Below are 144179 nucleotides of genomic sequence, written 5' to 3'. Positions count from 1 at the left end.
AATCAAGATGTAAGTGAAATTCCACCCAAAACTTGCTTATTTCCTAAGAAAATGCATGAAACTACCCTAAAACAGTAAAGAAAAGGTCAGTGAAACTGGTCAAAATGCCCTGGCATCAAATGTTTTTAGAATGTATACAGTTAGACATCTTCTACTATAGGCTTTCAGAGATGGCTAGAATGTCCTTGGACCACTCTGCTGGTGGTTCCATACGCATTGGAAAGACCATTGGAGAGGTGATGAGTCCATATTTTCCAATATATTTTAGCTTGATTCAGATGGATTCTAGCACATGAATTCACACTTAAGCACCAAAATAGCATACTTTTGTGTTTTGTCCCCAATCTGATCCTAAATGTGAAAACATGCAATTTTGTGCTTGAAATGAGCAATTTAATTCCACTTTTATTCCATTTGATGCCATGACATTTTGCTAAGTGTTTTCAGGCCTTGGAGGCAAGAATGGATAGCCAAAAGTGGAAGAAAGCATGTGCATGGGAGAAAACATGAAGAAAACAAGGAAAAGCATACACAGCGAAGTGTGCGTGCGCACAAGCTTGCGTGCGTCTGGTACACGAAATCGTGATTGCACACTTTTCACACAACTCCGTGCAGCTGACCAGCAAGTGTACTGGGTCGTCCAAGTAATACCTTACGTGAGTAAGGGTCGATCCCACGGAGATTGTCAGCTTGAAGCAAGCTATGGTCATCCTTGTAAATCTCAGTCAAGCGGATTCAAATGTTCATGAGGTTTTGATAATTAAAATATAATTAAAACAGAAAATAAGATAGAAGTACTTATGTAATTCATTGGTGGGATTTCAGATAAGCTATCCAATCATTCATACTCCTTTCCATGGCAAGCTGTATGTTGGGATATCACCGTTGTTAATGGCTACCGTCTGTCCTCTCAATGAAAATGATCCAAATGCGCTGTCACCGCACGGCTAATCATCTGTCGGTTCTCACTCATGTTGGAATAGGATCCATTGAACCTTTTGCGTCTGTCACTACGCCCAACACTTGCGAGTTTGAAGTTCGTTACAGTCATCCCATCCCAGATGCTACTCGGAATACCACAGACAAGGTTTAGACTTTCCGGATCTCAAGAATGCTGTCAATTAATTCTAGCTTATACCACGAAGACTCTGATCTCACAGAATGGAAGGCTCTGTTGTCAGGAGAGGCAACCATGCGTCGTTAACCAGGAGGCTAAGAGATATGCATTCAAGCTCATTTTCATGTAGAATGGAAGTGGTTGTCAGGCATGCGTTCATAAGTGAGAATTGTGATGAATGTCACATAATCATCACATTCATCATGTTGAAGTGCGAATGGATATCTTAGAATAAGAATAAGCTTGAATTGAATAGAAAATAGTAGTAATTGCATTCATTCATGAAGAACAGCAGAGCTCCACACCTTAATCTATGGGGTGTAGAAACTCCACCGTTGAAAATACATAAATGAAAACAGGGTAGACATGGCCGAGTGGCCAACCTCCCATGGAGGTCTCAGAACATAAAAGTTACATAATGTGTTCCACTGATGAAAATACAATAGTAGAAGATCCTATTTATAATGAACTAGTAGCCTAGGGTTTACAGAAATAAGTAAATGATGCAGAAATCCACTTCTGGGCCCACTTGGTGTGTGCTTGAACTGAGCATTGAAGCTTTCACATGTAGAGGCTTTTCTTGGAGTTAAATGCCATCTTTGGTGCCAGTTTGGGCGTTTAATTCCAGCTTTTATGCCAGTTCTGGCGTTTAACGCCAGAATAGGGTAGATAGTTCGCGTTTAAATGCCAGTTTGCGTTATCAAAACTCAGACAAAGTATGGACTATTATATATTGATGGAAAGCCCAGGATGTCTACTTTCCAACGCAATTAAGAGCGCGCTAATTGGGCTTCTGTAGCTCCAGTAAATTCACTTCGAGTGCAGGGAGGTCAGAATCCAACAACATCTACAGTCCTTTTTCAGCCTCTGAATCAGATTATTTGCTCAGGTCCCTCAATTTCAGCCAGAAAATACCTGAAATCATAGAAAAACACACAAACTCATAGTAAAGTTCAGAAATGTAATTTTTATTTAAAAACTAATAAAAATATAATAAAAATTGACTAATTCATATTAAAAACTACCTAAAAATAATGCCAAAAAGCGTATAAATTATCCACTCATCACAACACCAAACTTAAATTGTTGCTCGTCCCCAAGCAACTAAAAACAAAGTAGAATAAAAAGAAGAGAATATACAGTAAATTCTAAAAACATCTATGAAGATCTGTCTTAATTAAATGAGCGGGGCTCTTAGCTTTTTGCTTCTGAACAGTTTTGGCATCTCACTTTATCCTTTGAAGTTCAGAATGATTGGCATCTATAGGAACTCAGAATTCAGATAGTGTTATTGATTTTTCTAGTTCAGTATGTTGATTCTTGAATAGAGTTACTTTATGAGTCTTGGCTGTGACCCTCAGCATTTTGTTTTCCAGTATTACCATCGGATACATAAATGCCACAGACACATAACTGGGTGAACCTTTTCAGATTGTGACTCAGCTTTGCTAGAGTCCCCAATTAGAGGTGTCCAGAGCTCTTAAGCACACTCTTTTTACTTTGGACCACAACTTTAACCACTCAGTCTCAAGCTTTTCACTTGACACCTTCACGCCACAAGCATATGGTTAGGGACAGCTTGGTTTAGCCGCTTAGGCCAGGATTTTACTCCTTTAGGCCCTCCTATCCATTAATGCTCAAAGCCTTGGATCCTTTTTATTTTACCCTTGCCTTTTGGTTTAAAGGGTTACTGGCTTTTTCTGCTTGCTTTTTCTTTTTCTTTCTTTTTCTTTTATTTTTTGCCATTTTTTTTCTTCTGCAAGCTTTGTATTCACTGCTTTTTCTTGCTTCAAGAATCAATTTTATGATTTTTCAGATTATCAACTAACATTTCTCCTTTTTCATCATTCTTTCAAGAGCCAACAATTTTAACATTCATAAACAACAGATTCAAAAATATGCACTGTTCAAGCATTCATTCAGAAAACAAAAAGTATTGCCACCACATCAACATAATTAAACTATTTTAAAATTCGAAATTCATGTACTTCTTTTTCTTTTTCAGAAAATATTTTCTTCATTTAAGAAAAGTGATGGATTTATGGAATAATTCATAGCTTTAAGGCATAGACACTTAGACACTAGTGATCATGTAATAAGACACAAACATAAATAAAACATAAAGCATAATTTTTGAAAAACAGAAAAATAAGAGCAAGGAGATTAAAGAACGGGTCCACCTTAGTGATGGCGGCTAGTTCTCCCTCTTGAAGATCCAATGGAACGCTTGAACTCCTCTATGTCTCTTCCTTGCCTTTGTTGCTCCTCCCTAATGGCTCTTTGGTCTTCTCTAATTTCATGAAGGAGGATGGAATGCTCTTGGTGTTCCACCCTTAGTTGTCCCATGTTGGAACTTAATTCTCCTATGGAGGTGTTAATTTACTTCCAGTAATTTTGTGGAGGAAAATGCATCCCTTGAGGCATCTTAGGGATTTCTTGATGAGGGACTTCCTCATGTTCTTGTTGAGGTCCATAAGAGGGCTCTCTTATTTGCTCCATCCTTTTCTTAGTGATGGGCTTGTCCTCTTCAATGAGGGTGTCTTCCTCTATGACAATTCCAGCTAAATTGCAGAGGTGACAAATGAGATGAGGGATGGCTAATCTTGCCAAAATGAAGGTTTTGTCAGCCACTTTGTAGAGTTCTAGAGATATGACCTCATGAACTTCTACTTCCTCTCCAATCATGATACTATGGATCATGATAACCCGATCCATAGTCACTTCGGATCGGTTGCTAGTGGAAATGATTGAGCGTTGGATGAACTCCAACCATCCCCTAGCCACTAGCTTGAGGTCAAGCCTTCTTAGTTGAACCGGCTTCCCTCTTGAATCTCTCTTCCATTGAGCGCCTTCCACACAAATGTCCAAAAGGACTTGGTCTAACCTTTTATCAAAGTTGACCCTTCTAGTGTAGGGGCGTGCATCTCCTTGCATCATTGGCAAGTTTAATGCCAACCTTACACTTTTCGGACTGAAATCTAAGTATTTTCCTCGGACCATTGCAAGCCAATTCTTTGGGTCCGGGTTCACACTTCGATCATGGTTTTTGGTGATCCATGCATTAGCATAGAACTCTTGAACCATTAAGATCCCGACTTGTTGAATGGCATTGGTGAGAATTTCCCAACCTCTTATTCGAATCTCATGTCGGATCTCCGGATATTCACTCTTTTTGAGCTTGAAAGGGACCTCAGGGATCACCTTCTTCTTGGCCACAACTTCATAGAAGTGATCTTGATGGACTTTTGAGATGAATCTCTCCATCTCCCATGACTCAGAGGTGGAAGCAATTGCCTTCCATTTCCTCTTTCTAGAGGTTTCTCTGGCCTTAGGTGCCATAAATGGTTATGGAAAAACAAAAAGCGACGCTTTTACCACACCAAACTTAGAAGGTTTCCTCGTCCTCGAGCAAAAGGAGAAAGAAGGGAGTAGAAGAAGAAGAAAATGGAGAGGTGTGAGTGGTTCGGCCAAGGAGGGGGGAAGAAGTGTTTATGATGTGTGAAAATGAAGGACAGATGAGGTGTTTATATAGGAGTGGAGAGAGGGGTAGGGTTCATGTATTAGGGGTTGGGTTTGGGTGGAAAAGTATTTGAATTTGAATTGTGAGGTGGGTGGGGTTTTTGGGGAAGATTGGTGGAGGTGATTGGTGAAGGGTATTTGAGGAAGGGTGTTATGGGAAGTTGTGAAAAAGAGAGAGAGAGAGAGTTGAGGTAGGTGGGGATCCTGTGGGGTCCACAGATCCTGAGGTGTCAAGGATTTCTCATCCCTGCCCCACGTTGGCGTGTAAACGCCCTTTGGAGTGCCAATCCTGGCGTTAAACGCCAGGTTGTTGCCCATTTCTGGCATTAAACGCCAGCTTTTCTTCCCTTTCTGGCGTTTAAACGCCAGCTTGTTGCCCTTTTCTGGCGTTAAACGCCGAGAATTGTGCCAAACTGGACGTTCAACGCCCATTCTACTACCCTTACTAGCGTTTAAACGCCAGTAAGATCATCCTCCAGGATGTGCTATTTTTCATTCTGTTTTTGCTTTTTCAGTTGTTTTTGTGACTTCAGATGATCATCAACCTAAAGAAAATATAAAATAACAATGGAAAATAAATAGATATAATTGAATAAAATTGGGTTGCCTCCCAACAAGCGCTTCTTTAATGTCAATAGCTTGACAGTGAGCTCTCATAGAGCCTCACAGATACTCAGAGTATGCTGATGGCCTCCTAACACCAAACTTAGAGTTTGAATGTGGGGGCTCTTTTTGACTTTGCATTAAGGGAAGCTTTTTATGCTTCCTCTCCATGGTTACAGAGGGAGATCCTTGAGCCTTAAACACAAGGTAGTCCTCATTCACTTGAAGGACCAACTCTCCTTTGTCAACATCAATTACAGCTTTTGCTGTGGCTAGGAAGGGTCTGCCAAAGATGTTTGTTTCATCCTTATTCTTCCCAGTATCCAGGATTATGAAGTTAGCAGGGATGTAAGGGCCTTCAAACTTCACCAATACATCCTCTACAAGTCCATAAGCCTGTTTCCTTGAATTGTCTGCCATCTCTAGTGAGATTCTTGCAGCTTGCACCTCAAAGATCCCTAGTTTCTCCATTACAGATAGGGGCATGAGGTTTATACTTGACCTTAGGTCACACAGAGCCTTCTCAAAGGTCATAGTGCCTATGGTACAAGGTATTCAAAATTTTCCAGGGTCCGGTTTCTTCTAAGGTAATTTCTACCTAACCAAGGTATTCAGTTCGTTGATGAGCAATGGAGGTTCATCCTCCCAAGTCTCATTACCAAATAACTTGGCATTCAACTTCATGATTACTCCAAGGTACTTAGCAACTTGCTCTTCAGCAATATCTTCATCCTCTTCCGAGAAAAAATATTTATCTGAGCTCATGAATGGCAGAAGTAGGTTCAGTGGAATCTCTATGGTCTCTATATGAGCCTCAGATTCCTTTTGTTCCTCATTAGGGAACTCCTTGGAGACCAGTGGACGTCCATTGAGGTCTTCCTCAGTGGAAATCACTATCTTTCCCTCCTCTACAGGTTCGGGCATGTGGGGTGTGTTTATGGCCTTGCACTCTCTCTTGGGATTCTCTTCTGTATTGCTTGGGAGAGCACTAGGAGGGAGTTCAGTAACTTTCTTACTCAGCTATCCCACCTGTGCCTCCAAATTTCTGATGGAAGACTGATGAGCGGATATTTTATACGCTTTTTGGGGATAATTTCATATAGTTTAGAGTATGTTTTAGTTAGTTTTTAGTCTATTTCTAGTAGTTTTTAGGAAAAATTCATATTTCTGGACTTTACTATGAGTTGTGTGTTTTTCTGTAATTTCAGGTATTTTTCTGGCTGAAATTGAAGGAGCTGAGCAAAAATCTGATTCAGGCTGAAAAAGGATTGCTAATGCTGTTGGATTCTGACCTCCCTGCACTCAAATTGGATTTTCTGGAGCTACAGAACTCGAAATGGCATGCTTCTAATTGCATTGGAAAGTAGACATCCAGGGCTTTCCAGCAATATATAATAGTCCATACTTTGCATAAGGATAGACGACGTAAACTGGCGTTCAACGCCAGTTCTCTGCCCAATTCTGGCGTCCAGCGCCAGAAAAGGATAAAAAACTGGAGTTGAACGCCCAAACTGGCATAAAAACTGGCGTTCAACTCCACAAATGGCCTCTGCACGTGACTCACTCAAATCTCAGCCCCAGCACACACCAAGTGGGCCCCAGAAGTGGACCTCTGCATCATCCATCATAGTCCACTCATATTTTGTAACCCTAGGCTACTAGTTTAGTATTTAAACAACTTTTAGAGACTTATTTTGTATCTCATGACATTTTAGATCTAAACTTTGTATTCTCTGACGGCATGAGTCTCTAAACCCCATTGTTGGGGGTGAGGAGCTCTGCTGTGTCTCGATGAATTAATGCAAGTATTTCTGTTTTCCATTCAAACACGCTTGTTCCTATCTAAGATGTTCATTCGCACTTAACTGTGATGAAGGTGATGATCTGTGACATTCATCACCTTCCTCAACCCACGAATGTGTGCCTGACAACCATCTCCGTTCTATATCCGATTGAATGAGTGTCTCTTAGATTCCTTAATCAGAATCTCCGTGGTATAAGCTAGAACTGATGGCGGCATTCATGAGAATCCGGAAAGTCTAAACCTTGTCTGTGGTATTCCAAGTAGGATTAAAGGATTGAATGACTGTGACGAGCTTCAAACTCTTGAAGGCTGGGCGTTAGTGACAGACGCAAAAGGATAGTAAATCCTATTCCAACCGGATCGAGAACCAACCGGTGATTAGCCGTGCTGTGACAGAGTGCGTGAGCGTAGTTTTCACTGGGAGGACGGAAGGTAGCCATTGACAACGGTGATCCACCAACACACAGCTTGCCATAGGAGGGCGTGCGTGCGTGAATCAGAAGACAGAGGAAAGCAGAGATTCAGAAGACAAAGCATCTCCAAAACTCCAACATATTCTCCATTACTGCACAACAAGTAATCTTTAATTTATGTTCTCTTGGTTATTCACAATTCAACTGATAAACATAATTGACTTCCTGACTAAGATTTACAAGATAACCATAGATTGCTTCAAACCAACAATCTCCGTGGGATTCGACCTTTACTCACGTAAGGTATTACTTGGACGACCCAGTGCACTTGCTGGTCAGTTGTATCGAAGTTGTGACAGACTGTAAAACTAGATCAGAGTATCTGACCTAATAAGCCATTACCAGAGATCACAATTTCCTGCATCAAGTTTTTGGCGCCGTTGCCGGGGATTGTTCGTGTTTGAACAACTGACGGATTATTTTGTTGCTTAGATTAGGAAAAATCTTTCCTTTTTAGGTTTAGAGTCTTTTATTATTTATCCCTTGTTATTTAGAACGTGGTGTTTATGTTCATGATAATTGGCTATCATATTTTTTTAAAAATCTTTTTCAAAAATAATTTGCCAAACTTTAAGTTTGGTGTTTTCAAAAATAATCTTTCTTAAAATTTTTGAAGGTCCCATAACTCATTTGGCTAGAGCGTTAATCTGTGTTCTTGGTAATTGGGTTAGAATCTTTTATACTCTTTTCAAAACCTTCTTTTTCAAAAATATTTTTTCTATTAAATCTTGTGCCAAACTTTAAGTTTGGTGTTTTCTTGTTGATTTCCCTTTGATTTTCAAAAATTTTGGCTTGGTTTTCTAAAAATTTTAAGTTTGGTGTTCTTCCTTCATGTTCTTGTGTTCTTGAGTTTCCTTGTGTCTTGATCTTAAAATTTTTAAGTTTGGTGTTCCTTGGTGTTTTCCCTCCAAATTTTTCGAAAACAAGGAGCATTAGATCTAAAAATTTTAAATCTTGTACTATCTTATTGTTTTTCTCTCTCCTCACTAAATTCAAAAAAAATATCTTTTCAAAATATCTCTTCTAACTTCCTAACTTCTTATCTTTTCAAAATTTGTTTCAACTAACTAACTAACTTTTTGTTTGTTTCTTAACTTTTTCAAAAGTACCTAACTAACTCTCCCTCTCTCTAATTTTCGAAAATATCTTCCCTCTTTTTCAAAAATTTCTTTTTTTTATTAACTAATTAATTTCTTTTTTTTTTATAAACGAAAAAAAAAATTTCAAAATTCAAATTCTTTTTAGTTATTTTATTTTATTTAAGTATTTACTTCTTATAAAATAAAATAAATAAAAAGGTAAATCAGTCCAAGTTATATCCATAGATCCATCATGGACATAAGTGGAAATGAACAGTCCAGGAGGACTCTGGGGTCATATTCTAACCCCTCTACTGCTTCATATGGGAGTAGCATCTGCATACCCTCCATTGGAGTCAGTAGCTTTGAGTTGAATCCTCAGCTCATTATCATGGTGCAGCAAAGTTGCCAGTATTCCGGTCTTCCACAGGAAGAACCTACAGAGTTTCTGGCACAATTTTTACAAATTGCTGACACAGTACATGATAAGGAAATAGATCAGGATGTCTACAGACTATTACTGTTTCCATTTGCTGTAAAAGATCAAGCCAAGAGGTGGTTAAATAACCAACCTAAGGCCAGCATAAGAACATGGAAACAGCTGACAGAAAAATTCCTGAATCAATATTTCCCTCCAAAAAGGATGACACAGCTAAGGCTGGACATCCAAGGCTTTAAACAAGGAGATAATGAATCTCTTTATGATGCCTGGGAGAGATACAGAGAGATGCTACGAAAATGCCCCTCTGAAATGTTTTCAGAGTGGGTTCAGTTAGACATCTTCTACTATGGGCTTGTAGAAAGAGCTCAGATGTCTTTAGATTACTCAGTTGGTGGATCTATCCACATGAGAAAGACAATTGAAGAAGCTCAAGAGCTCATTGATACAGTTGCCAAGAATCAGCATCTATATCTAAGCAGCAACCCTTCCATGAATGAAGAGGTTAAAACAGTAACTGCTGAATTCAGTACTGTAAAACAAGCTGCTGAATTCAATCAGCAATCAGATTTTCTAACAAAGCAGCTAGCTGAATTCAAAGACAGGTTACAGGAAACAAGGATAGCTAATATACATATGGACGCACAGTTTAAGCAAACAAAGCAGCAGCTATCAAAGCAAATAGCAGAAGAATGCCAAGCAGTTCAATTAAGAAGTGGGAAAACATTAAATACCCCACCTCAAGGCATCAAAAATTCAAGAAATGAGCGACCCACCAAAGATTCCCCTGAGGACAGTAAGAGCCCAGGGAAAAATAATTCTGGCACTAAAACGCCAGAAAATGGGTGGAAGGCTGGCGCTGAACGCCCAGACCATGCCCAAAACTGGCGTTAGCGCCAGAAACAAGGCAGGATTGGCGTTCAACGCCAGAAATGGGCAAGAATCTGGCGTTGAACGCCCAAATGGGGCAGAATCCAGCATTGAACGCCCAACAGGGGCACATTTCTGGCGTTCAGGCGCCAGGAACAAATAGTGAGTTGGCGTCTAACGTCACTCCAGCTTCTGACTCTGGCATTCAATTGCCAGTGAGGGATCAGACACACACAAGTGCTGACAACAACCCCTCTAAAAAGGCTTCTTTAACCACTAAGGTTGAGGAATATAAAGCCAAGATACCTTATCCTCAAAAACTCCGGAAAGAGGAGCAGGATAAGCAATTTGCTCGCTTTGCAGATTATCTACGGACTCTTGAAATAGAGATTCCATTTGCAGAGGCACTTGAGCAAATACCTTCTTATGCCAAGTTCATGAAAGAGATCTTGAGTCATAAAAAGGAGTGGAGAGAAACAGAAAGAGTTCTCCTCACTGAAGAATGCAGTGCAGTCATTCTGAAAAGCTTTCCTGAAAAGCTTAAAGACCCTGGGAGTTTTCTGATACCATGCATATTAGAAGGTGATTGCACCAAGACAGCTTTATGCGATCTTGGGGCAAGCATCAACCTGATACCTGCATCCACTATCAGAAAGCTTGGCTTAACTGAAGAAGTTAAACCAACCCGGATATGTCTCCAACTTGCTGATGGTTCCACTAAATACCCATCAGGCGTGATTGAGGACATGATTGTCAGAGTTGGGCCATTCGCCTTTCCCACTGACTTTGTTGTGCTGGAAATGGAGGAGCACAAGAGTGCTACTCTCATTCTAGGAAGACCCTTCCTAGCAACTGGACAATCCCTCATTGACGTCCAACAGGGGGAAATAACCCTGAGAGTCAACGATGACGAGTTCAAGTTGAACGCTGTCAAAGCCATGCAGCATCCAGACACATCAACAGACTGCATGAAAGTTGATCTCATTGACTCTTTGGTAGAAGAGATCAACATGGCTGAGAGTCTCGAATCAGAGTTGGAAGACATCTTTAAAGATGTTCAGCCTGATTTGGAGGATTCAGGGGACATGAAAGAGCCTCTGAACTTTCTTCTGAAAGAGGAAAAACCTCCTAAACCAGAGCTCAAGCCACTGCCACCATCCTTGAAATATGCATTTCTAGGAGAAGGTGACACCTTTCCAGTGATCATAAGCTCTGCTTTAAATTCACAGGAAGAGGAAGCACTTATTCAAGTGCTAAGGACACACAAGACAGCTCTTGGGTGGTCCATAGGTGACCTTAAGGGCATAAGCCCAGCTAGATGCATGCACAAAATCCTACTGGAGGATAATGCCAAACCAGTGGTTCAACCACAGAGGCGGCTAAATCCAGCCATGAAGGAAGTGGTGCAGAAAGAGGTCACCAAATTACTAGAGGCTGGGATTATTTATCCCATTTCTGATAGCCCCTGGGTGAGCCCTGTTCAAGTCGTCCCAAAAAAGGGAGGCATGACAGTGATTCATAATGAAAAAAATGAACTGGTTCCTACAAGAACAGTTACAGGGTGGCGCATGTGTATTGATTACAGAAGGCTCAATACAGCCACTAGAAAGGATCATTTTCCTTTACCATTCATAGACCAGATGCTAGAGAGACTAGCAGGTCATGATTACTACTGCTTTTTGGATGGCTACTCAGGCTATAACCAGATTGCAGTAGATCCCCAGGATCAAGAGAAAACAGCATTCACATGTCCATCCGGAGTGTTTGCTTATAGAAGGATGCCCTTTGGGCTATGCAATGCACCTGCAACCTTCCAGAGATGCATGCTCTCTATTTTCTCTGATATGGTGAAAAAATTTCTGGAAGTCTTCATGGATGACTTCTCAGTATATGGAGACTCATTCAGCTCCTGTCTTGATCACCTGAAACTTGTTCTGAAAAGATGCCAAGAAACCAACCTAGTTTTAAACTGGGAAAAGTGTCACTTCATGGTGACTGAAGGAATTGTTCTTGGGCATAAAATCTCAAACAAGGGAATAGAGGTGGATCAAGCAAAAATAGAGGTAATTGAAAAATTACCACCACCTGCCAATGTTAAGGCAATCAGAAGCTTTCTGGGGCATGCAGGATTCTATAGGAGGTTTATAAAGGACTTTTCAAAAATCGCAAAACCTCTAAGCAATCTGGTAGCTGCTGACACGCCATTTGTGTTTGACACAGCATGCCTGCAGGCATTTGAAACGCTGAAAGCTAAGCTGGTCACAGCACCAGTCATTTCTGCACCAGACTGGACATTGCCATTTGAGTTAATGTGTGATGCCAGTGATCATGCCATTGGTGCAGTATTGGGACAGAGGCATGACAAGCTTCTGCATGTCATTTATTATGCCAGTCGCGTTCTAAATGATGCCCAGAAAAATTACACAACCACAGAAAAAGAACTACTTGCAGTGGTTTACGCCATTGACAAGTTCAGATCATATTTAGTAGGATCAAAGGTGATTGTGTACACTGACCATGCTGCTCTTAAGTATCTACTCACAAAGCAGGATTCAAAACCCAGGCTCATCAGATGGGTATTGCTTCTGCAAGAGTTTGATATAGAAATAAGAGACAGAAAAGGGACAGAGAACCAAGTGGATGATCATCTGTCCCGGATAGAGCCAGTGGAAGGGACGTCCCTCCCCTTTCTTGAGATCTCTGAGACGTTCCCTGATGAGCATCTATTTGCCATTCAGGAAGCACCATGGTTTGCCGATATTGCAAACTATAAAGCTGCAACGTTCATACCCAAGGAGTACAATAGAATACAAAAAAAGAAACTAATTACTGATGCAAAGTACTACTTGTGGGATGAGCCCTATCTCTTTAAGAGATGTGCAGACGGAATTATCCGTAGGTGTGTCCCCAGAGAGGAAGCACAGAGAATCCTATGGCATTGCCATGGATCTCAATATGGAGGCCATTTCGGAGGTGAGCGAACAGCCACCAAGGTTCTCCAATGTGGCTTCTATTGGCCCACACTCTATAAAGATTCCCGAGAGTTTGTATGTAATTGTGACAGTTGCCAAAGAGCTGGTAATCTGCCTCATGGTTATGCCATGCCTCAACAAGGAATCTTGGAAATAGAGTTGTTTGATGTATAGGGAATTGACTTCATGGGACCTTTCCCACCATCATACTCAAACACTTATATTCTGGTGGCAGTTGACTATGTATCAAAATGGGTTGAGGCTATTGCCACACCCACCAATGATACTAAAACAGTGCTGAAGTTCCTCCAGAAACATATCTTTAGCAGGTTTGGTGTCCCTAGAGTGTTAATCAGTGATGGGGGCACTCACTTCTGCAATAAACAGCTTTACTCTGCCATGGTTCGGTATGGAATTCGCCACAAGGTGGCCACACCATATCATCCACAAACCAATGGGCAAGCTGAAGTCTCTAACAGAGAATTAAAGAGAATCCTGGAACGGACAGTAAATACCCGTAGAAAGGATTGGGCAAGGAGCTTGGATGATGCTCTGTGGGCTGATGCCAAGGCATCTTAGGCTAGTTTCACTAGCCTTTTTTCTTTTATTTTTAGTTGTTTTATGCATTTTCTTGAGCCTTAAGTAATCATTTGGGCCAAATAGTCATGCTTGTCTTAAATCATTCAAACATGAAGATTTTGATGCAAATTCCATGAGTTTTTAGTTATATTCCTTGAATGCTATGAATGGAAGAATTCTCATGAATTTTAGCAAGACTTTGATGCAGTTGTTTGGATGATTTCAGGGAAGAAGAGGCTAGGCAAGGAAGCAACAAAATCAATAAAGGAAGCTTGAATATCACATGTGGAGTTTAAGCTCCAGTTTAAGCTTAAACTGGAGCTTAAACGCCAAAATCATGAAAGCTGAAAGTGGCGTTTAACTTCCAGTTTAACCTTAAACTGGAAGTTAAACGCCAGAATTGAGAAATGAACCAGGATGGCTTTCCTCCATTTCCACGTTTAAGCTTCAGTTTAACCTTAAACTGAAGCTTAAACGTGTTCGACAATTCCACACTCCAGGGTTGCCTTCTTCCATTTCCACGTTTAAGCTTCAGTTTAACCTTAAACTGAAGCTTAAACGTGCTCGAGCTAGTGCCTCCAGGGAGTGCCAGCGTTTAAGCTCCAGTTTAAGCTTAAACTGAAGCTTAAACGTGTTACATGGAACAGCTTGACCATGCCTTCTTCAAACATAAATAACTTGAGCTACAAAACTCTAAATGAGGTGATTCAAAATGCATTGGAAAGAAGACATCTAGAGCTTTCCAAGCATATATGGCATGCATGGTGGATACTAAAAATTGAGGGAGAAAACAGCCCCGTAATGTGCATAGAAGAGCATAGTACCAACATGCAATCAGGCCAGCTGACCTCTTCACCTTCCATGGAGTATAACTCGAGTTGTAGAACTCCAAATGAGGTGCTTCCAGTTGCGTTAGAAAGCTGACATCCGTAGCTTTCCAACAAGGTATAATAGTCTATATTTGGCATCAAATTGGCAAGGTTGACAAGAGAACAAAGTGACGACTCAAGAAAGGGGTGTGCAACGTTTGAGTGTAGTTTAATGGATCATTATCCTTTTTGGATCAATTATGTCACTCTACCCTTCAAGCAAGCAAGGCCCATCAACAACACCAAATCAAGGCCACAAGAATCATCTAGAATAGTTTATTTTCATTTGATTGTAATTTGCTTTGAATTTCATTTTCATTTTGTAATTTAGGGAGCCTATTTAAAGGCCTTAGTTTCTGCATTTGAGACGGGGGGGATTGAGGGGGAATCCAGCCCCTGAGGGGGAAGTTTTTTACACACAGAGAACTTGGGATCATTTTCTTTTAGTTTTGTAATTGAATTCAGAGCTATGACTCACTAAACCCCTTTCATTGGGTTAGGGAGCTCTATTGTAATTCAATGAATCAATAATAGTTTATCTTCTTCTTCAATCTTTTCTCTTGAATTTTGTTAGAAAGCTTCTCGATCTAATTCCATTGGGTAGTTGTCTTGGGAAAGAAACTACCCATAATTGGAATCCTTCGGAACCTTGGGAAAGGAATGGAGGATTCATGCTAGAGAAGCTTTCTCACAGTGAATTGGATTGGGGTTTGGATGGATATTGTGACATGTAATCCTACCAAATTGTGGTTCATGAAACTGTGTGGTATAATCAGTGATCGAGCATCATCTCTTCTTATGAACATTTAAACCAAGGGATTGGGAATTTGTTTGTTTTTAGAGAGAATTGGTGAGCCAAGGGATTGGGATCCAATCATATAAGATTGCCAAGCAAAATTCAATGAACGCATTGGTTGAGGAAGAGATAAACATGTTTTGATTCGGAGATCTCAATATCTTCTATAACCCAATGAATTCCCCATTTCTGATTTCCACTTTCTCTTTACATTCTGCAACTCAATTCATGCAATCACCCCCATTCCCTTTTAATTTCAGCAATTTAGCTTCTGCTCTTTAATTCATGCAATTTAAGATTCCGCCATTTCAATTTCTTGCCATTTACGTTTCCCGCCAATTTTACATTCCGCAATTCTCATCTAATTCTTGATTCCGCTCAACTAGACACACTTCTAATCCGAATTGCTCATTCAACCAATCCTTGTGGGATTCGACCTCACTCTATTGTGAGTTTTTACTTGACGATAACCGGTGCACTTGCCGGAAGGAATTTTGCCGATCGTGCAATTTCCTAAATCGTGGCATAACTAGTTTATGCGCATCATGGGCTTACAGAACAGCATTCAAGACCCCTATAGGGACCTCTCCATACCAACTCGTGTATGGTAAGGCATGCCACTTGCCCGTGGAACTGGAACATAAGGCCTACTGGGCAACCAGATTCCTAAACTTTGATGCCAAATTAGCAGGAGAAAAAAGATTGCTCCAGCTAAATGAGCTAGAGGAGTTCAGATTCACAGCTTTCGAAAATGCCAAGCTATATAAAGAAAAATAAAAAAAGTGGCATGACAGAAAGCTGTCATCTAGAATCTTTGAACCAGGACAGAAGGTTCTGTTGTTTAACTCTAGACTCAGGCTATTCCCCGGGAAACTGAAATCCCGGTGGAGGGGACCATACGTGATTACAAGTGTATCACCATATGGTTATGTGGAGCTTCAAGATATTGATTCTGATAAGAAGTTCATTGTCAATGGACAGAGAATCAAGCATTATCTTGAAGGCAACACTGAGCAAGAATGCTCAAGGCTGAAGCTAGATTAAAAGCTCAGCAAAGTCCAGCTAAGGACAGTAAAGAAGCGCTTGTTGGGAGGCAACCCAATTTTTATTTATTCTCATGATTTTTCATGTTTTATTAGGTTCATGATCATGTGGAGTCACAAAATAAATATTAAAAATTGAAAACGGAATCAAAAACAGCAGAAGAAAAATCACACCCTGGAGGAAGCACCTGTCTGGCGTTCAACGCCAGAACAGAGCATGGTTCTGGCGTTCAACGCCAGAAATGGCTAGTAAATGGGCGTTGAACGCCCAAAATGGGCACCAACCTGGCGCTGAACACCCAGAGTTGTGTGCAATTCCCTCTTCTTTTGCTCGAGGGCGAGCAACATTCTAAGTTTGGTGTGGTAAAACAATTATGTAAAGGATCTATAGCTCAGTGGTAGAACATGTGGCTGCAAATCAAGAGATACCTCAGGGGATGCACTTCCTTCCACATAATTATTGGAAGCAACTGAGGATAGAAATACCAAAAATCACTAGGAATCAAGCCACAAAGGCAAGGAAGAGACATAAAAGAGCTCAAGAACATCATTGGTGCCTCAAGAAGGAAATGCCATCATCACTAAGGTGGACTCATTCCTTGTTCTTACTTTCTCTGTTTTTTGTTTTCTCTATGATAAGTGCTTATCTATGTCTGTGTCTTCATTACATGATCATTAGTAGTAATTAGTGTCTAGTTTGATTTTATCCCCAATTAAGTTATAGTCTATTTTTCTCATCATCAGCAAACATGAATAAAATAGTAGATCTTTTGAATAAGAGGCAATAAAATTTCGAGTTTAATAAGAGAAATTCTAATTAGTTAAATGTGGTGGCAATACTTTCTGTCTTCTGAATGAATGCTTGAACAGTGCATATGTCTTTTGAATTTGTTGTTTAAGACTGTTAAATATGTTGGCTCTTGAAAGAATGATGAACATGAGACATGTTATTGATAATCTGAAAAATCATAAAAATGATTCTTGAAGTAAGAAAAAGCAGCAAAGAACAAAGCTTGCAAAAAAAAAAAAAAAAAAAAAAAGCAAGCAGAAAAAGCCAATAACCCTTAAAACCAAAAGGCAAGGGCAATTAAAAAGGATCCCAAGGCTTTGAGCATCAGTGGATAGGAGGGCCTAAAGGACTGAAATCCTGGTCTAAGCGGCTAAACCAAGCTGTCCCTAACCATGTGCTTGTGGCGTGCAGGTGTCAAGTGAAAACTTGAGACTGAGCGGTTAAAGTCAAGGTCCAAAGCAAAAAGAAGAGTGTGCTTAAGAACTCTGGACACCTCTAATTGGGGACTTTAGCAAAGCTGAGTCACAATCTGAAAAGGTTCACCCAGTTATGTGTCTGTGGCATTTATGTATCCGGTGGTAATACTGGAAAACAAAGTGCTTAGGGCCACGGCCAAGACTCATAAAGAAGCTGTGTTCAAGAATCATCACACTGAACTAAGAGAATCAATAACACTATCTGAATTCTGAGTTCCTATAGATGCCAATCACTCTGAGCTTCAATGGATAAAGTGAGATGCCAAAACTGTTCAGAAGCAAAAAGCTACTAGTCCCGCTAATCTAATTAGAATCTGAGCTTCAATCAAAAACTCTGAGATATTATTGCTTCTCAACCTATTAGTCTTCTATTTTATTTGTCTAGTTGCTTGAGGACAAGCAACAGTTTAAGTTTGGTGTTGTGATGAGCGGATATTTTATACGCTTTTTGGGGATAATTTCATATAGTTTAGAGTATGTTTTAGTTAGTTTTTAGTCTATTTCTAGTAGTTTTTAGGAAAAATTCATATTTCTGGACTTTACTATGAGTTGTGTGTTTTTCTGTAATTTCAGGTATTTTTCTGGCTGAAATTGAAGGAGCTGAGCAAAAATCTGATTCAGGCTGAAAAAGGACTGCTAATGCTGTTGCATTCTGACCTCCCTGCACTCAAATTGGATTTTCTGGAGCTACAGAACTCGAAATGGCATGCTTCCAATTGCATTGGAAAGTAGACATCCAGGGCTTTCCAGAAATATATAATAGTCCATACTTTGCACAAGGATAGACGACGTAAACTGGCGTTCAACGCCAGTTCTCTGCCCAATTCTGGTGTCCAGCGCCAGAAAAGGATAAAAAACTGGAGTTGAACGCCCAAACTGGCATAAAAACTGGCGTTCAACTCCACAAATGGCCTCTGCACGTGACTCACTCAAATCTCAGCCACAGCACACACCAAGTGGGCCCCAGAAGTGGACCTCTGCATCATCCATCATAGTCCACTCATATTTTGTAACCCTAGGCTACTAGTTTAGTATTTAAACAACTTTTAGAGACTTATTTTGTATCTCATGACATTTTAGATCTAAACTTTGTATTCTCTGACGGCATGAGTCTCTAAACCCCATTGTTGGGGGTGAGGAGCTCTGCTGTGTCTCGATGAATTAATGCAAGTATTTCTGTTTTCCATTCAAACACGCTTGTTCCTATCTAAGATGTTCATTCGCACTTAACTGTGATGAAGGTGATGATCTGTGACATTCATCACCTTCCTCAACCCACGAATGTGTGCCTGACAACCATCTCCGTTCTATATCCGATTGAATGAGTGTCTCTTAGATTCCTTAATCAGAATCTCCGTGGTATAAGCTAGAACTGATGGCGGCATTCATGAGAATCCGGAAAGTCTAAACCTTGTCTGTGGTATTCCAAGTAGGATTAAAGGATTGAATGACTGTGACGAGCTTCAAACTCTTGAAGGCTGGGCGTTAGTGACAGACGCAAAAGGATAGTAAATCCTATTCCAACCGGATCGAGAACCAACCGGTGATTAGCCGTGCTGTGACAGAGCGCGTGAGCGTAGTTTTCACTGGGAGGACGGAAGGTAGCCATTGACAATGGTGATCCACCAACACACAGCTTGCCATAGGAGGGCGTGCGTGCGTGAATCAGAAGACAGAGGAAAGCAGAGATTCAGAAGACAAAGCATCTCCAAAACTCCAACATATTCTCCATTACTGCACAACAAGTAATCTTTAATTTATGTTCTCTTGGTTATTCACAATTCAACTGATAAACATAATTGACTTCCTGACTAAGATTTACAAGATAACCATAGATTGCTTCAAACCAACAATCTCCGTAGGATTCGACCCTTACTCACGTAAGGTATTACTTGGACGACCCAGTGCACTTGCTGGTCAGTTGTATCGAAGTTGTGACAGACTGTAAAACTAGATCAGAGTATCTGACCTAATAAGCCATTACCAGAGATCACAATTTCGTGCATCAAAGACCTTGTTTTGGTCAAGAAACTTAGTGTGGTTTTAGATAGATCAGAGACTATGGTTGCTAAGCTAGAGAGACTATGCTCAAAATTCTCTGTCTGTTGCTGAGAAGATGATGGAAAAGGCTTGCTATTGCTAAACCTATTTCTTCCACCATTATTGTTGTTGAAGCCTTGTTGAGGCTTCTATTGGTCCTTCCATGAGAGATTTGGATGATTTCTCCATGAAGGATTATAGGTGTTTCCATAGGATTCTCCCATGTAATTCACCTCTTCCATTGCAAGGTTCTCAGGATCATAAGCTTCTTCGTCAGAGGAAGCTTCCTTAGTACTGCCTATTGCTTCTTGCATTCCAGACAGACTCTGAGAAATCATATTAACTTGCTGAGTCAATATTTTATTCTGAGCCAATATGGCATTCAGAGTATCAATCTCAAGAACTCTTTTCTTCTGAGTTGTCCCATTATTCACAGGATTCCTTTCAGAAGTGTACATGAACTGGTTATTTGCAACCATTTCAATGAGTTCCTGGGCTTCTTCAGGCGTCTTCTTCAGATGAAGAGATCCACCAGCAGAGTTTTCTAATGACATCTCGGACAGTTCAGACAGACCATCATAGAATATACATATGATGCTCCATTCTGAAAGCATGCCAGAAGGACACTTACTTAATTTTTGAGGTGGAAAGAATTTTGCCAAGAAGGTATTGACCAGCTTTTCCCAAGAGTTCAGGCTTTCTTTAGGTTGTGAGTCCAACCATGTCCTAGCTCTGTCTCTTATAGAAAAAGTGAAGAGTATAAGTCTGTAGACTTCAGGGTCAATCCCATGGGTCTTAACAGTGTCACGAATTTGCAAGAATTCAGCTAAAAACTGATGAGGATCTTCCAATGGAAGTCCATGATACTTGCAATTCTGCTGCATTAGAGAAATTAATTGAGGCTTAAGCTCAAAGTTGTTTGCTCCAATTGCAGGAATTGAGATGCTCCTTCCACAGAATTCAGAAGAAGGTGCAGTAAAGTCACCAAGCATCTTCCTTGCATTGTTGGCATTGTTGTTATTTTCGGCTGTCATGTCTTCTTTTCTTTCGAAAATTTCTGTTAGGTCCTATCCAGAGAGTTGTGCTTTAGCTTCTCATAGCTTTCTCTTCAAGGTCCTTTCAGGTTCAGGATCAGCTTCAACAAGAATGCCTTTGTCCTTGTTCCTGCTCATATGAAAGAGAGGAGAACAAGAAAGTATGGAATACTCTATGTCACAGTATATAGATTCCTTGAGGTGTCAGAGGAAAAGAAGAATATAAGGATTAGGTAGAGAGGAGAATTCGAACTTGTAGAGAGGGAGAGAGTCCGAATTGCTAATAGAAGAGAAGTGTTAGTCCTTAAATAGAAAAAGGTGAGGAGGGAGAAGAATTTTCGAAAACAAAATAAAAAAATTAAATTAATTAAAAGGAATTTTGAAAAAGTGGTTGATGGTTTTCGAAAATTAAAAGTAAGAAAGTGGTTAAGTGATTTTGAAAAAGATTTTGAAATTAGCAATCAAAAAGATATGATTGAAAATTAATTTGAAAAAGATGTGATTGAGAAGATGTGATTGAAAAGATATGATTGAAAAACAATTTAAAAAGATTTGATTTTTAAAATTAATGACTTGGCTAACAAGAAATTTAAAAGATATAATTCTAAAATTCAAATATTGAACCTTTCTTAACAAAGAAGTAACAAACTTGAAAATTTTGAATCAAATCATTAATTGGTAGCAAGGATTTTTGAAAATAGTGAGAGAAAAATGGAAAAGATTTGATTTTGAAAAATTATGAAAATTTGAAAAAGATTTGAATTAAAAACTAACTTACCTCCCTATCATTCTGGCGTTTAACGCCCAAAATACTACCCACTTGGGCATTTAACGCCCAGCCAGGTACCCTGGCTGGCGTTTAAATGCCAGTTTTCCTTCCTCACTGGGCGTTTTGAACGCCCAGCTTTTCTCTTGTAATTCCTCTGCTGTATGTTCTGAATCTTCAATTCTCTGTATTATTGACTTGAAAAGACATAATTTTGAAAATTTTTTGAATTTTTAATCATGAAAAACAACAAAATGAAACTAATCATGGGAAACTAAGATCAGATAAACAATGCATGCAAGACACCAAACTTAGAAATTTTCATATTAGAGACACTAATAAATTGAGAATGCATATGAGAAACAACAAAAGACACAAAACAAGAGAATTTAAAGATCAGACCCAAGAAAATCATCAAGAACAACTTGAAAATCAATGAAGAACATAATGCATATATTCAAAAAATGTAAGAAAAATAAAAATAAGCAAGACACCAAACTTAAAAATTGACACTAGACTCAAACAAGAAACACAAATTATTTTTTTGATTTTTATGATTTTATTAAATTTTTTTTCGAAAATTAATTTGGAAAAAGAAAATAAAGAAATTCAAAACTTTTAATAAGAATTCCAGGAATCATGCAATGTTAGTCTAAAACCGGTCTAGGAATTAGACATCGCTTACTAGCCAGCCAAATTAAAATTACCTAATCTGAGCAACAAGATGAACCGTTAGTTGTCCAAACTCGAACAATCCCCAGCAACGGTGCCAAAAACTTGGTACACGAAATCATGATTGCACACTTTTCACACAACTCCATGCAGCTGACCAGCAAGTGCACTGGGTCGTCCAAGTAATACCTTACGTGAGTAAGGGTCGATCCCACGGAGATTGTCGGCTTGAAGCAAGCTATGGTCATCCTTGTAAATCTCAGTCAGGCGGATTCAAATGTTCATGAGGTTTTGATAATTAAAATATAATTAAAACAGAAAATAAGATAGAAGCACTTATGTAATTCATTGGTGGGATTTCAGATATGCGTATGAAGATGCTTTGTTCCTTCTGAACCTCTGCTTTCCTATTGCCTTCATCCAATCATTCATACTCCTTTCCATGGCAAGCTGTATGTTGCGGTATCACCGTTGTCAATGGCTAGCGTCCGTCCTCTCAGTGAAAATGGTCCAAATGCGCTGTCACCATACAGCTAATCATCTGTCGGTTCTCACTTATGTTGGAATAGGATCCATTGATCCTTTTGCGTCTGTCACTACGCCCAACACTCACGAGTTTGAAGCTCATCACAGTCATCCCATCCCAGATCCTACTCAGAATACCACAGACAAAGTTTAGACTTTCCGGATCTCAAGAAAGCTGCCAATTGATTCTAGCTTATACCACGAAGACTTTGATCTCACGGAATGGAAGGCTCTATTGTCAGGAGATTCAACCATGTGTCATGAACCAGGAGGCTAAGAGATATGCATTCAAGCTCGTTTTCATGTAGAACGGAAGTGGTTGTCAAGCACGCGTTCATAAGTGAGAATGGTGATGAGTGTCACATAATCATCACATTCATCATGTTGAAATGCTAATGGATATCTTAGAATAAGAATAAGCTTGAATTGAATAGAAAATAGAAGTAGTTGCATTAATTCATGAAGAACAGTAGAGCTCCACACCTTAATCTATGGGGTGTAGAAACTCCACCGTTGAAAATACATAAATGAAAATAGGGTAGACATGGCCGAGTGGCTAGCCTCCCATGGAGGTCTCAGAACATAAAAGTTACATAATGTGTTCCAGAGATGAAAATACAATAGTAAAAGGTCCTATTTATAATGAACTAGTTGCCTAGGGTTTATAGAAATAAGTAAATGATACAGAAATCCACCTCCGGGCCCACTTGGTGTGTGCTTGGGCTGAGCATTGAAGCTTTCACATGTAGAGGCTTTTCTTGGAGTTAAACGCCAGCTTTGGTGCCAGTTTGGGCATTTAACTCCAGCTTTTAGTTCTGGCATTTAATGTCAGAATAAGGTAGAAAGTTGGCATTTAAACGCCAGTTTGCATTATGAAAACTCGGGCAAAGTATGGACTATTATATATTTCTGCAAAGCCCAGGATGTCTACTTTCCAACGCAATTGAGATCACGCTAATTGGGCTTCTGTAGCTCCAGAAAATCCACTTCAAGTGTCAGGAGGTCAGAATCCAACAGCATCTACAGTCCTTTTTCAGCCTCTGAATCAGATTTTTTGCTCAAGTCCCTCAATTTTAGCCAGAAAATACCTGAAATCACAGAAAAACACACAAACTCATAGTAAAGTATAGAAATGTAATTTTTATTTAAAAACTAATAAAAATATAATAAAAATTAACTAATTCATATTAAAAACTGCCTAAAAACAATGCTAAAAAGTGTATAAATTATCCGCTCATCAGCATGTGCACAAGAAAGAATTTCCACGTGTGCGTGCGCACAAGCACCTGTGCGTACGCACATGTCAACTTTCAGCCCAGCGTGCGGACGCACACATCTGTTCATCCGCACAGGTCCCTGCACGTGATTTCATTAATGAAGCACGTGCTTCTTGATTTTTGAGGCCTCTTGGCCCATTTTGGAAGGCTGAAATATTGAATTGGAGTGCTTTATCAAGGGGAATTCAACACATTTCAAGAGAGCTCACTTAAATAGTTTAATTTCATAGCATTAGAAGTAGGAGTAGTGTAGATAGTAGAATGCTCTCCTAAGGTTTCATTTCCATTTTCATGTAGCATTTTATAGCAAGCTTAATTTTGGATTTTGATAATCTTTAATTTTAAGTACTCTCAATTTCCTCTTTAATTACATTGTTTTTATTTTTAATTTCCTTTAGTTCAAGTTACTTGTTCATAATTGCAATTTTGTGTTTCTTGAAGTTTTGATCAATGAATTTTATGTTTCATGCTTCTTTTATGTTTGATTACTTATTTATGTTTTGTTTTGTTGATAGTTGGTTATAGTTTTCAATTTTACTTTGCAATTTTCCATGTTTTACTTTTATGCACACAAGGTGTTTGTGAAAATGCCAACTTTAGAATTTGAGTAGATTTTCATACCTTGGCCTAGGATTTGAGTTCCCAGGATACTAGAGTCATAATGTCCGACATTTAGTGGTAATTCTTGGGGAGTTAGTTGACTGTTGTTTCCATTAAAGCTAGCCTTTTATCAACTAGTTTGGTGAGTTGGTTAGGCCTTATAGATTAAGGTCAATTACGCTTTCTTGACTTACTCCTCGATGTTTGGGGTTAACTAGGCAAGATTGACTCATGATAATTATCATAGTTGTGGTTATGGAGATGATAGAATTCCTTGGATCATCATTCATAAGTGAAGGCTCTTCTTGCATTTATAGCATCTTCACTAGTTTGATCCCATTTTCTCTTTACTTGCATTAATTCACAATTTTGTTCATTCCTTAGTTCTTTTATTTTCTAAGTTCCTTTAATCTTTTGTTCTTTGATTCAAAACCCATTTTTGCCTCCACAACCGAAAGCATAGCATTTCCAATTGCATCCTAGGGAGAACAACCTCAGGTTGAAAGACTCTCGGTTTATATGTTTTGAATTGTGACATCTTTAGTTTAAACTTTGATTGAGAGTTAATTGTTGGTCTAGACTATGCTTGCAATGAGATTCTTATTTTTGTGAAATTTTAGATCGACAATAGCTCTCTCATCAAATTTTTGGCCCTGTTGCCGGGGATGCAATTGATCGCTATCTTTTGGTTGTTGTAGATATGTTAATAGTGTAAATAGCACTTTTTGGTTGTTTGTTTGCTTTTGTTAATAGATTTTGTTTGCATTTTCTTTATGACTTTTTCACACCATCACCATAATACACACCAATGGAACACAAACACTTACCTTTCTGACCACCAATTTTATACACCATCACCTCACTACATACGAAACCATAACCCTTACCTTCATGAGTTTGATTGTCAACCTTCATCACCTCAATCTTCATCTTCACATATGGATCAAGCCACACAAAAAGTACTTTTCATGCTCATTCAAGAACAACAAGAGTTCCGGAAGAAGCAAGAACAAGTCATGTCTACCGTAGCAGAAACTCTTGACTGGCTAGCTTCATTGCGTTCATGCCATGACCAAGAAATTCTAGTGGATGAATGTGTGGAACCAAGTGAAAAGTGTGGAGTGAGCGAAGAAGTGCAAAATCAAGTAGAAGACATCAAGTCACAACATGAAGCACAAGAGGAGATAAATGAAGAGTTGGTCGGAAGTGATCAAGAGGATTCCATCATTCAAGATTTTTTGTCCAACTTGGTCAACCTCGCCAATGACCTTCATGAGCCTCCCTTATTGGATTTGGAAGGAGATGTTGATGTGGACTTCACACAACCTCCAATTTTTTACTTGAGTGATGATGAGGAAGGTTTAGAGGAGGTTGAGGAAGATTCTATTTACCAAGAAGTAAAGATAGTTGTGCAAGAATGCATTAAGTGGGTGGAGACTTCTCCAACAAGCTTTCTAGGCCCGCATCAATATGTCGTGTTGGAGACGGATTGTCAAGTTCAAACCCTTCTTGGAGTAGTGGATGGTAGAGAGGAAACTGTTATTTGGCAAGGAAATGAAAAGTTCATCAAGGGAGCCAAATCAACATTTGGAGCTCAATTTTGGTGCAACAATCAATCTAGTGGATTCCGGGGAGTGCACAAGTATGTCAATGGTGATAGAGAAACTCAAGTATGGGATCCATATATTAATTTCTAGAATCAACACTTATGGATCCTAGTTACTAGCTTGAAGTCTCTTAAGAGTTTGGTACAATTTATTTGGGACCCCGGAGGTCAAATCAAGAGCAAACTTGGTTGGAGATTCAAGGAGGAGTGAAAACACAAGCCACCCTAACAAGGATCTCCTCACCAAGTCCAACTTAAGGACTTTAAACCAAACTGCTAGGTGGGAGACACCCTGATAAACCCCATTTATAGGGTTTATCTTATGCTTGATTTAGGGGATTTTATGACCTTTTACCCACATTTATTCAATGAAATAGTATGGTTTCATGATTGTCTCCTAATTTGTGCTTAAGTGTGAAAACGTGTTTTTTAGGTCCTTAGTTGTTTAATCTTGATTCACATTTGATTTCACTAGATGCCTTGATGTGTTTGTTAAGTGATTTCAGGTTGAAAAGGCTAGGAATGGATCAAAGGAATGGAGAGGAAAGCATGCAAAGTGAAGAAATCATGAAAAGTCAAAGATTTGGAAAATGCCCATGTACGCGCGCACGCACTATGCGCCTACGCTCGGATTGCGAAATGCTCCAGGGACTCGTGCGCGCGCTGTGCGCATATGCACCGAAGGCCGCACGTGATTTTTTAAAGAGAACTCGTGACTGGCGGTTTTGTAGGATTTCTGACCCCACTTGGAGCTGAGTTTTTGGCGGCAAAAGCTTTAAAGGACGAAGGATTGAAGGGGAATGCATCAATTCACACATCTACACACATTAGGATTAGTTTAGAGTTCGTTTTAGAGAGAGAAGCTCTCACTTCTCTCTAGGATTAGAATTAGGATTAGGTTTAGTTCTTAGATCTAGGGTTTAATTCATGCTTTCTTCTACTTCTTCTTATCAATTCTTTGTTGTTGCAATCATCATTCTTCTATTATTTTGTTGTAATTTCTATTATTTTTTTCTCATGCTTGTTGTAGATTCACTCTTGTCTCTTCTACTTCTCTTTCAATTCAATTAGAGGTAATTCATAATAATTGTGCTTCTTTTGATTGTTGTTGTTAATTCCTTGTAATAATTTTTGTTAGATTCTATTTTCGTTGTCAATTTCCTATGCTTTTCTTTTGTGCCTTCCAAGTGTTTGATGAAATGTTTGGTTGGATTTTAGTGTAGATTTTGTTCCTCTTGGCCTAGGTGGAGTAATTAGTGACGCTTGAGTTATCTAATTCCTTTGATGATTGATAATTAGAAGTTGCTAATTGATTTGGATACCACTAAAGCTAGTCTTTCCCTTGGGAGTTGGCTAGGACTTGTGGAATCAAGTTAATTCATCCACTTGACTTTCTTCTATGGTTAGAGGTTAACTAAGTGGTAGCAATGGGCAATTTGTGGTCACAATTGAGGAGGATAACTAGGATAGGACTTCTAGTTCTCATATCTTGCCAAGAGCTTTGTTTGTTGTTAGTTTACTTTCTTTGCCATTTATATTTCTTGTCTAAAATCTCAAAAAGCCCAAACATACCTCATAACCAATAACAAGGCACTTTATCGCAATTCCTAGGGAGAACGACCAGAGGTTCAATACTTTGGTTTATAAATTTAGGGGTTTGTTTTAGTGACAACCAAAATTTTTGCATGGAAGGATTATTGGTTGGTTTAGAAACTATACTTGCAACGAGATTTCAATTGTGAATTCTAAACCGTGAAAAATCCGTTCATCACACCCCACCATGGTAATATCCTTCTAACTTTCTCTCTTTTAGCTTCTATTTCTTAAATTATTGGCTATGTTGCTTGCTTGATTAGTTGAATTTTGATGTTTGTTAGGTAATTCTGGTGAAATAATGTGTTCTTGGGAGTTTTATGATATTTTGGGGCTTGAAAACCTGTTTTGGATATCAAGTTTGATGCTTTAGAGGAAAAATTTTTGTTGCAGGAATACAGTACTGTGCGTCCGCACAGCATTATGCGCACGGACAGTACCCCTGTTTTTCCGTCCCTGTGCGTCCGCACAACAATGTGCGCACGCACAAACCTAAACACTCCCTTTGTTCACAGCACGCGCACGGCTTGTGCGTGTGTATTCACCCTTCCTTTCCCCTTGTGCGACCTCACACCATGCGTGCATACGCACGCTCCACCCCATTTCTTTCAAAAAAAAAAACTACTACCTATGCGCCCGCACCTCTATGTGCGTGCGCACACTCTTTTAGGAACCCTTTGTTCGCAGCACACGCACCCCTTGTGCGTCTGAACACAAGACCCTTTTTCCCTTCTGTGCGACCGCACGCAACCTCGTGCATCCGTACAGGTCGCGGTATATCTTCTGCTCGCAGTGCCTGCATGCCTCTGTGCGTGTGCGTACCCTTTTCTTCTTCCTTGTGTGCGTCCGCACAAGTCACTTTTTGAATGTTAATTCAAAAAGAGAGAGAGTCACGCTTCAGTTTCCACAATCCCCCCAACCCTCTTGGTGCACGAATTGTGAATCACACTTTTTCCAACTCGTACCACTAACCAGCAAGTGCAATGGGTCGTCCAAGTAATACCTTACGTGAGTAAGGGTCGAATCCCACGGAGATTGTTGGTTTGAAGCAATCTATGGTTATCTTGTAAATCTTAGTCAGGAAGTCAAATATGTTTATCAGTTGAATTGCGAATAACCAAGAGAGCATAAATTAAAGGTTACTTGTTATGCAGTAATGGAGAATGTGTTGGAGTTTTGGAGATCCTTTGTCTTCTGAATCTCTGCTTTCCTCTGTCTTCTAATTCACGCACGCACGTCCTCCTATGGCAAGCTGTATGTAGGGGATCACCGTCGTCAATGCCTACATCCCATCCTCTCAGTGAAGAATATGCTCACATGCTCTGTCACAGCACGGCTAATCATCTGTCGGTCCTCGATCATACTGGAATAGGATTCTTCATCCTTTTGCGTCTGTCACTAACGCCCAGCACTCGCGAGTTTGAAGCTCGCCCAGCACTAGTAGCTTTTTGCTTCTGAACAGTTTTGGCATCTCACTTTATCCATTGAAGCTCAGAGTGATTGGCATCTATAGGAACTTAGAATTCAGATAGTGTTATTGATTCTCCTATTTCAGTGTGATGATTCTTGAACACAGCTATTTTATGAGTCTTGGTCGTGGCTCTAAGCACTTTGTTTTCCAGTATTACCACCGGATACATAAATGCCATAGACACATAATTGGGTGAACCTTTTAGATTGTGACTCAGCTTTGATAAAGTCCCTAATTAGAGGTGTCCAGAGTTCTTAAGCACACTCTTCTTTTTTCCTTGGACCTTGACTTTAACCGCTCAGTCTCAAGTTTTCACTTGACACCTTCACGCCACAAGCACATGGTTAGGGACAGCTTGGTTTAGCCGCTTAGACCAGGATTTTATTCCTTTAGGCCCTCCTATCTACTGATGCTCAAATCCTTGGGATCCTTTTTATTTGCCCTTGCCTTTTGGTTTTAAGGGTCATTGGCTTTTTGCTCTTGCCTCTTGGTTTTAAGAGCTTTTGGCTTTTTCTGCTTGCTTTTTCTTTTTCTTTCTATATTTTTTTTCTCCAAGCTTTGTTCTTTGCTGCTTTTTCTTGCTTCAAGAATCATTTTTATGATTTTTTCAGATTATCAATAACATGTCTCATGTTCATCATTCTTTCAAGAGCCAACATATTTAACAGTCTTAAACAACAAATTCAAAAGACATATGCACTGTTCAAGCATTCATTCAGAAGACAGAAAGCATTGCCACCACATTTAACTAATTAGAATTTTTCTTATTAAAACTCGAAATTTTATTGCCTCTTATTCAAAAGATCTACTACTTTATTCATGTTTGCTGATGATGAGAAAAATAAACTATAGCTTAATTGGAGATAAAATCAAAATAGATACTAATTACTACTATATGACTCCTAAGGTAAACTTCTATAAGGACACTGTCACAGAGTTAAAGCAGAAATTGGAAATTAACAACCTTTATTCTGGGGGAACGGGGGTTCCTCTGATCCTTGGGGTGCTTGGTCCTGCAAGAGAAGACTTTTGGCGCTTCAATTCCCTTAAGTCACGCCCTTGCTCCTCTTGTTCTTTAAACATATAGGTCAGCATTTGACTGTGTTCCTTCTGTTCTTTTATTATTTGCTCCATAGCTTCCCGTATCTTGGTAACAGACGTCTCAAGATACTCCCAGTATTCAGATCGAGGGATCTCTGGGAGGAATTCCTGTGCTCTCTTCTTGATGGGATCATCCTGTGCTTGTTGTTTTTCCATTGATGCTTTGGTGATTGGCTTCTCAACTGAGATATACTCAGTTATTCCCATCCTTACTCCAGCGTCCTTGCAGAGCAGAGAAATCACGCTTGGATAAGCCAACCTGGCTTCTTTAGAATTTTTGTTAGTAATTTTGTAGAGTTCAGCTAAAATTAGCTGATGAACCTCCACTTCCTTTCCCATCATGATGCAATGGATCATCACTGCTCTTTTAATTGTGACTTCAGAACGGTTGCTAGTAGGCAACAGAGAATGCCCAATGAAGTCTAGCCATCCTCTGGCGACTGGTTTGAGATCCTCTCTCTTGAGTTGATTTGGGACACCCTTTGTGTTGGTGGTCCACCTGGCTCCAGGGATACATATGTCCTCTAGAATCTTATCCAGGCCCTTATCTGCTCTCATCATCCTCCTGTTGAAGGAGTCTGGATCATCCTTCAGCTGAGGTAGCTTTAAGATCTCCCTGATCCTGTCAGGGTGGGTATGAACAATCTTCCCTCTGACCACGGTCCGATAGTCATAGAGAGTAGTCCCAGATAGTTTCTGCTTGTCAGTTTGCCACATATTAGCATAGAACTCCTAGACCATGTTCCTTCCCACTTTCGTTTCAGGATTAGCTAGGACTTCCCAGCTCCTGATTCGAATTTGCTCCTGGATCTCCGGGTATTCATCTTCTTTCAGATCGAATCTGACTTCCAAGATCACTGATCTCAGACCCATTATTTTGTTATAATGGTCCGAATGTTCTTTAGATAAGAACTTCCCTCGATTCTAAAGTGGTTTTGGAACGCTCTCTTTCTTGCCTCTTGGAGTGGGTTGTTTTCCTTTGGGGGCCATGATCTTAGTGATCACAGATAAACACACCAAACTTAGAGGTTTGCTTGTCCTCAAGCAAAAGAAGAGAAAGGAGAGGGATAGAAGGAGAGCTAGGGGCAATTGTTGATGGGAGAGGAGGGAGGCCGAACTCAAATTTATAAGGAGGGGAGGGTGGGTTTTCGAAAAAAAGATAAAGATATGATAAAAAGATTTATTTGGAAAAGATAAAATAGAAGATATGATAAGAGAAGATATAGTTTAAAATTGAGAGGATATGAAAGATTTTTTGAGAAAGATAGATTTAATTTTTGATAAAGATAAAGTGGAGGTTTTGAAAAAGATATTGATGAGTTGAAAAAGATAGATTTGTAAAAGAAATTTTGAAAAGAGTTGGATTGAATTTGCAAAGATGCTTGGTGCTTATGGATTAAAATACATTTGATATTTTTTTGTGGTAGGGTTTTTAGAAATTATGGAATTTAGAAATCAGGGTTCTTGACATGTTTATGTAAAATCATGCATTGAAGCATAAAATTTGAAATTAGAATGGAAAAACGTGTGGAAAAAATGAATTTGGCTCCTCCCTGCCTTCCTGGCGTTTGAACGCCCAAACACTGCCTGTTTTGGGCGTTCAACGCCCAAATGCTGCTCTCCTGGGCGTTCAACGCCCAGTTGCTGCCATTACTGGCGTTCAACGCCCAGTGGGTGCCCATTTCTGGCGTTGAACGCCCAGATTACTACCATTACTGGCGTTCAACGCCCAGTGGATGCCCATTTTGGGCGTTGAACGCCCAAAATACACTTTTACTGGCATTTTCTTGCCAGTGAGCTCTTTTTCTCTGTTTTGTGTGTAGATTCCTTCTGTAACCCTGTGAACTTATGCAATTGATTATTTACCTTGTTATCAATGAACTCTATATAAACAAATAAAAATAAAAATAGAAATAGGGCAAAATGCTTAGCGGATTGATGCCCCATGGCTGGGTTGCCTCCCAGCAAGCACTTCTTTATTGTCTTTAGCTGGACCTTGCTGAGCTTTTAATCTAGCTTCAGCCTTGAGCATTCTTGCTCAATGTTGCCTTCAAGATAATGCTTGATTCTCTGTCCATTGACAATGAACTTCTTATCAGAATCAATATCTTGAAGCTCCACATAACCATATGGTGATACACTTGTAATCACGTATGGTCCCCTCCACCGGGATTTCAGTTTCCCGGGGAATAGCCTGAGTCTAGAGTTAAACAACAGAACCTTCTGTCCTGGTTCAAAGATTCTAGAGCTGTCATGCCACTTTTTTTATTTTTCTTTATAAAGCTTGGCATTTTCGAAAGCTGTGAATCTGAATTCCTCTAGCTCATTTAGCTGGAGCAATCGTTTTTCTCCTGCTAGTTTGGCATCAAAGTTTAGGAATCTGGTTGCCCAGTAGGCCTTATGTTCCAGTTCCACGGGCAGGTGACATGCTTTACCATACACGAGTTGGTATGGAGAGGTACCTATAGGGGTCTTGAATGCTGTCCTGTAAGCCCACAGAGCATCATCCAAGCTCCGTGCCCAATCCTTTCTACGGGTATTTATTGTCCGTTCCAGGATTCTCTTTAATTCTCTATTAGAGACTTCAGCTTGCCCATTGGTTTGTGGATGATATGGAGTGGCCACCTTGTGGCGAATTCCATACCGAACCATGGCAGAATAAAGCTGTTTATTGTAGAAGTGAGTGCCCCCATCACTGATTAGTACTCTAGGGACACCAAACCTTCTAAAGATGTGTTTCTGGAGGAACTTCAGCACTGTTTTAGTATCATTGGTAGGTGTGGCAATAGCCTCAACCCATTTTGATACATAGTCAACCGCCACCAGAATATAAGTGTTTGAGTATGATGGTGGGAAAGGTCCCATGAAGTCAATTCCCCATACGTCAAACAACTAAATTTCTAAGATTCCTTGTTAAGGCATGGCGTAACCATGGGGCAGATTACCAGCTCTTTGGCAACTGTCACAGTTACGTACAAACTCTCGGGAATCTTTATAGAGTGTGGGCCAATGGAAGCCACATTGGAGGACCTTGGTGGCTGTTCGCTCACCTCCGAAATGGCCTCCATATTGAGATCCGTGGCAATGCCACAGGATCTTCTGTGCTTCTTCTCTAGGCACACACCTACGGATAATTCCGTCTGCACATCTCTTAAAGAGATAAGGTTCATCCCACAAGTAGTACTTTGCATCAGTAATTAATTTCTTCTTTTGTATCCTGTTGTATTCCTTGGGTATGAACCTTGCAGCTTTATAGTTTGCAATATCGGCAAACCATGGTGCTTCTTGAATGAAAAATAAATGCTCATCAGGAAACGTCTCAGAGATCTCAAGAAAGGGGAGGGACGTCCCTTCCACTGGCTCTATCCGGGACAGATGATCAGCCACTTGGTTCTCTGTCCCTTTTCTGTCTCTTATTTCTATATCAAACTCTTGCATAATCAATACCATCTGATGAGCCTGGGTTTTGAATCCTACTTTGTGAGTAGATATTTAAGAGCAGCATGGTCAGTATACACAATCACTTTTGATCCTACTAAGTATGATCTGAACTTATCAATGGCGTAAACCACTGCAAGTAATTCTTTTTCTGTGGTTGTGTAATTTTTCTGGGCATCATTTAGAACGCGACTGGCATAATAAATGACATGCAGTAGCTTGTCATGCCTCTGTCCCAATACTGCACCAATGGCATGATCACTGGCATCACACATTAGCTCAAATTGTAACGCCCAGTCTGGTGCAGAAATGACTGGTGCTGTGACCAGCTTAGCTTTCAGCGTTTCAAACGCCTGCAGGCACTCTGTGTCAAACACAAATGGCGTGTCAGCAGCTAGCAGATTGCTTAGAGGTTTTGCGATTTTTGAAAAATTCTTTATAAACCTCCTATAGAATCCTGCATGCCCCAGAAAGCTTCTGATTGCCTTAACATTGGGAGGTGGTGGTAATTTTTCAATTACCTCTATTTTTGCTTGATCCACCTCTATTCCCTTGTTTGAGATTTTATGCCCAAGGACAATTCCTTCAGTCACCATGAAGTGACACTTTTCCTAGTTTAAAACTAGGTTGGTCTCTTTGCATCTTTTCAGAACAAGTTTCAGGTGATCAAGACAGGAGCTGAATGAGTCTCCATATACTGAGAAGTCATCCACGAAGACTTCCAGAAAATTTTCCACCATATCAGAGAAAATAGAGAGCATGCATCTCTGGAAGGTTGCAGGCGCATTACATAGCCCAAATGGCATCCTTCTATAAGAAAACACTCCAGATGGACATGTGAATGCCATTTTCTCTTGATCCTGAGGATCTACTGCAATCTGGTTATAGCCTGAGTAGCCGTCCAAAAAGCAGTAATAATCATGACCTGCTAGTCTTTCTAGCATCTGGTCTATGAATGGTAAAGGAAAATGATCCTTTCTGGTGCCTTGAGCCTTCTGTAGTCAATACACATGCGCCACCCTGTAACTGTTCTTGTAGGAACCAGTTCATTTTTTTCATTATGAATCACTGTCATGCCTCCTTTTTTTGGGACGACTTGGACAGGGCTCACCCAGGGGCTATCAGAAATAGGATAAATAATCCCAGCCTCTAGTAATTTGGTGACCTCTTTCTGCACCACTTCTTTCATGGCTGGATTTAGCCGCCTTTGTGGTTGAACCACTGGTTTAGCATTATCCTCCAATAAGATTTTGTGTGTCCTTAGCACTTGAATAAGGTCACCTATGGACCACCCAAGAGCTGTCTTGTGTGTCCTTAGCACTTGAATAAGTGCTTCCTCTTCCTGTGAATTTAAAGCAGAGCTTATGATCACTGGAAAAGTGTCACCTTCTCCCAGAAATGCATATTTCAAGGATGGTGGTAATGGCTTGAGCTCGGGTTTAAGAGGTTTTTCCTCTTTCAGAAGAAATTTCAGAGGCTCCTTCATGTCCTCTGAATCCTCCGAATCAGGCTGAACATCTTTAAAGATGTTTTCCAATTCTGATTCGAGACTCTCAGCCATGTTGATCTCTTCTACCAATGAGTCAATAGGATCAACTTTCATACAGTCTGTTGATGTGTCTGAATGCTGCATGGCTTTGACAGCGTTCAACTTAAACTCATCATTATTGACTCTCAGGGTTATTTCCCCTTGTTGGACGTCAATGAGGGATCGTCCAGTTGCTAGGAAGGGTCTTCCTAGAATGAGAGTAGCACTCTTGTGCTCATCCATTTCCAGCACAACAAAGTCAGTGGGAAAGGCGAATGGCCCAACTCTGATAATCATGTCTTCAATCACGCCTGATGGGTATTTAGTAGAACCATCAGCAAGTTGGAGACATATCCGGGTTGGTTTAACTTCTTCAGTTAAGCCAAGCTTTCTAATAGTGGATGCAGGTATTAGGTTGATGCTTGCCCCAAGATCGCATAAAGCTGTCTTGGTGCAATTACCTTCTAATATGCATGGTATCAGAAAACTCCCAGGGTCTTTAAGCTTTTCAGGAAAGCTTTTTAGAATGACTGCACTGCATTCTTCAGTGAGGAGAACTCTTTCTGTTTCTCTCCAATCCTTCTTATGACTCAAGATCTCTTTCATGAACTTGGCATAAGAAGGTATTTGCTCAAGTGCTTCTGCAAATGGAATATTTATTTCAATACTCCTGAGATAATCTGCAAAGCGAGCAAATTGCTTATCCTGCTCCTCTTTCCGGAGTTTTTGAGGATAAGGTATCTTGGCTTTATATTCTTCAACCTTAGTTGCTGCAGGTTTATTGCCTACAGAAGTGGTTGAAGAAGCCTTTTTAGAGGGGTTGTTATCAGCAATTGTGTGTGTCTGATCCCTCACTGGCGATTGAGTGCCAGAGTTAGAAGCTGGAGGAAAACTGGACGCCAGCTCCTTGTCTGCTCCTGGCGTCTGAACGCCAGAACTGTGCCCATTTTGGGCGTTCAGCGCCAGATCTTGCCCATTTTGGGCGTTCAACGCCAGATCCTTGCCCATTTCTGGCGTTGAACGCCAGTCCTACCTTGTTTCTGGCGTTGAACGCCAGTACTGAGCATGGTCTGGGCGTTTGATGAGCGGATAACTTATACGCTTTTTGACATTGTTTTTAGTATGTTTTTAGTAGGATCTAGTTACTTTTAGGGATGTTTTCATTGGTTTTTATGTTAAATTCACATTTCTGGACTTTACTACGAGTTTGTGTGTTTTTCTGTGATTTCAGGTATTTTCTGGCTGAAATTGAGGGACTTGAGCAAAAATCTGATTCAGAGGTTGAAGAAGGACTGCTGATGCTGTTGGACTCTGACCTCCCTGCACTCAAAGTGGATTTTCTGGAGCTACAGAACTCGAAATTAGACATCCAGGGCTTTCCAGCAATATGTAATAGTCCATACTTTGGCCAAGAATAGACGACGTAAACTGGCGTTCAACGCCAGCTTCCTACCCAAATCTGGCGTCCAGCGCCAGAAAAGGAGCCAAAACCAGAGTTGAACGCCCAAACTGGCACTAAAACTGGCGTTCAACTCCAAGGAGGACCTCTACACGTGCCACACTTAAGCTCAGCCCAAACACACACCAAGTGGGCCCCGAAAGTGGATTTATACATCAAATACTTACTCATGTAAACCCTAGTAGCTAGTTTATTATAAATAGGACCTCTTACTATTGTATTAGGCATCTTTGGATTACCTTATGATCCTTTGATCACGTTTTAGGGGGCTGGCCATCTCGGCCATGCCCGGACCTTCACTTATGTATTTTCATACGGTAGAGTTTCTACACTCCATAGATTAAGGTGTGGAGCTCTGCTGTTCCTCAAAGATTAATGTAAAGTACTACTGTTTTCTATTCAATTCTTCTTATTTCGCTTCTAAGATATCCATTCGCACCCAAGAACGTGATGAAGGTGATGATTATGTGTGACGCTCATCATCCTTCTCCCTTATGAACGCGTGCCTGACAAACACTTCTGTTCTACATGAATTAAGCTAGAATGAGTATCTCTTAGATCTCCTAACCAGAATCTTCGTGGCGTAAGCTAGAATGATGGCGGCATTCAAGAGAATCCGGAAGGTCTAAACCTTGTCTGTGGTATTCTGAGTAGGATTCAATGATTGAATGACTGTGACGAGCTTCAAACTCGCGAGTGCTGGGCGTTAGTGACAGACGCAAAAGGAGGGTGAATCCTATTCCAGCATGATCAAGAACCGACAGATGAATAGCCGTGCCGTGACAGGGTGCGTGAGCATATTATTCACTGAGAGGAGGGGATGTAGCCACTGACAACGGTGATGCCCTTGCATAAAGCCAGCCATGGAAAGGAGTAAGACTGATTGGATGAAGATAGCAGGAAAGCAGAGGTTCAGAGGAACGAAAGCATCTCCATTCGCTTATCTGAAATTCCTACCGATGATTTACATAAGTATCTCTATCCCTATTCTATTATTTATTATTCGAAAACACCATTACCAATTTATATCTGCCTAACTGAGATTTGCAAGGTGACCATAGCTTGCTTCATACCAACGATCTCCGTGGGATTCGACCCTTACTCACGTAAGGTATTACTTGGACGACCCAGTGCACTTGCTGGTTAGTTGTATCAAAGTTGTGACAAATTATGAATTAAGATCAAAGCACCAAGCTTTGGAGCCATTACCAGGGATTGTTCGAGCCTGGACATCACAATTTCGTGCACCAAGTTTTTGGCGCCATTGCCAGGGATTGTTCGAGTTTGGACAACTGACGGTTCACCTTGTTGCTCAGATTAGGTAATTTTCTTTTTGTTTTGTTTTCAAAAATTTTTCAAAAATATTTCAAAATTTTCTCCTTTGTTTTCGAAAAAAAAAAATGTTTTCAAAAAATATATTTTTCTTCAGGATTTTTAAGAATGAATTCTAGTGTTTCATGAAACATGTTGAATCCTATCAGGCTGTAAAGCCATACCCAAACTGCTTTGGGATTGGTATTCAACTAATCACTCCAGTCCATGTAATTATATGTTGAAGCTTGGCTGGCTATTAAGCCATGCCTGACCCTTCGATTGGAGCTTTAAGACTAACATGGCAAGATTCCTAGAATTCATATTAAAAATTTTGGAATCCTTATTTTTTAATTTTCACAATAATTTTCGAAAAAAAAAATTTAAAAGAAAATACAAAAAAATTAGAAAATCATAAAAATCAAAAATATTTCATGTTTCTTGTTTGAGTCTTGAGTCATATCATAAGTTTGGTGTCAATTGCATATGCATCTTGCATTTTTCGAAAATTTCATGCATTCATAGTGTTCTTCATGATCTTCAAGATGTTCTTGGTAAGTCTTCTTGTTTGATCTTGATGATTTTTTGTTTTGTGTCTTTTCATGTTTATCATATGCATTCTTGAATTCTTAGTGTCTAAGCATTAAAGAATTCTAAGTTTGGTGTCTTGCATGTTTTCTTTGCATTAAAAATTTTTCAAAAATATGTTCTTGATGTTCATCTTGACATTCAAAGTGTTCTTGGTGTTCATCTTGACATTCATAGCATTCTTGCATGCATCACATGTTTTGATCTAAAAATTTCATGCATTGCATCTTTTTAGTGTTTTTCTCTCTTGCATCATAAAAATTCAAAAATAAAAAAAAATATCTTTTCCTTTTTCTCTCATCAAATTCGAAAATTTGGGTTGACTTTTTCAAAAATTTTTAAAAATCAAGTTGTTTCTCATGAGTCAAATCAAATTTTCAATTTGAAAATCTTATCTTTTTCAAAATCTTTTTCAAAAATCAAATCTTTTTCAAATTTCTTAGTTATTTTCAAAAATTATAAAAATATTTTTCAAAAATCGTTTTCTTATTTTTATATCAAATTTTCGAAAATAACATAATCAATTAATGTTTTGATTCAAAAATTTGAAGTTTGTTACTTGCTCGTTAAGAAAGATTCAAACTTTAAGTTCTAGAATCATATCTTGTGATTTCTTGTGAATCAAGTCATTAATTGTGATTTTAAAAATCAAATCTTTTTTCAAAACTAATTTCAATCATATCTTTTCAAAAATATCTTCTTATCTTATCTTTTTCAAAAAATTTGATTTTCAAAATATCTTTTCTAACTTCCTAACTTCTTATCTTTTCAAAATTTGTTTTAACTAACTAACTAACTTTTTGTTTGTTTCTTATCTTTTTCAAAACTACCTAACTAACTCTCTCTCTCTCTAATTTTCGAAAATATCTTCCATCTTTTTCAAAAATTTCTTTTTAATTAACTAATTATTTTTATTTTTATTTTTGATTTTAAAAATTTTCGAAAAATACTAACATTTTTCAAAAACCATTTTCGAAAATCACTAACTCTTTTTCAAAAATTGTTTTCGAAAATCCACTTCCCCCTCTCATATTCTTCTATTTGTTTATTGATATACTAACATCTTTCCTTCAACTCACAAAAAAAATCCAAATCCTCTCTCTCTCTGTGTTCGAATTTCTTCTTCTTTTCTTCTACTAACAATAAGGAACCTCTTTACTGTGACATAGAGGATTCCTCTTCTTTTCTTGTTCTCCTCTCTTTCTTATGAGCAGGGACAGAGAAAAAGGCATTCTTGTTGAAGCTGATCCAGAACCTGAAAGGACTCTGAAAAGGAAACTAAGAGAAGCTAAATTACAACAATCCAGAGACAACTTGATTGAAAATTTCGAACAAGTAAAGGAAATGGCAGCCGAACCCAACAACAATGCAAGGAGAATGCTTGGTGACTTTACTGCACCCAATTCCAATTTACATGGAAGAAGCATCTCCATTCCTGCCATTAGAGCAAACAACTTTGAGCTGAAACCTCAGTTAGTTTCTCTGATGCAGCAGAACTGCAAGTTTCATGGACTTCCATCTGAAGATCCTTTTCAGTTCTTAACTGAATTCTTGCAGATATGTGATACTGTTAAGACCAATGGAGTAGATCCTGAAGTCTACAGGCTCATGCTTTTCCCTTTTGCTGTAAGAGACAGAGCTAGATTATGGTTGGATTCTCAACCCAAAGACAGCCTGAACTCTTGGGATAAGCTGGTCACGGCTTTCTTAGCCAAGTACTTTCCTCCTCAAAAGCTGAGCAAGCTTAGAGCTGATGTTCAAACCTTCAGACAGAAAGAAGGTGAATCTCTCTATGAAGCTTGGGAAAGATACAAACAGTTGACAAAAAAGTGTCCTTCTGACATGCTTTCAGAATGGACCATCCTGGATATATTCTATGATGATTTATCTGAGCTATCAAAGATGTCACTGGACACTTCTGCAGGTGGATCCATTCACCTAAAGAAAACGCCTGCAGAAACTCAAGAACTCAATGACATGGTTGCTAATAACCAGTTCATGTACACTTCTGAAAGGAATCCTGTGAATAATGGGACGCCTATGAAGAAGGGAGTTCTTGAAGTTGATACTCTGAATGCCATATTGGCTCAGAATAAAATATTGACTCAACAAGTCAATATGATTTCTCAGAGTCTGCATGGAATGCAAGCTGCATCCAACAGTACTCAAGAGGCATCTTCTGAAGAAGAAGCCTATGATCCTGAGAACCCTGCAATAGCAGAGGTGAACTACTTAGGTGAACCTTATGGAAACACCTATAACTCAACATGGAGAAATCATCCAAATTTCTCATGGAAGGATCAAAAGCCCCAACAAGGCTTTAATAATGGTGGAAGAAACAGGTTTAGCAATAGCAAACCTTTTCCATCATCAACTGATCAACAGACAGAGAACTCTGAACAAAATGCTTCTAAATTAGCAAATCTAGTCTCTGATCTATCTAAGGCCACTGTAAGTTTCATGAATGAAACAAGGTCTTCCATTAGAAATCTGGAAGCACAAGTGGGCCAGCTGAGTAAAAGGATCACTGAAATCCCTCCTAGTACTCTCCCAAGCAATACAGAAGAGAACCCAAAAGGAGAGTGCAAGGCCATTGACATAAGCGCCATGGCTGAACCTGTGAGGAGAGGAGAGGACGTGAATCCCAAGGAGGAAGACCTCCTGGGACATCCAGTGATCAATAAGGAGCTTCCCTCTGAGGAACCAAAGGAATCTGAGACTCATCCAGAGACCATAGAGATTCCATTAACCCTCCTTATGCCCTTCATGAGCTCTGATAAGTATTCCTCTTCTGAAGAGAATGAGGATGTTACTGAAGAGTAAACTGCCAAGTTTCTTGGTGCAATCATGAAGCTGAATGCCAAATTATTTGGCATTGATGCTTGGGAAGTTGAACCTCCCTTGTTCATCACTGAACTAAGTGATCTGGATCAACTGACATTGCCTCAGAAGAGACAGGATCCTGGAAAGTTCATAATACCCTGTACCATAGGCACCATGATCTTTAAGGCTCTGTGTGACCTTGGTTCAGGAATAAACCTCATGCCCCTCTCTGTAATAGAGAAACTGGGAATCTATGGGGTGCAAGCTGCTAAAATCTCACTAGAGATGGCAGACAGCTCAAGAAAACAGGCTTATGGACAAGTAGAGGATGTATTAGTAAAGGTTGAGGGCCTTTACATCCCTGCTGATTTCATAGTCCTGGATACTGGAAAGGAAGAGGATGTATCCATCATCCTAGGAAGACCTTTCCTGGCCACAGCAAGAGCTGTGATTGATGTTGACAGAGGTGAAATAGTCCTTCAATGGAATGAGAACTCCCTTGTGTTTAAAACTCAAGGATCTCCCTCTGCAACCATGGAGAGGAAGCAGAAAAAGCTTCTCTCAAAGCAGAGTCAACCAGAGCCCCCACAGTCAAACTCTAAGTTTGGTGTTGGGAGGCCACAACCAAACTCTAAGTTTGGTGTTGAACTCCCATATCCAAACTCTAAGTTTGGTGTTGGAGAGTCTCAACAAAGCTCTGCACATCTGTGAGGCTCCATGAGAGCTCACTGTCAAGCTATTGACATTAAAGAAGCGCTTGTTGGGAGGCAACCCAATGTTTATCTAATTCTTATTTTTATTGTTTTTCATGTTTTCTTAGGTTCATGATCAAGTGGAGATCACAATTTCATGATCAAGTGGAGTCACAAAATAAAAATAAAAATCAAAAACGGAATCAAAAACAGCAGAAGAAAAATCACACCCTGGAGGAGCATCTGCCTGGCGTTCAAACGCCAGAACATAGCATGGTTCTGGCGCTGAACGCCCAAAATGGCAACATCCTGGCGCTAAACGCCGAGAACAAGCATGGTTCTGGCGTTCAACGCCAGAAATGGCAGCAAATGGGCGTTGAACGCCCAAAATGGGCACCAACCTGGCGCTGAACGCCCAGAGTTGTGTGCAAGGGCATTTTACATGCCTAATGGGTGCAGGGATGTAAATCCTTGACACCTCCGGATCTGTGGACACAACAGGATCACCTCAAGATCTGTGGACACCACAGGATCATCTCAGGATCTGTGGACCCCACAGGATCCCCACTTTACCTCCTCATAATCCTAGTTTTTATTTCCACATCTTCTTCTTCATCTATTCCTTCTTCTTTTGCTCGAGGGCAAGCAACATTCTAAGTTTGGTGTGGTAAAACAATTATGTAAAGGATCTATAGCTCAGTGGTAGAACATGTGGCTGCAAATCAAGAGATCCCTGAGATACCTCAGGAGATGCACTTTCCTCCACGTAATTATGGGAAGCAACTGAGGATAGAAATACCAAAAATCACTAGGAATCAAGCTACAAAGGCAAGGAAAAGACATAGAAGAGCTCAAGAACATCATTGAAATGCCATCATCACTAAGGTGGATTCATTCCTTGCTCTTATTTCTTCTGTTTTTCGTTTTTATATGTTATGTGCTTATATATGTTTGTGTCTTCATTACATGATCATTAGTAGTTAGTAACTATGTCTTAAAGATATGAATGTCCTATGAATCCATCACCTCTCTTAAATAAAAACTGTTTTAATTTAAAAGAACAAGAAGTACATGAGTTTCGAATTTATCCTTGAACTTAGTTTAATTATATTGATGTGGTGACAATGCTTCTTGTTTTCTGAATGTATGATTGAACAGTGCATATGTCTTTTGAAGTTGTTGTTTAAGAATGTTAAATATGTTAGCTCTTGAAAGAATGATGACTAGGAGACACGTTATTTGATAATCTGAAAAATCATAAAAATGATTCTTGAAGCAAGAAAAAGCAGCAAAGAACAAAGCTTGCAGAAAAAAAAAATATATAGAAAGAAAATGCAAGCAGAAAAAGCGAAAAGCTCTTAAAACCAAGAGGCAAGAGCAAAAAGCCAATAACCCTTAAAACCAAAAGGCAAGGGCAAATAAAAAGGATCCCAAGGCTTTGAGCATCAGTGGATAGGAGGGCCTAAAAGGAATAAAATCCTGGTCTAAGCGGCTAAACCAAGCTGTCCCTATCCATGTGCTTGTGGCGTGTAGGTGTCAAGTGAAAACTTGAGACTGAGCGGTTAAAGTCAAGGTCCAAAGCAAAAGAAGAGTGTGCTTAAGAACCCAGGACACCTCTAATTGGGGACTTTAGCAAAGCTGAGTCACAATCTGAAAAGCTTCACCCAATTATGTGTCTGTGGCATTTATGTATCCGGTGGTAATACTGGAAAACAAAGTGCTTAGGGCCACGGCCAAGACTCATAAAATAGCTGTGTTCAAGAATCATCATACTGAACTAGGAGAATCAATAACACTATCTGAACTCTGAGTTCCTATAGATGCCAATCATTCTGAACCTCAATGGATAAAGTGAGATGCCAAAACTATTCAAGAGGCAAAAAGCTATAAGTCCCGCTCATATGATTGAAGCTCTGTTTCATTGATAGTTTGGAATTTATAGTATATTCTATTCTTTTTATCCTATTTTGATTTTCAGTTGCTTGGGGACAAGCAACAATTTAAGTTTGGTGTTGTGATGAGCGGATAATTTATACGCTTTTTGACATTGTTTTTAGTATGTTTTTAGTAGGATCTAGTTACTTTTAGGGATGTTTTCATTGGTTTTTATGTTAAATTCACATTTTTGGACTTTACTACGAGTTTGTGTGTTTTTCTATGATTTCAGGTATTTTCTGGCTGAAATTGAGGGACTTGAGCAAAAATCTGATTCAGAGGTTGAAGAAGGACTGCTGATGCTGTTGGACTCTGACCTCCCTGCACTCAAAGTGGATTTTCTGGAGCTACAGAACTCGAAATGGCGCGCTTCCAATTGCGTTGGAAAGTAGACATCACGGGCTTTCCAGCAATATATAATAGTCCATACTTTGGCCAAGAATAGACGACGTAAACCGGCGTTCAACGCCAGCTTTCTACCCAAATCTGCCGTCCAGCGCCAGAAAAGGAGCCAAAACCAGAGTTGAACGCCCAAACTGGCACTAAAACTGGCGTTCAACTCCAAGGAGGACCTCTACACGTGCCACACTTAAGCTCAGCCCAAACACACACCAAGTGGGCCCCGGAAGTGGATTTATACATTAAATACTTACTCATATAAACCCTAGTAGCTAGTTTATTATAAATAGGACCTCTTACTATTGTATTAGGAATCTTTGGATTACCTTATGATCCTACCAAGATATCCATTCTAAGATATCCATTCGCACCCAAGATATCCATTCTAAGATATCCATTCGCTTCTAAGATATCCATTCGCACCCAAGAACGTGATGAAGGTGATGATTATGTGTGACGCTCATCATCCTTCTCCCTTATGAACGCGTGCCTGACAAACACTTCTGTTCTACATGAATTAAGCTAGAATGAGTATCTCTTAGATCTCCTAACCAGAATCTTCGTGGCGTAAGCTAGAATGATGGCGGCATTCAAGAGAATCCGGAAGGTCTAAACCTTGTCTGTGGTATTCTGAGTAGGATTCAATGATTGAAGGACTGTGACGAGCTTCAAACTCGCGAGTGCTGGGCGTTAGTGACAGACGCAAAAGGAGGGTGAATCCTATTCCAGCATGATCAAGAACCGACAGATGAATAGCCGTGCCGTGACAGGGTGCGTGAGCATATTATTCACTGAGAGGAAGGGATGTAGCCACTGACAACGGTGATGCCCTTGCATAAAGCCAGCCATGGAAAGGAGTAAGACTGATTGGATGAAGATAGCAGGAAAGCAGAGGTTCAGAGGAACGAAAGCATCTCTATTCGCTTATCTGAAATTCCTACCGATGATTTACATAAGTATCTCTATCCCTATTCTATTATTTATTATTCGAAAACACCATTACCAATTTATATCTGCCTAACTGAGATTTGCAAGGTGACCATAGCTTGCTTCATACCAACAATCTCCGTGGGATTCGACCCTTACTCAGGTAAGGTATTACTTGGACGACCCAGTGCACTTGCTGGTTAGTTGTATCGAAGTTGTGACAAATTATGAATTAAGATCAAAGCACCAAGCTTTGGAGCCATTACCAGGGATTGTTCGAGCCTGGACATCACAATTTCGTGCACCAGCGTTCAGCGCCAGCCTTCCACCAATTTTCTGGCGTTTTAGTTCCAGAATTACTTTTCCCTGGGCTCTTACTGTCCTCAGGTGAAATTTGGGTGGTTTGCTCATTTCTTAGCTTTTTGCTGCCTTGAGGTGGGGTATTTAATGTTTTCCCACTTCTTAGTTGAACTGCTTGGCATTCTTCTGCTATTTGCCTTGACAGCTGCTGCTTTGTTTGCTTAAACTGTTCGTCCATGTGTATATTAGCCATCCTTGTCTCTTGTAACCTGTCTTTAAATTCGGCTAGCTGCTTTGTTAGAAAGTCCAATTGCTGATTGAATTCAGCAGCTTGTTTTACAGGACTGAGTTCAGCAGTTACTGTTTTAACCTCTTCATTCATGGAAGGGTTGCTGCTTAGGTACAGATGCTGATTCCTGGAAACTGTATCAATGAGCTCTTGAGCCTCTTCAATTGTCTTTCTCATGTGGATAGATCCACCAGCTGAGTAATCTAGAGACATCTGAGCTCCTTCTGTAAGCCCATAGTAGAAGATGTCTAACTGAACCCACTCTGAAAACATTTCAGAGGGGCATTTTTGTAGCATCTCTCTGTATCTCTCCCAGGCATCATAAAGAGATTCATTATCTCCTTGTTTAAAGCCTTGGATGTCCAGCCTTAGCTGTGTCATCCTTTTTGGAGGGAAATATTGATTCAGAAATTTTTCTGTCAGCTGTTTCCATGTCCTTATGCTGGCCTTAGGTTGGTTATTCAACCACCTCTTAGCTTGATCTTTTACAGCAAATGGAAATAGTAATAGTCTGTAGACATCCTGATCTATTTCTTTATCATGTACTGTGTCAGCAATTTGTAAAAACTGTGCCAGAAACTCTGTAGGTTCTTCCTGTGGAAGATCAGAATACTGGCAACTTTGCTGCACCATGATAATGAGCTGAGGATTCAACTCAAAGCTACTGACTCCAATGGAGGGTATGCAGATACTACTCCCATATGAAGCAGTAGAGGTGTTAGAATATGACCCCAGAGTCCTCCTGGACTGTTCATTTCCGCTTAGGTCCATGATGGAGAAAGGGAGATGATGTAAAATAGAAAAAATATTTTTATTTATTTATTTATATATTTATCTTGAAAATGAAATAAATTAAAATAAAATAAATAAAAATTGAGTGAAGATTTTCGAAAAACTGAGGAGAGAGAAAGTGGTTAGGAAGTTTTGAAAAGGATATGATGATTTTTTGAAAAAGGTTTTAAATTTTTAAATAAAAATTTGAATTTTAAAAATAGATTTAGAAAATTTGCTTTTAAAACAGAGAGAAAAGATATTTTTGCAATTAAAGAGGGGAGAGAAAAATAATAAGATAGCACAAGATTTAAAATTTTTAGATCTGATGCTACTTGTTTTCGAAAATTTTTAAGGGAAAAACACTAAGGAACACCAAACTTAAAAATTTTAAGATCAAGACACATGGGAAACTCAAGAACAGTTTGAAGATTCACAAGAACACAAGAACACGAAGGAAGAACACCAAACTTAAAATTTTTAGAAAACTACTAAAATTTTCGAAAAACACAGAGAAATCAACAAGAAAACACCAAACTTAAAGTTTGGCACAGGATTTAATAGAAAAATTATTTTTGAAAAAGATTTTAATAAGAAAATAAGGATTCTAAAGTTTTAACACGACAATAATACGAGACTCTAAACAAAAAGAGAAATTTTTCCTAATCTAAGCAACAAAATAAACCGTTAGTTGTTCAAACACGAAAAATCCCCGGCAACGGCGCCAAAAACTTGGTGCACGAATTGTGAATCACACTTTTCCCAACTCGTACCACTAACCAGCAAGTGCACTGGGTCGTCCAAGTAATACCTTACGTGAGTAAGGGTCGAATCCCATGGAGATTGTTGGTTTGAAGCAATCTATGGTTATCTTGTAAATCTTAGTCAGGAAGTCAAATATGTTTATCAGTTGAATTGTGAATAACCAAGAGAGCATAAATTAAAGGTTACTTGTTATGCAGTAATGGAGAATGTGTTGGAGTTTTGGAGATGCTTTGTCTTCTGAATCTCTGCTTTCCTCTGTCTTCTAATTCACGCATGCACGTCCTCCTATGGCAAGCTATATGTAGGGGATCACCGTCGTCAATGGCTACATCCCATCCTCTCAGTGAAGAATATGCTCACATGCTCTGTCACAGCACAGCTAATCATCTGTCGGTCCTCGATCATACTGGAATAGGATTCTTCATCCTTTTGCGTCTGTCACTAACGCCCAGCACTCGCGAGTTTGAAGCTCGTCACAGTCATTCGATCATTGAATCCTACTCGGAATACCACAGACAAGGTTTAGACTTTCCGGATTCTCATGAATGCCGCCATCAGTTCTAGCTTATACCACGGAGATTCTGATTAAGGAATCTAAGAGACACTCATTCAATTGGATATAGAACGGAGGTGGTTGTCAGGCACACGTTCATGGTTTGAGGAAGATGATGAATGTCACGGATCATCACCTTCATCACAGTTAAGCGCGAATGAACATCTTAGATAGGAACAAGCGTGTTTGAATGGAAAACAGAAATACTTGCATTACTTCATCGAACCACAGCAGAGCTCCTCACCCCCAACAATGGAGTTTAGAGACTCATGCCGTCAAAGAGTACAAAGTTCAGATCTAAAATGTCATGAGATACAAAATAAGTCTCTAAAAGTTGTTTAAATACTAAACTAGTAGCCTAGGTTTACAAAAAATGAGTAAACTATGATGGATGATGCAGAGATCCACTTCTGGGGCCTACTTGGTGTGTGCTGGGGCTGAGATTTAAGCAATTCACGTGCAGAGGCCATTTGTGGAGTTGAACGCCAGTTTTTGTGCCAGTTTGGGCGTTCAACTCCAGCTTTTGATCCTTTTCTGGCGCTGGACGCCAGAATTGGGCAGAGAACTGGCGTTGAACGCCAGTTTACGTCATCTATCCTTGTGAAAAGTATGGACTATTATATATTTCTGGAAAGCTCTGGATGTCTACTTTCCAAAGCAATTGGAAGCATGCCATTTCGAGTTCTGTAGCTCCAGAAAATTCACTTTGAGTGCAGGGAGGTCAGAATCCAACAGCATCAGCAGTCCTTTTTCAGCCTGAATCAGATTTTTGCTCAGCTCCTTCAATTTCAGCCAGAAAAATACCTGAAATTACAGAAAAACACACAACTCATAGTAAAGTCCAGAAATATGAATTTTTCCTAAAAACTAATGAAAATAGACTAAAAACTAACTAGAACATACTCAAAACTATATGAAATTAACCCCAAAAAGCGTATAAAATATCCGCTCATCACCTCTCCTTTCTCTTCTTCTCTGAGAAGCTACACCACCACCCAACCCCTTATTCCAGACCACCACCAACCATCACCTCTGTCCGATAGCAACACCACCGGCGACCACCGCCACCGACCCCCTCTCTCTCTTCCTTTCTTCTTCTCTCTTTTCTACATTTCCCTCTTCCTCCATTTTTCTCCTTCTCTGCGCAAGACCGCTATTTCCGCACCCAGCAACCCTACCGCACCCTCCAGTTCCTGCGGGTAGCCACTAGCAGCGGCAGACCTCTGTGCCGTTGTAACCCCCTTCTCTGTCCATTTCCCTTTCTCTTTCCTTCTACATTACAGGTTCCCCTTTTCTCTTCTGTAACCTGCGTTTCTACTATTTTTGTTTCATTTTCTTTCTTTAACTAGTTTTAATTTCTGTTTTAGTAATTAGGTTGTATTAGGTTAGATGACTTTTGTGTTTTCTGGACTGAATGTCAATGCTGGCTGATTATTTTTCTGATTTTTCTGGGTTGGATATTAGCTACATTGATCTTTGAATGCTGCTTTGTATGACCTGTGAATGCTATTTTTCATTCCTGCACATAACATGCTTGGTATAATGCCTGAATAGATTTTTGATTCAACTTCTGTGTCTGACCAGCATAGGTTTTGAATTTTCTTTCTATCTTGCATTGTTAGTTTCATACTTGTGCAAATTTCTATTGACTTTGATGCTGCCTGAGCTTTAATTTTGATTGTGCACCTTGTGTTTTTTTTCGCTGAGACATCAAACTGAACTTGAAATTTGCAGCTGTGTAGAATACCAGACTGACATTATTTTGTTTGATGCATTTGCAAGTGCATAGCATGCTAATTTGCTGCATTATGTACTAGCTACTTATTTCTTTTTGCTTAAACACCAAACTAGCTGTAGACCTGTACATTTTGAAATCTGTTTGGTGCCATTGGCAGCAGTGCATACATTGTTTGTTGAGTGAATTGACTGAGTGCTTATTCTTATGTCTTTAACTTTGTTGATCATGTACCATAACTTGTTTTTTACCACTCTTTTTGAGCAATGCAATCTGATTTTTGATCAAGTGTTGCTTTTAGAACAAGAGTATGATTACATGATCGTTTCACCACTTTGTCAACATGAATAAACAAGCTTCTAATTGTCAAATTGGTTATTACCTTTGTGCTAAATTTTGATTGAATCTTATACTTTGAATACACTAAGAGAATAACCAAGCTTAGACCAATTCACTTGCATTGTTACACCTAAGTCATATATATACTTTAATTGTTGTTCATTCCTTCATTTGTTACTTAGGTTACTTAATTTTGGGAAGATACATCTTCTTTTGAGCATTCAACTACTGTATACATGTTTTCCCTTAATTGAGTGTTTGTTTATCCCATTGGCTCTTACTTTAATTGTTTGTTTATAACCTTCTTCCTTCTATGACTTTTATCTATTTCTCCTGAGTTGTACTCTGTTTTTGTCTTTTTCAGGATAGCTCGCAAAGGGAAGGAGAAAGCCAATCCTTTAGCTCATCCTCCTCCTGTGCCTCCAAGTGACCAACTGGACACATTTATTAATGCTGAAGCCCACGAATAGTATAAAAAACTAGCAAAACGGGCCTTTCACTACGAGAGAAAGCGAAACTTGCCCGAGAAATATGCGGACGAGATCCTGAATAGAATAAATTTTTACCATTGGAAATTCATAGAATTTGACCCAGTGGAAGTTAATAACCACCAGGTCAAGGAATTCTACGGGAATTTCCTAAATAGGGATGCCCCAACTGTTTTTCTGAGAGGTGTCACATTGGACACCTTTGATACTGCTTTAGAGGCCCTCTTGGATATTCCGCATATTCCTCCGGCTAGGGATGCTTTCACTCAAATAGGGAAGGACATGACAACGGGCAAGCTTTCTTTGAATGTGGTTCTAAAAAAGGTTGGCCTACTTGAGGCCATATGGGAGTAAAGCAAAGGGGATAAGGCGGTTCCATTGAGCATTACGTGCACAGACCTAAATCCTGAGGCAAGGATCTGGCAGTAGATCATTGCTGACTAGATACTACCGAGCACGCATGCCACTCATATCCGCGTCCGTGTGGCGGTTTTGCTTTGGGCTATTCTGGAGTGAAAGAGGATCTCTGTTCTTCCCTTTATCAGAGAGTCGATGTGGAAGATGAACTAACAACAGAAATACAACATTCCCTTCCCATCGATGATCACTAGATTAGCCGCTTTATCTGGAGTGGAGAGATGCCCAACAGACCGGATGTCTGTCTTCATCAGTAAATAGCCATTCCTGCCATACGGCAACTATGACGGACTGCCACAGAAGAAGAGAAAGATGACTGAGCCATCATCAGCAGCAGAGCCCTCAACACCTCCTACAGCTCCCGCACCCATACCCCGACTTCAGACACCGTATGAGCTGGGTTGGAAGATCATTCAACTCCTCTACCATTTTGAGAAATGCAACGCTCACCGCTTCCAGTGGATAGTGGCGAGGTTTAAGGGTAAAGACCCTGGGCCACCTCCTCCAAATACACCAGAGCCTGAGGCTGAGACCGAGGAGCTGGCACCAGAGGAGCCAGCAGCTAAAGCTGGCCAGGCAGTTGAGCCCCCTGAGCAGACACCGGCGAAGCCCACGGTTGAGTATGCAGTAGTTCAGAGAGTTGAGGAGCTGGTAGCTGGAGTCGAGCAGATAGTAGAGATGGCAGCAGAGCCAGCTGACCAGGCAGTTGACGAGCCGGCAGCTGAGACCACCATAGAGACATCCTGAGCCATCATTGTTTATCAGCGTCATCACCACCCACCACCATCTGACGGTGGAGCTTCTCATGGTTGATTCCCCCCGTTTGATTCTTTTGAGCACGGAGGACCGTGCATGATTTAAGTGTGGGGGAGGATCTACAATTTTTGGGTGTAAACATTCTCTCCTGAACACTTTTTATTTTGTTTATTTTCAGTTTTTATTATGCCTTTTGTAGATATTTATGATATTTTGCCTTATGCACTACATTTCAGTACTTTAGTTTGTATATATATATTAGTTGCTTCTAGTTATCCTTAGTATTGCATTTTAATTATGATATATATATATATATATATATATATATGTCTTGAGCTTGTTTTGCATGGTATATAGTATACATATGGATTGTGATTGGATGATGTGAATAGCATATGCTTGGTTCATTTTGATCCTAATTGTTCATGTTAATTTTTCTTGTTAAAAATTAGGAAAAGAACTAGGAAATTTTGAAATTTTTGCATCCATCACAACATACATACATATAGAAAATAATTTTGGTGAAAAACGATAAAGATTTCCAAGAATTTTGTTCAAGTGCACTCTTTTGAATTGATTGAGAAAATTGTTTTTCAAACTTGCTTGAATGATTTTATTTTGGAACATAGATGAGTAAAGAACAAATACCTTTTGAGTTTTTGGGCTTATATTGAGTGGTTATAATTTTTAACCACTAATTTTGTTCATTGTGTGTTATATCTCTTCTATGATTGTGATCTTGGTTTTGCTTGATTATTTGTTTCCAATGATTGATGTTTTGAATTGCATTGAGCATGATTGAGGCCATCTTTGATTGAAGCCCACTTTACCCATATAGCCTACACTTTGCATTTACCATTAATAAACCCCTTTGAGCTTTAATTACCCCATTGTTCTTGACATTAGCACATCACAAGCTTGAGCGAAAAACCATGAATCTACCTTGGATTGTATCCTTAATTAGCTTAGGTTGAGGAGTGTATTTCAGTTAAGTGTGGGGAAATTTTGAAAAACATTGGTAGTGAATGAAAATGTTGTTTTGGGATATTTTATTAAAAATTTTGGAAAATGGGAGCATTCATGTATGAGCTATTGAACCATATGCATTTATCTTTATTTAGCATATGTGATGAAAAAAATAATTTTTTTTAAAAAGGGGACAAAGGTTGTCCCTAAGTAAAGAAAGGTGGATAAGGAATGCATATGTGATGTGGACGATAAAGCATACATGAATGTTGTGAAAAAGAAATGATGGAAGGTTAAGATTGCATTTTATTTTGATTTGGTTGATATAGGTTAATTTAGATACTTAAACTAATCAAGGATTCAATCAATTTAGTCCACCTAAACAAATCTATCCCACCTTGGTCCTAACCCCATTACAACCCTAATAAATCCTCATGATAATTGCATTCATGAATCAATTACTTGTTGATTGTTAGATGAGAAGCAAAACCTTGAAAGCATGATTAGAAAGAGACTTGAGTGATTAACCCTTAGACACCAAGTGATTAGAGTGTATACACACCTAGTGAGGGTTCAATTACTCAATTCTATGTTTCCATGCCTCTTATCATGTATTCTTGCAAGTTGCTTCGTTTTAATGAGTTAAATCAATTCTCTAGATTTTGCTTGCATTGGATATTTCCTTGCTTAGCCATGTTTGTCTATACTTACTTGGGAATTTGATTATTTATTTCACTAATGATGTGTATTTTTGGAGAACGAATTCCAAACACACAAATCTAACCGGAAAGTGCACCGGGTCGCATCAAGTAATAAAAACTCACGGGAGTGAGGTCGATCCCACAGGGATTGAAGGATTGAGCAATTTTAGTTTAGTGGTTGATTTAGTCAAGCGAATCAAGATTTGGTTGAGTGATTTGTGATTTGCAGAATTTAGATTGCATGGAAAGTAAAGGGAATGGGTAAATTGCATTGAATTTAAAGAGAACTGAAATTTAAAGTGCTGAATCTTAAAGAACAAGAAATTAAATGGCAGAAACTTAGAACGCAAGAAATGTAAATTGCAGAATCTTAAAGTGCAAGAAATGTAAATGGCTTGAATTGTAAAGGGAATTGGGAATTGGATTTGCAGAAATTAAACAAGGAAAAGTAAAATTGCAACAAGCAGAGAAGTAAAGGATGACTTGAATTGAACCGGATCTTAAAACAGAAATGTAAATGAGCTTGAAAGCAGTAAACAGAGAATTGAAAATGGGAAATCCGGATCTCAGGACCCAAGAGACTAGATAACCAAGTCTAGATCTCAATGCCTTCCTAGATCCAACAAGAACAATTGCAAAGGAATTGTAAATTGCAGAGAAAGTAGATGAAGAAGCAATTAACAGAAATTTAAATTCAATTGTGCAGTAAAGAAACAAAGAGGTCTCAGGATGAGATTGAAACAGATTTCCTTCAATTCTCCAACCCAAGATCCAAGACAATTGTAATTGAAGTTGAAAGCAAGAAAACTAAGAGGAAGGGAATTCAATTCTCCTTCCCCGAGACTTAGAAATTAAAATTCACTCAACACCAAAAGCTCTCCTCAAAACTAAAAGGAAAAACTAAAAGGAAAAGCTCCCCGAAAAACTTAAATCCTATGCTATTTATACACTTTCTTCAAATGTTCTTCAAGCCTTCAATTGGGCCTTTGCTCTTGATGGAATTGGGTTGATAGAGGCCTTGGTTGATTGCTCTTGGAGTTTGGAGAAGAACCGAAGTGAACCGGGTTTGGAATCATGAAAGCTTGAGTAAAAGTTTGACTAAAAGTTTGAGGCAAACTTTTACTCAAACTTTTCACATCAGCCACCCTATTTTGCTGCTACCAACGTTTGGGCAAAAGTTTGGGGTCAAACTTTTGCTCAAACGTTGGCCTCCCCTTGCACACTCATGGCGCCAACGTTTGCCACAAAGTTTGAGGCAAATGTTGGCGCAAACTTTTTCTCTCCAGGGTGTGTTGTTCATGCGCCAACGTTTGCCAAAAAGTTTGAGGCAAACGTTGGCGCAAACTTTTGCTCTCCAGGGTGTTGATTTGTGATGCCAAAAGTTTGCCAAAAAGTTTGAGGCAAACTTTTGGTCAAGCTTTTTGCTCCCTGGTTCGTTTTCAATTAATCCAAAAGTTTGAGCTAAAGTTTGAGGCAAACTTTTGCTCAAACTTTTTGTCCTCTCTTCCTCCTAGCCATTCCTTCTTGCTTCAACCTTTCTCCAAGCTTTCTTCACCTATCATTAATTAACCAAACTCATCAAAGCTATGCTCAAAATCATGAGATATTCATTCTTTCATAATATGTGACAATTATAGCATAAAACCTCATGAAATTGCATTAATTCATCTATGGTTGATTAAATCAAAGGAAGCATGAAAATCTACCCAATTGGCTTGCTTATGGCTCAGGAAAGTGCATAATTCAAATGAAAACAAAAGAAAAAGGCTAGTGAAACTAGGCTAAGATGACTTGTCATCACAACACCAAACTTAAAGCTTACTTGTCCCCAAGCAAGAAATGAATTATGCTCCAGGGTTCTTTCAATTAAGACGGATTGAAGAATAACTTGTAAAGTCCTGTGAGTGAAGTGATTAAGTAATAGTGGGGTGAACTCTAAATCATATGCTCATGCAAGGGCTTCAGTGCTCACTAGTCCTCACATATTGGGAGTCTTAGGTCTTAGGATTTTCATCCAAATGGTATCATGGAGATCTCTTTATATGTAGTCACCTTGAAGCAGCTTATAGTTTCTTTGCTTTGGCTTTGACTCTAAGTGTCATGTCTCAAAGCGGCTCTTTAGATAAGCTTTCAATCAATACTCCTAAACCAGTTGGTTTTAAGGTATTAGGTGTTAAAGCACCCCTAAGGATTTACTTGCTCAAGCCTCTTTCTTTGACACAATTCGATCACAAGCATTTACTAGGATAACAACTCTTTGAGTTTTTGTTTCTTCTTTCTTTTCTGCCTAGTAATTGATGCTCAGAGCCTTGGGCCATGTTCTTTTTGTTTTTGTATTTTCTTTATTCTCTTTTGTTTTGTTTGCTGCTTCTTGGATCAATAGATTTTTGAGAATCTCCACAATACTTCTTTGAACTTCATGTCCTGCCTATGAGCTCCCATGCAAGTTTTCACAAGCATGCAACCTTAATACATAATCATACAACTAGAACCACCACTTCTCCTAATCTTTTGCTTGCCTCAAAATTGTTTGATTCCTCAATCCTTCTTTTCAAAGAACTTTCATGTGATGCATTTCTTTTTTGAAATATTGAGTGCAAACAAGTTTTGGAGAGTATAGTGTTGTAAATGATCAAGCATCTTGCTTATTGAATTACAGAAAAACTATGCTATGCAGGCAGGCAAGGGTATTATGTAACTTTCAATTTAGCAGCATCTGATACAAAATAATCACTGAACAATACAACCTTTTGGAGTTCGCTTGCTTTCCTCTTCCTCATCATCATTAGTACTGGCCTTCCCGTTCATCTTTCATCTCTTTGATTGATGATGCTTAATTTTTCCAAAAGCTTGTATGATGCTCTGTAGTGATATTAAAAGTTGCTTGTTCCCCAAGCACTTAGAAACAATGGTTAGCATGCATGATTTATTTGTGGGCCTTTGTACTTACTTTGGTGTGGGAACACCAAACTTAGTACCTTGCCAATGGTTCTTGTGCATCAGATTAACCATGTGTAAAACTCTTTTTCTTTTTCAAAAGTGACAAAACTGAAAACTAAAGAATAGCAAAATAGTTAACTAGTTTATCTAGCTGCTTGAAGCTAACATTATGCAGAAGGTGAGAATATGTTTTAAATGAGATTTTGGTGGAACACCAAACTTAGAATCCTTCATCCTCCCTTATATTGTTTTGGTGTGCAACACCAAACTTAGCTTCTTGCAATATAGATAAAACTAATTAACCTTTTTATTAAAATAGCTATGAAAAGAAAACTACCTCAGGTTGGGTTGCCTCCCAACAAAGCGCTTCTTTATTGTCACTAGCTTGACATCCTTCATTCTTTGATCATGGAGGCTGAAAATCATAGTGCCTCAGCTTTTCTCTTCTTACTATGAACATCCTTCCAGTCTTCTCTTTGATGATCTCTAGGTGTTCATGTGGAAGGATCCGGTTCACAGTATAGTACTCAGATAATTATGGAGGCACCTTCATTGGTTGGGTGTTTAATATCACTTTATCCCCTGGTGAGAAACTCTCAGTGGGGATTTTTTGAATCCCAGCATTTCTCCCCTCTATCTCTTGCCTCTTTCCTCAACCTCCAAAATATTTCAGGATCAAAAGGTATGGATTCATCGCTCTTTCCTCCTATCACAAAATCAGAAACACAAATAGAACCAGAAACTAAAACAGAGCACTCTGTAACTTGAGTGCAGTTAGAGTTAGTAGAGACAAAGTCTCGAACAGTTAGTGGGTTAGTCAAAATTAAAGAAAAAGTGCTTGATCTAAACTACCACCTCACTTAATCATTGTCAATCTAATCAATCCCCGGCAACGGCGCCAAAAACTTGATGGATATTTTTGTGGAAAAACGAATTTCTCCAAAACACCCAAAACTAACCGGCAAGTGCACCGGGTCGCATCAAGTAATAAAAACTCACGGGAGTGAGGTCGATCCCACAGGGATTGAAGGATTGAGCAATTTTAGTTTAGTGGTTGATTTAGTCAAGAGAATCAAGATTTGGTTGAGTGATTTTTGATTTGCAGAATTTAGATTGCATGGAAAGTAAAGGGAATGGGTAAATTGCATTGAATTTAAAGAGAACTGAAATTTAAAGTGCTGAATCTTAAAGAACAAGAAATTAAATGGCAGAAACTTAGAATGCAAGAAATGTAAATTGCAGAATCTTAAAGTGCAAGAAATGTAAATGGCTTGAATTGTAAAGGGAATTGGGAATTGGATTTGCAGAAATTAAACAAGGAAAAGCAAAATTGCAACAAGCAGAGATGTAAAGGATGACTTGAATTGAACCGGATCTTAAAACAGAAATGTAAATGAGCTTGAAAGCAGTAAACAGAGAATTGAAAATGGGAAATCCGGATCTCAGGACCCAAGAGACTAGATAACCAAGTCTAGATCTCAATGCCTTCCTAGATCCAACAAGAACAATTGCAAAGGAATTGTAAATTGCAGAGAAAGTAGATGAAGAAGCAATTAATAGAAATTTAAATTCAATTGTGCAGTAAAGAAACAAAGAGGTCTCAGGATGAGATTGAAACATATTTCCTTCAATTCTCCAACCCAAGATCCAAGACAATTGTAATTGAAATTGAAAGCAAGAAAACTAAGAGGAAGGGAATTCAATTCTCCTTCCCCGAGACTTAGAAATTAAAATTCACTCAACACCAAAAGCTCTCCTCAAAACTAAAAGGAAAAACAAAAAGGAAAAGCTCCCCGAAAAACTTAAATCCTATGCTATTTATACACTTTCTTCAAATGGTCTTCAAGCCTTCAATTGGGCCTTTGCTCTTGATGGAATTGGGTTGATAGAGGCCTTGGTTGATTGCTCTTGGAGTTTGGAGAAGAACCGAAGTGAACCGGGTTTGGAATCATGAAAGCTTGAGTAAAAGTTTGAGTAAAAGTTTGAGGCAAATTTTTACTCAAACTTTTCACATCAGCCACCCTATTTTGCTGCTACCAACGTTTGGGCAAAAGTTTGGGGTCAAACTTTTGCTCAAACGTTGGCCTCCCCTTGCACACTCATGGCGCCAACGTTTGCCAAAAAGTTTGAGGCAAACGTTGGCGCAAACTTTTGCTCTCCAGGGTGTTGATTTGTGATGCCAAAAGTTTGCCAAAAAGTTTGAGGTAAACTTTTGGTCCAGCTTTTTGCCCAAAAGTTTGCACAAAAGTTTGAGGCAAACTTTTGCTCCAGCTTTTTGCCCAAAAGTTTGCCCAAAAGTTTGAGGCAAACTTTTGGTCAAGCTTTTTGCTCCCTGGTTCGTTTTCAATTAATCCAAAAGTTTGAGCTAAAGTTTGAGGCAAACTTTTGCTCAAACTTTTTATCCTCTCTTTCTCCTAGCCATTCCTTCTTGCTTCAACCTTTCTCCAAGCTTTCTTCACCTATCATTAATTAACCAAACTCATCAAAGCTATGCTCAAAATCATGAGATATTCATTCTTTCATAATATGTGACAATTATAGCATAAAACCTCATGAAATTGCATTAATTCATCTATGGTTGATTAAATCAAAGGAAGCATGAAAATCTACCCAATTGGCTTGCTTATGGCTCAAGAAAGTGCATAATTCAAATGAAAACAAAAGAAAAAGGCTAGTGAAACTAGGCTAAGATGACTTGTCATCAACTAACTTCATATAGATACCATAGATAGATATATAGGTATGAATAGTATATACATACTTGCATGCATATAGGTAGTTGCACTTAATAAGTTGACTTTTCCTTTTTTATCAGTTTCCTTGTTGGTTTAGAATGAGGACATGCTATTGTTTAAGTGTGGGAGAATTGATGAGTCCATATTTTTTGATATATTTTAGTTTGATTTGGATGGATTCTAGCACATGAACTCACACTTAAGCACCAAAATAGCATACTTTTGTGTTTTGTCCCCAATTTGATCCTAAATGTGAAAATATGCAATTTTGTGCTTGAAATGAGCAATTTAATTCTACTTTTATTCCATTTGATGCCATGACATTTTGCTAAGTGTTTTCAGGCCTTGGAGGCAAGAATGGATAGCCAAAAGTGGAAGAAAGCATGTGCAAGGGAGAAAACATGAAGAAAACAAGGAAAAGCACACACAGCAAAGTGTGCATGCGCACAAGAAAGAATTTCCATGTGTGCGTCTGCACAGGTCCCTGCACGTGATTTCATTAATAAAGCACGTGTTTCTCGATTTCTGAGGCCTCTTGGCCCATTTTGGAAGGCTAAAATGCTGAATTGGAGTACTGTATCAAGGGGAATTCAACACATTTCAAGAGAGCTTACTTAGATAGTTTAATTTCATAATATTAGGAGTAGGAGTAGTGTAGATAGTAGAATGCTCTCCTAGGATTTCATTTCCATTTTCATGTAGCATTTTATAGCAAGCTTAATTTTGGATTTTGATCATCTTTAATTGTAAGTACTCTCAATTTCCTCTTTAATTATATTGTCTTTATTTTCAATTTCCTTTGGTTCAAGTTACTTGTTTAAAATTGCAATTTTGTGTTTCTAGAAGTTTTGATCAATGAATTTTATGTTTCATGCTTCTTTTATGTTTGATTGCTTGTTTATATTTGGTTTTTTTGATAGTTGGTTATAGTTTTCAATTTTACTTTGAAATTTTCCATGTTTTACTTTTATGCACACAAAGTGTTTGTGAAAATGCCAACTTTAGAATTTGAGTAGATTTTGATGCCTGGGCATTTTGCCCAGTTTCACTGACCTTTTCTTTATTGTTTTTAGGGTAGTTTCATGCATTTTCTTAGGGAATAAGCAAGTTTTGGGTAGAATTTCACTTACATCTTGATTCAAGCATACATTGTGCACTTTACATGATTTAATGAGGATTTTGCATGAATTTAATGACAAATTGGATGATGCATTTCCCATGACTGGGACTAGAGCTTTGATGCACTTTATTGCTTGAATTCAGGATAAAGGAAGCAAGGAAGAACCACGTTAGCAGCCACGTTAGTCTAACAAACGTGACCTCTAACGTGGAATGGGAGCTAACCTGCAAAGTTAATGAGAAAAGTAATCGCCAATAACGCCCTCGAAGCCATAATAGCCCACGTTAAGAGTCACGTTAACTAAGTTAACGTGAACTCTAACGTGGAAGAAAGAAATGAAGCCAACGTTAGTGACACTTACCTTTGTCACTAACGTTGGACCAAGCTCACAAATGGCCACGTTAAGAGCCACGGTAACTCAGTTAACATGGACTCTAACGTTGAGAAGCAAAAGAGAAGTCAACGTTAGTGACACTTACCTTTGTCACTAACGTTGAGCTAAGCCACAATGAGCCACGTTAACTCCCACGTTAACTGAGTTAACGTGGAAGCTAACATGGAGGGAGCAAGAATCGCCAACGTTAGTGACACTCACCTTTGTCACTAACGTTGGAATAAGCCAATGTAACCAACATTAACTCCTAAGTTAACGTGGAAGCTAACGTGGATAAGGGAATGATGAGCCAACGTTAGTGACACTCACCTTTGTCACTAACGTTGGAAATGGCTATCATTGCTACGTTAGAAGCCACGTTAACCTAGTTAACGTGGACTCTAATGTGGGAAGTAGGGGCACATTGGAACGTTAGTAACAAAGGTAAGTGTCACTAATGTTCTCGAAGGATTGGCAAGCTTACGTTAAGAGCCACGTTAACCTAGTTAACGTGGACTCTAACGTAGGGGGAAGGGAAGACTCTCAACGTTATTGGGAAAGGTCAGTCCCAATAACATGTGCGAAGGACCAAGAGGCAACGTTAGTGGTCACGTTAGTGCCACTAACGTTGTAGTTAACGTGGACCATCTCTGGGTGAGGAACGTTAGTGAAAAAGGTGATTGTCACTAACATTCTCGAACCCACACTCTCACTTAACGTTAACGCCACTAACGTCCTGAGCTAAACACCCTGCCTACTTCACACTTTCTCTCTGCAAGTAAAGCTAAGCCCACTACAGAAGATAACTGCTTCAAACTCAAGATCCAAAGGCCCATATCCAAGACTTGAAGAATCAACTAGAAGATCAGAAGAGTAGTATATATAGGGGTAGTTTTGAATTAGGAAAAGAGCTTTTTGGGGGGATTGGAAATTGGGAACTACTCTCTGTATAATTTACTTTCTCTGAACTTCTAGTTCTGATTTTCATGATGTTATCTCCATCTTTGTTTTCTATTTCCAGAGCTATGAACAACTAAACCCCTTTCATTGGGTTAGGGAGCTCTGTTGTAATTTGATGGATCAATACTAGTTTTCATTACTCTTCTTCTATCTTTTCTCTTGATTTTACTAGAAAGCTTTCAATCTTCATCCAATTGGGTAGTTATCTTGGAAAAGAAGCTATTCATACTTGGTTCTCTTCTGAACCTTGGAAGAGGAATGAAGAGATCATGCTAGAAATACTTTCTCATGTTGGACCAAATTGGGTTTGGTTGGATATGGTGACTATAATCCTACTAACACTTGATTTGGGAATACATGTGGTATAATCAGTGACCATACTTCATCTCTTCTCATGAGCAATTGACCAAGGAATTGGCTATTGATCAAGATTTGAGAGATTGAATTGCCAAGGAATTAGAATTCGATCACTTAAGATTGCCAAGGAGATCAATGAATGCATTGATTGAGGAAGAGATGGAAATGAACTTGATCCGGAGAATGCAACATCTCCTACGCCCAATGAATCCCCGTTTCTGATCTTACCCATTCTCTTTAATTTCTGCAATTTACTTTTATGAGCATCTTCCCCATTCCCATTTAAAATCTGCAATTTACCTTCCGCCATTTACTTTCATCTCTTTACTTTCGGTATTTACATTTTCTGCTATTTACTTTCTCACCATTTAATTTCCTGCAACACTCAAACCAAATTCTGCTTCGCTCAACTAGAACATTCCTCTAATTAAAGTTGCTTGACTAATCAATCCCTGTGGGATTCGACCTCACTCTATTGTGAGTTTTTATTTGACGACAATTCGGTACATTTGCCGAGGGAGATTTGTTGAGAGACAAGTTTTCGTGCATATCAAGTTTATGGCGCCGTTGCCGGGGATTGATTTTGTATCAACAATGATTAAATTGGAGGATAACTAGATTGAGCATTTTTTTCCTCTTTTGTTTGATTTAAGTTCATTTGAGTAATGTACTTTCTGTTAAGTTATTTTCTTTCCTTCCCACTACCTATTTTCTTAGTTGTTTACGATTCAGTCCACTAACCCACTAACTGTTTGATATATTGCATTACTCATACTAACAGTATTTCTAACAAGAATAGTCTCTGAATCTAGTTCCTTGCTTGTGCCTTGTTGGTTGTATGACAGGGAGAAGAAGCGGGGCTTCAACTTCATTTGAGTCTGAACCTGAGAGGACCTTCCTTAGATTAAGGAGGGAAGCAAGAGGAAAGAGAGTAGTTGGTGCTGAGGAAGAGGAAGAATATTTTGAACCAGACATGGATGAAAACATGGAGAACCATCATGAAGAAAAGGCTCACAACCATGGCAAAGAGGGTCTAGCAAATCATGCTGGGCAAGAGAGATGAGTTCTGGGTTCTTACATCAACCCAAACCCAGGAAACTGTAGGAGTAGCATCCAAAGGCCAACCATACATGCCAACAACTTTGAACTAAAGCCACAGCTCATCACCCTTGTTCAGAACAACTGTTCATTCGGAGGGAGTGTCAAAGAAGACCCCAATCAACATCTAACCACCTTCCTGAGGATATGTGATACTGTGAAGTCTAATGGTGTTCATCCTGACACCTATAGACTACTTCTATTCCCTTTCTTACTCAAGGACAAGGTATCTAAATGGCTGGAATCCTTCCCAAAGGAGAGTTTAGCAACCTGGGAAGATGTGGTAAACAAATTCTTGGCAAGATTCTATCCTCCTCAACGGATTAACATGCTGAGAGCTGAGGTGCAAACATTCAGGCAGCAGGATGGTGAGACTCTATACGAAGCATGGGAGAAGTTTAAGGACCTGACAAGAAGGTGTCCACCAGATATGTTCAATGAATGGGTGCAGCTACATATTTTCTATGAAGGCCTTTCTTATGAATCAAAGAAGGCAGTAGACCATTCATCTGGGGGATCTCTTAACAAGAAGAAGACCATTAAAGAAGCCCTAGATGTCATTGAAACTGTAGCTGAGAATGACTACTTCTATGCTTCTGAGAGAGGCAACACTAGAGGAGTGATGGAGCTGAACAATGTGGATGCACTGCTGGCCCAAAATAAGCTTATTACCAAGCAGCTGGCTGACCTCACCAAGAAGATGGAGAGGAACCAAGTGGCAGCAATCACCACCACATCAGCAACCCAAGAGGGAGTGAATGCTGAGGCAGGGAAGGAGCAAGAACAAGCCAATTACATTGGAAACTAACCCAAGCAAAGCCATGATCCATACTCCAAAACCTACAACCCTGGATGGAGGAATCACCCAAACTTTGGGTGGGGAAATCAATAAGATCAAAACCAAGATCAGAGATGTCACAACCCCAACAACCATGCAGCTCACCAACATTCCACACAAAGATCATATCAACACCACCCTAACAACACCTCTCCACATCATTATCAAAACTAGAATAACCCAACTCACCCCTCCACTCTCAACTCACCCTCATCTGAAGATAGACTCTCCAAAATTGAGACTATTCTTGAGGGCATATGCAAAGAGATTCAAGACAGTAAGGCATTCCGAGAAGAAGTGCAGTCTAATATGCAGAATCAAGATGCTACAATCAAGAAACTTGAGACACAAATTGGCTACCTATTCAAGAGAATTTCCAGCCACAACCCTCGCAGCGATGCAGACTCAAACCAAAGGGAGGAGTGTCAGGCTATAACCCTCAGAAGTGGAAAAGAATTGAAGGAGACTCCCAAGCAACCCCAAGAGAAAGATTCAGTTGGAAAGAAGGAGGAACAAGATGAAGCTCAAATCCCTACCTCTAACTCACGTCAAAGGGAAGGAGAGCTGAAGCCATATATTCCGAAAGTGCCATATCCTCAACAACTGAAGAAGAAGGGGGATGATAGCCAGTTCTCCAGATTTTTAGAAATCTTCAAGAAATTGCAGATTAACATACCCTTTGCTGAAGCAATAGAGCAAATGCCGCTCTATTCCAAGTTCTTGAAGGAATTGATGACTAAGAAGAGAAGTTGGAAGAGCAACGAGACTGTGATACTAACCGAAGAATGTAGTGTTATCATTCAGCATAAACTACCCCAGAAAGCTCTATGTGACTTAGGAGCCAGCATAAATCTGATGTCAGTAGCTATGATGAGAAAAATGAAGATCGAGGAGGCTAAGCCAACAAAAATGGCCCTACAACTGGCAGACCGATCGTTCAAGTTCCCTCATGGTATAGTGGAAGATTTGCTGGTGAAGGTGGGGGATTTCATTTTTCCAGCAGACATTGTGGTATTGGACATGCAAGAGGAAGCCAAAGCCTCCATCATCCTGGGAAGACCGTTCTTAGCTACTGCTGGAGCTGTCATTGATGTCCAAAAAGGTGATCTCACTTTGAGATTACACAATGAAAAGATGACATTCAATGTGTTCAAGGCCATGAGTTACCCACCAGAACAATGGGGAGAATGTATGAGGTTGGACTCACTGGAAGATGCAATGCAGGAGAGTTTTGAAGAAGAAGAACCTGAAGGATTAATAGAGGAGGGATTAACGTCTAGTGAAGAGGTTGCGACAGCAGAGATGCATATACAAGGTGCACCAAAGGAAGAGAATGAAAAGTTAGAAGCACCCAAACTTGAACTCAAGGCACTACCACCCACTCTCAAATATGCATACTTAGGAGAGAATGAAAGCTACCCGGTGATCATAAACTCATCCCTCAGCCAAGATCAAGAGGATGAATTACTCCAAGTGTTGCAAAAGCATAAGGATGCCATTGGATGGACCCTCGCTGACTTGAAAGGAATCAGTTCGGCCATATGCATGCATAAGATACTGTTGGAAGATGATGCCAAACCATCCATTCAATCCCAAAGGAGGCTGAACCCAATCATGAACGAAGTGGTACAGAAAGAAGTTATGAAGTTATTGCAGGGAAGGGTAATCTACCTGATTTCAGACAGCCCCTGGGTCAGCCCCGTGCATGTGGTGCCCAAAAAAGGAGGGATCACTGTAGTCCACAATGAGAAGAACAAACTAATTCCTACAAGGACTGTCACAGGATTGCGGATGTGCATAGACTACTGAAAACTCAATGAGGCTACACGAAAGGACCATTTCCCTCTTCCATTCATGGATCAGATGTTGGAAAGACTCGCAGGACATGCATATTATTGTTTTCTCGACGGTTATTCAGGATATAACCAAATAGTGGTTGATCCTAGAGACCAAGAGAAAACCTCATTCACTTGCCCATATGGAGTGTTTGCCTACAGGAATATGCCATTTGGGCTATGTAATGTGCCGGCAACTTTCCAACGCTGCATGCTTTCTATCTTCTCAGATATGATAGAGAAATTCATTGAAGTTTTTATGAATGATTTCTCGGTATTCGGAGATTCCTTTCCTAGCTGCTTGAATCACCTAGCCTTGGTATTGAAAAAGTGCCAAGAGACCAATCTGGTCTTGAACTAGGAGAAATGTCACTTTATGGTGACAGGAGGAACAGTCCTTGGCCATAAGGTTTCTAACCAAGGCATTGAGGTGGACAGAGCTAAAGTGGAACTTATTGAAAAACTTCCTCCACCTAGTGATGTCAAGGAAATTAGAAGCTTTTTAGGGCATGCTGGCTTTTACAGAAGATTTATTAAAGACTTTTCAAAGATAGCCAAGTCCTTGAGCAATCTCCTTGCATCTGATACACCATTTATCTTCGATGAAACATGCATGCAAGCATTCGAGAATTTGAAAAAAAGATTGTCCTCTGCCCCTATCATTTCTCCACCTGATTGGAACTTGCCCTTTGAATTGATGTGTGATGCATCTGACTTTGCAGTTGGGGCAGTGTTAGGGCAGAGGAAAGATAACTTAGTCCATGTGATATACTATGCTAGCAAAGTCCTCAATGATACTCAAAGAAATTATACCACTACTGAAAAGGAGTTGCTAGCAATAGTTTTTGCATTTGACAAGTTTAGATCATACCTCATTGGTGCTAAAGTGATTGTTTTCACAGATCACACAACACTTAAATATTTGTTTGCCAAGCAAGAATCAAAACCAAGACTAATAAGATGGATCTTATTGTTGCGGGAATTCAATATTGAAATTAGAGACAAGAAAGGAGTGGAGAACAAGGTAGCGGATCACCTATCTAGAATCCCTCAGGATGAAGGTGTAACACATGATACAAGTGTAAATGAGTTCTTCCCTGATGAGCAGTTGATGGCAGTTCACAAAGCACCATGGTTTGCAGACATTGCAAATTTCAAAGCAACTGGGGCTTTACTCCAGAGATCAATAAACATCAAAAAAGAAAGTTCCTAAATGATGCAAAGTATTTTGTCTGGGATGAGCCATATCTCTTCAAGAAGTGTTCAGATGGAATCCTGAGGAGATGTGTTTCAGAAGAAGAGGGACGAGAGGTCCTGTGGAACTGCCACGACTCATGTTATGGAGGCCATTTTGGAGGGGACAGAACTGCAGCCAAAGTGTTACAAAGCGGATTCTTTTGGCCCACCCTTTTCAAAGATGCCAAAGAACTAGCAAAGAACTGCAATGAGTGTCAAAGAGCTGGAAACTTGCCCAAGAGAAATGAGATGCCACAAAATTTCATCTTAGAACTAGAACTGTTTCATGTGTGGGGAATCGATTTCATGGGACCATTCCCAACTTCATATTCAAACAAGTACATCTTGGTGGCAGTGGATTACATTTCCAAGTGGGTGGAGGCTATTGCAACTCCAACGAATGATAACAAGGTGGTCATGAACTTCCTTAGGAAGAATATCTTTAGCCGATTTGGAGTTCCACGAGCACTCATCAGTGATGGAGGGAGCCATTTTTGTAACAGACCACTAGAAGCTCTTCTCCTACGATACGGGGTAAAACACAAGGTGGCCACTCCTTACCATCCCCAAACAAGCGGGCAAACTAAGATATCCAACAGAGAGCTAAAAAGGATTCTGGAAAAGACTGTGGGTGCATCAAGAAAGGATTGGTCGAAGAAGCTGGATGATGCTCTTTGGGCATACAGAACAGCATTCAAAACTCCACTTGGAATGTCCCCATATCAACTAGTGTACGGGAAAGCTTGTCATTTACCACTAGAACTGGAACACAAAGCTCTCTGGGCTCTCAAGATACTAAATTTTGACAGCATTGCTGCTGGTGCAAAGAGGATCCTGCAGCTGTAAGAGATGGAGGAATTTAGATCTCAAGCCTATGAAAATGCCAAGATTTATGAAGAAAAAGCAAAGAGAAGACATGACCTGCACCTAGCACCAAGGAGTTTCGAAAAGGGGCAGCAAGTACTCCTTTACAACTCCAAATTGATATTGTTCCCTGGCAAACTCAAGTCAACGTGGTCAAGACCCTTCCTTGTCACAAAGGTCTCGTCATATGGGCACATAGAAATCATGGATAAAAGTTCGGAGAGGACTTTCACTGTGAACGGACAAAGGCTCAAACACTACCTGGGCAACATGGGGGAAAACCCCAAAGTGAAGTATCATCTCAAGTAATGGAGGAATCGTCGAGCTAGCGACGCTAAAAGAGCGCTTTGTTGGGAGGCAACCCAACCTGAGGTAGTTTCTTTTTCATCATCATTTCAATAAAAATCACAAGTTGTTTCCCCTGTATTGCGAATAGATAAATTTGGTGTTCCACACCAAAACAAATCCAAGAGTGAAAGTATAGTTTTAAGTTTGGTGTTCCACCAAAGATATGAGTATAATCACACTACTCTCCAATGACAGATTGCTAGCTCCAAAAAATCAGGGGAACCACTTAGCAGTAGTTTAGTCAGAAGTTAATGGTTGTTTTGTTAATAACAACATATGAGGCTCTCTGCAAGTAAGAAATCTGTTGTACTATGCAAAAGAACTAAGTATGGTGTTCACACACCAAATTAAGTTCAGAAATTCGCAAGCATACATGCAAGCTAACTATGTCTCAAGTGCTTTGGAAACAAGCAACTTCCAATAACTTTGCAGGAACCTTCTGAAGAAATGGTGCACCATCATCTAAGGAAGTGAAGGAGCAAAAACTATGGATGAGGACAATAAGGGGATAGCAAGAAAACATCACCCAAAGGTTGTGTTGTTACTTAATTCCATATACTTAAAATGCTAAAACTTGGAAGTCCAAAGGAACTTGATTTTATAGTTGCTCATTAATTTAGATAATTAGAGTTTAATGTTGCTTATTTGCTCTTGCCATGTGTGTGCTGTCTTTATGTCACTGCTGCATTTTCACCTTGCTTATTGAGTGCTTGCCTCCTTTTGAATCAAATAAAAAGAGAATGATTGTTATCAAAGACCAGAGTGAAGTTCATATTGTGGAGTAAATTCCTTAGTTTGTGATGTGGTCATAAGTTAGCTAAGTTGGTTCACCAACAAGGGTGGGAAGATAACTATCTGGCCTGAATCATATGCTTGAAACACACCCCATGAGACTAGCTAAATAACAAGATCCTAATAAGAAAAAGGGGAAAAGAACAATAAGAGTTCAAAAAGAAAGAAAAGTTAATAAAGAATAAGGCTAGGCACCAAGGGTTTGAAACTTGAGAGATGTGTCTGTGGTGCTCCTGTACCAAGGATCTGCTTGGATGAATAAGTTCGTAGGAGTGCTTCATCACTTGGTAACTTGGGTTAACTAACCCGGGATTATCAACTGAAAATCCACTATCAAGAGCAACCTTGCTACAGAACATTTAGTAACCCAAAGAGGTGCTGGACACCAAGGTCTCAAGAAAGAAAATAAACTAACCATGTGTCTGTGGTGTGTATGTATGGGGGAAAGAGACTTGAGGGAGTAAGTCCTTAGGGGTGTCTCAACACCTAGCACCTTGAACCAACTGGTTCGGGAGTGCTGGCTGAAAGCTTATCTTAAAGAGTCGCCCCCTCACAGAGCACCTAGTCTAAGAACAGAAACAAGCCCTGAAATAACAAAAAGGATCAATGAATAAAAGTCTCATGGGATACAATCAAGTGAGTGTTCTAGGACATGATAAAGGTCTGAAAGCCAGTGAAGGAATGAACCTAAGTTGCTATGCATGAAACCACCATAAAACCAAAGGACATAACTTCCACAATAATGACTCATTTCTCTTGGCATTCCATTCATCATTCTCTTGTTCCAGTACTTGCTTAGGGACAAGCAAGCTTTAAGTTTGGTGTTGTGATGCCAGGGCATTTTGGCCAGTTTCACTGACCTTTTCTTTATTGTTTTTAGGGTAGTTTCATGCATTTTCTTAGGGAATAAGCAAGTTTTGGGTAGAATTTCACTTACATCTTGATTCAAGCATACATTGTGCACTTTACATGATTTAATGAGGATTTTGCATGAATTTAATGACAAATTGGATGATGCATTTCCCATGACTCGGACTAGAGCTTTGATGCACTTTATTGCTTGATTTTAGGACAAAGGAAGTAAGGAAGAACCACGTTAGCAGCCACGTTAGTCTAACTAACGTGACCTCTAACGTGGAATGGGAGCTAACCTGCAAAGTTAATGAGAAAAGTAATCACCAATAATGCCCTCAAAGCCATAATAGCCCACGTTAAGAGTCACGTTAACTAAGTTAACGTGAACTCTAACGTGGAAGAAAGAAATGAAGCCAACGTTAGTGACACTTACCTTTGTCACTAACGTTGGACCAAGCTCACAATTGGCCACGTTAAGAGCCACGTTAACTCAGTTAACGTGGACTCTAACGTTGAGAAGCAAAAAAGAAGCCAACGTTAGTGACACTTACCTTTGTCACTAACGTTGAGCTAAGCCATCAAAGCCACGTTAACTCCCACGTTAACTTAGTTAACGTGGAAGCTAACGTGGAGGGAGCAAGAATCGCCAACGTTAGTGACACTCACCTTTGTCACTAACGTTGGAATAAGCCAATGTGAGCAACGTTAACTCCCACATTAACTTAGTTAACGTGGAAGCTAACGTGGATAAGGGAATGATGAGCCAACGTTAGTGACACTCACCTTTGTCACTAACGTTGGAAATGGCTATCATTGCTACGTTAGAAGCCACGTTAACCTAGTTAACGTGGACTCTAATGTGGGAAGTAGGGGCACATTGGAACGTTAGTAACAAAGGTAAGTGTCACTAACGTTCTCGAAGGATTGGCAAGCTTACGTTAAGAGCCACGTTAACCTAGTTAACATGGACTCTAACGTAGGGGGAAGGGAAGACTCTCAACGTTATTGGGAAAGGTGAGTCCCAATAACATGTGCGAAGGACCAAGAGGCAACGTTAGTGGTCATGTTAGTGCCACTAACGTTGAAGTTAACATGGACCATCCCTGGGTAAGGAACGTTAGTGAAAAAGGTGATTGTCACTAACGTTCTCGAACCCACACTCTCACTTAACGTTAACGCCACTAACGTCCTAAGCTAAACACCCTGCCTACTTCACACTTTCTCTCTACAAGTAAAGTTAAGCCCACTGCAGAAGATAACTGCTTCAAACTCAAGATCCAAAGGCCCATATCCAAGACTTGAAGAATCAAATAGAAGATCATAAGAGTAGTATATATAGGGGTAGTTTTGAATTAGGAAAAGAGCTTTTTGGGGGGATTGGAAATTGGGAACTACTCTCTGTATAATTTACTTTCTCTGCACTTCTAGTTCTGATTTTCATGGTGTATTCTCCATCTTTGTTTTCTATTTCCAGAGTTATGAACAACTGAACCCCTTTCATTGGGTTAGGGAGCTCTGTTGTAATTTGATGGATCAATACTAGTTTTCATTACTCTTCTTTTATCTTTTCTCTTGATTTTACTAGAAAGCTTTCAATCTTCATCCAATTGGGTAGTTATCTTGGAAAAGAAGCTATTCATACTTGGATCTCTTCTGAACCTTGGAAGAGGAATGAATAGATCATGCTAGAAATGCTTTCTCATGTTGGACCAAATTGGGTTTGGTTGGATATGGTGATTATAATCCTACTAACACTTGATTTGGGAATGCATGTGGTATAATTAGTGACCATACTTCATCTCTTCTCATGAGCAATTGACCAAGGAATTGGCTATTGATCAAGATTTGAGAGATTGAATTGCCAAGGAATTGGAATTTGATCACTTAAGATTGCCAAGGAGATCAATTAATGCATTGATTGAGGAAGAGATGGAAATGAACTTGATCCGGAGAATGCAACATCTCCTACGCCCAATGAATCCCCATTTCTGGTCTTACCCATTCTCTTTAATTTCTGCAATTTACTTTTATGAGCATCTTCCCCATTCCCATTTAAATTCTGTAATTTACCTTCCGCCATTTACTTTCAGCTCTTTACTTTCGGCATTTACATTTTCTGCTATTTACTTTCTCACCATTTAATTTCTTGCAACACTCAAACCAAATTCTGCTTCGCTCAACTAGAACATTCTTCTAATTAAAGTTGCTTGACCAATCAATCCCTGTGGGATTCGACCTCACTCTATTGTGAGTTTTTACTTGACGACAATTCGGTATACTTGCCGAGGGAGATTTGTTGAGAGACAAGTTTCCGTGCGTATCAGATTTTCATACCTTGGCTTAGGATTTGAGTTCCCAGGATACTAGAGTCATAATGTCCGACATTTAGTGGTAATTCTTGGTGAGTTAGTTGACTCTTGTTTCTATTAAAGCTAGCCTTTTATCAACTAGTTTAGTGAGTTGGTTAGGACTTATAGATTAAGGTCAATTACGCTTTCTTGACTTACTCCTCGATGTTTGGGGTTAACTAGGCAAGATTGACTCATGATAATTATCATAGTTCTGGTTATGGCAATGATAGGATTCCTTGGATCCTCATTCCTAAGTGAAGGCTCTTCTTGCATTTATAGCATCTTCACTAGTTTGATCTCATTTTTGCTTTACTTGCATTAATTCACAATTTTGCTCATTCCTTAGTTCTTTTATTTCTTAAGTTCCTTTAATCTTTTGTTCTTTGATTCAAAACCCTTTTTTGCCTCCACAACCAAAAGTATAGCATTTCCAATTGCATCCTAGGGAGAACGCCCGAGGTTGAAAGACTCTCGGTTTATATGTTTTAAATTGTGACATATTTAGTTTAAACTTTGATTGAGAGTTAGTTGTTGGTCTAGACTATGCTTGCAACGAGATTCTTATTTTTTTGAAATTCTAGATCGACAATAGCTCTCTCATTAAGAGGCTCAAGAGCTTATTGAGACAGTTGCCACTAATCAGCATCTATACTCATCTCCTGAGACCTCTGTAAAAGGAGAGGTTAAGGCGGTAGTTGCTGAACCTAACCCTCTAGAGCAGGATCGCCCATTGACTCAACAACTGCAAGCCCTTGCCCAGCAAATGCTGGAACTGCAAGAAGCTCTATGAGAAACTCAGGCCTCTAACAGGAATGTATAAGCCCAGTTGAGTCAAACAAGGAAGCAATTATTTAAGCGGATAACAGATGAATGCCAGGCTATCCAACAGAGGAGTGGGAAAACCTTAAGCACCTAACCTCAGTACAATAAGAACGAAAAGCCCATAGAGGATAACCAGGTCTCTGCACACGATGAATCTGGGCGTTTAAATGCCCAGAAAGGTATCCTTCTCGGCGTTTAATGCCAGGAAAGGGCAGAGACTAGGCGTTCAAACACCCAGAGAGGTATCCCTCTTAGCGTTGAACGCCAGGAAAGGGTAGATACTGGGCATTCAAATGCCCAGAGAGGTATCCCTCCTTGCGTTGAACGCCAGAAAAGGGAAGAGACTGGGTGTTCAAACACCCAAGGAGGCAACAGCTTGGGCGTTAACGCCCAAGCAAGGGAAGTCAGTCACTTGCTGACAACAACCCTGCTAAGCAAGGTAGTAACCCTCCTTCCAACACACATGGCATTCGGCCTTGATAAACCCCGTTCTTTGGGTTTATCTCGTGTTGAATTTAGAATATTTTATCAACCTTTTCTCACATTTATTCAATGAAATAGCATGGTTTTGTGATTCTTCCTTAATTTGTGCTTAAATGTGAAAACATGTTTTTTAGACCTTAAATTAGCTACTTTTAATTCACCTTTTATTCCACTAGATGCCTTGATGTGTTTGCTAGTGATTTCAGATTGAAAAGGCTAGGAATGGATCAAAGGACTGAAGAGGAAGCATGCAAAGTGGATAACACATGGAAAAGCTAAAGATTTGAGACGCACCACCCATGCGCACGCGCAATGTACGCGCACGCGGGGATCATAAAACTTCAAGGGATGCGCACGCATGCTATACGCGTACGCATCGGTGCTGGCACCTGATTTTTTAGTGAAAACGTGCCCAGAAAATTCTCAGAAGTTGTGGGGCCCAATCTAAACCAACTTTGGTGCCAATACACTTAAAAGTGTAAGGAGTGAAGAGCAAAGGGGGATTCCATCACTACACACATGTTTTTAGTTTAGTTAATGCTTTCGGTTAGGTTTTAGAGAGAGAAGCTCTCACTTCTCTCTAGAATTAGGATTAGGCTTAGGTCAATAAGCTTAGATCTAGTTTTAATTCATGCTTTCATCTACTTCTACCTCTCAATTCTTTGTTGTTACATCCTATTCTTCTATTATTTTATTATAATTTCCTCTATGTTATTTCTATACTTTGTTGTTGATCTACTCTTGTTCCTTTTATTCTCTTTCAATTCAATTTGAGGTAATTGATGTCAGTAATGTTCTTTTTGATTGTCGTTGTTAATCCTTTGCAATAATTGTTGTTAGATTTCGCTCTTATTGTCAATTTACTATGCTTTCCATTTACACCTTCCAAGTGTTTGTCAAAATGTTTGAGAGGATGTTAGAGTAGAATTTTATGTTCTTGGCTTCGGAAGGTAACTTCAGAATTCTTGAGTTACTAATGTCCAAGTGATTGATAGTTGATAGCCATTGACTCTAGCTCTCATTAATTCAATTAGTGAATAGCTAGGACTTATGGACTTGGATTGATATAGCTCATTTGACTTTCTTCTACTTGTTAGAGGATGACTTAGTGGGATCGATCCTTGACCACCAAACCTTGCCAAGACCTTTTCATCATTTGATTTCCATTGCCATTTACTTTTCTTGTTTCTTATCCAAAACCCCAAAATATACATCTCCATAGCCAATAACAAGAACACTACCCTAAAATTCCTTTGAGAGACGACCCAAGGCTTAATTACTTCAGTTATTAGATTCATTAGGGGTTTGTACTTGTGACAAACAAAATTTTTGCATTAAAGGATTAGTGTTGGTTTAGAAACTATATTGCAACGAGATTTCATTTGAGAATTCTAAACCGTCAATTTTCTGCTCATAAAAAAAATGGCGCCGTTGCCGGGGATTTGCAATTGTGTGCCTTGTTATTGGTTATTGTATATATGTGAATATCGTGGATATGTTTGTCTTTTGCTTGTTTGTTAGTTTTTGTTAGCTTTAGGACTTAATTAGTTTGTTTTTGCTTCCATGATGAATTCTCACCCTTTTAGTTATGAGTTTGGTTCTAATTGTGTTGTAGGAAATGTGAACTTCAATGACCGCATGTGTCAAGGATGGAACCAACAAAGATGGGAGGAGCCTCGAGGAATTGATCACTCCTATTGGCAACAACCTCCGGATACTCATAGGTGTAATCATCATCCTAATGCATGTCAATTCAATGGCTATGGTGAATCTTTTCGTGACAATCATCAACCACCATCATATGCCTATGACTCTTATCCTCAACATGAACCTCAACCATACCCACAAACCTTTCCATACCAAGCACCTTCCTATGACCCTTATCCATCATATGACCAATCTCCCCTACGTCTTCTTTGTGACCATTATAAGCAAGAACCTTTAGAACCACCACAACCCTATCATGAGTATTACCAAGAACCACCTCAATACACGCCATCTCCATACCAATACCAAGAAGAACCACCTTCCTACTATGAACCCTTTCTCCAAAATGATGAACCCTCTTATCCACCCAAGCCCCAATAGATGATTCTCTCACCTTGCTACTTCAAGGACAAGCGGATATGCAAAGGAACACCCTAGAGTTTATGACTAACTTGACCAAGGTAGTGCATACTTTAGCCTACCAATGCTTGAGCACTCAAGATGCTTCCGTGACCACGTGTAAAAGACCAAAAGAAGATCAAACCATGAAGCAGAGATCAGAAAATCCGGTGGAGAAGGAGTTGTATTTTGTGTTAGAATAATTGGAGGAACCTACGATTATTGAAGAAAAGAAAGACATGGTTGAAAATTTAAGAGATGTGGAACCACCATGGGAGTCTCAACCACCTCTGGAACATATCAAAATTGAAGAATATGAAGAGGTTGATCAAGAATATGAAGAGATGGAGTCAATCATCAGCGAATTCCTATCAAAAGTTGAACCCTCTCCCATTAGGTGTGAAATTGATGTTATTGAAGAGAATTCCACACCAAGTGATATTGGTATCATTGTTGAAGAAGTTGACAAGCAAGAAGAAATTGAAATAAGTTGTCAAGAGGTGGGAATAACTAAGGAAGAGCCAAAGGGAATAGACCTCGCATTGTCTAAGTGTGGGGAAGTCTCCCTCCCCAAGTCACCATCCAACACAACATTCAAGTGGGCAAAATTCGTATCCTTAAGCTTCATGTTCTCACTTGAATATGGCTTGATTGACACGGATGGTCAACTTGGAGCTCTTTGTAGACTTAAGAGTAAGAGGGAGTTGTGTAGTGGTTGGAAGTGGGATATTAGGCTCATTGGGGTCGAACCTCCAAGGCATAGGGACCATGATTGGAGGAATGCAACTTTGTATGGGTCTAGAAGGATGATTTGGCTTGCTAAAGAGAATTCTATGTGTCAACCACCCAGATGGAAGAATCATGACAATTAACTTGAGGATGGGTGTGAAAATAAGATATGGGATCCCGGATTGTACTTTGAAGACCAACTTTGGGAACTCATATCCTGGGTTGAACTTCACCCAAGCTTGGTGAACATGGTTGGAATTTCTGTCAACCATTTGAGGAGCCAAGATCCTTGAAGATTCAAGGATGAATACAAGCACAAGCCACCATGACAAAGAGCTTTCCAAATGTCCAACTTAAGGACTTAAAATTAAAGTGCTAGGTGGGAGACACCCCACCATGGTAAACTCTTTCTATTCTGCCTTGTAGTTTGATTAATAAGTAATTTGAGTTTAAAGTGTAGGTAGTTCCCTATTCATATAGTTGCTTTAATAATTTGGTTGCTAGTTGCTTATAATGCAAGTTTTCCTTGCTTGCACTTGAAAACCCTTCAAAAACCAAAATATTTTTATGAATCTGCATTTTTGGTTGGTTTTGAGTTGTAGGTAGTGTTAGGGAGATTTTTAGCTATTTTTGATGTTTTTGAAAAAAAAGAGGGGGAGGGGGGCAGGGATGCGTGCGCACACTGTACGCGCACACGTCGATCGTTGAACGCAGCCCCATACATAATTCCAGAGAGTTGGGCCAACATCGTGCAACCATTGGGCGTGGAGAATAAAAGAAGGCACGCGTACGCGTACAGCATGCGTACGCATCAATGAGTTAACCCAGAGCCCATACATTTTCCCAAAGAGTTGTGTAACTCTCGTGCGAGCATTAGGCTTATCGCGCAAGATTCCATCCACACAGATGCATACGGTATGCATAGACGTCAATGCGCAATTCCTCCATCCGCACCTGAGCGTACATGAGGCTCGTGCGCCCATTCTTTTGTCGCCCACCCACGCAGACGCGTATAGCACGCGTGCGAGTGGCTTCAACAACACTAACCCCATCCACGCGAGAACCCTAACATTGCGTCCCTCATTTCCTCCCTTTTCAACGTTCCATTTTCTCTTCCGTCCACCAATCCCCATAACCACCTTTCTCAAGCTCTACAATCGCCACTCACCAGTCCGACGACTCACCACCGCCGCCTTACTCCCCTGTCTCTTCTCTTCCCTCTTCTCTTCTCCATCTCTATGCACCCCTGCTCTGCCCGCGCTGTTCTCCGCGCCACCGTGAGCCACCACGCGCTGCCATCTCTGGGTGACCCTGCACCCCTCTTCCTTTTCCAACCTCATTTCTCTTCTGCTCTATTCCCAGGTTACATCCTGACCTGCCCATTTTCCATTCCTTTTTCTCTGTTTTTCAGTTCCTTTTAGTGCATTTTGTTTTAGTTAGCAATGTTTAATTTCTGCTTGTTAGGTTAATTAGATATGAATGTTTTAGTTGATCATAGGTGGTTAGGTAGCTAGGTTATGGTTAGCAAACCACAGGCCTGATAAGTGCTCCGTTATTGTTTATCTGAATTGGCTGAATTGACACTGTTTTGTTGCATGGTGGTTGAAATTTTCTCACTGCTGTATTGAGTTCTGATTTACAAGGATTATCTCACTGCTGCCTTGTTACTTTCACTTGTGTCATCTGATTAACAGTGTCTGAGCGTTGATGAGGGAAAAATGATTCCACACAAACTCACCGACAAGTGTACCGGGTCGCATCAAGTAGTAAAACTCACAAAAGTGAGGTCGATCCCACAGGGATTGATGGATCAAGCAACTTTAGTGAGGTGATTAGTCTAGTTAAGCTAACAGTGGTGAATTGAGTGAGATTTGAGCAACAGAAAGTAAATTGCAAGAATTTTAAATTGCAGAAAGTAAATTGACAGAATCTTAAAGAGCAAGAAACATAAATGGCAGCAAATGTAAAGGGAATCGGGTGCAAGAAAATTAAATGAAGCAGTAAATAAGAACTCAGAACAATTGTAGAAGGTTAAAATTGCATGAAAGTAATTTGAAAGCAATAGGAACAGAAAGGTAAAATTGGCAGAAATGAAAATTGCAGAAGAGAATTATCAGAAACTGAATTTGCATAAGCTAAATTGATTTCAATACTGAATTATAAAAATGGCAGAAAGGTTAAAGAGCCTTCTATTCTACTCTTACTTCTGCCTACTACTAATGCAGCCTACTCCAGCACTTTTTCACCTCCTAATGAAATGAAACAGATGCCTTTATATAGGTTTTACATAATGAAAATGAAATTGTAAACAAATTACAAATAAATGAAATTTCTATTCTAACTGTGTCTTGTGCCTTTGAGTGATGTTAATGGGCTCTGCTTGCTTCGAATTTTCAATGGGATTTGAATCAGACTAATTGAGCCAGAGTTGCACTTCCAGGGGAGCGTAGCGTCCAAATAAAGAACGGAGCGCTTTTACACCCACGCGTACGCGTCACCTATGCGTACGCGTAATCTTCAAAAATTGTACTTGTGACGCGTATGCGTGCTGCACGCGTGCGCGTCCACAGTGGCGTTCACCAAACGAGCGTAGCGCTCGCAATATGAGCGGTCCCCACGCGTACACGTGGCCCTTCAAACATGCCACTTCCACGCGTACGCGTCAGCCATGCGTACGCGTGGTTCTTCATAGATGCTTCATCGACGCGTGCGCGTCGTGTATGCGTGCACATCGATTGCAAATCTTCAATTCCAAATTCAAATTGGCACGAAAATGCTCATTTAGTTAACTTAGTACTCTCTTGGCAATTGAGCGCTGATCACCTCCATTTGTCGCAGGCGTTCTTGAATGGGAGAACGTAGCGTTCTTTTTATGAACGTAGCGCTCTTGTTAGAGTGTTCTTGAAAGAGCGCAGCATTCTTTGCTTTATTCACGCTAAGCTTCCTTTTGATTAATGGCCCTATGGTTGCAAATTAAATGGCTCATTGTATGCATAAATATTATTAATGCCGTAGCTTGCATATTATATTAACGCATTGTCCATGAATTGATGGCATTAATAATATTGCATGCATGCTTTCGTTGGCTTTATTACATTAATTAGTAATGCCAATGCATTACTTAATTAACATAAAGCTTGATTCATTCATTGCGAATTGGCATTAATAATAAAAGTTTCATGCATGCATGCTTTAATTATTAATTTAATGATAATGCATGCATAAGGTATTAATGCTAATGTATCATGTTACTAATGCCAAGGTTTCATGGTCATGGGCCACGCTTTTGAAAGCGTGGCCTAAGATTCCAAAGTGTGCTCAATCTTCAAAGCGTGCCCCAAAATTCTTTTTTTCTCCTTTTGAGCTTAATTTGTGCTTTTTTTCTTTTTTTTTTCACTTATTTCCTACAAAGTTTATAAAATTAAAAGATCAAAGAAATATACTATTTAAGCACAAAAACATTCAATATTTAAGCACTAATCATTAATTTCTTGTATGAAAAAGCATAGAAAACATGCACAAGATGACATGTCATCACAACACCAAACTTAAACCTTGCTTGTCCCCAAGCAAGAAAAGAATCATGCAGTAAGTTTTGACAAACCAAGGTGAGAAGAATAGCAAGTTGATGTTCATGGTTGGCTAGTTTTCTATGCATGCTACAATCATAAAAGAAATGTAAATAATTGATGCTTCTATCTAGCTCATTTTATGAAATCTTTTCCCTATATTTCTTCGTTGAAACAAGCTTTTCATTCTCTTATTAGCTTCTCCTTTTGGGCGCTTTGCCCCATGAGTTGATAACAAAGCTACAACTCTAAATACTTTGTTTTCAAGTATTACCACTTGATACATAAGTACCATAAGCATTCAATTAGAGGGCTTCTTTAAGCTCATTTATTTCTTTTCTTTACTCTCTAATCATTGATCTCAGAGCCTTGAGCTTTGAGGGGGTGCTTTTGCACTTGAGCCTAGCCTTGACTCTAAGTGTTTTATTTTCAAGCTTTTTTCCTGATACATAAACACCACAAGTACTTAACAATTGAATTGTCATTGGTACTCAGAGCCTTCAACTTTCTCATTCTTTCCCTTTTTCTTTTCTTGCCTTAATTTGCAATTGCTTCTTCAAGGTTTTCATGATTTCAAAAATTTCATAAAATGTCCTAGATAAAAACTTCAATTAAATAAAATCTAATGCAATTGAGCAACAATTAATCATACTAGCCCTTGATGAGCGGATAATTTATACGCTTTTTGGCATTATTTTTAGGTAGTTTTTAATATGTTTTAGTTAGTTTTTATTATATTTTTATTAATTTTTATTCAAAAATCACATTTCTGGACTTTACTATGAGTTTGTGTGTTTTTCTGTGATTTCAGGTATTTTTTGGCTGAAATTGAGGGACCTGAGCAAAAATCTGATTCAGAGGCTGAAAAAGGACTGCAGATGCTGTTGGATTCTGACCTCCCTGCACTCGAAGTGGATTTTCTGGAGCTACAGAAACCCAATTGGCGCGCTCTTAATTGCGTTGGAACATAGACATCCTGGGCTTTCCAGCAATATATAATAGTCCATAATTTTCTCGAGATTTGATGGCCAAAACCGGCGTTCCAAGTCAGCATAGAAATTCTGGCGTCAAAACGCCAGAACTGGCATGAAAGCTGGAGTTAAACGCCCAAACTGGCACAAAAGCTGGCGTTTAACTCCAAGAAAGGTCTCTACACGTGAAAGATTCAATGCTCAGCCCAAGCACACACCATGTGGGCCCCGGAAGTGGATTTTTACACTAACTATTCTAGCTTACTCATTTTCTGTAACCCTAGGTCACTAGTTTACTATAAAAACTACTTTTAGTGATTCATCTTGTACCTCATGACACTCTACACGTTTCATATTGTATTTTTGATGGCTTGAGTCTCTAAACCCCATGGTTGGGGGTGAGGAGCTCTGCCGTGTTTTGATGAATTAATGCAATTACTATTGTTTTCCATTCTATCACGCTTGTTTCTATTCTAAGATATTCATTCGCACTTCCACCTGATGAATGTGATGATCCGTGACACTCATCATCATTCTCACCTATGAACGCGTGCCTGACAACCACCTCCGTTCTACATGCAATTAAGCTTGAATGTGTATCTCTTGGGTTTCTAATCTAAGATTGGAACCTTCGTGGTATAGGCTAGAATTATTGGCGGCCATTCCTGAGATCCGAAAAGTCTAAACCTTGTCTGTGGTATTCTGAGTAGGATCTGGGAAGGGATGACTGTGACGAGTTTCAAACTCGCAAGTGCTGGGCGTAGTGACAGATGCAAAAGGATCAATGGATCCTATTCCAGCATGAGTGAGAACCGACAGATGATTAGCCATGCGGTGACAGCGCATTTGGAACATTTTCACTGAGAGGACGGATGGTAGCCATTGACAACGATGATCCACCAACATACAGCTTGCCATGGAAGGAGCCTTGCGCGCATGAAGAAGAAGATAGTAGGAAAGCAGAGATTCAGAAGATAGAGCATCTCCAAAGCCTCAACTTGTTCTCCATTACAGCATAACAAGTATTTATTTCATGTTCTTTTACTTTTTACAATCAAATCTGAGAATTATTGATATCCTGACTAAGAGCTACAAGATAACCATAGCTTGCTTCAAGCCGACAATCTCCGTGGGATCGACCCTTACTCACGTAAGGTATTACTTGGATGACCCAGTGCACTTTCTGGTTAGTTGTGCGAAGTTGCAAAAGTGTGATTGTAATTTCGTGCACTAGCCCTCCAATACTTGTATGCACATGCTAAGTTCTTCTTTAATTCCTTGTTTGTTTATGATCATGATGCTTTATTGCTTTGGACTTACAAAACTCAAGATGGTAGTCATAATGTTACAGCAGCATGTTATAATTCAGCAATCAAGCTATGCTTATTCACAACACACATGCATACAGAGAGATAGAAGACAATCATGCAAGTTAAAGTATTGGAAACAAATAAGAGGAAAAAGAACTTTACTACCTTGTAGTTCATCTTCACTATTGTTGTCAATTTCCTCATATTCTTCCCCTTTTCATACCAACTTAGAGTGTTTGCTCATCCTCAAGCAACAATTAGAACAATGGCGATGGGGTCTAGAATGGACTATGAGTGTCTTACACAAGAAAATGTCAGCAGTAGATGTGTTCAAGCAAGCAAAATAAAAAATAACAATGAAGCCACATGAAACAGAGACATTGTGATTGCAAAAAAAACGTGGGGTGTGCATGATACATTGCATAAAAGATAAGTGGCACACCAAACTTAGTGTGATACTTTCACTTGGAATTGATGCAAGTATCCAGTAGAGATTGGGAACAAATTTTTGTTGAATAGCAACACCAAACTTAGAATGAAATCACATGTCAATTTATTTGAAAATAAAACTAAGCAAATGAAACTGTTATATGTTACATACAATCACCAAGCGAAGAATCTATCATGGATAAGGATTTCTTGGTGAGGTCTTAACAAAAACAGTTTAAGGAGCAAAATACAAGAAAGCATTATAAACCACGAAATGACTAAAAACGAAGAGAATAATAAGGTGTCAAAACAAAAGAAAGATAACACTGTAAAGGCATTATGATTATGCAGACAAGTAGTTTTGCTGGATTTATTGTATAGAAAATTAAGTGGCACACCAAACTTAGAAACTTAGTGTGACACTTTCAATTTAGAATTGATGCAATCATCCATAAAGATTGAAAACAGATTGTTGCAGGGCAACACCAAAACTTAGAATGTAATCATATGCCAATTTATTAAAATTAAACAAAGCACAGAGATAAAATAAACAAAGCAGAGAAATGAAATGTTACCTAAGGTTGGGTTGCCTCCCAACAAGTGCTCTTTTAGTGTCATTAGCTTGACATGTTGTTCTCAACTTTCTTCCTCTTTTTCCAGTTTGTTAAAAGGAATGACCTCAAGGGGAGAGAAGAACCAGTCAGTGTCCCTTTTCTTGGTATCCTCTTGACATTCGAGTTTCGCTTGATGGTTTAGAATTTCTCTTATAGAAATAAGGACTTCGTTGTAAGCATAGCTCCAAATCAACAAACAATTCTCGCATAAAAAATTTGGTTTTGTCACATGTACAAACCCCAATAAAAAATTACCGAAGTATTTGGACTCTGGGTCGTCTCCCTAGGATAACAATGTAGTGCTTAGTTATTAGCTATGAAGGGGTAAAAGGGGGATCTTGGTTCATGAGAGGGCAAGAAAAATAGAATTAGCAAGCGAATAAAGAGAGCAAAATAAAGAACTCTTGACTAAGATTTGGGTAATTGAGATCACCATCCTTGTCAACAAACTGAATATTGATAATCATGAGAGGCCAACCTATTAAGTCTACTTCCCAAAAGCTTTAAGTACGTAACATTTACTCCTAAGCTTGAAGTACGTCAAATAGATTTGATCACATCCACCCTTAAGTCCTAACCTACCTACTAATTAACTTAGTAGTGGGTTAGCGTCAATGGGTGTCAAATTGATCACCATGGGTTCTCAAATCACCAAATCCATCATACCCAATGACTCAAGATTACCCAATTCCCTTGGCTTAGGCCAAGAGTTGACAAAACTACTCAAAAATTAAAGAGATCATTTCATCGAACACATAGAGTGCAATAAAGGTAAACATCATAAATTGTAAGAATAATAAAATCTAACAACTACTAAGTACAAGAAAAGTAAGATCACAATTCAATTCATCAATAAAAAGAAACATCAACATTAAATTACATTAAAAGTAAATCAAGTCCTACATGAGTTCATCATCACAAAAGAGAGCAAAATGAGAAATTAACATCACAATTAAGAGAATCAAGATGAAGAAATGAGAGATTGTAAAGGAAACAAGATGAGATCAAGTAATTAAACATGAGATTAAGATGATCTAACCTAATCCTAACCTAATTCTAGAGAGAAGAGGGAGCTTCTCTCTCTAGAAAACTAACTAAAGGCTCATGTTGGCTAAACTAATTGCCCCCTGATAAACCACTATTTTATGGTTTATAATGTGTTTAATTGTGTGGTTTTATCATGATATTTACCCATTTATTCATATGATTAGCATGCATTTATATTTCCTTGCTAAAATTATTACATGATTGAAAACTTGCTTCCTAGAGACTTTTAATTACGTATTTTAATTCTCCTTTATTCCATTCGATGTCGTGATCTGTGTGTTAAGTGTTTCAGGCTTTATAGGGCATGAATGAATTGGAGATTGGAAAGGAAGCTTGCAAAAATGGAAGGAACACAAGAAATTGTGGAGATGACCAACGAGACGTGACGCGGCCGCATGGCTCACGAGACCGCACGAAAGAGAGGAAATCGCAGTGACGCAGCCGCATGGCTTATGCGACCGCGCGGATTGGAATAGCACAAGTGACGCGGAGGCGTGCACGACGCGCTCGCGTGGCAGGGCAAAACGTCGAATGACGCAGCCGCATGAATGACAAGATCGCGTGACGTGCGCGATCTGCATAATCTGCAGAATTCGCTGGGGGCGATTTTGGGCCTTGTTTTGACCTAGTTTTTGGCCCAGAAAAGCAGACTAGAGCCAGAGGACATGCAGAAATCAACAACAACATTCATTCTACACAATTTTAGTTTTTAGATCTAGTTTTACTCCTCCTCTAGGTTTTCTCTCTCCACATTCATAGTTCTTAGGATTTTTATTTCTATTGCTTTTTGGGATATTGAGAAGAGTTATTACCTCATCAAGACTTCGTCATTCTAGTTCGTTTTATTTACTTGGCTCTACTCTTCCATGTCCTTTAATTTACTCAATTTTACTATTAGATTATTTTAGAATTTATTAATACAAGAATTACTTTTATTTTTAATTGATTTATTTGATTTCTATTTATCATGTCTTTCTTTAATTCCCTTTCCTATGTTATGAATTCTACATTCACAATGAGCGAGTAGTTCCCTAACTTGATGGGGAGTTGATTGAAAGGAACCCTTGAGTTGGAATGCTCAAAAAAAAGAAGAATTGTAATTGGGTTTATTGTTGGATTGCCCTCTAGCCACTGACACCAATCCCTTTTAATTGAGTGGGTTGGAACTTGTGAATAGAAGTAGCATTCCAACTTGTTTGACTTTTCCTTACCTTGTAAGGGATAACTAAACAGAACAACCTTCAATTATCAATTAATCTTGAGAGTACTCCAACAAGAATAGGGCTTCCAGCTAATCTACTCCCAGTCAAGGCTTTTATTTAAATTACATAAATTCTCTAATTTAATTTCCTATTATTCAATTCAAACCATTTTGAAAGCATCTGATTAATAAAATAGCACACCTTTCTGCAACTCGTTGGGAGACGACCTGGGATTTATACTCCCAGTATTTTAATTTTAATTTTTGTGACACCCTTCTAAATTGATAAGCGGATTTCTGGTTGGTTAAGAACTATACTTGCAACGCATATCTTATAACAATTCTTGACTCGCCAATTTCCGCCACGTCAATTTTTGGCGCCGTTGTCGGGGAGTTACAATAGAGTGCTAAGTTATTGATTGGAATTTATTTATTTGTATTTTATTTTATCTTGCTACTATGAGCTGCTTGTTTCTTTCGTTAGATGACGCGTTCACTTCCTGATCCAAGCTTGCCAGTATTCGATCCTGAGATTGAAAGAACTATTTCACGAATAAGGCAAGCTCGGCGTCGGTTAGTCCTCTCTGAGGGCGGATCTGAAACGTTATTTGAGGAAGAAACCAGCCCCCGTTCTACTAATTTGGTTGATTTACGTGTAGGTGACATGGCAGCACCTAGGAGAGTTACTATCCAGGAGGCTGGAGCCCCTGATTTTACAATGCAACCGTTTTAAGCGCATCACCTAGCGGTGGCTACAGACTTTGAAATAAAGACTGCACTGCTCAATTTGATGCCCAAGTTTCATGGCTTACCTGCTCAAGAGCCTATCAAGCACCTGAGATATTTTCAAGCAGCCTGTTCTACTATCAAGCGTGATGGTGCAGATGAAACTTCAATTTTGTTGAAAGCTTTCTCGTTTTCTCCTGAGGGAAAGGCAAGAGAGTGGTACTACACTCAACCCGCAGCAACTGTATCCGACTGGGATACACTTAGAAGAGAATTTTTGGAAAAGTTCTTTCTAGCTGAAGTTACTAATAAACTGAGGAAAGACATTTCCATGATTGTTTAGGACGAATCCGAGACTCTCTATGAATACTGGGAGCGCTTCAATATTCTTCTGGAAGCATGCCCCCACCATATGATTGACAAGATAGTGTTACTCGGTTACGTCACACAGGGCATGAGGCCCCAAGATAAGACCATATTGGAAAGTGCTAGCAATGGGTCTATGAAAAAGTACAAGACCACTGATGAGGCATGGCAATTGATCAGCAACTTAGCTGAATCTACTCAAAATCATAGGCAGAAACAAGGCCGTTCAAAAACCGTTGCAGAAGTATCCTCTAGCAGAGAGACTGCTGCTCTAACTCAGAGTATCTGTGAAATGACCAACTTGCTGAAGCAGATGCAATTGAATCAACAACAAGTTCAGCAAGCTCAACCTTCTCCACCACATCAAAGCCAACAGTTAGTCCCACATAGAGTTTAAGGAGTCTGTGCTGATTATAGCCATTATACTGATGAATGTTCGCAACTCTAGCTAGAAGACAACACCGTGGCAGCCACTCATAACTTCTATGACCGCCCCAACCAAGGGTACAATCAGGGTGGCAATTACAGCCATGGATGGCAGGACAATTCTAACCAGAATTGGAGGGACAACAACAACAGAGGAGGCAGAGACAATCAGGGAAATCAGAGGTAGAATAATAACAACAGGCAGCAGAACCAGAACCAGTCTTACAGAGAACCTCACCTGAGGCAATCCCAAGGACCACAGAATACCCAACAGCAGACCTCTCAAATTACTTATCCTTCTTCATCTTCTAATGACGACTTACTACAATCTATTGATCGGAGACAACAGACCATGGAAAATAACCTTTATGCTACACTAAATGGTCTGAACTCTACTTTGCAAGCTCTTGTCTCACAGATTGGATCAATGAATAACTCCAATAACCAGCCTTTGAGCTCCAGTGGAATCCCCTCTCAACCATTACCCAATCCAAAGGGTGGCATTAATGCCATCACCCTAAGATCCGGAACCACACTGCAGGAGAGGAATTAGGAGGAGCCAAGCCTACCAGAATACGCCTCAGCTGAAGAGGTAGTGGAAATAGAAGATGTTGAAGAGGAAGAGGACATACAGGACATGGCTGAAAAATAAGAAGTTCAACCACAGGAGGAAGCACCAAAGGGCGCAGACACTGCAGAAGACACCACTCCCATTCTATTTCCACAACATGCAAGGAAGCCCAGGAAGCAGCTGGAACCTGATCCCAAAATGGTAGAGATATTCAAAAAGGTTGAGGTAACTGTTCATCTTTTTGATGTTATTCAACAGGTACCTAAATATGCAAAGTTTCTAAAAGATTTATGTATACATAAAGACAAAATTAATGAATTAGAAACTATTCCTTTAGGAAGTTTCATATTTGCTTTAATGGGAGGTTTACCTGAAAAGTGTAGTGACCTAGGTCCATGTATGGTTAATTGTACTATTGGTGGTGTAGTATTTTCTGACTGCATGTGTGATTTAGGAGCATGTGTGAGTATAATGCCTTTGTCTATATATGATATTTTGAGGCTCACTCTCTTAAAAAGGTCGGCAGCTCGTTTTGTGTTAGCAGATAAAAGCATTATTACAGTGGCTGGAGTTGCTGAAGATGTATTAGTGGGCATTAAGGGGCTCACATTTTCAATTTATTTTTATATCCTGGAGATGCCCCAAAATGACTCAGAGAAACCATCATCAATCCTACTTGGAAGACCATTCCTGAAGACCTCGAAGTTCAAATTAGATGCTTTTTCAGGAACATACTCTTTTGAAATAAATGGCCGAGTAGTAATCTTCAATCTGAATGGAGTTATGAAGCATCCTCCGGAGGATCATTCTATCCTCCAGTGTGACATCATAGATGAAACCGTGGCTGAAGTTCACCAGGAGGAATTTGAAGAGAAGTACATAGGACAAGGTCCAAGTGTAGGGACATTCTCGGAGGACAATGACAGTGCTTTACCATTGTTACCAGCTCCAGACAACCCATAGCCTGACCATGATCAGAAGCTAGAATTAAAACCCCTTCCTCCACACCTCAAATATGCTTACCTTGAAGACGAGCAAAAGTTTCCAGTTATCATTGCAAGGGAACTCACTTCTCAACAGGAAGAGCAATTACTTAGTGTGCTGAGGAGGCATAAGAAGGCAATTGGTTGGAGTTTGGCAAACATAGTAGGCATCAACCCTCAAGTCTGTGAGCATAGGATATTTTTAGAAGAGGGAGCAAGACCTGTCCGTCAACCCAAGAGAAGACTGAACCCTACTATCTTAGAAGTTGTCAAGAAGGAAGTGACCAGACTACTGGAGGGAGATATCATCTACCCCATTTCAGACAGTGAATGGGTAAGCCCAGTACAAGTGGTGCCCAAGAAGTCTGGAGTCACTATAGTGAAGAATGAGCATGGAGATCTCATGGAAACCAGAGTTCAGAACGCTTGGAGGGTCTGCATTGACTACAGACGCCTCAACCAGGCCACTCGTAAGGATCATTATCCTCTTCCATTCATTGATCAAATGCTAGATCGCCTGTCAGGTAAATCACATTATTGATTTTTAGATGGTTACACAGGTTATTTTCAGATTTATATAGCTCCTGAGGATCAGGAAAAGACCACTTTCACATGTCCTTTTGGGACTTATACTTACAAGAGAATGCCCTTTGGCTTGTGCAATACACCAGCTACCTTCCAAAGGTGCATGATGAGTCTTTTCTCTGATCTTATTGAGGACTGTATGGAAGTTTTTATGGATGATTTTAGTGTATATGGCGATTCCTTTAGCCTTTGCTTAGATGGATTATCTAGAGTATTAGATAGATGTGTCAGTACAAACCTTGTATTAAATTTAGAAAAATGTCACTTTATGGTAAAACAAGGTATTGTACTAGGACATGTTGTGTCTAATACTGGCATTTCTGTAGATCCAGCAAAGGTGGATGTTATTTCTAGTTTACCTTACCCCTCCTCTGTGAGGGAAGTCCGTTTGTTCCTTGGCCATGCAGGTTTTTACAAGAGATTCATTAAGGACTTCAATAAGGTAGCACTTCCCTTATCTAGACTACTACAGAAGGATATTGAGTTCGAGTTCAGTGAGGATTGGAAATAAGCGTTTGATAAGCTGAAGACCGCCCTGACTCAAGCTCCAATTGTCAGAGGACCAGACTGGAGCCAGCCATTTGAAATAATGTGTGACGCCTCCAACCATGCAGTAGGAGCAGCACTGGCTCAGCGTGAAGGTAAGGACCCCTTTGTTATTGCTTATACGTCTAAAACTTTAGATGCCGCTCAGTCCAATTACACTACTACTGAGAAAGAGCTTCTTGCTATTGTTTTTGCTCTGGATAAATTTCGAGCCTATTTACTTAGTACGAAGGTAGTAGTGTACTCAGACCACGCAGCTCTAAAGTATCTATTAGCTAAAAAGGAGTCCAAACCAAGGCTTATACGTTGGATACTGCTATTACAAGAATTTGATTTGGAAATTAAGGATAGGAGTGGTAACCAGAATTTAGTGGCAGACCACTTGAGTCGCCTTGGGCACATTACAGATGACCCTACTCCTATAGCTGATAATTTCCCATTTGATAACCTACAAGCAGTATCTGAGGTAGTCCCTTGGTATGCACCTGTAGCTAATTATCTAGTTAGCTGCACTTTTCTCCAAACTTTTCTAAGCATCAAAGAGACAAGCTAAAAAGCGAGTCTAAATATTATATATGGGATGACCCATATTTATGGATATGTGGCGCTGACCAGGTAATTAGACAGTGTGTGCCTCAATCAGAATTCCAGTCAATCTTAGTGGCCTGTCACTCATCTGAGAGTGGAGGACATTTTGGCCCTCAAAGAACAACTAGAAAAATCTTAGACGGTGGATTCTGGTGGCCTACTCTTTTTAGAGACGCTGCTGAATTTTGTAGGTCTTGTTTCCCATGCCAAAAAATTGGTAATATATCCAAGAAGGATGAGATGCCTCAACAAATTATACTTTTCTGTGAAATTTTTGATGTTTGAGGCATTGACTTCATGGGTCCATTTCCAAATTCTAATGGTTATTTTTATATATTGTTAGCTGTGGATTACGTTTCCAAATGGGTGGAAGCAATTCCTACCTGCACTGATGATGCTAACACTATTGTTTCCATTGTGAGAAACCACATTATTTGTCGCTTTGGATCACCACGAGCAATCGTGAGCGATCAAGGCACCCATATTTGTAACATGAGACTAACAGGATTAATGAAGAAGCATGGGTTAATTCATAAGGTTGCAACAGCCTACCATCGTCAGACTAATGGGCAAGCCGAGGTGTCAAACAGAGAGATAAAGCGTATCTTGCAGAAGATAGTCAAACCTCATAGAAGAGACTGGAGCATCAGGCTACAAGATGTACTCTGGGCATACAGAACAACATACAAAACACCCATTGGGATGAGTCCTTTCCGCTTAGTTTATGGAAAAGCTTGTTATCTCCCTGTTGAAGTAGAGCACAAAGCCTTTTGAGCAGTAAAGGAGTGCAACATGGGAATTGAGAAAGCCGGAGCTGAAAGGAAGTTGCAACTGCAAGAACTGGAAAGCCTTCGCCTAGAAGCTTATGAGAACTCAAGACTATACAAGGAGAAGATGAAGGTTGTACATGATCAGCACATCAAGAGAAAAGAGTTCCAACCTGGGGATTTAGTCCTCCTTTACAAATCTCGACTGAGGCTCATGCCAGGCAAGTTGAGATCAAGATGGGAAGGTCCATACAGAGTAGAGAAGGCCGAACCGTACGGAGTTTTTCACCTAAATCATCCTTCAAGCTCTGAACTTATCAAAGTTAATGGACAATGTTTAAAGCGGTACCATGGAGAGAGGATGAAGAAAAACAAGGAGCTCGAGATCTTCCTCTTTGAAGATCCCCACATAGCCGAAGACTGAGCTAGTGGAGCGTCCAACTTACGGACGTTAAAGTAAAGTGCTAGGTGGGAGACAACCCACCATGGTATGATCGTTCTTTTCTTTATTCTTAGTTTTCCTATTCAATAACTCTTCTCTTTATTAGTACATTTCGTGCATCTGCATTTACATACTTTTATTTTAAAAAAAAATTTCACGCGACGCGACCGCATCATTGACGCGTCCGCGCCGCAAGTGATTGGAGGGATTAATAAAATGAACAGAGAGACACGCAAGAGCGTGGCTGGAGGCGTGCCCGTGGCACAAATCGCCCCACGCGACTGCGTCGCCGACGCGTTCGCGTTGGGTGGGAACATTGGCCTCCCATGCGACCGCGTCACTCACGCGGCCGCGTGCCCTGGAATTCGACGTGAAAAGGGTTCAAGACCAAAAGTTATGCTAGAGTGGTGCTGGATTGGCGCTGAACGCACAATTCTTCCCACGCAGACGCATGGCTCACGCGTTCGCGTCATATCCTTCTAATGGCCACTCACGCGATCGCATGCCCCACGCGATCGCGTCACCCAACATTTGGCGCAATAAGAGTTTAAACAGAGAATTGTGCAAGTGCGAGGCTGCCCTCGCGCCAGTAGCATAAAATGGGTCACGCGACCGTGTGACTGACGCGACCGCGTCAATTAGTATAAGTGCAAGTCGCGCGACCACTTGCCCCACGCGACCGCGTCGCTTGCGCCGCACAGCTTCCCTGATTTGCCAGTTATCTTATTTTTCTTTTCCCCAAATCCTATTTTCTTTTTTCCTCCTTACTTCTTCCTTCTTCCTTCTTCCTTCTTTCTCACTGTCTACTCTCTCTCTCTCTCTCTCTCTCACCTCCATTAACAAGGTTTTCTTTTCTTCTTCCCCCCTTACTTTTCTATTATTCTCCTTATTTTTATATGTTATCTTCTTTTCTTTTCTTTTTACTTTCATTATCCATTTTTTCTTTTTCTTTCTTTTTCCTTTTTACTTGGTGTTGGAAATTTATTTGAGTCATTATTTCTCATTATATGCTTGGGGATTATTGTAAAATTGTTTAGCAATTATATATTACTTTTTTTTAAAAGGTTGCTTGCATGTTCACTTTAATACTTTCTATACCTTATTTACCATGCATGCTATGTGTTTGTGAAAAAGCCCATATGGCATCATGCATTTTTCTACATTATTCTATTCTACTATTCAATGCTTGCTTTTCACAAATTCCCTTTACTATTTTATTAATTGAATTTAATTATCAATACAAACGTGATGGCTAGTTTGTTACGAGTGATAACACATTCAACTAATTAAATGCTTGATCTATGCTACTCATGCCTTTGCCTGCATGCCAATAAACCCCTTGCATTTAATTATCCTCTAATGCACTTGCTATATTTCCATTGATGAACTTTTTACATGTAGTCAAGACCATGTGTTACCAACATCCTCTTTACCGTGCATTGTTTATCACTTATACAACCCTCTTTCCTTGCTCTATCTCTTTGAATATACGTTACTTTCTTTTTTCCCTTTTCAGGATGGTCACCAAGAAAGGAATAGAGAAAGCTACTCCCAAACCACCAGCAAGAAGAGGAACAAAAAGAGCATTAGTGGCAGAGCCCTCTTCAACTGCGGTTAAACCCTCAACAAAAAGAACTAAGAGGATTATAAAGGTTGATGATAAAGAAAGGGCCTTCCCAGCAAAGGACACTGCGCGATTTTCCAATCGCTACTGTGAGCAGATGTTCGCCATCCTAGCAAAAAGGAGTTACAACAACAAATACCTTCTTCTCCTCCCAAACCATATTGCTACCTTTGTTGAGCCGCAAATTGCACAAAGACAATGGGGTTTCCTACAGAGACAGCCGAGGCAGGTCAATCTTTCTTGGGTAGTCGAGTTCTACTCCAACTTCCACCTGCCAACCCTGCAGTCTGTCTTTGTCCGTCAGAAGCAAGTCCCCATTACAGAAGAGGCCATTCAAAAAGCTCTAGGTCTTCCCCCTGTTCCAGAAGGATTGGACACCTTTCAAGAAGCCGCACTCAAGCGCCAGATGTACCAATTTGACTGGGACGCCGTTCTTAAAGATATCGCACTACCTGGCAGCCGTTGGATCTACGGATACCATCGTACCCGCCCTAAGGGAATATCGGCTTCAGCACTTACCTTGGAGGCTCACGTATGGGCAAAGATCATGTCCCATTACGTCTTTTCGAGCACTCACGAGTCCTCCTTCACTGCGGACATGGCCGTTCTACTATGGTGCATCCTTACAGACCAACCACTGAACCTACCAAGACACATCCGGAATGCCATAGGACACGTACAAATTATGGGCAGCTTACCTTTTCTTGTCTTGGTCTCAGATCTTGTCTCAGCAGCCAGAATTTTCTACAGAGCTGGGGACACCAAAGCCATGCTCCCACGGGATGATCAGTATGTCCCTAACGGAAAATACATCAGACCTGCACCAGCCGCCACAAGGCATCCTACTGAACCGATTGAAGATATTCCTTCTTCAACACCACAAGCACCTACAACAGACTAACTGCTCCATCAGATACTCGAAAGGTTGGATCGGCAGGAACACAAAGCTAAGATGAGAGAGCGTCGTAACAAGCGCCGATTCACATAACTCAAGGAGCTGATTATGGGAAAATTCAAGGACTCAGACACCTTGGACTCCACTTTCTTTACCAGCACAGGAAGCCATGATGGTCCCGACTGTAGAGATACTGCTACCAGCCCACCTTTGTTCCTGACAGATGGCACCGAGAACGGTGCAAAGCCTTAAGTGTGGGGAGGTCAGTCAGTACCTGACTTCCGGAGGTAATTTCTCTTCCCTAAACACCAATAAATTAGGATATTTAGTTAGTTTTTCTTTTGTAGAATAGGATAAATTGCATAGTAATAGGTTAGTTGCATGCATATTCTACTTGATTGAAAAGACAATAAGTTTTCCTCTAAGACCCTATTTTTGGAACAAAATTTCACTAACTTTAATTAAAACTTTTATGTTAAATTTGCTTGAAGTTGTATTTGGAACATGATTTTTAAGCTAAAGAACACACAACCTGTGAGATTTGAGCCTTTATGCATGGTTATATTATTTAACCATAATTATTTTATTCTTGTGTGTTTACTTCTCTATGATTGTAATCTATATTTTGTTTCATCCTATATGTCCAATGTTTATTATATTTGTATGCTTGCATACGATTGAGGCCATTATTTGTTTAAACTCACTTATCCAAATTAAACCTAACCTTTCAATTACCTTTGTTAGCCACTTTGAGCCTTTAAATCCCATTTGTTCTATATTTTACTACATTACTAGCCTTAAGCAGAAAAAACAATTGTATATCCCAAATTGAATCTTTGGTTAGTTTAAGATAGAATTGTGTGTGCTAATTAAGTATGGGAAATTGTGGGAACAAAAGATAATAAGGGAATATGTCATGATAATATATTGGGAATTTGGATACCTACTCATGTGAAACTACAAGAATTAAAAAAATCTATGTTTATTGATAAGCTATGTTTATTTTTATGTTTATGAAAAAGAAAACAAAAATATTTAATAAATAAATAAGGGGACAAAATTACCCCAATGCTAAGTTAAGAATTCAAAGATCAATGCATGTATGATAAAATTAAAATAAAAAGTTGATACACGAGTATGGAATGTGAAAGGGAAATTCTGGGTAGCTAGGCATGAATTCTAAAGTTATAAAGAATATATATAGGTTATGTTAAAGCTTGGGTTAATTAAAGATTCAGTTTAAAAGCTTACTTAGCCACATATGTATCCTTACCATTACCTTGGCCCCATTACAACCTTGAAAAGACCTCATGATGTTTGCATTGGTATATTAAATGTTGTTGATTGGTTAGGAGAAGAACAAAAATTAGAGAGCATGATTAGAGAAGGATAGAGTGATTGCCCTATACACTAGAGAGATTAGAGCGTACATACATCATCAGTGAGGGTTCAATGCTTGAAATTCTGTGTTCCCTGCTTTCATGAGCTACCTTCTTGCATTTTTATCTGTTCTTACTGTATAAGAATTGAATTAGTGGAATTTGATTTGTAATTGTTTTGAAGAGCTTATTTACTATTGATCAAGTAGACAAGAATCATATAGTTGCATTCACATATATAGGTTGCATTGCATTGCATGAGTTTTACATGTTCCTACTCATTTATTTTATCTCCTTCAACTAAGTATGAGGACATGCTAATGTTTAATTGTGGGGAGGTTGATAAATCACTATTTTTGTGGTTTATAATGTGTTTAATTATGTGGTTTTATCATGATCTTTACCCACTTATTCATATGATTAGCATGCATTTATATTTCCTTCCTAATTGTGTGGTTTTATCATGATCTTTACCCACTATTTTATGGTTTATAATGTGTTTAATTGTGTTTAATTGTTGATATCATCACAGTATGGATCATCTTATGGCATTGGGGGGAAATCTTGCATGAATTTATTGAAAGCACACTCCAGTGATAATGTTTCTTGATGAACTCAGTATAGATCATTAAGATCTCTTTGGTTTTGACCCTTCCAATCATAATATGAGTAGTTGTTATAGCAATATGAGTCAGCTTGTGGCTTTGGGAGGTCTTCATACTCTATCATTTCTTGTTGATATTCCCATCCACCATTAGCATAATGACATGAATCATTTTGTGGTGTTGGGCAATATCTCATGAAATTGTTTTGCTCATCTTGTGGCTCTGAAGCATATCCCCATTGATTGGATTGTTCAGAATCTGTTAATTCTTGGTGATACTCCCAGCCACCATTAGGATAATGAATTGAAACATATTGTGATGGTGGGCAATATCCCATAAAATTTGTTTGATCAAAAGATGAGTTAAACTCCATTTGAATTTTGTAAAACACAATCACCAATGAAACCTGAAATTCATGTCACAGATGAGAATTTCTTTGTGAGGCAATAACTCAAACACCTTGGTATCAGCCTAAAATAGAAAATTAAAAGAACAAAAAACAAAGAAAATGCTTAATCTAGCCTTATCACCCACTTAATCATTGTCGATCTAAATCAATCCATGGCAACGGTGCCAAAAACTTGATGAGGGAAAAACGATTCCACACAAACTCACCCTCAAGTGTACCAGGTCGCATTAAGTAGTAAAACTCACAAAAGGGAGGTCGATCCCACAGGAATTGATGGATCAAACAACTTTAGTGAGGTGATTAGTCTAGTTAAGCTAACAGTGGTGAATTAAGTGAGATTTGAGCAACAGAAAGTAAATTGCAAGAATTTTAAATTGCATAAAGTAAATTGACAGAATCTTAAAGAGCAAGAAACATAAATGGCAGTAAATGTAAAAGGAATTAGGTGCAAGGAAATTAAATGAAGCAGTAAATCAGAACTCAGAACAATTACAGAAGGTTAAAATTGCATGAAAGTAATTTGAAAGTAATAGGAACAGAAAGGTAAAATTGGCAAAAATGAAAATTCCAGAAGAGAATTATCAGAAACTGAATTTGCATAAGCTAAATTGAACTCAATACTGAATTGTAAAAATGGCAGAAAGGTAAAAAAGCCTTCTATTCTACTCCTACTCCTACTCCTACTGCTGCCTACTACTAATGCAACCTACTCCAGCACTATTTCACCTCCTACTGAAATGAAACTGATGCCTTTATATAGGCTTTACAAAATGAAAATAAAATAGTATACAAATTACAAATAAATGAAATTCCTATTCTAACTGTGTCTTGTGCCTTTGAGTGATGTCAATAGGCTCTGCTTGCTTCAAATTTTCAATGGGCTTTGAATCAGATTAATTGAGCAAGAGTTGCACTTCCAGGAGAGCGTAGCGTTCAAATAAAGAATGGAGCGCTTTTACACCCACGCGTACGCGTCACTTACGCGTACGCGTAATCTTAAAAAATTGTACTTGTGACGCATACGCGTGCTGTACGCGTGCGCGTCCATAGTGGAGTTCACCAAACGAGCGTAGCGCTCGTAATATGAGCGCTCTCCACGTGTACGCGTCCCTACACGTACGCGTGGCCCTTCGATCATGCCACTTCCACGCATACGGGTCAACCATACGTACGCGTGGTTCTTCATAGATGCTTTATCGACGCGTGTGCGTCGTGTACGCGTGCGCATCGGTTGTAGATCTTCAATTCCAAATTCAAATTGGCACAAAAATGCTCATTTAGTTAACTTAGCTCCCCGTTGGCATTCTTGAACGAGAGAACATAGCGTTCTTTTTATGAACGTAGCGCTCTTGTTGGAGCGTTATTGAAAGAGCGCAGCGTTCCTTGCTTTATTCACCCTAAGCTTCTTTTTGATTAATGGCCCCATGCTAGCAAATTAAATGGCTAATTGTATGCATAAATATTATTAACGCCTTAGCTTGCATATTATATTAACGCATGGTTCATGAATTGATGGCATTAATAATATTGCATGCACGCTTTCATTGGCTTTATTACATTAATTAGTAATGCCAATGCATTAGCATTACTTAATTAACGTAAAGCTTGATTCATTCATTGCTAATTGGCATTAATAATAAAAGTTTCATGCATGCATGCTTTAATTATTAATTTAATGATAATGCATGCATAAGGTATTAATGCTAATGTATCATGTTACTAATGCCAAGGCTTTATGGTCACGAGCCATGCTTTCGTTCCAAAGCGTGCTCAATCTTCAAAGCGTGCCCCAAAATTCCTCTTTTCACCTTTTGAGCTTAATTTGTGATTTTTTTTTCTTTTTCCACTTATTTCCTACAAAGTTTATAAAATCAAAAGATCAAAGAAATATATTATTTAAGCACAAAAACATTCATTATTTAAGCACTAATCATTAATTTCTTGTATGAAAAAGTATAGAAAACATGCACAAGATGACATGTCATCAATCATATGAAATCCTTGCTTGCAATTGTGTTTAACATATTTTGGATTCATATGACATTACTTTGCTGCCTTTGTTATCCGAGAACATCCGATTTACTATCGGTATATTGCCCAAATTTTTAGAAATTGTTTTGCTTTTAAAATTGCTACTTGGAATTGAACTTGACACTTTTGATATTGAGATTTACTTGACTTGCACCAAGTTCATTTCTTGGGTTACTTTGGTTGGCATTTCTATGTTTATTTTGTTTCCCGCTTATATGCATCATACTTGGTGACCATGGGCATTGTTGATGAACCGCTTTTCTATTATATGCTTCTATGCAAAATCATATTTCATCATCAATGACTGCATCATCCTCATGATTGTGGCCATGCTTGTTCTTTATAGATTTATTTGCGCTTCTCTTGGTTAAGTCCCATAATTGTCATGCCACTAATATATGACTTAGTTTTCTAACTTTTGACCTTGTTAACATTCTAACTCTCTTTTTAGTTTTCTCACTAACACTTATATTCTTTTGGGCATGATGACTATGGTTGCTTAATGATGAGCAGATAATTTATACGCTTTTTGGCATTATTTTTACTATGTTTTTAGTAGGATCTACTTACTTTTAGGGATGTTTTCATTAGTTTTTATGTTAAATTCACATTTCTGGACTTTACTATGAGTTTGTGTGTTTTTCTGTGATTTCAAGTATTTTCTGGCTGAAATTGAGGGACTTGAGCAAAAATCAGATTCAGAGGTTGAAGAAGGACTGCTGATGCTATTGGATTCTGACCTCCCTACACTCAAAATGAATTTTCTGGAGCTACAAAACTCAAAATCGCACGCTTTCAATTGCGTTGGAAGGTAGACATCCAGGGCTTTACAGCAATATATAATAGTCTATACTTTGCCCAAGTGTAGACGACGCAAACTGGTGTTCAACGCCAGCTCTCTGCCCAATTCTGGCGTCCAGCGCCAAAAACAAGTTGCAAAGTGGAGTTCAACGCCCAAAATGGCACAAAAGCTGGCGTTCAACTCCAAGAATGACCTCTCCACATGTAGACTTCAAGCTCAGCCCAAGCACACACCAAGTGGGCCCCGAAAGTGGATTTATGCATCAATTACTTACTTCTGTAAACACTAGTGACTAGTTTATTATAAATAGAACTTTTTATCATTGTATTCGTAGTCTTGGTTACTCCGGTTCCCCTCTGGGGCCGAGACCAATGAACTCCATTATCACTTATGTATTTTCAACGGTAGAGTTTCTGCACTCCATAGATTAAGGTGTGGAGCTCTACTGTTCCTCAAAGATTAATGCAAAGTACTACTGTTTTCTATTCAATTCATCTTATTTCGCTTCTAAGATATTCATTCGCACTTCAACCTGAATGTGATGAACGTGACAATCATCATCATTCCCTATGAACGCGTGCCTGAGAACCACTTCCGTTCTACATTAGATTGAATGAGTATCTCTTAGATCTCTTAATCAGAATCTTCGTGGTATAAGCTAGATTGATGGCGGCATTCATGAGAGTCCGGAAAGTCTAAATCTTGTCCGTGGTATTCCGAGTAGGACTCTGGATTGAATGACTGTGACGAACACCAAACTCGCGAGTGCTGGGCGTAGTGACAGACGCAAAAGGATAGTAAATTCTATTCCAGTATGATCGAGAACCTCCAAGATGATTAGCCATGCAGTGACAGCGCATCGGACCATTTTCACAGAGAGGAATAGGATGCAACCAACGACAAGGGTGATGCCTCCAGACGATTAGCCGTGCTGTGACAGAGCATTTGGACCATTTTCCCGAGAGGATTGAAAGTAGCCATTGGCACCGGTGACATCCTTACACAAAGCCAGCCATAGAAAGGAGTAAGACTGATTGGATGAAGACAGCAGGAAAGCAGAGGTTCAGAGGAATGAATGTATCTCCATACGCTTATCTGAAATTCTCACCAATGATTTACATAAGTATTTCTATCCTTATTTTAGTATTAATTTCGAAAACTCCATAACTATTTTATATCCGCCTGACTGAGATTTACAAGGTGACCATAGCTTGCTTCATACCAACAATCTTCGTGGGATCGACCCTTACTCACATAAGGTTTATTACTTGGACGACCCAGTGCACTTGCTGGTTAGTTATGCGAAGTTGTGAAGATATGTTTAGACCATGGTTCTGTGCATCCGTTTTTGGTGCCATCGCCAGGGAATCAATTTCGAACAATAATTCACAACCTGAGTAACAATTTCGCATACCAAGTTTTTGGCACCGTTACCGGGGATTGTTCGAGTTTGGACAACTGACGGTTCATCTTGTTGCTTAGATTGGGTAATTTCCTTCTTATTTTCAAAAAGTTTTCAAAAAAATTTTTCAAAAATTTCTTTCAAAAATTTCTCCTTTGTTTTCGAAAAAAATTTTAAAATAAAAATGTTTTCAAAAAATATATTTTTTTTTCTTCAGAATTTTTAAGAATGAATTCTAGTGTTTCATGAAGCAGGTTAAAGCCTGGCTGACTGTAGGGCATGTTAGGCGTGTCATGTCTGAGTTACATACTAAAGCTTGGTTGGCTATTAAGCCATGCCTGACCCTTTTATTAGAGCTTTAGACTAAAGAGCATAAGATTCTTGGAATTCATATTAAAAATTTTGGAATCCTTATTTTTTCTTTTTCAAAATAATTTTCGAAAAAAATACAAAAAAATTAGAAAATCATAAAAATCAAAAATATTTTTTGTGTTTCTTGCTTGAGTCTTGAGTTATGTTATAAGTTTGGTGTCAATTGCATGTTCATCTTGCATTTTTCGAAAAAATTCAGGCATTCATAGTGTTCTTCATGATCTTCAAGTTGTTCTTGGTAATCTTCTTGTTTGATCTTTGCATTTGCATGTTTTGTGTCTTTTCTTGTTTTTCATATGCATTCCTGAATTCTTTATGTCTAAGCATTAATGAATTCTAAGTTTGGTGTCTTGCATGTTTTCTTTGCATTAAAAATTTTTCAAAAATGTGTTCTTAATGTTTATCATGATCTTCATAGTGTTCTTGGTGTTCATCTTGACATTCATAGCATTCTTGCATGCATTCATTGTTTTGATCCATAACTTTCATGCATTGCATCATTTTTCTTGTTTTTCTCTCTCATCATAAAAATTCAAAAATCAAAAAAATATCTTTCCCTTTTTCTCTCTTAAAATTTCGAAAATTAGATTTGACTTTTTCAAAAATTTTTAAAATCTAGTTGTTTTTATGAGTCAAATCAAATTTTCAATTTAAAAAAAATCTTATCTTTTTCAAAATCTTTTTCAAAAATCAAATATTTTTTCAATTCTTTTAGTTATTTTCGAAAATAACATCATCAATTAATGTTTTGATTCAAAAATTTCAAGTTTGTTACTTACTTGTTAAGAAAGATTCAAACTTTAAGTTCTAGAATCATATCTTGTGATTTCTTGTGAATAAAGTCATTAATTGAGATTTTAAAAATCAAATCTTTTTCAAAAACTAATTTCTATCATATCTTTTCAAAAATATCTTCTTATCTTACCTTTTTCAAAAAAAAAAAAAGTGATTGCAAAATATCTTTTCTAACTTCCTAACTTCTTATCTTTTCAAAATTTGTTTCAACTAACTAACTAACTTTTTGTTTGTTTCTTATCTTTTTCAAAACCACCCAACTAACTCTCTCTCTCTCTCTAATTTTCGAAAATAGCTTCCCTCTTTTTCAAAAATTCTTTTTAATTAACCAATTATTTTAATTTTTGATTTTAATTTTCGAAAATTACTAACCTTTTTCAAAAACTATTTTCGAAAATCACTAACTCTTTTTAAAAATAATTTTTGAAAATTCTCTTCCTCTCTCATCTTATTCTATTTATTTATTCATCTACTAAAATCTCTTCCTCACATCACTCACCAAATTCGAACCCCCTCTTCTATCTGTGTTCGAGTTTTTTTCTTCTTTTCTTCTTCTACTAACAATAAGGAACCTCTTTATTGTGACATAGAGGATTCCTCTTTTTTTCTTTTTCTCTTCTCTTTCTTATGAGCAGGGACAAAGAAAAAGGCATTCTTGTTGAAGCTGATCTAGAACCTGAAAGGACTCTGAAGAGAAAACTAAGAGAAGCTAAATTACAACAATCCAGAGACAACCTTATTGAAAATTTCGAACAAGTAAAGGAGATGGCAGCCGAACCCAACAACAATAATGCAAGGAGAATGCTTGGTGACTTTACTGCACCTAATTCCAATTTACATGGAAGAAGCATCTCCATTCCTACCATTGGAGCAAACAATTTTGAGCTGAAACCTCAGCTAGTTTCTCCGATGCAGCAGAACTGCAAGTTTCATGGACTTCCATCTGCAGATCCTTTTCAGTTTTTAACTGAATTCTTGTAGATCTGTGATACTGTTAAGACTAATAGAGTAGATCCTGAAGTCTACGGGCTCATGCTTTTCCCTTTTGCTGTAAGAGACAGAGCTAGAATATGGTTGGACTCTCAACCCAAAGACAGCCTGAACTCTTGGGATAAGCTGGTCACGGCTTTCTTAGCCAAGTTCTTTCCTCCTCAAAAGCTGAGCAAGCTTAGAGCTAATGTTCAAACCTTCAGACAGAAAGAAGGTGAATCCCTCTATGAAGCTTGGGAAAGATACAAGCAGCTGACCAAAAAGTGTCCTTCTGACATGCTTTCAGATTGGACCATCCTGGATATATTCTATGATGGTTTATCTGAGCTATCAAAGATGTCATTGGATACTTCTGCAGGTGGATCCAATCACCTAAAGAAAATGCCTGCAGAAGCTCAAGAACTCATTGACATGGTTGCTAATAACCAGTTTATGTACACTTCTGAGAGGAATCCTATGAGTAATGGGACGCCTATGAAGAAGGGAGTTCTTGAAATTGATACTCTGAATGCAATATTGGCTCAGAATAAAATATTGACTCAACAAGTCAATATGATTTCTCAGAGTCTGAATGGAATGCAAGCTGCATCCAACAGTAATCAAGAGGCATCTTCTGAGGAAGAAGCTTATGATCCTGAGAACCCTGCAATAGCAGAGTTAAAATACATGGGTGAACCATATGGAAACACCTACAATCCATTATGGAGAAATCACCCAAATCTCTCATGGATGGATCAAAAGCCTCAACAAGGCTTTAATAATGGTGGAAGAAATAGGTTTAGCAATAGCAAGCCTTTTCCATCATCCACTCAGCAACAGACAGAGAATTCTGAGCAGAATCCATCTAGCTTAGCATATTTAGTCTCTGATCTATCTATGGCCACTGTAAGTTTCATGAATAAAACAAGGTCCTCCATTAGAAATTTGGAAGCACAAGTAGGCCAGCTGAGTAAAAGGATCACTGAAATCCCTCCTAGTACTCTCCCAAGCAATACAGAAGAAAATCCAAAAGGAGAGTGCAAGGCCATTGACATAACCAAAATGGCCGAACCCAAAGAGGGAGAGGAGGACGTGAATCCCAAGGAGGAAGACCTCCTGGGACGTCTAGTGATCAATAAGGAGCTTCCCTCTGAGGAACCTAAGGAATCTGAGACTCATCTAGAGACCATAGAGATTCCATTGAACCTCCTTATGCCATTCATGAGCTCTGATGAGTATTCCTCTTCTGAAGAGAATGAGGATGTTACTGAAGAGCAAGCTGCCAAGCTCCTTGGTGCAATCATAAAGCTAAATGCCAAATTATTTGGTATTGAAACTTGGGAAGATGAACCTCCCTTGTTCACCAATGAACTAAGTGATCTGGATCAACTGACATTGCCTCAGAAGAGACAGGATCCTGAAAAGTTCATAATACCTTGTACCATAGGCACCATGATCTTTAAGGCTCTGTGTGACCTTGGTTCAGGAATAAACCTCATGCCCCTCTCTGTAATAGAGAAACTGGGAATCTATGGGGTGCAAGCTGCTAAAATCTCATTAGAGATGGCAGACAATTCAAGAAAATAGGCTTATGGACAAGTAGAGAACGTATTAGTAAAGGTTGAAGGCCTTTACATCCCTGCTGATTTCATAGTCCTGGATACTGGAAAGGAAGATGATGAATCCATCATCCTAGGAAGACCTTTCCTAGCCACAGCAAGAGCTGTGATTGATGTGGACAGAGGAGAATTGATCCTTCAATTAAATAAGGACAACCTTGTGTTTACAACTCAAGGATCTCTCTCTGCATCCATGGAGAGGAAGCAGAAAAAGCTTCTCTCAAAGCAGAGTCAACCAAAGCCCCCATAGTCAAACTCTAAGTTTGGTGTTGGGAGGCCACAACCAAACTCTAAGTTTGGTGTCAAACCCCCATATCCAAACTCTAAGTTTGGTGTTGGGAGGTCTCAAGAAAGCTCTGCATATCTGTGAGGCTCCATGAGAGCCCACTGTCAAGCTATTGACATTAAAGAAGCGCTTGTTGGGAGGCAACCCAATGTTTATTTATCTAATTTTATTTTTGTTTTTCACGTTTTCTTAGGTTCATGATCATGTGGAGTCACAAAATAAACGAAAAATTTAGAAACAGAATAAAAAACAGCGGAAGAAAAATCACACCCTGGAGGAAGCACCTGCCTGGCATTCAACGCCAGAACAGAGCATGGTTCTGGCGCTGAACGCCCAAAATGGGCATCATCTGCGCGCTGAACGCCAGAATTGCACCCTGGAGAGGAGCTGGCACTGAACGCCCAGAAGAAGCATGGTTCTGGCGTTCAATGCCAGAAATGACCAACAAATGGGCGTTGAATGCCCAAAATGGGCACCAACCTGGCGCTGAACGCCCAGAGTTGTGTGCAAGGGCATTTTACATGCCTAATTTGGTGCAAGGTTGTAAATCCTTGAACACCTCAGGATCTGTGGACCCCACAGGATCATCTCAGGATCTGTGGATCCCACAGGATCCCCACCTACCTCCACTCACTCTCTTCTCTCTTCTCAATCATCCTCTATTCCCAATAAACACTCTTCCCCAAAACCCTTCACCTATCACCTCCATCTCTCTTCCCTATTAACCCTTCACCACTCACATCCACCCACTCTTCCCCATAAACCTACCCAATAAACTCCACCTACCTTCAAAATTCAAATCAATTTCCCACCCAAACCCACCCATATGGCCGAACCTTAACCCCCCTCCATTCCCTATATAAAGCCTTCCATTCTTCCTCATTTTCACACAACACAACCCTCTCTTCTCTTCTTGGCCGAAACACACCTCCCCCCTCTTCTCTATCTTTTCTTCTTCTTCTTCATCTAATTCTTTATTTTCTTGCTCGAGGGTGAGTAATACTCTAAGTTTGGTGTGGTAAAAGCATAAGCTTTTTGTTTTTCCATTACCATTGATGGCACCTAAAACCGGAGAATCCTCTAGAAAAGGGAAAGGGAAGACAAAAACTTCCACCTCCGAGTCATGGGAGATGGAAAGATTCATCTCCAAAGCTCATCAAGACCACTTCTATGATGTTGTGGCCAAGAAGAAGGTGATCCCCGAGGTCCCTTTCAAACTCAAAAGAAATGAGTATCCGGAGATCCGACATGAAATTCAAAGAAGAGGTTGGGAAGTTCTAACAAATCCCATCCAACAAGTCGACATCCTAATGGTTCAAGAGTTCTATGCCAATGCATGGATCACCAAGAACCATGATCAAAGTAAGAATCCGGATCCAAAGAACTATGTTACAATGGTTCGGGGGAAATACTTGGATTTTAGTCCGGAAAATGTGAGGTTGGCGTTTAACTTGCCTATGATGCAAGGAGATGAACGCCCCTACACTAGAAGGGTCAACTTTAATCAAAGGTTGGACCATGTCCTCATGGACATATTTGTGGAAGGAGCTCAATGGAAGATTGACTCCAAAGGCAAGCCGGTTCAACTAAGAAGATTAGACCTCAAGCCTATGGCTAGAGGATGGTTGGAGTTCATCCAACGCTCCGTCATCCCCACTAGCAACTGGTACGCGGAATTGTGATTACACTTTAATTATGTAAAGTTCATTGCTCTTTCTTTCCCTGGAAATGGCACCAAAAACATGATGCCAAAACCACGGTTCACAACTTCGTGTAACTGACCAGCAAGTGCACTAGGTCGTCCAAGTAATACCTTACGTGAGTAAGGGTCGAATCCCACGGAGATTGTTGGTTTGAAGCAAGCTATGGTCACCTTGCAAATCTCAGTTAGGCAGATATAAATTGATAATGGTGTTTTTGAATTTGATATAATAAAATAGGGATAGAAATACTTATGTAATTCATTGGTAGGAATTTCAGAGAAGCGAATGGAGATGCTCTCATTCCTCTGAACCTCTGCTTTCCTGCTATCTTCATCCAATCAGTCTTACTCCTTTCCATGGCTAGCTTTATGTGATACATCACCACTGTCAATGGCTACTTTTGGTCATCTCTCGGGAAAATGATCCAATGCCCTGTCACGGCATGGCTAATCGTCTGGAGGCATCACCCTTGTCAGTGGCTTCATCTTATCCTCTCAGTGAAAATGGTCAACGCACCCTGTCATGGCACGGCTATTCATCTGTCGGTTCTCGATCATGCTGGAATAGGATTTACTATCCTTTTGCGTCTGTCACTAACGCCCTGCAATCGCGAGTTTGGAGCTCGTCACAGTCATTCATTCATTGAATCCTACTCGGAATACCACAGACAAGGTTTAGACTTTCCGGATTCTCTTGAATGCCGCCATCATTCTAGCTTACGCCACGAAGATTCTGATTAAGAGATCTAAGAGATACTCATTCAGTCGAAGGTAGAACGGAAGTGGTTGTCAGGCACGCGTTCATAGGGAATGATGATGATTGTCACGTTCATCACATTCAGATTGAAGTACGAATGAATATCTTAGAAGCGAAATAAGATGAATTGAATAGAAAACAGTAGTACTTTACATTAATCTTTGAGGAGCAGCAGAGCCCCACACCTTAATCTATGGAGTGTAGAAACTCTACCGTTGAAAATACATAAGTGAAAGGTCCAGGCATAGCCAAGATGGCCAGCCCCCAAAACGTGATCAATAGATCAAAAGATAATCCAAAGATGTCTAATACAATAGTAAAAGGTCCTATTTATAATAAACTAGCTACTAGGGTTTACAGAAGTAAGTGATTGATGCATAAATCCACTTCTGGGACCCACTTGGTGTGTGTTTGGGCTGAGCTTGAGTGTTGCACGTGTAGAGGTCCTTCTTGGAGTTGAACGCCAGCTTTTGTGCCAATTTGGGCGTTCAACTCTGGTTTTGGCTCCTTTTCTGGCGCTGGACGCCAGATTTAGGCAGAAAGCTGGCATTGAACGCCAGTTTACGTCATCTATTCTTGGCCAAAGTATAGACTATTATATATTTCTGGAAAGCCCTGGATGTCTACTTTCCAATGCAATTGAAAGCGTGCCATTCTGAGTTCTGTAGCTCCAGAAAATCCACTTTGAGTGCAAGGAGGTCAGAATCCAACAGCATCAGCAGTCCTTTTTCAACCTCTGAATCTGATTTCTGCTCAAGTCCCTCAATTTCAGTCAGAAAATACCTGAAATCACAGAAAAACACACAAACTCATAGTAAAGTCCAGAAATATGAATTTAACATAAAAACTAATAAAAACATCCCTAAAAGCGTATAAATTATCCGCTCAAGGGGGATGACTTCATGAACCTCTACTTCTTCTCCAATCATGATGCTATGGATCATGATGGCCTGATCCACAGTAACTTCAGATCGGTTGCTGATGAGCGGATAATTTATACGCTTTTAGGGATGTTTTCATTAGTTTTTATGTTAAATTCACATTTCTGGACTTTACTATGAGTTTGTGTGTTTTTCTGTGATTTCAAGTATTTTCTGGCTGAAATTGAGGGACTTGAGCAAAAATCAGATTCAGAGGTTGAAGAAGGACTGCTGATGCTATTGGATTCTGACCTCCCTACACTCAAAATGAATTTTCTGGAGCTACAAAACTCAAAATGGCACGCTTTCAATTGTGTTGGAAAGTAGACATCCAGGGCTTTACAGCAATATATAATAGTCTATACTTTACCCAAGTGTAGATGACGCAAACTGGTGTTCAACGCCAGCTCTCTGCCCAATTCTGGCGTCCAGCGCCAAAAACAAGTTGCAAAGTGGAGTTCAACGCCCAAAATGGCACAAAAGCTGGCGTTCAACTCCAAGAATGACCTCTCCACATGTAGACTTCAAGCTCAGCCCAAGCACACACCAAGTGGGCCCCAGAAGTGGATTTATGCATCAATTACTTACTTCTGTAAACACTAGTGACTAGTTTATTATAAATAGAACTTTTTATCATTGTATTCGTAGTCTTGGTTACTCCGGTTCCCCTCTGGGGCCGAGACCAATGAACTCCATTATCACTTATGTATTTTCAACGGTAGAGTTTCTGCACTCCATAGATTAAGGTGTGGAGCTCTGCTGTTCCTCAAAGATTAATGCAAAGTACTACTGTTTTCTATTCAATTCATCTTATTTCGCTTCTAAGATATTCATTCGCACTTCAACCTGAATGTGATGAACGTGACAATCATCATCATTCCCTATGAACGCGTGCCTGACAACCACTTCCGTTCTACATTAGATTGAATGAGTATCTCTTAGATCTCTTAATCAGAATCTTCGTGGTATAAGCTAGATTGATGGCGGCATTCATGAGAGTCCAAAAAGTCTAAACCTTGTCCGTGGTATTTCGAGTAGGACTCTGGATTGAATGACTGTGACGAACACCAAACTCGCGAGTGCTGGGCGTAGTGACAGACGCAAAAGGATAGTAAATTCTATTCCAGTATGATCGAGAACCTCCAAGATGATTAGCCATGCAGTGACAGCGCATCGGACCATTTTCACAGAGAGGAATAGGATGCAACCAACGGCAAGGGTGATGCCTCCAGACGATTAGCCGTGCTGTGACAGAGCATTTGGACCATTTTTCTGAGAGGATTGAAAGTAGCCATTGGCACCGGTGACATCCTTACACAAAGCCAGCCATAGAAAGGAGTAAGACTGATTGGATGAAGACAGTAGGAAAGCAGAGGTTCAGATGAATGAATGTATCTCCTACGCTTATCTGAAATTCTCACCAATGATTTACATAAGTATTTCTATCCTTATTTTAGTATTAATTTCGAAAACTCCATAACTATTTTATATCCGCCTGACTGAGATTTACAAGGTGACCATAGCTTGCTTCATACCAACAATCTCCGTGGGATCGACCCTTACTCACGTAAGGTTTATTACTTGGACGACCCAGTGCACTTGCTGGTTAGTTATGCGAAGTTGTGAAGATATGTTTAGACCATGGTTCTGTGCATCCGTTTTTGGTGCCATCGCCGGGGAATCAATTTCGAACAATAATTCACAACCTGAGTAACAATTTCGCATACCACTTAACAAACAAGCATTCTGTTCTTATTGCATGATTTCTTGGTTGCAGTTAATCTAAATTCTGTGTTTTGTTTGCTTGCATTCCAAGTTTTCATTCCTTTTGACTCACTTCATGAATAGGTCAATCCTCTTGCCTTCTGTATATGCTTAGTGCCTTGCCTTGTTTTTCCTCTACGTGGCTTAATTGTTTATATCCTATATATCTGTTTTTTAGGATGGCCAATAAAGGAAAATCCAAGGTTACTTCAAGAAAGAGGAAGAAACCTCAATCCTCCACTTTTTCTCCTCACCACGACTATGCCAAAAACCTTCTTAATGTGGAGGACAAAGCTAACCAGCAGCTGCCACCTACGGATGCATATAGGTTCCCTAACCTATACTGCGAGCTCCACTTCCCGACATATCAGAAGAAGAATCTAAATATAGAGAAGAAACATGCCATCCCAACTGACCTAAGGCGTTCCATTGAGACACATATTCAGGGGATGGGCCTTGGTTTTATTGATAGGGAGCTAGGTAGGATGAACTCATCATGGATCAAGGAATTTTACTGTAACTTCTTCAGACACACCCTTGACTCAGTCCACCTATGAGGCGGTTAGATATTGGTTACAGAGGCTGCCATTGAGGATAAACTCCACTGTCTGCCTAGGACCGGTGACACAGATGCTATTGAGCAGGCGGAGGTGGCGATACATTGTATGACTTTTGACTATGATGCTCTGAGGGATGTAGTTGCCACTCCGGATGCCCCTTGGGTGATTGGTTCTGACAACAAGAAGCCCAAGGGGATGCATTTCGTTCATCTGACTAGGGAGGCCAGGACGTGGCAGCAGATCTTTGCCCATTACGTCATTCCTACCACCCACTTTACTGAAATTCCGGTGGACATGCTCGTCCTGATCGGATGTGTTATGGAGGGGAAGGATGTATACTTCCCCCGATTGATCAGGAGATTCATGTGGCGAGCACATGTCCGTGGCATACTTCCATTTCCCACTTTGGTCACCGAGATGATTCAGCTGGCCGGTGTTCCATGGAGGCAGATGATAACACCCCACCCCTGGTCCTCGGAAAGGAGGAAGTGATTCCGTGGGGGACATGGGTGCATGAAAAACCCCCATCCCGGCACCGCTCCAGAGCTAGAGCTAGAGCAGCAGCGACACCTGGTCCATCTTCTTCCTCAGCCACAATAGGTCCATCAGCACCAGCAGCACCGATAGTACCACCACCAGCACCCCAGCCAATGTATCTCTTAGTACAGTGTCTGTTCCGCTTCATGGAGCGCAGTGAGCGCCGCATCATGCGACGTCTCAATAGAGTGGATCAGATGTTTGTCGCACTGGGCGTTGAGTTGCCCCCTATTGCCGACCATTCTTCTTCCGAAGAGGAGGAGCATGAGGTGGAGCAGGCTTAGTAGGAGGCACCACCACAGACACAGGCTACCCTGAGGCGTAGCAGCCCCCCGAGGAGCCACAGCCTCAGTCCCAGCCAGTAGCGACAGTTGACCCTCACCCCGAGCCCGAGCAGTAGCATCGAGGACGATGCTCCATTCTAAGTGTAGGGAGGTCACCGTCGTCGCCGTCGTTGGAGTTGCCATTTTGGGTGATGAGTTCGGACATTTATCACTTATTTTGTGATTATTTTTAGTACTTTGCACTTTATTTTTACTGCACTTTTGGGATTATTGTATATATTTGTCATTTTGATACTTTTATGTAGTTGTTTTACTTTTTGGTTGTGATTTGAAAATTGTGGATTATTAGAGCTTGGTTTACCCTTTTTACATAAGAAATTTGGTTTGACTTAGAAAAAGAAAGGATAAACTAAGGAAATTTTAAAATTTCTAAATCACAACATTGCATTTAGGATAAGCTTAGTCAAAACAATGAAATCCTCTAAAAGAATTTATCTATAGGGCACCACCCCAATTGATTGAGAAAATTTTTGTGGAACTTGCTTGAATCATACATATTTTGGGAAGCATGTTTTTGAGCTAAGAACACAAGCTTGTGAGACTTGAGCCTAATGGTATGGTTACATCTTATAACCACTTGTTTTTCTTCTTGTGTGCATTGTTCTCCTTCTATGATTGTGATCCTTGATTTGCTTAATTCTATATGTCCATTATTCCTTGTATTCATACACTTATATGATTGAGGCCATTGTTTCATTAGCTCACTTACCCAAATAGCCTACCTTTTACCTTCCATTGTTTGTAAATTTTGAGCCTATGCTTAACTCAATTTTTCTTTATTTTAGCACATTACAAGCCTAAAATGAAAAACAATAAAAGTCCCTTGTTTGGATCTTTAATTGGCTTAGGCTAGTGAGAGTGCTTATTATTCAAGTTTGGGGAGATTTGGGAACATTGGTGGGGGATGAAAGAGTGCTTTGTATTTTTATATTTGGGAATTGGGTGCATACTCATCTATTAATCAAATGTTAAACCTTGTGCATTGAGGTTCTTGTATATAGTTTGAAAGAAAGAAAAAAAATGAGAAAAACATAAGAAAAAGAAAAAAATATACAAAAAAGAAAGAAAGAAAAGAAGAAAAGAAATAAATAAAAAGGGGATAAAATGGCCCAAAGTAAAGTCCAATAAGGATCAATGCATAAGTGTTGTGAAATGAAAAGGAATGCATGAGTGTGTGAAAAAAAAATGGAAAATCGGTAGTTAGGTTAGAACTTAATTGTATAGGTTATCATAGGTTAGGTGGGAAAGTCTAGGCTAATCAAAGATTCAAACTTTAGTCCACTTAACCATATATGACCCTACCTTGACCCTAGCCCCATTACAACCTTTGGGAAAGTTCTCATGATAATTTTATGCATGCATTGAATAAGTGTTGATTTTTAGATGAAGAACAAAACTTGGAAAGCATGATTAGGGGGAATTGAGTGAATCAACCCCTAAACACTTGAGTGACTAGAGCGGATACAGATCCGGTGAGGGTTCGATTGCTCAATTACATGTTTTCACCATGATCATCCTTATTCATGCAAGTTTGTAAATCCTTTTTGATAATTCAATACAATTGTGGGTTGAATTTGATTCCGATTCCTTTAGCCTTTGTGCTTACACATGTTCCCTTGGAAGTTGATTTGTTTTGACCAAGCATTTGCATTCATGTAGGTAGTTGCATTTAGATAGTTTGCATATAGTTTAGTGCATTGAATAAATGTCATACCCCTTACTTCATTCTTGGTATAGCATGAGGACATGCTATGGTGTAAGTGTGGGGAGGTTGATAAACCCCGTTCTTAGGGTTTATCTCGTGTTGAATTTAGAATATTTTATCAACCTTTTCTCACATATATTCAATGAAATAGCATGGTTTTGTGATTCTTCCTTAATTTGTGCTTAAATGTGAAAACATGCTTTTTAGACCTTAAATTAGCTACTTTTGATTCACCTTTGATACCACTAGATGCCTTGATGTGTTTGCTAGTGATTTTAGGTTGAAAAGGCTAGGAATGGATCAAAGGAGTGAAGAGGAAGCATGCAAAATGGAGAACTGATGACCGGAATTCACACCCCACATAAAAATTATGAATCCATTCTTTTGGCAAGCGCACCAAAAATTATCGTCAATTAATAACCCACAGTGGAGTGGGATCGTATCCACGGAGATTGGTAGATTTGAGCAACTTTAATTAGTTGGTGAATTAGTTAAGCCAAGCAAAATAAATTGTGATTGTAGAATTGTAAATGGGCAGAAACATAAATGGCTCAAAAGTAAATATAAGAAGTAAAGTGAAGAAACAGAAATGACAATAATGTAAAGTGCAGAAACATAAATGACTCAAATGTAAATGGGAATGGGGATTTGCAGAATATAAAGAAAGCTATAAAGAAAGTGGAAGATAAGAATAGGGGAATTCATTGAGATCAGGAGATTTTGTTCTCTTTGGATTAAATCCAGTTCATGTCATCTTGAATCATGCAACTCATTGACCTCTTGGCAATCATGAATGATTGAGCCCCAATCCCTTGGTGACTTAATCTCTCAGATCTTGATCAATAGCCAATTCCTTGGTCTAATTGCTCATGAAGAGAGATATACTTGGTCCCTGATTATACCACACATCATCATAGGTCCAAGTAGATGGAGGATTATATGTCACCATATCCGAACACCAAAACCCAGATCATACTCAAGTGTTAAAAGGGATTTCTAGCATGGTTTCACGTTTCCTTTTCCAAGGTTCCCATGAAACCCATTTTGCATTCAACGTCTTTTCCAAGATGATTGAACACTAATATTAAAACGAAAATCCTTCTAGCAAATCAAAGAGAAGATGAAGAGAAGAAGAAATTAACTATCATTAATCCATCAAGTACAACAGAGCTCCCTCTCTCAATGAGAGGAAATTTAGCTACTCATAACTCAGAGAAAAGTACAAGAGATGGAAGAGATGATAAAGTGAAAAGTAAATCTAACTATAACTAATAGCTCAACTGCTTAACCCCTTTCTCAGTACTTTTAGGGGCTATTTATACTACTCCTATCACTATAATAAAGAAAATACAAAAGAGAAAAGAAAAATACAATTTGGAGGGAAAAAAACTCAATAAACGTGACTTTCCAGGCTGGCGTTTGGCTGGCGTTCAGGTGGCGTGCCATGCCTAACCTCTAATTTGGCTTGACGCACCATGCCAAGCTCTTCAAGTGGCACGCCCTCTATGTTGATGTCCCTGGCATGCCATGCCTTTGAGTCCAAGTGGCATGCCCTTTATGTTGATGTCCCTGGCGTGCCACGCCTTCGAGCCCAAGTGGCACGCCCAGGGTCTTCTTAATTGTTGGTGTTGGCCTGGCGTGCCACGCCTTCAAACCAAATTGGCACGTCTAGGCTTTTTCTTCTTCCTTTCTTCTCTGAAAATTTGAACTAGCGTGGCATGCCACGCCCATTATATGTGCTTGATTCTTCTCTCTGGCCAATTCATCTAGCGTGGCACGCCCAGGGTTTGGCGTGCCACGCCCAGCATTCCTCTTTGATCTAGTAGCTGGCGTGCCATGCCTGGGTCTTCAAGTGGCATGCCTAAGTGAGAATCTGGAGTTGGCGTGCCACGCCTTTGATACCAAGTGCCACGCTGATGAGCGGATAATTTATACCCTTTTTGGCATTATTTTTACATAGTTTTTAGTATGTTTTAGTTACTTTGTATTATATTTTTATTAGTTTTTATTCAAAAATCACATTTCTGGACTTTACTATGAGTTTCTTTGTTTTTCTGTGATTTCAGGTATTTTCTAGCTGAAATTGAGGGACCTGAGCAAAAATTTGATTCACAGGCTAAAAAAGGACTGCAGATGCTGTTGGATTCTGACTCTCCTGCACTCAAAGTGGATTTTCTGGAGCTACAGAAGCCCAATTAGCGTGCTCTCAATTGAGTTGGAAAGTAGACATCCTGGGCTTTCCAACAATATATAATAGTTCATACTTTACTCGTGATTTGATGGCCCAAACTGGCGTCCAAAGACAGCCTAAAACATTTTGGCATAAAACGCCGAAACTGGCACCAGAATTGGAGTTAAACGCCCAAACTGGCACCAAAGCTGGCGTTTAACTCCAGGAACAGCCTATGCACGAAAAAGCTTCAATGCTCAGGCCAAGCACACACCAAGTGGACCCCCGAAGTGGATTTCTGCACTATCTACACTTAGTTACTCAATTTCTGTAAACCCTAGTAACTAGTTTAGTATAAAAACTATTTTTAGAGAATTATTTTATAATCTTTTGATCACTTTTGATCTTTTGATCATACTTGGGAGGCTGGCCATTCGGCCATGCCTAGACCTTTTTCACTTATGTATTTTTTACGGTGGAGTTTCTACACCCCATAGATTAAGGTGTGGAGCTCTGTTGTTCTTCATGAATTAATGCAATTACTACTATTTTCTATTCAATTCACGCCTACTTCTTCTCCAAGATATACTCTCGTTCTTAATTCAGTTAAGTCAGAATGAAGGGGTGACCCGTGACAATCACCCAATCTTCGTTACTCGCTTAGCCAAGATCCGTGTGCCTGACAACCACAAAGCGGTCTACATGATGTTCAACGTAGTCATTGGATGACAGCTGGAGTATATTCTCTTGGATATTTAATACACGGACCGAGTCTGTGAGATTAGTATCTTCGTGGTATAGGCTAGAACCAATTGGCAGCCATTCCTGGGATCCGGAAAGTCTAAACCTTGTTTGTGGTATTCCGAGTAGGATCCGGGAAGGGATGACTGTGACGAGCTTCAAACCTGGGAATGTTGGGCGCAAGTGACAGTGTGCAAAAGGATCAATGGATCTTATTCCGATGCTAGCGGGAACTGACAGATGATTAGCCATGCAGTAGCTATACCTAGTATTTTTCATCCGAGACGAGAAATCTGACAGTTGATTAGCCGTGCAGAAACCGTAGAGGACCATTTTGACTGAGAGGATCTTACAGCTTGCAATGGAAGGAAGTAACGCATGGTTGGAAGAAGGCAATAAGAAAGCAGGGATTCAGAAGCAACAAAACATCTCCAGATGCTTATCTGAAATTATCACCAATGAATTACATAAGTATCTTTATTTTATTTTCTGTTTTATTTATATTTTAATGATCAAAACCTCAACCGTTTGAATCCGCCTGACCGAGATTTACAAGATGACCATAGCTTGCTTCAAGCCGACAATCTCCATGGGATCGACCCTTACTCACGTAAGGTTTATTACATGGATGACCCAGTGCACTTGCTGGTTAGTTGTGCGAAGATGTGAAAAGTGTGAATCACGATTTCCGTGCACCACACGCCCAGTCTTTGCTTTGGCCCTTTTTATCATTGGCGTGCCACGCCTGGATGCTCAAGTGGCACGCCTAAGTGAGGATGAGAGCTTGGCGTGCCACGCCTTCGACACCAAGTGGCATGCCCAGCTTTGCTTTGGTCTTCTTGAGTGTTGGCGTGCCACGCTTGGGTCTTTAAGTGGCACGCTCAAGTGACAATTGAGAGCTGGCGTGCCATGCCTTCGATACCAAGTGGCACGCCCAGCCTTTTGGCTTTCAACCTCTTTTCTGGAAACTTGTACTGGCGTGCCACGCCTTGATGCTCAAGTGGCACGGCCACCTCTATGTAGCTCTTTTCAACTTGGCGTGCCACGCTTGGCTCTTCAAGTGGCACGCCAAAGTGATGCTTCGAAGCTGGCATGCCATGCATTCGATACCAAGTGGCATGCCCAACCTTTTGGGTCTTCACTATTGCTCTCTGGAAACTTGTACTGGCGTGCCACGCCTTGATGCTCAAGTGGCACGCCCCTTTAGTGTGATTCCTTTCAGCTTGGCGTGCCACACCTGGCTCTTCAAGTGGCATGCCAAAGTGACAATTCGAAGCTGGCGTGCCACGCCTTCGATACCAAATGGCATGCCCCTTTTGTGGCCTTCATCCTTGCTCTCTGGAAATTTACACTAGCGTGCCACGTCCAGCTCTTGGCATGCCACGCCCATGTAAAGGTTTTGGGAGTCCTTTCTGGAAAACTGTGTTGGCGTGCCATGCCCAGCTCCTAGCATGCCACACCCATATATTTTTGTGGCATTTGTTCCAAGTGGCATGCCAGTTTCACACGCCCAGCTTGTTTTGTTGTTTTCTTCCCCTTTTGTTGCTCTTTTTCACCTGAAATTCAGCACAAACTCATTTCAAAGCAATGTACCAAAATGTTCATCAAATAGTTCATGAATTGCAATGATCAAATGGGATTATGCTCTTTTATGGTCCTTTTTATGCAAAGAAAAAGGATAAATGATGCAAGTCATCACAACACCAAATTTAAGCTTTGCTTGTCTCAAGCAAATCAATGTGAGAGGTTCTTGAATGAATTGAGACTTGACCTTGAATGGATGCAAATATTACTAAGGAAGAGGCTAAGTGTTTAACACATGAATATTTTTATTTCAATGTCACAAAGAACTTCTAGATCCTTGAGGGTTCTTTCAAGTATATGCTTCAGGGGCCCTTTTTATTAATTGTTATCTTGAAGTAGCAAGAGTTATTTCATTCTCTTTTTGTTGTTCTTTCTTTTCACTTTGTCTTTTTATTGACCACAACTCTAAATATTTTGTCTCAAGACAACCTTTTAGTTAGGCTTTCAATTAGCACTCCCAAACCAGTTGGCTTTAGGGTACTAGGTGTTGAAACACCCCTAAGAATTTACTTGCCCGGGCCTCTTCTTGACACATCTTCACCACAAGCATCTACTAGGTTTTCCAACTCTTTTGAGCTTTTTAGTGTTTCTTTCCATCCTAGTAGTTGATGCTCAGAGCCTTGGGTCTTTATTGCTTACTACTTCTTGGCTCTATAGATATTCAAGGGACACCCCTTAGCTTTTACTTGTCATACCCTCTAAGCCTAGTTGTTTTTTTATGACTCATTTTCTTTCCAGTTCATTCAAGGTTCTACACTTAGTTCCTTATCTCTTAGTTTTTGAACAGTCCCAATTGGTCTTAGTCTTTTTTCTCTTGTTTTTATAACAACTCACACTAACTCTTATGGAAACAAACTAATCTTTTATTGATGTAGATGAACTTGAACTAACATTGCATTTTCTTTCTTGTCATTCAAAGGACTCACAAAAGACTTCAGGCATAAAAAGCCCCATCATTAAACATAAACTATCCTAGCATTGCAACTTATTCTCAAACAGAAATTAAAACATAAAGAAACTAAACAGAAATTCAGAAATTTGAGAGTGTCAACCATGGAACTCAACAACCTTGAGCAGCTTCAGTTCATTGGCCCCTTTCCTTTGTCTTTCTTTTCGGAAGGGGAGGAGTCATCATCATCCTTTTTAGAGGATCCTTCTTGTGCCTTTTTTCCTTGGGCTTCCAGAATCCCAGCCTCCTCATGTAAGATTTCACATTTTTTTTGTGCTGGTATGCAATTTCTTCCTTCCTAGCATTGAGCTCCTCTATCTTCTGCATGTAGGTTGGATAATTGGGGTTCATGTTAGCTACTGCATTGCACAAGTAGCTCAATTTTGTCAGTGCGTAGCAGTCATATTCCCCTCTTGCCACGGTTCTAGCTTCATAAAGATGCCTAAACTCAGCAAGGCTCTCCATTTGGTGTTGTTGTCGCTCCAGAATTATTCCGAGGTTGTCTCGCATCTCTCCCCAATTGATCTGGTCTTGCTGTTCCTTCAGGTGCTCCATGCACCCTTGGAGTTGTTGTATGTTCTGATTCACTAGGTCCCATTGTTGTTGTTCTTTGAGTTGGTTGACATCCTCTCTCAGATGATGTATATCTCCTTGCATTTGCTCCCAGTTGAAACCTTCAGGAAATTGTTGATATTGTTGGTATGGTGGTGGTTGAAGTGCTAGGTAATGTGGTTGCTCTTCTTCTTGTTGTGGTTGCCCATGTGGCACATGAGCATGTCCTCTATGCTCCCTTCTCTTCTCAAGTGGGTTGACAGCTACCACTTTGGCCATCTTCTTGGCAGTTATGGGCTTGTCTTGGTCTACCAGCACTTCATCAATAATCTTCTCAACCCTTGCTTCATCATAGAGCCTCTGGATAATGTTGGGGAAGGCCAACCTTGTGCTATCCTTGGTGCTTTTTAGCACCCTGTTGATGTTGTTGGCTATCATTTTTCCAACATTCACATTCTCATCTTTCATGATGCTGTATATGAGCACAGCCCTAACCACTGTAACCTTAGAAGTGTTTCAAGTAGGGTTGAGAGATCTTCTCACAAAGTCCAGCCACCCTCTAGCTTGGGGGCTCAAATCCCTTCTTCTCAGCTGGTTGGGTCTCCCATCTTTGTCATTTATCCATTGCACATTCAATACACAAATTTTATTGAGGATTTCATCAAATCCCGGATCTTCTTGCTTCATTCTTTCTTCATAGCTCCGAGTGGAGATAGCTATAGGGTTGCCCTGGCTGAGGCACAGCATTGGCGTAGAAATCTCTAACCAAGCTTTCCACCACTTTCCTTGGCGAGTTACACAAGAGTACCCACCATCTGTTGTTGATTTTCCTGTTGATCTCAGGGTGTTCATTCCTTCCCAATTGGAAGCCAACCTCTGGGATGATTTGCCTCTCACTCACCCAACCATAAAATTAGTTTTGGTTGAATGAAGAGAGAAACTTGTGTTCATTGTGGCTTGAGGATCCTGAGGTTGGTTCCTTAGTCTTCCTTTTCTTTGATGATGTGGCTTTTGGTGGTACCATTGGGATGAAGAAAATGGTGTTTTATGGTTAAAGAAAGTTGAAGAAAGTTGCAAGAGAGCAAGCAAAACACAGTTTTGCTCTAACACTAAATTTAGGACTTGATTGTCCCAAATCAAGTAGAAGAAGAAAGGTAGGGAAGAGAGGAAAGAAACGAGAAGAAAGAAGGAATTGTGGGGGTCTTTTCGTGTGTGAAGTTGGGGTTTGAAGTGGGGGGAGAGGTGGGAAAAGTAAGGGTTTTTATAGGGTTAGAAGGTGTGGTCTGAATGGTGGAAAGTGAAAGCAATTCAATGTTTTCCCGCTTGGGGAGTGGCGCCTATCGTGGGAACAGGCGCCTATCGTGGGAACAGGCGCCAATCCTTATCCCACTTTGCTTCCTGCATGTGTTGAGTTCCAAAGTGCAAGTACACTTTGACTCTCTTCTTGATGACCTATCAATCATGTGGGCTGATGAGCGGATAATTTATACGCTTTTTGGCATTGTTTTTAGTATGTTTTTAGTAGAATCTGGTTACTTTTAGGGATGTTTTCATTAGTTTTTATGTTAAATTCACATTTCTGGACTTTACTATGAGTTTGTGTGTTTTTCTGTGATTTCAGGAATTTTCTGGCTGAAATTGAGGGACTTCAGCAAAAATCAGATTCAGAGGTTGAAGAAGGACTACTGATGCTGTTGGATTCTAACCTCCCTGCACTCAAAGTGGATTTTCTGGAGCTACAGAACTCAAAATGGCGCGCTTCTAATGGCGTTGGAAAGTAGACATCCAGGGATTTCCAGAAATGTATAATAGTCCATACTTTGGCCGAGTTTAGATGACGCAAACTGGCGTTCAACGCCAGCTCTCTGCCCAATTCTGGCGTCCAGCGCCAGAAACAAGCTGCAAAGTGGAGTTCAACGCCCAAACTGGCACAAAAGCTGGTGTTCAACTCCAAGAATGACCTCTCCATGTGTAGACTTCAAGCTCAGCCCAAGTACACACCAAGTGGGCCCCGGAAGTGGATTTATGCATCAATTACTTACTTCTGTAAACCCTAGAAGCTAGTTTATTATAAATAAGACCTTTTACTATTGTATTAGACATCTTTGGAATCATCTTTGGATCATCCTGGATTGTATTTTGATCTATTGATCTCGTTTTGGGGGCTGGCCACTCGGCCATGCCTGGACCTTTCACTTGTGTATTTTTAACGGTAGAGTTTCTACACTCCATAGATTAAGGTGTGGAGCTCTGCTGTTCCTCAAAGATTAACGCAAAGTACTACTGTTTTCTATTCAATTCATCTTATTTCGCTTCTAAGATCTTCATTCGCACTTCAACCTGAATGTGATGAACGTGACAATCATCATCATTCCTTATGAACGCGTGCCTGACAACCACTTCCGTTCTACCTTAGATTGAATGACTATCTCTTAGATCTCTTAATCAGAATCTTCGTGGTGTAAGCTAGATTGATGGCGGCATTCAAGAGAATCCGGAAAGTCTAAACCTTGTCTGTGGTATTCCGAGTAGGATTCAATGATTGAATGACTGTGACGAGCTTCAAACTCGCGAGTGCTGGGCGTAGTGATAGACGCAAAAGGAGGGTGAATCCTATTCTAGCATGATCGGGAACCTCAGATGATTAGCCGTGCTGTGACAGGGCATCTTGGACCATTTTCACGAGAGGAGGGGATGTAGCCACTAACAACGGTGATGCCCTTGCATAAAGCCAGCCATGGAAAGGAGTAGGATTGATTGGATGAAGGCAGCAGGAAAGCAGAGATTCAGAGGAACGAAAGCATCTCTACATGCTTATCTGAAATTCTCACCAATGAATTACATAAGTGTTTCTATCCTTATTTTCTGTTTAATTAGTATTATTTTCGAAAACTCCATAATCAATTATTATCCGCCTGAATGAGATTTACAAGGTGACCATAGCTTGCTTCATACCAACAATCTCCGTGGGATCGACCCTTACTCACGTAAGGTTTATTACTTGGACGACCCAGTGCACTTGCTGGTTAATTGTATCGAAGTTGTGACAAATTATGAATTGAGATTAGAGCACCAAGTTTTTGGAGCCATTACCAAGAGATCACAATTTCGTGCACCAAGTTTTTGGCGCCGTTGCCGGGGATTGTTCGAGTTTGGACAACTAACGGTTCATCTTGTTGCTCAGATTAGGTAATTTTCTTTTTATTTTATTTTCAAAAATTTTTCAAAAATCTTTCAAAAATTTCTCGTCTGAGTTTTCGAAAAGAAAATGTTTTCCAAAATATATTTTTCTTCAAAATTTTTAAGAATGAATTCTAGTGTTTCATATAACATGTTTTAGCTTGGCTGGCTATTAAGCCATGTCTAATTCCTAGGATTTTGATTGAGGACTATGAATTCATTACTTCCTTTTTCCCAAATATTTTCGAAAAAATTAAAAGAAAATACAAAAAAAATTATAAAATCATAAAAATCAAAAATATTTTTGTGTTCTTGTTTGAGTCTTGAGTCATGTTATAAGTTTGGTGTCAATTGCATATTCATCTTGCATTTTTCGAAAAAATTCATGCATTCATAGTGTTCTTCATGATCTTCAAGTTGTTCTTGGTAAGTCTTCTTGTTTGATCTTTGCATTTGCATGTTTTGTGTCTTTTCTTGTTTTTCATATGCATTCCTGAATTCTTTATGTCTAAGCATTAAAGAATTCTAAGTTTGGTGTCTTGCATGTTTTCTTTGCATTAAAAATTTTTCAAAAATGTGTTCTTGATTTTCATCATGATCTTCATAGTGTTCTTGGTGTTCATCTTGACATTCATAGCATTCTTGCATGCATTCATTGTTTTGATCCAAAATTTTCATGCATTGAGTCTTTTTCATGTTTTTCCCTCTCATCATTAAAAATTCAAAAATCAAAAAAAAAATATCTTTCCTTCTTTTTTCGCATAAATTCGAAAATTTGAGTTGACTTTTTCAAAAATTTTTAAAATCTAGTTATTTTTATGAGTCAAATCAAATTTTCAATTTAAAAATCTCATCTTTTTCAAAATCTTTTTCAAAAATCAAATCTTTTTCATTTTTCTTAGTTATTTTCAAAAATTATAAAAATATTTTTCAAAAATCTTTTTCTTAATTTTATCTCATAATTTTCGAAAATAACATCATCAATTAATGTTTTGATTCAAAAATTTCAAGTTTGTTACTTGCTTGTTAAGAAAGATTCAAACTTTGAGTTCTAGAATCATATCTTGTGATTTCTTGTGAATCAAGTCATTAATTGTGATTTTTAAAAATCAAATCTTTTTCAAAACTAATTTCAATCATATCTTTTCAAAAATATCTTCTTATCTTTTCTTTTTCAAAAATTTGATTTTTAAAATATCTTCTCTAACTTCTTATCTTCTTATCTTTTCAAAAATTGATTTTCAAAACTTGTTTCAACTAACTAACTAACTTTTTGTTTGTTTCTTATCTTTTTCAAAACCACCTAACTAACTCTCTCTCTCTAATTTTCGAAAATATCTTCTCTCTTTTTCAAAATTCTTTTTAATTAACTAATTATTTTAATTTTTTATTTTAATTTTCGAAAAAATTTACTAACTTTTTTTTAAAAATTATTTTCGAAAATCCTCTCCCTCTCTCATCTTATTCTATTTATTTATTCATCTACTAACATCTCTTCATCACATCACTCACCAAATTCGAACCCCTTATTCTATCTGTGTTCGAATTTATTTTCTTCTTTTCTTTTTCTACTAACAATAAGGAACCTCTTTACTGTGACATAGAGGATTCCTCTTCTTTTCTTTTTCTCTTCTCTTTCTTATGAGCAGGGACAAAGAAAAAGGCATTCTTGTTGAAGCTGATCCAGAACCTGAAAGGACTCTGAAGAGAAAACTAAGAGAAGCTAAATTACAACAATCCAGAGACAACCTTATTGAAAATTTCGAACAAGTAAAGGAGATGGCAGCCGAACCCAACAACAATAATGCAAGGAGAATGCTCGGTGACTTTACTGCACCTAATTCCAATATTACATGGAAGAAGCATCTCCATTCCTGCCATTGGAGCAAACAACTTTGAGCTGAAACCTCAGCTAGTTTCTCTGATGCAGCAGAACTGCAAGTTTCATGGACTTCCATCTGAAGATCCTTTTCAGTTCATAACTAAATTCTTGCAGATCTGTGATACTGTTAAGACTAATGGAGTAGATCCTGAAGTCTACAGGCTCATGCTTTTCCCTTTTGCTGTAAGAGACAGAGCTAGAATATGGTTGGACTCTCAACCCAAAGACAGCCTGAACTCTTGGGATAAGCTGGTCACGGCTTTCTTAGCCAAGTTCTTTCCTCCTCAAAAGCTGAGCAAGCTTAGAGTGGATGTTCAGACCTTCAGACAGAAGGAAGGTGAATCCCTCTATGAAGCTTGGGAAAGATACAAGCAGCTGACCAAAAAGTGTCCCTCTGACATGCTTTCAGAATGGACCATCCTGGATATATTCTATGATGGTTTATCTGAGCTATCAAAGATGTCATTAGATACTTCTCCAGGTGGATCCATTCACCTAAAGAAAATGCCTGCAGAAGCTCAAGAACTCATTGATATGGTTGCTAATAACCAGTTCATGTACACTTCGGAGAGGAATCCTGTGAGTAATGGGATGCCTATGAAGAAGGGAGTCCTTGAAATTGATACTCTGAATGCCATATTGGCTCAGAACAAAATATTGACTTAGCAAGTCAATATGATTTCTCAGAGTCTGACTGGAATGCAAGCTGCATCCAACAGTACTCAAGAGGCTTCTTATGAAGAAGAAGCTTATGATCCTGAGAACCCTGCAATAGCAGAGGTAAATTACATGGGTGAACCATATGGAAACACCTATAATCCATCATGGAAAAATCATCCAAATCTCACATGGAAGGATCAAAGGCCTCAACAAGGCTTTAATAATGGTGGAAGAAACAGGTTCAGCAATAGCAAGCCTTTTCCATCATCCACTCAGCAACAGACAAAGAACTCTGAACAAAGTACCTCTAATTTAGCAAACTTAGTCTCTGATCTGTCCAAGGCCACTGTAAGTTTCATGAATGAAACAAGGTCTTCCATTAGAAATTTGGAAGCACAAGTGGGCCAGTTGAGTAAAAGGATCACTGAAATCCCTCCTAGTACTCTCCCAAGCAATACAGAAGAAAATCCAAAAGGAGAGTGCAAGGCCATTAACATAAGCACCATGGCCGAACCTGTAAGGGAAGGAGAGGACGTGAATCCCAAGGAGGAAGACCTCCTGGGACGTCCAGTGATCAATAAGGAGCTTCCCTCTGAGGAACCAAAGGACTCTGAGGCTCATCTAGAGACCATAGAGATTCCATTGAACCTTCTTATGCCATTCATGAGCTCTGATGAGTATTCCTCTTCTGAAGAGAATGAGGATGTTACTGAAGAGCAAGCTGCCAAGTTCCTTGGTGCAATCATGAAGCTAAATTCCAAATTATTTGGTATTGAGACTTGGGAAGATGAACCTCCCTTGTTCACCAATGAACTAAGTGATCTGGATCAACTGACATTGCCTCAAAAGAAACAGGATCCTGGAAAGTTCATAATACCTTGTACCATAGGCACCATGATCTTTAAGGCTCTGTGTGACCTTGGTTCAGAAATAAACCTCATGCCCCTCTCTGTAATAGAGAAACTGGGAATCTATGGGGTGCAAGCTGCTAAAATCTCGTTAGAGATGGCAGACAATTCAAGAAAACAGGCTTATGGACAAGTAGAGGACGTGTTAGTAAAGGTTGAAGGCCTTTACATCCCTACTGATTTCATAGTCTTGGATACTGGAAAGGAATAGGATGAATCCATTATCCTAGGAAGACCTTTCCTAGCCACAGCAAGAGCTGTGATTGATGTGGACAGAGGAGAATTGATCCTTCAAATAAATGAGGACAACCTTGTGTTTACAACTCAAGGATATCTCTCTGCATCCATGGAGAGGAAGCATAAAGAGCTTCTCTCAAAGTAGATTCAAATAAAACCCCCACAGTCAAACTCTAAGTTTGGTGTTGGGAGGCCACAACCAAACTCTAAGTTTGGTGTCAAACCCCCATATCCAAACACTAAGTTTGGTGTTGGGAGGTCTCAACAAAGCTCTGCACATCTGTGAGGCTCCATGAGAGCCCACTGTCAAGCTATTGACATTAAAGAAACGCTTGTTGGGAGGCAACCCAATGTTTATTTATCTAATTTTATTTTTGTTTTTCATGTTTTCTTAGGTACATGATCATGTGGAGTCACAAAATAAATCAAAAAAAAAAATTGAAAACGGAATCAAAAACAGCAGAAAAAAAATCGCACCCTGGAGGAAGACCTTACTGGCGTTTAAACGCCAGTAAGAAGCATGTTTTGGGCGTTCAACGCCAAAACAGAGCATGGTTCTGGCGCTGAACGCCAGAAATGGGCAGCATCTGGGCGTTTGAACGCCAGAAATGCACCCTGGAGAAGAGCTAGCGCTGAACGCCCAGAACAAGCATGGTTCTGGCGTTCAACGCCAGAAATGGGCAACAAATGGGCGTTCAACACCCAGAACAAGCACCAATCTGGCGCTGAACGCCCAGAGTTGTGTGTGAAGGCATTTTACATGCCTAATTTGGTGCAAGGTTGTAAATTCTTAAGCACCTCAGGATCTGTGGATCCCACAGGATCACCTCAGGATCTGTGGACCCCATAGGATCCCCACCTACCTCCACTTACTTCTTCTCACTCCTCTTTCACACAATCCCATAAACACTCTTCCCCAAAACCCCTCACCAATCACCTCAATCTCTCTTCCCCATCACCTCTTCACCACTCACATCCATCCACTCTTCCCCATAAACCTACCTCATAAACTCCACCTACCTTAAAAATTCAAAATCAATTTCCCACCCAAACCCACCCTAAATGGCTGAAACTTACCCCCTATCCCTTCCCTATATATAGCCCTCCATTCTTCCTCATTTTCACACAACACAACCCTCTCCTCTCTTCTTGACCGAAAACACATCTCCCCCTCTTCTCTATATTTTCTTCTTCTTCTTCTTCTTCTATTCTTTCTTCTCTTGCTCGAAGGCGAGTAATATTCTAAGTTTGGTGTGGTAAAAGCATAAGCTTTTTGTTCTTCCATTAACATTGACGGCACCTAAGACCGGAGAATCCTCTAAAAAAGGGAAAGGGAAGACAAAAGCTTCCACCTCCGAGTCATGGGAGATGGAAAGGTTCATCTCCAAAGCCCATCAAGACCACTTCTATGATGTTGTGGCCAAGAAGAAGGTGATCCCCGAGGTCCCTTTCAAGCTCAAGTGAAATGAGTATCCAGAGATCCGACATGAAATCCAAAGAAGAGGTTGGAAAGTTCTAACAAACCCCATCCAACAAGTCGGCATCTTAATGGTTTAAGAGTTCTATGCCAATACATGGATCACCAAGAACCATGATCAAAGTAAGAACCCGGATCCAAAGAACTATGTTACAATAGTTCGGGGGAAATACTTGGATTTTAGTCCGGAAAATGTGAGGTTGGCGTTTAACTTGCCTATGATGCAAGGAGATGAACGCCCCTACACTAGAAGGGTCAACTTTAATCAAAGGTTGGACCAAGTCCTTATGGATATATGTGTGGAAGGAGCTCAATGGAAGATTGACTCCAAAGGCAAGCCGGTTCAACTAAGAAGATTGGATCTCAAGCCTGTGGCTAGAGGATGGTTGGAGTTCATCCAACGCTCCATCATCCCCACTAACAACCGATCTGATGTTACTGTGGATCGGGCCATCAGGATCCATGCCATCATGATTGGAGAAGAAGTAGAGGTTCATGAAGTCATCTCCCTTGAACTCTACAAAATAGCCGGAAAGCCCTCTCCTGGGGCTAGGCTAGCTTTTCCTCATCTTATCTGTCATCTATGTTACTCAGCTGGAGCTTTCATAGAAGGAGACATTCACATTGAGGAAGAGAAGCCCATCACTAAGAAAAAGATGGAGCAAGCAAGAGAGCCCATTCATGGAGCTCAAGGGGCGTATGAAGCTCATCACCATGAGATCCCGGAGATGCCTCAAATGCATTTTCCTCCACAAAACTATTGGGAGCAAATCAACACCTCCCTAGGAGAATTAAGCTCCAACATGGGACAACTAAGGGTGGAACATCAAGAGCACTCCATCATCCTTCATGAAATAAGAGAAGATCAAAAAGCAATGAGGGAGGAGCAACAAAGACAAGGAAGAGACATAGAAGAGCTCAAGAACATCATTGGTTCCTCAAGAAGGAAACGCCACCATCACTAAGGTGGATTCATTCCTTGTTCTTATTTCTTCTGTTTTTTGTTTTCTATGTTAAGTGCTCATCTATGTTTGTGTCTTCATTACATGATCATTAGTAGTTAGTAACTTTGTCTTAAAGTTATGAATGTCCTATGAATCCATCACCTCTCTTAAATGAAAAATGTTTTAATTCAAAAGAACAAGAAGTACATGAGTTTTGAATTTATCCTTGAACTTAGTTTAATTATATTGATGTGGTGACAATGCTTCTTATTTTCTGAATGAATGCTTGAACAGTGCGTATGTCTTTTGAAGTTGTTGTTTATGAATGTTAAATATGTTGGCTCTTGAAAGAATGATGACTAGGAGACATGTTATTTGATAATCTGAAAAATCATAAAAATGATTCTTGAAGCAAGAAAAAGCATCAAAGAACAAAGCTTGCAGAAAAAAAAAGGGCGAAAAAAAAATATAGAAAGAAAAAGAAAAAGCAAACAGAAAAAGCCAAAAGCTCTTAAAACCAAGAGGCAAGAGCAAAAAGCTAGTAACCCTTAAAACCAAAAGGCAAGGGCAAATAAAAAGGATCCCAAGGCTTTGAGCATCAGTGGATAGGAGGGCCTAAAGGAATAAAATCCTGGCCTAAGCAGCGAAACCAAGCTATCCCTAACCATGTGCTTGTGGCGTGTAGGTGTCAAGTGAAAACTTGAGACTGAGCGGTTAAAGTCAAGGTCCAAAGCAAAAAAAGAGTGTGCTTAAGAACCCTGGACACCTCTAATTGGGGACTTTAGCAAAGCTGAGTCACAATCTGAAAAGGTTCACCCAATTATGTGTCTGTGGCATTTATGTATCCGGTGGTAATAATGGAAAACAAAGTGCTTAGGGCCACAGCCAAGACTCATAAAATAGCTGTGTTCAAGAATCATCATACTGAACTAGGAGAGTCAATGACACTATCTGAACGCTGAGTTCCTATAGAAGCCAATCATTCTGAACCTCAATGGATAAAGTGAGATGCCAAAACTATTCAAGAGGCAAAAAGCTATAAGTCCCGCTCATATGATTGAAGCTATGTTTCATTGATAGTTTGGAATTTATAGTATATTCTCTTCTTTTTATCCTATTTGATTTTCAGTTGCTTGGGGACAAGCAACAATTTAAGTTTGGTGTTGTGATGAGCGGATAATTTATACGCTTTTTGGCATTGTTTTTAGTATGTTTTTAGTAGAATCTAGTTACTTTTAGGGATGTTTTCATTAGTTTTTATGTTAAATTCACATTTCTGGACCTGACTATGAGTTTGTGTGTTTTTCTGTGATTTCAGGTATTTTCTGGCTGAAATTGAGGGACTTGAGCAAAAATCAGATTCAGAGGTTGAAGAAGGACTGCTGATGCTGTTGGATTCTGACCTCCCTGCACTCAAAGTGGATTTTCTGGAGCTATTGAACTCAAAATGGCGCGCTTCTAATTGCGTTGGAAAGTAGACATCCAGAGCTTTCCAGCAATGTATAATAGTCCATACTTTGGTCGAGTTTAGATGACGCAAACTGGCGTTCAACGCCAGCTCTCTGCCCAATTCTGGCATCCAGCTCCAGAAACAAGCTGCAAAGTGGAGTTCAACGCCCAAACTGGCACAAAAGTTGGCGTTCAACTCCAAGAATGACCTCTCCACATGTAGACTTCAAGCTCAGCCTAAGAACACACCAAGTGGGCCCCAGAAGTGGATTTATGCATCAATTACTTACTTCTATAAACCCTAGTAGCTAGTTTATTATAAATTGGACCTTTTACTATTGTATTAGACATCTTTGGAATCATCTTTGGATCATCCTAGATTGTATTTTGATCTATTGATCTCGTTTTGGGGGCTGGCCACTCGGCCATGCCTGGACCTTTCACTTATGTATTTTTAACGGTAGAGTTTCTACACTCCATAGATTAAGGTGTGGAGCTCTGCTGTTCCTCAAAGATTAATGCAAAGTACTACTATTTTCTATTCAATTCATCTTATTTCGCTTCTAAGATATTCAATCGCACTTCAACCTGAATGTGATGAACGTGACAATCATCATCATTCCTTATGAACGCGTGCCTGACAACCACTTCCGTTCTACCTTAGATTGAATGAGTATCTCTTAGATCTCTTAATCAGAATCTTCGTGGTGTAAGCTAGATTGATGGTGGCATTCAAGAGAATTCGAAAAGTCTAAACCTTGTCTGTGGTATTCCGAGTAGGATTCAATGATTGAATGACTGTGACGATTTTCAAACTCGTGAGTGCTGGGCGTAGTGACAGACGCAAAAGGAGGGTGAATCCTATTCCAGCATGATCGGGAACCTCAGATGATTAGCCGTGCCGTGACAGGGCATCTTGGACCATTTTCACGAGAGGAGGGGATGTAGCCACTGACAACGGTGATGCCCTTGCATAAAGCCAGCCATGGAAATGAGTAGGATTGATTGGATGAAGGCAGCAGGAAAGCAGAGATTCAGAGGAACGAAAGCATCTCTACATGCTTATCTGAAATTCTCACCAATGAATTACATAAGTGTTTCTATCCTTATTTTCTGTTTAATTAGTATTATTTTCGAAAACTCCATAATCAATTATTATCCGCCTGAATGAGATTTACAAGGTGACCATAGCTTGCTTCATACCAACAATCTCCGTGGGATCGACCCTTACTCACGTAAGGTTTATTACTTGGACGACCCAGTGCACTTGCTGGTTAGTTGTATGGAAGTTGTGACAAATTATGAATTGAGATTAGAGCACCAAGTTTTTGGAGTCATTACCAAGAGATCACAATTTCGTGCACCATGGGCCCCATTTTCTCTCCTGAAAAATAAAATCGAAACCCCATCAGTAATGACAAAAGAATCTTTCACATTCCTTTTATTATGAGCAAAAGGAATTGCAACTGATGAGTGTCCCTGGGGACATCAAACTTAATCCCATTACATATAATAAATGTGGTTCAACATTGGGTTTTTAATGTGTTCATAAGGGTGAATTAAATTTAATCCTTTCAAACTCTTTTGCTTCCAACCCCTTCCAAACACATTTAAAACCAACTTTCATGCACTTACCAACTTATTAAATGTTTTCAACTTGGATGGTATTGGGCCTACTAGGTGATCTTCGTATGGTGGTGGCCACACCAAACTTAATCTCTGGGCTTACTTTCAAATTTAATTTATTCAAAGGGTTGTAAGCCTAGATTAAGTAGGTTGGTGGCCACACCAAACTTAGCTTTTTATCCAGTTCCAGCACAATTGCCCATCATCAGTAAATGTATTCACCAAATTGCACTTTTAGAGAAAAGAAAATAGATTGAAGATTCTCTAACTAACAAAATTGATATTTAAACTTCATAATCTACCACCTGGAATCTACCTTTAAAAAGCAATGAAACAACAACATTAAACTGAGATTTAAACTACCTAAATTGACAAATTTTAAGCTACTCTTAAGAAAGCAGTAAATCAAAAGGATATAAATTGTTGGGGTGCCTCCCAACTAGCCCTTCTTTAGCGTCATTAGCTTGACGTTCTTCCTTCTTTAGCTGAGATGGTAGCTCACTCTCTTCTCATCCAGTGAGTCTCCCAAGTAATGCTTGAGTCTATGGCCATTCACAGTGAAAGTTCTTTGTGTTTTATCCTCCATGAGCTCTACATGACCATAAGGTGATACTTTGAGGACGGTGAAGGGTCCAGACCATCGAGACTTAAACTTTCCTGGGAAGAACTTGAGTCTAAAATTATATAGTAGCACTTTTTGTCCTTCTATGAACTCTCTTCTTAGTATCTTTTAATCATGCCACCTCTTTGTATTTTCCTTGTAAATCTTTGCATTGTCATAGGCTTGATTTCTGAATTCCTCCAGCTTATTGAGTTGCATTAGCCTCCTTTCTCCAGCGGCTTGATCATCAAAATTCAGCATTTTCAGAGCCCAGAAAGCTCTATGTTCAAGCTCAACTGGTAAATGACAAGCCTTGCCAAACACCAGTTGGTATGGAGACATCCCAATGGGTGTTTTGAAGGCTGTCCCTTAGGCCGATAAGGCATCATCCAGCTTTTTAGACCAATCCTTTCTTGAGCTGCCAATAGTTTTTTCAAGAATTCTTTTGAGCTCTCTGTTTGAAATCTCAGCTTGCCCGTTGGTCTGTAGATGGTATGGAGTCGCCACTTTGTGCTTTACTCCATATTTAGAGAGGAGTGCTTCAAGTTGCCTATTGCAGAAGTGTGTTCCTCCACCACTAATGAGGGCTCTTGGGACTCCAAATCTACTGAAGATATTCCTCCTCAAGAAGCTTATCACAACCTTGTTGTCATTTTTTGCTGTGGCTATGGCTTCTACCCACTTTGACACATAATCTACAGCCACCAATATATAATTGTCTGAGTAGGAGCATGGGAAAGGTCTCATAAAGTCAATCCCCCACACATCAAACAATTCTAACTCCATTATAAACCTCTGTGGCATCTTATTTTTCTTGGGTAGATTGCCAGCTCTTTGGCATTCATCACACCTTGATACCAATTCCTTTGCATCCTTAATCATGGTTGGCCAATAGAACCCACACTGTAGCACCTTGGCTGTAATTCTTTCCCCACTGAAGTGGCCTCCATATGCAGATCCATGGCACTGCCAAAGTACTTCTCGTCCTTCTTTATGGGAGATACACCTTCTCAAGATCCCATTAGCACACTTTTTAAACAAAAAGGGCTCATCCCAAATGTAGTGTCTAGCATCTTTGATTATCTTTCACCTTATGTGTTTGTTAATGTTGGTTGGTAGTTCTCCAATAGCCTTGAAATTGGCTATGTCTGCAAACCAAGGGGCTTCTTGGATCATCATCAATTGCTCATCAGGGAAGCTCTCATTCACTGCAAATTGGTGTGCCTCATATTCTTTTTGTGGGATCCTTGAAAGGTGGTCAGCCACTTTGTTCTATGCTCTACTCCTACCTTTAATTTCGATGTCAAACTCTTGGAGAAGCAGAATCCTCCTTATTAGTCTTGGCTTGGACTCTTGTTTGGTAAGCAAATATTTGAGTGCTGCATGATCAATGAATACAACTACTTTAGAGCCAATAAGATATGATCTGAACTTATTAAAAGCAAAGACAATGGCAAGTAATTCATTTTCTGTAGTGGTATAGTTCCTTTGATTCTCATTGAGGACTTTGCTGGCATAATAAATAACATGCACCAGTTTATCCCTCCTCTGTCCTAAAACAGCACCAACCGCAAAGTCAGATGCATCACACATCAACTCAAAGGGTAGATCCCAGCAGGGTGGTGCTATGATAGGTGCAGAGGAGAGTTTGTTTTTAACCTCTTCAAAGGCTAGCATGCATTCTTTATCAAAAACAAAAGGTACATTAGAGACAAGCAGGTTGCTCCAAGGTTTGGCAACCTTTGAGAAATCTCTAATGAACATCCTATAGAAGCCAGCATGTCCTAGAAAACTTCTAACTGCTTTGACATTGCATGGTGGGGGTGATGACAAGTCATCTTATGCTAGTTTTACAAGCATTTTTCATTAGTTTCATTAGGTTTTATACACTTTCTTGCACAATAAGTAAGTACTTGGAGTGGATTTTCATGATTATATTGAATCAATCAAACATCATTTATTTTACACAAAATCATAGGTTTTATGCTAGAATTAATTGATTCTATAAGTGATGCAAAGATCTTGTGATTTTGGTGAGGCTTTAATCTATTTGTTTGGTTGATAATAGGTAAAAAGATAAAGGAAAAGAAGCAGAAAGCACAAATTAAGCCCAAACAGAGGAAAGAAGAATTTTGGGGCACACTTTGAAGTTGGAGTACGCTTTGGACCTTAGGTCACGCTTTTAAAAGAGTGGCCCATGAAAGCAAAGTGTTGCGTTCGAAGGGGCAGCGCTCAAAAGCTTAAACGTAGCGTTCACTTTAGTGAACTTTTTCGGGCGCTCCATCAAGATGCACCAAATGGTGCAACAATCACCAAGGGAGCACGTTTGAAGAAAAGAACGCAGCGTTCTCTTTTTGCAACGTTCTCGTGACTTGTCAAGCCAAGAAGGAAGCAAGCACTAGGGAGCGTTTAAAATTGTAAACGTAGCGTTCACTTTTGTGAACTTTCTTGTTACTTTTGGCCAAGGAATCATGCACACCAAAGAGCTAGCCTAGGAAAGGCATGCATCAAGGAGGCAGCATTTGAAAAAGTGAACGTGACGTTCACTAGAGTTAACGTTTTCGAAGAGAGAGCTACCAACGAGCCAAGGAAGCAACCATCAACCAGTCACGTTCAAAGAGTGAACGTAGCATTCACTTATTGAATGCTATGGGCAAGGAGGCTTGGCACGAGGAAGGCACGCAAGGCAAGAGTGAACGTAGCGTTCACAAAACCAAACGGAGCGCTCCACTGGAGCTAGCACCCCTGATCCATTTTCAATGAAATGCAATTCGGATCCATTGTTTCTTCAATTCCAAAATCAAAAGGCCCATTCCAAGATCTGAAGACCAAAATATAAAGTGTATAAATAGGATCAAATTCAATTTTTAAAGGACCTTTAACTCATTTTTAGTTTTCACTTTTAATTTTCAATTGTTCTGAATTTAGGATTTGGAGATTAGATCTAGTTTGCTTTCTGTTTTCATTTTCTTTCTTCTGTAACTTCTATTTTCTGTTTTGGGTTTTTGAATTGAAATTGAAGAACTCTATTGAATTTCTTTATCTGAGAATCATCTTTGCTTTTCTTTCATTTAGTTCTGAGGATTGGAGAATTGGATCTGAATTTCCTTTGCTGTTTGCAGTTTCATTTCTTCTGCAATTTCTTTTCTGTTTGGTCAAGGGTGTAATTGAGATCTAGATCTTCTTTCTAATCTCATTGCTCTTCTTCGATCTTCAATTCCTCTTTTAGAATTTCATAATTGAGCTAAGTTTTATTGCTGTTGGTTTCTTCAAGCAATTTTCCATTTTTGTTTTGCTACTGAGCTGAATCTCTTCATCTCATAGCTCTCTGATTTACTTTAGTTTACATTTTCTGGTTCAATTTGAATCCCAACACCCAAATCCCTTTACTCTTAATGCAATTTACATTTTTCAGCAATTTAGATTCAGCAATTTAAGTTTCTTGCACTTTAAGTTTCAGTTATTTACTTTTCTGGCAATTTAAGTTTCAGCTCTTTTACTTTCTTGCTCTTTAAGTTTCTACAATTTACCTCTTCAGCACCTTTAGATTCAGCCAATTTTCATTCTGCACTTTTATTTTCTTGCAATTTAGCTTCTGTTGATCAAGTTTCACTCAAATCATCTAACATTTGCTTAACTAAATTCATCACCTAACTAAAATTCTCAATCCATTAATCCCTGTGGGATCGACCTCACTCTTGTGAGTTATTACTACTTGATGCGACCCGGTACACTTGCCGGTGAGTTTCTGTGGAATCATTTTTCCTTCATCAAGTTTTTGGCGCCGTTGCCGGGGATTGATTTAGATTGACAATGATTAAGTAGGGTGATAATCTAGATTAAGCATTTTCCTTTTATTTTTACTAAGCACACTAACTGTTTGAGTTTTTGTTTAAGCTAACATTCACCTCACTCTGGCAGTAGAGTGAATTGCTTTTGGTTTCTGGTTTTGTGTTTTATGTCAGGAGGAAGAAGAAGTGAATCCACATTTTTTAACCTCGACGAAAGAACCCTCCGAAGATTGAGAAGAGAAGCAAGAGGAAAGGGAATTATTGGTGAAGAAGAATCAGAAGGGGAGGATCAAGTGATAGATGATGACATCCCAAATCACACTGATGGTGTGGCCAACAACAATGGCAGCCTCAGAGAAGAGTCTTAGCTTCCTACACTATCCCCAACCCAAAGAATTGTGGGAGTAGCATCCTAACCCCAATGTCAATTCTAATAACTTTGAACTCAAGCCTCAATTGATGACCCTGGTTCAGAACAATTGTCAACATGGAGGAAGTGCTGCTGAGGATCCAAACCAACACCTCTATGTATTTTTGAGAATCTGTGACACTGTCAAAACTAATGGAGTCCACCCTGACATCTACAAGCTTCTTTTATTCCCATTTTCACTGAGAGACAAAGCCACACATTGGTTAGAAACCTTCCCTAAAGAGAGCATTACCAGTTGGGATGATTTGGTTAGCAAATTTTTAGCCAAATTCTGTCCACCCCAAAGAATCATTAAGCTAAAAACTGATGTGTAAACCTTCAGACAGCATGAAGGAGAGTCATTATATGAAGCTTGGGAGAGGTATAAAGCTCTAATCAGAAGATGTCCAGAAGGAATGTTCAGTGAATGGGTGGAGTTGCAGAATTTCTATGAAGGCTTGTCCTTACCTTCAAGGAAAGCTTTGGATTATTCATCAGGAGGATCTTTGCAAATGATTAAAACTGCTCAAGAGGCACATAATCTCATAGACATGGTGGCCAACAATGAGTATTTCTACTCCTCTGAAAGGCAAGCAGCTCCAAAGAAAGGTGTATTTGAGCTTGAAGGAGTTGATACCATATTGGCTCAGAACAAACTCATGCACCAGCAGCTCCAACAACAAATTAAAATAATGTCAAAGAGGATGGATGGATTGCAACTGGCAGCAGTGAGCACAACTAACCAACTACTAGTGGTCTGGGGACAATAAGAGGAAAACTATGAAGAGCAACAGCAAGAGCAAGTGCAGTACATGCACAACCAAGGTTCTGGATCAAATGACTTCCATGGCGAAACTTACAACTCATCCTAGAGAAACCACCCCAATCTAAAATGGGGAGAGAACTAAAACCAACAACCTTGGCAGAGAATCTCAAACCAAAACAATTCCAGAAATATAAACCATCAAAACCATCAAAACACTAACCAAAACCAATACAGAAAACTATAAAACAATCAACCCCAATCTAACTACTATCCACCCAACAACCCATCTACTAACCAAAACACTTATCATTCACCCTCAACATCCCTTAATCAACTACAACCACCCCAATAATCTCAAAGGATCTCCAACTTGGAGATGATGATGGAAAAGATGATCAAGCATCAAGAACTGTCCAAAAAAAACTATAAAGCTTCAATGAGGAATTCGGAAAGGCAGATTGGTCAGTTGTCCAAGCAAGCAGTGGATGAAAGAGCACCTCATGCACTACCAAGTGACACCATTCCCAACCCTAAGGAAGAATGCAAAGCCATCCAATTAAGGAGTGGAAGAAACTTGGTAAACGACAAGAGGCCAACTGAGAAAAAAACTAACAAGAAGCCTGTGGAGAATGATGTTGGAAACAAAAAGCAAGAAGGAGAAAAAGACAAGTAAGACCAGGAGAAGCTCAAGGAGAAGGAGGAACCTCAAACTTCAAAGAAGGAAAAGCACGCTATTGAGGAACAGTCACAAGAACAGAGGAAGGAGGAGAAGCCATACACTCCCGCCATTCCATATCCTCAAAGGTTTAACAGAGAGCTTAAAGACCAACAGTTCCCCAAGTTTCTCGAAGTTTTCAAGAAGCTGGAGATCAACATTCCACTTCTTGAAGCTCTAGAACAAATGCCCCTATCTGCAAAATTTCTAAAGAAGCTTATCAACAAGAAGAGGAGCTGGAATGAAAAAGAAATAGTGATCTTGACACAAGAATGCAGTGCAATGATACAAGAAGGCATCCCACCAAAGCTCAAAGACCCTGGGAGCTTCTTTTTACCTTGTACCATTGGTGACACAATCATTGACAAGGCACTGTGTGATCTAGGATCCAGTATTAACCTCATGCCACTTTCCATGATGAGAAGGTTATCTATAGAAAAAGTGAAGCCTACACAGATGTCATTGGAGCTAGTGGATAGATCTCTGGTAATTCAAAAAGGGGGTGATTGAAAATCTCTTGGTCAGAGTAGGGAAATTCATATTTCCAGCAGACTTTGTAATCCTGGACTTAGAAGAAAAGGGGAGTGATTCTATTATATTGAGAAGACATTTTCTAGCCACAGCAAGGGCCATCATTGATATGGAACAAGGAGAAATAACCTTGAGGGTAAATAATGAGAAGATCTCTTTAAATGTCTTCCAAGAAATACATTATACTATTGAAGAGAAAAGCTGCATGAGGGTTGAAGAAGAAGATACACATTGGGAAGAAAAAGCCAAGGAGACACTCCTCAGCTCACCTGTGAAGTAAGAGATGGATAGTAGAGAAGGAAAAGAGGGTAAGGAACATGAGAAGGCTAAAAAGAGAAAGCAGGAAGAGATTGAAGATTTGATCTATGGGAAGGAAGTTCTTAACATTAAATATGATGTAAGGACAGAAGAGCCACCAAAAAAAGTAAAGAAGAACAAGAAAAAAGCTCCAAAAGGGTGGAAGAACAAAAGGATACCAACTGAAGGATTCTTAAAAGAGGACAGAGTAAGATTGATCTACCAACAGTTGAAAACAGATCCACAAACTGATGATTACTATACTATCAATAAGATACTCTCACTGGAGCATGTAGAGATTGACCATCAATGTACAGGAAGAAGGCTCACAGTGAGAGGAGACAAATTGAGGCACCACAATCATCAACTACCCTAACAAGGGACCAATGTCAAGCTAGTGACAATAAAAGAGCACTCCATGGGAGGCAGCCCATGATTTAATATTCTTGTTTTTTCTTTCAATAACTAATGGTTTTTCTAGCATAAGTTTGAGCTCTCATGAGTTGATTTGATAACTGCACACATCATTTTGAAGCATATGTTTTACTCCTATGTTTGGTGTGCCTAAAGGCACTTGAAAATAGCTTTTCATGTATAATTGATCATAGAACCATTATGGGATATATACTCATTCATTTTGTTTAAGTATATAGCCAAACCTTAAGTTTGGTGTCTGTATATGCTATGAATTTCAAGAAAATTATTTTTACTCAAAGGCTCAAATTCATGAATAGATAAACCATACATTGCATCATTTTATGAGTTTATGGTAGCATGGTAGCAAATAAAATGTTCCTTATAATGAATACATCAATTATGATAGACATTCATTGGGTTTTATATGGATTACTTAGAAGAAAACAAATTTTGTTCAATCTCTAAGAGGCATGATTGCTTATTCAGAAATAAGGAACACATAGCAACATTTTCTTTTTATATATATAGTACACCACCACCGTATGACATTTAAAAGTTTAAACTCACTAATTGTTTGGTTTACGTGGATAGGAATGGTAAGATTGAAGAAAAGGACAAAAGGCATGCATGTACGGTTATCACAAGATGAAAAAGGGAAGTCACATGCGCTTAGGGAAGTGTGCTCTCTTGGAAATAAAATATGCATTGTTTAGCACCTAGGAGGCCGAACCACATGTGACCAATGAGGGAGCAATCCTTGTCTTCATCCATCTCCACATGCACACCGTCCATTTCATGGCTTTTCAATAATGAATTGCTCAATCCCCACCCTTCCCTATAACTCAACCGAATCCTCTAACTCTTTGCTTTGTTTCATGCCTTGGCTATAAATTGGCAGTGATGCTTCCGGAGTTCATATATCCTTGCTTTCTCTATAACTCAAACATTTCTCCCAAACACGTTACTTCCTCATTCTCTCACCCAAAGGCATCACACAATACCTTACCTCCCATTCTTTTCATCATAACCGTGCTCTAACCAAGGCCTATCTTTTCTTCTCCCTTCTTTCCTTCTTAATTCATGGCTTCATCAAGTTCCAGAAGAAGGAAAGGAAAGGAACTAGCTGTAGCGGAACCACCAACCTATGATACCAAGAAATTTAAGTCTCAATTTCATGAATCAAGGTATTATAGGCTAATGGAGTCAAAGAAAGTCATTCCAGAGATGGGGTTCAGGCTAAAAGATGGAGAATATCCCATCATGAGAAGAATAACCGTAGAGAGGAGATGGAAACTTTTGTGTGAGCCTCTCACAGACATTAGTGCAGTCATGATAAGGGAGTTTTATGCAAATACTGAGAGGTCAAGCAAGGACAGCCCTCCCTATAAGAGCTATGTTAGGGGGGTTGAGGTAGATTTCAGCCCACCATCCAATATGAGGGTCCTACAGATAAGGGTGATATCATATGGAGAACCCAGCTTTGAGGAAAGACTGCAGGGTTAGAATGAACCTGATGAGATATTAAATGGGTTATGCTTTAAAGGCAAGGACTGGGAAAGAGACTCAGAGGGAGCTCCAAGCGACTTGAAGAGAATGGATCTCATACCTGAAGCTAAATGTTGGTATGAGATAGTGAGAAGATCCATCCTTCCAACTGCAAATACATCTGAAGTCACAATAAAGAGAGCTATTCTGATATATTGCATCTTGAGGGGAGGAGAAATCAATATTCTACAGCTCATAGCAGATAGCATCCAAGAGATGGCTGAGGACACTGGAAAATCAAGTAGGCTTGGTCACCCAAGCACTATTTTGAGGCTATGCAAAAGAGCGGGAGTACTCTTTGAAGATGAAGATACAGAGAAGGTAAAAGGAAGTAGAGGGGTCACCAAGCAAAGCATGGAAGGTGTCACTGATACTAACAATCAGCAAGAGAGAAGAGATCAAGAAAGAAGTAGAAGACCACAAGTGGAGGGGGAACAAGCTTCTGGTGCAATAGATCTGAGCCAAATACAAAGAGCCATTGAAGAAATGTCTCAACAATACATGAGAGCACAGGAGCAACAACAGGAGCAATACTTGAGGCAACAAGAGCAGTATTTGAAGGATCATGAGCAACAACAGCATTGGCAGCAGCAAATGATGGAGAAGCAAGAAAATTTCTAGCTCAAGATGTTAGAGCAACAGAGAGAGTTTCAGGCAAGAATTCTTGAGGGGCAAGGGGAACAATCAGTAAACTTTCAAGAATCATTTAATAGATTGTCCCTACGACAAGCCAAGTATGGGGAGTACACCCAAAATCTCTACCAATGGAAGAATATATATCATACAATTGGAGAACATAGGAATTTGGATAGAATGGAGTATGATATAGCAACTCAAGCAAAGTTGGACTATGTAGTCCATAGCATGCCAGCATTGAACCAACAGATCAAGCCATTTGAGCAATGCCAAGAATTGGTAGACCATCAGAGAGCACAAGCCAATCAAAATACAGCACACATGCAACAAGGATTGAAGGATGATGGGCTCTGGTGTCAGATAGACCACATTTGGGATCGAAAATTCCCTCTTGAAGAACCCCAAGAAAAAAGCAAGAAGAGGAAGAAGAAGAAAGGAGAATGCAGCAAAGGAAAAGAGCACGACAACTAGAGGTCAAAATATAAAGGAAAAGAAGCAGAAAGCACAAATTAAGCCCAAACAGAGGAAAGAAGAATTTTGGGGCACACTTTGAAGTTGGAGTACGCTTTGGACCTTAGGCCACGCTTTTAAAAGCGTGGCCCATGACATTAAAGCATTGCGTTCAAGGGAGCAAAGGCCAGCACTCAAAATTGCAAACGAAGTGCATCATTGAAGCCAAGACGCATCAAATGGTGCAGCATACCAAGAAGCCACGTTCAGCAAAGTGAACGCTACGTTCACTATAACTAACGTTTTCGGGCTTGGAACCAAGGAAAGCTGGGAGCGCACAAAGCAAAACAAGGGGGAGCGTTCAAGAGTTTGAATGCCACGTTCACTTTTGTGAACTTTATCGCACTCAATCAAGAGGGAGCACCAAAGGAGCAAGGCCAACGTTCATTAAGGCAATGTAGCGTTCAAACATTGAACGCTAGGAGAGGCCAAATGCACACCAAGGCGTGCAACAAGGAAGGAACATTCAATTGAACGAACGTAGCGTTCACTTTTGTGAACGTTTTCGAAGAAGCACACACCAATAAAGGAAAATTGGCCTGAGGGAAGCACATGCTTGGAGTAGGGAACGTAGCGTTCACTAAAATGAACTGAACGCTCCACTGGATGCATGCTTCCAACCCAATTTCAACCAAATCCACCCGGATCCATTCTTCATTCAAGGCCACATTTGAAAAGCCCATTCCAAGCTTTGAAGACCAAAATAGAGAGTGTATAAATAGGAGTTAATTTGATTTGTAAAGGACCTTTAGCTCATTTTTAGTTTTCACTTTTAAATTTCATTTGTTTTGAATTTGGGATTTGGGGATTAGATCCAGTTTGCTTTTCTGTTTTTATTTTCTTTCTTCTGCAACTTCTATTTTCAATTTTGGGTTTTTAAATTGAAATTGAAGAACTCTATTGAAATTCTTTTTCTGAGAATCATATTTGCTTTTCTTTCATTTAGTTCTAAGAATTGGAGAATTGGATCTGAATTTCCTTTGCTGTTTTCATTTTCATTTCTTCTGCAATTTCTTTTCTATTTGGTCAAGGTTGTAATTGAGATCTAGATCTGCTTTCTAATCTCATTGCTCTTCTTCGATTTTCAATTTCTCTTTTAGGATTTCATAATTGAGCTAAGTTTTATAGCTGTTGGTTCCTTCAAGCAATTTTCCATTTCTGTTCTGCTACTGAGATGAATCTCTTAATCTCATATCTCTCTGATTTACTTTAGTTTACATTTTCTGGTTCAATTTGAATCCCAACACCCAAATTCCTTTACTCTTAATGCAATTTACATTTTCCAGCAATTTAGATTCAGCAATTTAAGTTTCTTGTACTTTAAGTTTCAGTTATTTACTTTTCTTGCAATTTAAGTTTCAGCTCTTTTACTTTCTTACTCTTTATGTTTTTGCAATTTACCTCTTCAGCACCTTTAGATTTAGCCAATTTTCATTCTGCACTTTTATTTTCTTGTAATTTAGTTTCTATTACATCAAATATTCGCTTAACTAAATTCATCACCTAACTAAAATTGCTCAATCCATCAATCCCTGTGGGATCGACCTCACTCTTGTGAGTTATTACTACTTGATGCGACCAGGTACACTTGCCGGTGAGTTTGTGTCAGGGGGTAACTTTCAATCACCTCCACCTTAGCCTTGTCCACCTCTATCCCTCTTTTTGAGATTTTGTGGCCAAGAACTACCCCCTCTGTAACCATAAAGTGACATTTTTTCCAGTTCAAAACAAGGTTGGTTTCTTGGGATCTCTTTAGCACTAAGGCTAAGTGGTTCAAGCAGTTAGAATATGAATCACCAAATATAGAAAACTCATCCATAAATACCTCAATGAACTTTTCAATCATGTCTTAAAATATGGAGAGCATGCACCTTTGGAATGTTGCAGGTGCATTGCACAATCCAAAGGACATTCTCCTGTAAGCAAAAATACCATAGGGACAGGTAAATGAGGTCTTTTCTTGGTCCTTAGGGTCTACAACTATTTGGTTGTAACCAGAGTAACCGTCCAAGAAGCAATAATATTCGTGTCCCGCAAGTCTTTCCAGCATCTGATCCGTGAAAGGTAGGGGGAAGTGATCCTTCTTGGTGGCTTCATTAAGCTTCCTATAATCAATGCACATGCGCCAGCCAGTCACTGTTCTTGTAGGTATTAGCTCATTCTTCTCATTTGATACAACAGTGATCCCTCCTTTCTTTGAGACTACTTGGACTGGGCTTACCCAAGGACTGTCTGAGATAGAGTAAATCACCCCAGCTTGCCACAATTTCAACACCTATTTTTGGACTACTTCATTCATGGTTGGGTTTAGCCTTCTTTGCTCCTGTCTTGAGGGCTTGGCTCCTTCTTCAAGTAGGATTTTATGCATGCACATTGAAGAACTAATTCCCTTCAAGTCTGCAAGTGTCCATCCTATAGCATCCTTATGTTGTCGCAGCACTTGGAGAAGCTCCTCTTCCTGCTCCTCACTCAAGCTTGAATTAATGATCACTAGGTAGGTGTTGTTGTAACCCAAGTATGCATACTTCAAGCTTGGTGGCAAGGTTTGTAGTTCTAGTTTTGGTGCCTCCACTTTCTTGTTATCCTTGTGGTTCAACATGATTTACTTCTCTCTGGTTTCTTGTGGCATTTATCCACCTGATGCTTGTTGCTCCAGCTCCATAATCTCTTCACATTGTTCTTCCTATAAAACCCATTGAACTATCTTTTCTATGGTATCTACCATCATACACTCTTCTATGGATTCCTTGGGATAACTCATTGCTTTGAAGATATTGAAGACCATCTTCTCTTCATGTAACCTCAAGACTAGTTCCCCTGTTTGGACATCAATAATGGCTCCAACAGT

General features: G+C 39.5%; 1 non-coding gene across 1 annotated transcript; it reads right to left on the bottom strand.

Moving 5' to 3' along the window:
- Window positions 1-102755: 102755 nt before the first annotated feature.
- Window positions 102756-102863, bottom strand: LOC148571398 (small nucleolar RNA R71). The gene has a single exon (XR_015908605.1). It is a non-coding gene; the product is annotated as a small nucleolar RNA R71 (small nucleolar RNA).
- Window positions 102864-144179: the final 41316 nt, after the last annotated feature.

Source organism: Arachis ipaensis, chromosome B3 (assembly GCF_059453495.1).
Source record: "Arachis ipaensis isolate K30076 ecotype BB chromosome B3, ASM5945349v1, whole genome shotgun sequence".
NCBI lineage: Eukaryota > Viridiplantae > Streptophyta > Magnoliopsida > Fabales > Fabaceae > Arachis > Arachis ipaensis.
The sequence above is the reverse complement of the archived record's forward strand: the minus strand, read 5'-3'. Positions and strand labels throughout refer to the sequence as shown.